The 121,896-nt window shown below is 50.5% G+C and overlaps 30 non-coding genes across 30 annotated transcripts; 16 read left to right on the forward strand and 14 right to left on the reverse strand.

The window, feature by feature from the left end:
• Positions 1 to 62,100: 62,100 nt before the first annotated feature.
• Positions 62,101 to 62,172, reverse strand: TRNAE-CUC (transfer RNA glutamic acid (anticodon CUC)). Its single transcript has one exon. It is a non-coding gene; the product is annotated as a tRNA-Glu (tRNA).
• Positions 62,173 to 62,553: 381 nt separating this feature from the next.
• On the forward strand, positions 62,554 to 62,625 carry TRNAE-CUC (transfer RNA glutamic acid (anticodon CUC)). The gene has a single exon. It is a non-coding gene; the product is annotated as a tRNA-Glu (tRNA).
• Positions 62,626 to 70,351: 7,726 nt separating this feature from the next.
• On the forward strand, positions 70,352 to 70,423 carry TRNAE-CUC (transfer RNA glutamic acid (anticodon CUC)). The gene has a single exon. It is a non-coding gene; the product is annotated as a tRNA-Glu (tRNA).
• Positions 70,424 to 71,238: 815 nt separating this feature from the next.
• TRNAE-CUC (transfer RNA glutamic acid (anticodon CUC)) lies at positions 71,239 to 71,310 on the reverse strand. Its single transcript has one exon. It is a non-coding gene; the product is annotated as a tRNA-Glu (tRNA).
• Positions 71,311 to 71,691: 381 nt separating this feature from the next.
• Positions 71,692 to 71,763, forward strand: TRNAE-CUC (transfer RNA glutamic acid (anticodon CUC)). The gene has a single exon. It is a non-coding gene; the product is annotated as a tRNA-Glu (tRNA).
• An 815-nt stretch (positions 71,764 to 72,578) lies between these two features.
• On the reverse strand, positions 72,579 to 72,650 carry TRNAE-CUC (transfer RNA glutamic acid (anticodon CUC)). The gene has a single exon. It is a non-coding gene; the product is annotated as a tRNA-Glu (tRNA).
• Positions 72,651 to 73,031: 381 nt separating this feature from the next.
• Positions 73,032 to 73,103, forward strand: TRNAE-CUC (transfer RNA glutamic acid (anticodon CUC)). The gene has a single exon. It is a non-coding gene; the product is annotated as a tRNA-Glu (tRNA).
• Positions 73,104 to 73,918: 815 nt separating this feature from the next.
• TRNAE-CUC (transfer RNA glutamic acid (anticodon CUC)) lies at positions 73,919 to 73,990 on the reverse strand. The gene has a single exon. It is a non-coding gene; the product is annotated as a tRNA-Glu (tRNA).
• Positions 73,991 to 74,371: 381 nt separating this feature from the next.
• On the forward strand, positions 74,372 to 74,443 carry TRNAE-CUC (transfer RNA glutamic acid (anticodon CUC)). The gene has a single exon. It is a non-coding gene; the product is annotated as a tRNA-Glu (tRNA).
• An 815-nt stretch (positions 74,444 to 75,258) lies between these two features.
• Positions 75,259 to 75,330, reverse strand: TRNAE-CUC (transfer RNA glutamic acid (anticodon CUC)). Its single transcript has one exon. It is a non-coding gene; the product is annotated as a tRNA-Glu (tRNA).
• A 381-nt stretch (positions 75,331 to 75,711) lies between these two features.
• Positions 75,712 to 75,783, forward strand: TRNAE-CUC (transfer RNA glutamic acid (anticodon CUC)). Its single transcript has one exon. It is a non-coding gene; the product is annotated as a tRNA-Glu (tRNA).
• An 815-nt stretch (positions 75,784 to 76,598) lies between these two features.
• TRNAE-CUC (transfer RNA glutamic acid (anticodon CUC)) lies at positions 76,599 to 76,670 on the reverse strand. The gene has a single exon. It is a non-coding gene; the product is annotated as a tRNA-Glu (tRNA).
• Positions 76,671 to 77,051: 381 nt separating this feature from the next.
• On the forward strand, positions 77,052 to 77,123 carry TRNAE-CUC (transfer RNA glutamic acid (anticodon CUC)). The gene has a single exon. It is a non-coding gene; the product is annotated as a tRNA-Glu (tRNA).
• Positions 77,124 to 77,938: 815 nt separating this feature from the next.
• Positions 77,939 to 78,010, reverse strand: TRNAE-CUC (transfer RNA glutamic acid (anticodon CUC)). The gene has a single exon. It is a non-coding gene; the product is annotated as a tRNA-Glu (tRNA).
• Positions 78,011 to 78,391: 381 nt separating this feature from the next.
• Positions 78,392 to 78,463, forward strand: TRNAE-CUC (transfer RNA glutamic acid (anticodon CUC)). The gene has a single exon. It is a non-coding gene; the product is annotated as a tRNA-Glu (tRNA).
• An 819-nt stretch (positions 78,464 to 79,282) lies between these two features.
• TRNAE-CUC (transfer RNA glutamic acid (anticodon CUC)) lies at positions 79,283 to 79,354 on the reverse strand. Its single transcript has one exon. It is a non-coding gene; the product is annotated as a tRNA-Glu (tRNA).
• Positions 79,355 to 79,735: 381 nt separating this feature from the next.
• Positions 79,736 to 79,807, forward strand: TRNAE-CUC (transfer RNA glutamic acid (anticodon CUC)). The gene has a single exon. It is a non-coding gene; the product is annotated as a tRNA-Glu (tRNA).
• Positions 79,808 to 80,623: 816 nt separating this feature from the next.
• TRNAE-CUC (transfer RNA glutamic acid (anticodon CUC)) lies at positions 80,624 to 80,695 on the reverse strand. Its single transcript has one exon. It is a non-coding gene; the product is annotated as a tRNA-Glu (tRNA).
• Positions 80,696 to 81,076: 381 nt separating this feature from the next.
• On the forward strand, positions 81,077 to 81,148 carry TRNAE-CUC (transfer RNA glutamic acid (anticodon CUC)). Its single transcript has one exon. It is a non-coding gene; the product is annotated as a tRNA-Glu (tRNA).
• Positions 81,149 to 99,393: 18,245 nt separating this feature from the next.
• Positions 99,394 to 99,465, reverse strand: TRNAE-CUC (transfer RNA glutamic acid (anticodon CUC)). Its single transcript has one exon. It is a non-coding gene; the product is annotated as a tRNA-Glu (tRNA).
• A 381-nt stretch (positions 99,466 to 99,846) lies between these two features.
• Positions 99,847 to 99,918, forward strand: TRNAE-CUC (transfer RNA glutamic acid (anticodon CUC)). The gene has a single exon. It is a non-coding gene; the product is annotated as a tRNA-Glu (tRNA).
• Positions 99,919 to 100,733: 815 nt separating this feature from the next.
• Positions 100,734 to 100,805, reverse strand: TRNAE-CUC (transfer RNA glutamic acid (anticodon CUC)). Its single transcript has one exon. It is a non-coding gene; the product is annotated as a tRNA-Glu (tRNA).
• A 381-nt stretch (positions 100,806 to 101,186) lies between these two features.
• On the forward strand, positions 101,187 to 101,258 carry TRNAE-CUC (transfer RNA glutamic acid (anticodon CUC)). The gene has a single exon. It is a non-coding gene; the product is annotated as a tRNA-Glu (tRNA).
• An 815-nt stretch (positions 101,259 to 102,073) lies between these two features.
• On the reverse strand, positions 102,074 to 102,145 carry TRNAE-CUC (transfer RNA glutamic acid (anticodon CUC)). The gene has a single exon. It is a non-coding gene; the product is annotated as a tRNA-Glu (tRNA).
• Positions 102,146 to 102,526: 381 nt separating this feature from the next.
• TRNAE-CUC (transfer RNA glutamic acid (anticodon CUC)) lies at positions 102,527 to 102,598 on the forward strand. The gene has a single exon. It is a non-coding gene; the product is annotated as a tRNA-Glu (tRNA).
• Positions 102,599 to 110,945: 8,347 nt separating this feature from the next.
• On the forward strand, positions 110,946 to 111,017 carry TRNAE-CUC (transfer RNA glutamic acid (anticodon CUC)). Its single transcript has one exon. It is a non-coding gene; the product is annotated as a tRNA-Glu (tRNA).
• An 815-nt stretch (positions 111,018 to 111,832) lies between these two features.
• On the reverse strand, positions 111,833 to 111,904 carry TRNAE-CUC (transfer RNA glutamic acid (anticodon CUC)). The gene has a single exon. It is a non-coding gene; the product is annotated as a tRNA-Glu (tRNA).
• Positions 111,905 to 112,285: 381 nt separating this feature from the next.
• Positions 112,286 to 112,357, forward strand: TRNAE-CUC (transfer RNA glutamic acid (anticodon CUC)). Its single transcript has one exon. It is a non-coding gene; the product is annotated as a tRNA-Glu (tRNA).
• Positions 112,358 to 113,172: 815 nt separating this feature from the next.
• Positions 113,173 to 113,244, reverse strand: TRNAE-CUC (transfer RNA glutamic acid (anticodon CUC)). The gene has a single exon. It is a non-coding gene; the product is annotated as a tRNA-Glu (tRNA).
• A 381-nt stretch (positions 113,245 to 113,625) lies between these two features.
• TRNAE-CUC (transfer RNA glutamic acid (anticodon CUC)) lies at positions 113,626 to 113,697 on the forward strand. Its single transcript has one exon. It is a non-coding gene; the product is annotated as a tRNA-Glu (tRNA).
• The last annotated feature ends 8,199 nt before the right edge of the window (positions 113,698 to 121,896 follow it).

Raw genomic sequence — 121,896 nt, forward strand, 5'->3', positions numbered from 1 at the left:
GCCCGCAGCATCTGATCCCCAGGATGCCAGGTATGTGCTGCACCTCCTCCCATAGCATCTCCTCCCTGCTGGCCCGCAGCATCTGATCCCCAGGATGCCGGGTATGTGCTGCACTTCCTCCCATAGCATCTCCTCCCTGCTGGCCCGCAGCATCTGATCCCCAGGATGCCGGGTATGTGCTGCACCTCCTCCCATAGCATCTCCTACCTGCTGCCCCGCGACATCTGATCCCCAGGAGGCCAGGTATGTGCTGCACCTCCTCCCTCTGCATCTCCTCCCTGCTGGCCCGCAGTATCTGATCCCCAGGATGCCAGGTATGTGCTGCACCTCCTTCCATAGCATCTCCTCCCTGCTGGCCCGCAGCATCTGATCCCCAGGATGCCAGGTATGTGCTGCACCTCCTCCCATAGCATCTCCTCCCTGCTGGCCCGCAGCATCTGATCCCCAGGATGCCGGGTATGTGCTGCACCTCCTCCCATAGCATCTCCTCCCTGCTGGCCCACAGCATCTGATCCCCAGGATGCCGGATATGTGCTGCACCTCCTCCCATAGCATCTCCTCCCTGCTGGCCCGCAGCATCTGATCCTCAGGATGCCGGGTATGTGCTGCCCCGCCTCCCATAGCATCTCCTCCCTGCTGGCCCACAGCATCTGATCCCCAGGATGCCGGGTATGTGCTGCACCTCCTCCCATAGCATCTCCTCCCTGCTGGCTCGCAGCATCTGATCCCCAGGATGCCGGGTATGTGCTGCACCTCCTCCCATAGCATCTCCTCCCTGCTGGCCCGCAGCATCTGATCCCCAGGATGCCGGGTATGTGCTGCACCTTCTCCCATAGCATCTCCTCCCTGCTGGCCCACAGCATCTGATCCTCAGGATGCCGGGTATGTGCTGCACCTCCTCCCATAGCATCTCCTCCCTGCTGGCCTGCAGCATCTGATCCCCAGGATGCTGGGTATGTGCTGCTCCGCCTCCCATAGCATCTCCTCCCTGCTGGGCCGCAGCATCTGATCCCCAGGATGCGGGGTATGTGCTGCACCTCCTCCCATAGCATCTCCTCTCTGCTGGCCCGCAGCATCTGATCCCCACAATGCCGGGTATGTGCTGCACCTCCTCCCATAGCATCTCCTCCCTGCTGGGCCGCAGCATCTGATCCCCAGGATGCCGGGTATATGCTGCACCTCCTCCCATAGCATCTCCTCCCTGCTGGCCCGCAGCATCTGATCCCCAGGATGCCGGGTATGTGCTGCACCTCCTCCCATAGCATCTCCTCTCTGCTGGCCCGCAGCATCTGATCCCCAGAATGCCGGGTATGTGCTGCACCTCCTCCCATAGCACCTCCTCCCTGCTGGCCCACAGCATCTGATCCCCAGGATGCCGGGTATGTGCTGCACCTCCTCCCATAGCATCTCCTCCCTGCTGGCCCGCAGCATCTGATCCCCAGGATGCGGGGTATGTGCTGCACCTCCTCCCATAGCATCTCCTCCCTGCTGGCCCGCAGCATCTGATCCCCAGGATGCCGGGTATGTGCTGCACCTCCTCCCATAGCATCTCCTCCCTGCTGGCCCACAGCATCTGATCCCCAGGATGCCGAGTATGTGCTTCACCTCCTCCCATAGCATCTCCTCCCTGCTGGCCCGCAGCATCTGATACCCAGGATGCCGGGTATGTGCTGCACCTCCTCCCATAGCATCTCCTCCCTGCTGGCCAGCAGCACTTGATCCCCAGGATGCTGGATATGTGCTGCACCTTCTCCCATAGCATCTCCTCCCTGCTGGCCTGCAGCATCTGATCCCCAGGATGCCGGGTATGTGCTGCCCCGCCTCCCATAGCATCTCCTCCCTGCTGGCCCGCAGCATCTGATCCCCAGGATGCTGGATATGTGCTGCACCTTCTCCCATAGCATCTCTTCCCTGCTGGCCCGCAGCATCTGATCCCCAGGATGCCGGTTATGTGCTGCCCCGCCTCCCATAGCATCTCCTCCCTGCTGGCCCGCAGCATCTGATCCGCAGGATGCCGGGTATGTGCTGCACCTCCTCCCTAGCATCTCCTCCCTGCTGGCCCGCAGCATCTGATCCCCAGGATGCCAGGTATGTGCTGCACCTCCTCCCATAGCATCTCCTCCCTGCTGGCCCGCAGCATCTGATCCCCAGGATGCCGGGTATGTGCTGCACTTCCTCCCATAGCATCTCCTCCCTGCTGGCCCGCAGCATCTGATCCCCAGGATGCCGGGTATGTGCTGCACCTCCTCCCATAGCATCTCCTACCTGCTGCCCCGTGACATCTGATCCCCAGGAGGCCAGGTATGTGCTGCACCTCCTCCCTCTGCATCTCCTCCCTGCTGGCCCGCAGCATCTGATCCCCAGGATGCCAGGTATGTGCTGCACCTCCTTCCATAGCATCTCCTCCCTGCTGGCCCGCAGCATCTGATCCCCAGGATGCCAGGTATGTGCTGCACCTCCTCCCATAGCATCTCCTCCCTGCTGGCCCGCAGCATCTGATCCCCAGGATGCCGGGTATGTGCTGCACCTCCTCCCATAGCATCTCCTCCCTGCTGGCCCACAGCATCTGATCCCCAGGATGCCGGATATGTGCTGCACCTCCTCCCATAGCATCTCCTCCCTGCTGGCCCACAGCATCTGATCCCCAGGATGCCGGGTATGTGCTGCACCTCCTCCCATAGCATCTCCTCCCTGCTGGCCCGCAGCATCTGATCCCCAGGATGCCAGGTATGTGCTGCACCTCCTCCCATAGCATCTCCTCGCTGCTGGCCCGCAGCATCTGATCCCCAGGATGCCGGGTATGTGCTGCACCTCCTCCCATAGCATCTCCTCCCTGCTGGCCTGCAGCATCTGATCCCCAGGATGCCGGGTATATGCTGCACCTCCTCCCATAGCATCTCCTCCCTGCTGGCCCGCAGCATCTGATCCCCAGGATGCCAGGTATGTGCTGCACCTCCTCCCATAGCATCTCCTCCCTGCTGGCCCGCAGCATCTGATCTCCAGGATGCCGGGTATGTGCTGCCCCGCCTCCCATAGCATCTCCTCCCTGCTGGCCCACAGCGTCTGATCCCCAAGATTCCGGGTATGTGCTGCACCTCCTCCCATAGCATCTCCTCTCTGCTGGCCCACAGCATCTGATCGCCAGGATTCCGGGTATGTGCTGCATCTCCTCCCTGCTGCCCCGCGACGTCTGATCCCTAGGATGCCGGGTATGTGCTGCACCTCCTCCCATAGCATCTCCTCATTGCTGGCCTGCAGCATCTGATCCCCAGGATGCTGGGTATGTGCTGCACCGGCGCCACATCACTCACCCGCTGTCAGCAGATTAACGATGGGATCACCAGCCGCACGTGAAGTCCTGCTTCCTCTCTGACTACAGTGGCGCCTCATGTGACCCGGCAGCACGTGACGTAACATCGTAGGGATGATCGGAAATGGCAATTTGTGTTTTTCCACCATTGCCGTTTACCGCTACTGCTATCAATTCTGCTTTCCGCTACCAATTTCCACATTCCGATGCGGTTTTTCACTGTAATTTCCACTGACTTTGACATCAATTTTCTCAAAAAGTCTTTTTGAAAGATTTTTTTTCCTCTTGTTCCCAATCTTTCGCTTAATATACCCTGAACATTTATTTATAAATATCTTTTAATGGGCACCGAACAGGAAAAAAGGGCGTCGGAGATTAATAAAGTTTTACAAACGGCACCCGGAGATTTTTAATGTTTTATAACTGTGCTCGTGACGAATTAACGTTTATAAAAATACTAAACATATTTATCCTATTTAAAGGGAACCAGAGAGGAACGGGGGGTGAAAAAAGAAAAATATTTTATACATACCTGGGGCTTCTTCCAGCCCCATAAGCCTGAATCGCTCCCACGCCGCCGTCCTCAGCTTCCTGGATCCGCCGGTACCGGGCCCGTCACTTCCGGTGGACGCGTCCAATTGTCCGCATCACAAGGGCTCCCTCCATACATGTACGCATGCGGCTGCGCAGTAAGCAGCCACATGCGTATCTGTATGGGGAGAGCACCCTGTGATGCGGAGAATTGGCCGCGTCCGCTGGCCGACTTGCCGACTCGCGGCAATGACGGGACCCGGTGGCGGCAGATCCAGGCAGCAGAGGACGGCGGCGTGGGAGCGATCCGTGCGTATGGGGCTGGAGGAAGCCCCAGGTATGTATATTGCATCCTCTCTGGTTCCCTTTAACTAAAACATTATTTAAAATTTTATCCCTTACTGTTTGTAAAACATTATTATTCACAAAATAAAGCGATCAGTACGTAACATAAATTGCAATATAATTTTTACAGTCACTATGTAACGATTGGTGTCAGCAACCAGAGAGAGAATCTGATCCTTGGCGATCCGCAGTATCCCCAAGAATACAGATATACCCGATTATTGAGGATCTGCGGAATCGCCAATAATCAGATATGTCTAACCTCTAGACACCAGAGAGAGTGTAAGTGTTTGGTGCAACAGTAATACTTAGAGTACAGCACCTGTGGAGCAGGTGCAAGGCAGTAAGGAGGACTGCACAATCTCAAGTTCCTTCCACTATCCTGGGAGGCTCCCGAGGGAGGGGTCAGGCTGGGAGTAGGAAGGACAGAGTGTGAGTGACACCAAGAAAGGATGTCACTAACAGATCTGTGAGCTATCTCTCAACTGGGGAGACAGTTCTCGAGGTCGGGCAAGCCAGGTCGGCAACAGACAGACAGATCAGGTACAGAGAAAGGAGACAGATGCGGAATCCTAAGACAAGCAGAGTTTGGCAACAGAGTATCAGAATGACAAAGGTACAAAATCAGAGTTCAGAAGAATAGCCAGGCAGGCAGAAGGTCATAACAAATCATACAGTTCAATATTCCTAACGCTAAGGTGTGAGTTCCTTGATCGTCAACACCTTTGGAAACTATGCTAGAACACAGATAATACAATTCAATTTGTACTTTAAAGAGAATCTGTATTGTTAAAATCACACAAAAGTAAACATACCAGTGTGTTAGGGGACATCTCCTATTACCCTCTGTCACAATTTCGATGCTCCTCGCCGCATTAAAAGTGGTTAAAAACAGTTTTAAAAAGTTTGTTTATAAACAAACAAAATGGCCACCAAAACAGGAAGTAGGTTGATGTACAGTATGTCCACACATAGAAAATACATTCATACACAAGCAGGCTGTATACACCCTTCCTTTTTAATCTCAAGAGATAATTTGTGTGTTTCTTTCCCCCTGCAGCTATCTTCCACTGAAGTGTCAGGCTGTTTCTTCCTGCAGAGTGCAGACAGCTCTGCCTGTATGTAATTCCTCAGTATGTGAAAGCCCAGCCAGCTCAGAGGAGGATTTATCCAGCTTGTAAAAGATAATAGAGCAGAGAGAAGCTGCACTAATCTAAATAACACACAGCAGTGTGCAGAGAGGGGCCTGGAGGGGGGAGATGCATCACAGAACCACAACACTGAAGAACTTGGCAGCCTTCCAGACACAGGCCGACAAGTCTGACAAGAGAGAGAGAAGTTGATTTATTACAGAGATGGTGATAGTAGAACGTGCTGCAGTAAGCCAGAGCACATTAGAATAGATTTTGGAACTTGTAGGATGGAAGAAAACCGCATGAAATTTTTGTTACGGAGTCTCTTTAAGCTATCAACAGAATCTGGCTAAGTGTGGATCCCCGGCTCCGGCCAGTTCTAGCACACTTTGGGATCTGACTATGGTCTGAGTGCCTTCACGTAAGTGTTAGCAATGGCAGACAACCAGCAACTGACAAGCAGCAGAATATATAGTTGCTGGACTCTGCCGCCCAGGGACGGATCTAGGGGGGGGGCAAGCGGGTCTCTTGCCCCAGGCGCAGTTTGTTGAATTCTTAAAAAGGCGGCAAAATGTGGATGGGGAATGGCAGTTTAGGCGCCAAAACCTGACCTTGCCCCAGGCACAACTTGGGGCAACTTGGTCTAGATCCATCCCTGCTGCCGCCCCGCCCGAGCCATTCAGCCAATCATGAGTCCTGCAGGAATTAGCTGATCTTCCTGATCAGCTGACACTTCCCCTGCTGGTATAAAGGTCCTGAGTTCAGGCCCGCGCGCGCGTAGCTCACCATCTGCCGATGTGCACTAACAGACCCAGCCACACCAAGCGCACGCTGCTGCATGCAAACCGCCGCGTTGGACGCGGAAACAGCCGCTTTGCTGTCAGGACATGCGGTGGCTTTTCCGCATTCCACCATTCTACCAGACGCGTGTCTATGCGTGCAAACCGCCGCGTTGGACGCGGAGTCAGCCGCCTTGCTCTTGGCATATTCAGCGGCTTTTCCGCATTTTCTCACAGTACCCCCCCCCCCCCCCTGAGGAGTGGACTCCGGACATCTCCTTCCTGGCTTTCCAGGATGTAAGTTAGAGAATTTTCTTTTTATCTCATACTCAGGCCGGCCATCAATCAACCCAGGGATGGAGGGAGTGGAATCCACCTGCAGTACTGACCCGGGCAGGGACACAGGAAATGATTTCTTGTCAGCCTGTCTTTTTGGTGGTAGAATGGTTTTGGGCCCAAAACCCCTGTCTAAAGTGTCTGCTTTGGGACTTTTGCTATCAGATTTATGCATGAGAGGTAACCGTGAGGAACAGGAACCATTAGAAACAGCTGTACACTGTCCTGCCTTTCCTGCGACCTGTATCCTGGTTTTATCCACCTCACCCTTCTTTAAACAGTGCTCATGACAATAGGCTAACTAGAGTGACCATATTTTTGTGGGTCCAACTTGGGACGGGGAGGGGGGCGTGGGGGGGGGGGGGGGGCGGCGCGCGCCGCGTCGAAAAGTGGGGAGGACTGAGCGCGCAGCGGCGAAGAAAAAATGGGCGTGGTCATGACATTGTATGGGCGGAGCTAACGTAATGATGTAACAGCGAGGCATAAGAAAGCAGTGTTTACGCCATGATGTGGACAAACGAGACTTTGCATCATGGGTGTGCAGAAACTGTGTGATGCTAATAGTATACCGTAACCACAAAGCAGCAAACATAGCCATCTATGACCATTAAATAATAAATGTAGTAACAGTTACCCCGGACACCAGAAAATAAACGCAATAGGCAACATGTCAGCACAAAATAACCGCAATGCGGGCAACATGTCAGTACAAAATAAACGCAATGCGGGCAACATGTCGGTACAAAATAAACGCAATGCGGGCAAACATTTCACCAGAAAAGAAACGCACTGCGGGCAAACATTTCGCTAGAAAAGAAACAATGCGGGCAAACATTTCACCAGAAAAGAAACGCACTGCGGGCAAACATTTCGCTAGAAAAGAAACAATGCGGGCAAACATTTCACCAGAAAAGAAATGCACTGCGGGCAAACATTTCGCTAGAAAAGAAACGCACTGCGGGCAAACATTTCGCTAGAAAAGAAACAATGCGGGCAAACATTTCACCAGAAAAGAAACGCAATGCGGGCAAACATTTCGCTAGAAAAGAAACGCACTGCGGGCAAACATTTCGCTAGAAAAGAAACAATGCGGGCAAACATTTCACCAGAAAAGAAACGCAATGCGGGCAAACATTTCACCAGAAAAGAAACGCAATGCGGGCAAACATTTCGCTAGAAAAGAAACAATGCGGGCAAACATTTCACCAGAAAAGAAACGCAATGCGGGCAAACATTTCGCTAGAAAAGAAACGCACTGCGGGCAAACATTTCGCTAGAAAAGAAACAATGCGGGCAAACATTTCACCAGAAAAGAAACGCAATGCGGGCAAACATTTTGCTAGAAAAGAAACAATGCGGGCAAACATTTCACCAGAAAAGAAACGCAATGCGGGCAAACATTTCACCAGAAAAGAAACAATGCGGGCAAACATTTCGCTAGAAAAGAAACAATGCGGGCAAACATTTCGCTAGAAAAGAAACGCACTGCGGGCAAACATTTCGCTAGAAAAGAAACGCACTGCGGGCAAACATTTCACCAGAAAAGAAACAATGCGGGCAAACATTTCGCAAGAAAATAAACAATGCGGGCAAACATTTCGCTAGAAAAGAAATGCAATGCGGGCAAACATTTCGCTAGAAAAGAAACAATGCGGGCAAACATTTCACCTGGAAAAGAAACCTAATGCGGGCAAACATTTCACCTGGAAAAGAAAGCATTTACTCACCTGGCAGAAGTGTCCGGCCTCTGGCGCGCTGCTCCGTCCCGGGACCGTCTTGTTCCTCCTGCTCTTCTCTCCCGCGCTGACAGGGCTACGGCAAGATGGCGCCCGAAGCCCTGTACTGGAGACACAAATAGGTCTCCAGTACAGGGCTTCGGCAGCCATCTTGCCGTAGCCCTGCTCGCCTGCCGGTGTCGGAAACAGACACCGGAAGAGGAGGCTGGAGTGGGGCTGCAGGCAATGAACTGGCACGGCATCTATAGACGCCGCTGCCAGTTCATTGAGGAGAGAGTGGCCAGAGTCCCGAGGCCGGGACGTCCCGCTGCTGAAAGCGGGACGTTTCCCGGGACCTCATTAAGCCTGGGACAGCGGACCCCGAATCCGGGACGTGTCCCGGGCAATCCGGGACGTCTGGTCACTCTAGGCTAACCAGTTCAGTAGCTGTCCTGAAGCCCAGTCAATCAGTGGAGAGTGAAGTTGTAACCAGGGCATACCGAGAACAGCAAAGCCTTTCATTGGCAGGACCAGGAACTGTAAACTCTCTTCATGCACTGCCCCTAAACAACATGACAGTAGGGGGGTTTGGGAAAGAGACTGGGTACTGCGCAATGGAGAGTCATCTACTGCAGTGACCGAAATCTGACGGTCGAGTGCAGATAACGGTATCCCCAAACTTTTGGCAAAATCATAATCTATAAGGTTTGTGGACGAACCCGAGTCCACCATGGCATCTGCGGACTTGGTCCGACCTTCCCACTAGTGTTGGGCGAACAGTGTTTGCCACTGTTCAGGTTCTGCAGAACATCACCCTGTTCGGGTGATGTTCGAGTTCGGCCGAACACCTGATGGTGTTCGGCCAAACCGTTCGGCCACATGGCCGAACTAAGAGCGCATGGCCGAACGTTCCCCGGACCCGAACGCGCTCTGATTGGCCGAACGGTCACGTGGTTCGGGTAAATAAATACCCGAACCACGTCATATCTCCGCCATTTGTCTGTGGGTTTAGCTTTGGGTAGGCAGGCAGGGTAGTTCACTCTCCAGCCACGCTAGCCAGGGTCCCCCCCAGTCATTGTGTGTCGCTGCTGGGAACAGTAGTACACCGCTCGCTCAGCCACACTATATATAGCATTGTTTACTGCCACTGTGTACCTCGCTCAGCCACACTATATATAGCATTGTGTTTACTGCCACTCTGTGTACACGGCTCAGCCAGACTATATAGCATTGTGTGTACTGCCACTGTGTACCTCGCTCAGCCACGCTATATATAGCATTGTGTTTACTGCCACTCTGTGTACACGGCTCAGCCAGACTATATAGCATTGTGTGTACTGCCACTGTGTACCTCGCTCAGCCACGCTATATATAGCATTGTGTTTACTGCCACTCTGTGTACACGGCTCAGCCAGACTATATAGCATTGTGTGTACTGCCACTGTGTACCTCGCTCAGCCACGCTATATATAGCATTGTGTTTACTGCCACTCTGTGTACACCGCTCAGCCAGACTATATAGCATTGTGTGTACTGCCACTCTGTGTACACGGCTCAGCCAGACTATATAGCATTGTGTGTACTGCCACTCTGTGTACACCGCTCAGCCAGACTATATAGCATTGCGTACTCTACCAGTCAGTGTGTATATTGCTGGGATCAGTAATACTCCACTCACCGCCAACCACTATATGAGCTCACCATGAGTTCCTCAGAGACCTCCGCTGTGAGCAGCACTCCCAACAACAGCAACAGCCAATGCCCCACGCAAGCTATAACATCCACCCCAGCAGCCAGTGGTCAGCAGCAGCCCTCCCCGGAGGAGAACGTTGTGTCCATCGGTCCGTCGCCAGAGCGATTAATGAGGGCTGCCATTGAGGAGATGATGGGGCCTGATGTGGAGGAGGAGGTCTGGCTCAGGCCAGCATCCCAAGTTAATGTTGAGGACGATGAGGGGTCTGTGTCTGGGGATGTTGGGGTGGCAGAGGTGGTGGGTGGGTCAGACTCAGTAGAAGAGTTGTATGATGAGGATGATGATCGGGACCATCTGTATGTGCCTCAGAGTCCGACCCCGGAAAACATGTTGTATCGTGTGTTTAGGTACCAAAATCTGCGTTCCCACTTCCCAGTACTGCCCGCAGTGCCCGGGTCCACGGATCCATATAATTTTTTGGGCAGCACTATCAAACTGTGGTACTATGAGTGAGTTGCATTGGTCCTTCTGTGCTGCCTGTCACACTCACCGTCTGTCTGCAGATGGATTGTTCAACACAGCTACGCCATCTGACATGTAGTCCTGGACCTTGACCATCTTCTCCAGGCGATTGGTGTTGGAGGACGTGGAACTGCCCGATTGCTGTTCTGTGGGCTGCTGCATGGGTGTCAGAAAATGTTCCCACTCCAAGGACACTGCCAATACCATTCCCTTTTGGGCACTAGCAGCAGCTTGTGTTCTTTGCTGCCCTCCTGGTCCTCCTGGGTTTGCTGAAGTCAGTCTGTCGGCGTACAACTGGCTAGAGAAGGAGGAGGATGTCAATCTCCTCTCTAAAGTCTCCATCCTCAAGGGCCTGCTGGAATTGTTCCATTTTTGACCTGTCTGACACTTTCTTCAATCAGTTTTTTAACATTGTGTTTGTATAAACTGGGTATAAACCCAGTAATTGGTGTTGTCCAGAATAATGAATAATAATGAATAGTGAATAATGCGCGGGCCGCGTTCAATGCAGTCTAGCATGAATTGAGCCATGTGTGCCAGAGAGTCCTGCCAGACTCCTCTGTCTTCATGTTCTTGTGAGCGTTGTGATTGTTGTGATGCACCATATTCGTCACCAGCATCACTTTCTTCCTCTTCTGCTGTCCATTCCCGCTAAATTGTGGAAGTCCAACGTGCACCGCTCTGTCCCTCGGCAGTGGGGGCATCCAATTCCTGCTCCAACTCCAGCTGTTCCTCGTCCTGTTCTTTGTCATAGCTGGGACCAGCGTTTCCTGAGGCAGGTTGCCTGATGTTGGTATCATCACGCTGATCGTTTTCATCTTCAGAATCCCCCACTTGCATCATGCCAGCGGTTTCCATCTTCAACATTGATTTCTTCAGTAAACACAGCAGTGGTATTGTAATGCTGACTGTAGAGTTGTCACTGCTCAGTCACGCAACGTGGATTGCTCAAAATTTTGGAGGACTTGGCAGAGATCCAACATGGTGGCCCAATCAGATCCACAGAAGCTTGGTAGCTAGCTGCTGGAATGCGCCTCGGCACTGCGCAAAAGCGTGCTAGCATGTGCATCGTAGAATTCCAGCGCGTAGGGAGGGACATCACCCAGCGAGTGATGGTGCGCTAGATTAAAGCGCTCCTGCATCTCTTGGTGAGTCCTTCAGAAGCGGTACTGGACTTTTAACAATGTTTTTTTTTTCCCTTCAACAGAAGATCTGCCACGTTGGAGTGAGGAGGACGCCGCCGACCCCGACACCAAGCTGAACCCCGGCGAACTCCAAGCAGAGGATCTTCAGGAACCCTCAAGGCTTTGAGCAAGCTGAGGAGGATCAGCAGTCCCGACGAGACCTCTCCTCATATGCGACTGAGTGCAGTGGAGCTCCCCAGAACAACCTCTCAGTTGTCACTTTGTCACTGGTCACTTTGTCATTTTGTCACTTTGTCACTTGTCACTTTGTCACTTGTCACTTTGTCACTTGTCACTTTGTCATTTTGTCACTTTGTCACTTGTCACTTTGTCACTTGTCACTTGTCACTTTGTCACTTGTCACTTTGTCATTTTGTCACTTTGTCATTTTGTCACTTTGTCACTTTGTCACTGGCCACTTTGTCACTTTTCACTTGGTCACTTGGTCACTTGGTCACTTGTCCAGATGATCTCGGTACACCTCCTGAGATTCAAATTCCTGCACACATTGCTCTGGGATTTGGGTGTGATGAATGATGCATCTAACTGGCCACCGGAGGCAATTAAGGCCTTCAAAACATTGAAAGCAGCTTTCTGTTCCGCCCCCATTTTGCGTCATGTTGAGTTGTTGACGTCATGTTCATCCTCGGCCTCGCCTTGCATTTCAGTGCGAGGTGCATTTTCCACAGAAAAATGTTGTGAATCCGGGCACAACATTTGTGGCTGTTCCATTGACCTTTCACAGGTAGAAGATTGTGGGGGTGGGAATAGCTCCTCCGAATAGCCCATTGTGTCCTGAAAACTACTCATTGCATTGCTTTGCGCACACATTTTTTTGTCCTCATGCAAGGCCTGAGTTGCACCTGAAAGCGTGGCCTTCTCCTCCTGCGCCTCCTCCTGTTCCATCACGTCTGCTGCTGCTGGGTTAGCGTTGACGCCCGCTCCCTGTTTATTGAACCTCTTATCTTTATTACATTTATGACTGCATGGCGGTAAAAAGCATGCTATCCGAACGCTTCTTGTCCTCATGCAAGGCCTGGGTTGTTGTGTCTCAAAAAGCATGGCCTTCTCCTCCTGCGCCTGCTCCTGTTCCATCACGTGTGCTGCTGCTGCTGGGTTAGCGTTACCGGTCCCTTTTCCTGGAACCTCTTCTCTGTATTACATTTATGACTGCATGGCGACAAAAAGCATGTTACCTGTGCAAAGAAACATGACATTTTCCACATTTAAAAGACAGTTTTTCCTTTGAAACTTTACAATCAATTTTCTCAAAAACTATAAGCTCTTTTTCAAATATTTTGTTCCCTCTTGTACCCACTCCCAAGGTGCACATACCCTGCTAATTTGGGGTATGTAGCATGTAAGGAAGCTTTACAAAGCACGAAAGTTCGGGTCCCCATTGACTTCCATTATGTTCGGAGTTCGGCGCGAACACCCGAACATCGCGGCGATGTTCGGCGAACATTCGCGAACCCGAACATCTAGGTGTTCTCCCAACACTACTTCCCACGTAACTGAACAAGGAAGGATCAGCCGACCGTCGTTCAGGGATGAGCCCTGCTCACCTATGGTTTTGACTAACCCTAGGCGATAGCATTTGTCTGGCCTGGTGGACCCATGTAAGGCGTTCTTTTTTGGGCTCCTGTGACTCTTTTCCCCCAGACTCAACCTTGTGTACCCAATTTGCATAGGTTCGCCAGGGGGTGAGGGAGACCGAGAAGAGTCGTGTAAGATAGACCTTCTGGCCACTCTACCACGAATCTGCCTCTGGTGGCGCAACCGGCGATCTATCTGTATGGCCAAAGAGATTGCCTCATCCAATGATTCAGGTTCAGGATGACCTATCATTACCTCATGAATAGTGTCTGACAATCCGGCCAAAAAACAGTCTAGGAGGGTGAATTCGTCCCATCTTGCCGAGACCGCCCATCTCCTGAATTCCGCAGCATAATTCTCTACCGGACCTTTGTCCTGACGCAGAAGCCTGAGCTTCCGTTCAGAAGTCGAAGCGATGTCCGGGTCATCGTAAATCATAGCCATAGCCTCAAAAAAATCATCGACCGAGGTCAGAGCCTGATGCCCAGTAGGAAGACCATATGCCCAGGTCTGGGAATCCTCTGACAACAGAGTCTTAATGAACGTAATTCTCTGTGCCTCAGTTCCAGACGAATTAGGCCTTAACTCAAAGTATGACAACACTCTATTTCTAAAGTTCCGAAAATCAGATCTGTCGCCAGAAAATTTTTCAGTTTCAGGCATACGTATGTCTGTGCTAAGAGGAGATCGCACTGATTGAAGTTCTGAAATAGCCCCAAATATCTGACATATCTGGGTCTGTTGGTTCAAAACTGCCGCGGAAAGTTGGTTTACCGCGGTGGTCAGGACGTCAACATGGCTATACAGTGCGTCCATTTGGGTTCGGTCTGCCATTCTGTAACGATTGGTGTCAGCAACCAGAGAGAGAATCTGATCCTTGGCGATCCGCAGTATCCCCAAGAATACAGATATACCCGATTATTGAGGATCTGCGGAATCGCCAATAATCAGATATGTCTAACCTCTAGACACCAGAGAGAGTGTAAGTGTTTGGTGCAACAGTAATACTTAGAGTACAGCACCTGTGGAGCAGGTGCAAGGCAGTAAGGAGGACTGCACAATCTCAAGTTCCTTCCACTAGCCTGGGAGGCTCCCGAGGGAGGGGTCAGGCTGGGAGTAGGAAGGACAGAGTGTGAGTGACACCAAGAAAGGATGTCACTAACAGATCTGTGAGCTATCTCTCAACTGGGGAGACAGTTCTCGATGTCGGGCAAGCCAGGTCGACAACAGACAGACAGATCAGGTACAGAGACAGGAGACAGATGCGGAATCCTAAGACAAGCAGAGTTTGGCAACAGAGTATCAGAATGACAAAGGTACAAAATCAGAGTTCAGAAAAATAGTCAGGCAGGCAGAAGGTCATAACAAATCATACAGTTCAATATTCCTAACGCTAAGGTGTGAGTTCCTTGATCGTCAACACCTTTGGAAACTATGCTAGAACACAGATAATACAATTCAATTTGTACTTTAAGCTATCAACAGAATCTGTCTAAGTGTGGATCCCCGGCTCCGGACGGTTCTAGCACACTTTGGGATCTGACTATGGTCTGAGTGCCTTCACGTAAGTGTTAGCAATGGCAGACAACCAGCAACTGACAAGCAGCAGAATATATAGTTGCTGGACTCTGCCGCCCCGCCCGAGCCATTCAGCCAATCATGAGTCCTGCAGGAATCAGCTGATCTTCCTGATCAGCTGACACTTCCCCTGCTGGTATAAAGGTCCTGAGTTCAGGCCCGCGCGCGCGTAGCTCTCCATCTGCCTATGTGCACTAACAGACCCAGCCACACCAAGCGCACGCTGCTGCATGCAAACCGCCGCGTTGGACGCGGAAACAGCCGCTTTGCTGTCAGGACATGCGGCGGCATTTCCGCATTCCACCATACTACCAGACGGGTGTCTATGCGTGCAAACCGCAGCGTTGGACGCAGAGTCAGCCGCCTTGCTCTTGGCATATGCAGCAGCTTTTCCGCGTTTTCTCACACACTATTTGTAAAACATTATTATCCACATAAAAAAGCGATCACTAAGGGGGGTGGTTAGGGTTAGGCACCACCAGAGGGGTCTTAGGTTTAAGCACCACCAGGGGGGGTCTTAGGTTTAGGCACCACCAGGGGGGTCTTAGGTTTAGGCACCACCAGGGGGGGGGTCTTAGGTTTAGGCACCACCAGGGGGGTCTTAGGTTTAGGCACCATCAGGGGGGGTCTTAGGTTTAGGCACCACCAGGGGGGGGGGTCTTAGGTATAGGCACCACCAGGGGGGGTCGTAGGTTTAGGCACCACCAGGGGGGTCTTAGGATTAGGCACCACCAGGGGGGTCTTAGGTTTAGGCACCACCGGGGGGGTCTTAGGTTTAGGCACCACCAGGGGGGTTTTAGGATTAGGCACCACCAGGGGGGTCTTAGGCACCACCAGGGGAGTCTTAGGGTTAGGCACCACCAGGGGGGGGTCTAGGGGTTAGGGATAGATACAGGGAGGGTTATGTGTGAGAGTAGGGTTAGGTATAGTTTTAGTAAAATTTTAGTAATACTTACTAATGTTTTATAACACTTATGTGATAAAATGCGGAAAAGCCGCTGCCTCTCAGGGTGAGGCGGCTGTTTCCGCGTCCAACATGGCGTCACAACGCGGAAAGAACGCCGCATGCCGCATAGGCAGAGCGGCGGAATCCGCGTTGGTAACCGCAGAATCCGCATTGGTAACGGCGGAATCCGCACTTGACACATTGCAAAACAGTACTGGTGTGGCTGGGACTGCTAGTCCACCTGGATTCAGAGTGACACGCGCGCGCGCACAGAGGCAGAGCTTAAATAACAGCCAGAAGGGAGTCAGCTGACCAGGCGGGTCAGCTGACATGTTTCACCAATCTCATTGGTCCAGCAATTAGGGAGGTCCTGGAAAGGTCCTTGGGTATATATACTGCTGGCTGTTCACTTGTTCCTTGTCTGGCGTTGCGATCACATACGTGGGAGCACCCAGATCCGTAGTCAGATCCGCAAGTGTGTCGGGACCAGCTGGATCTGTAATCCTACACTTAGCTAGATTCTGTTGATAGCTAAAGTACTAGTTTGATTGTGATTATCTGTTATGACCTATTGCCTGCCTGACTATCCTCCTGAACTCTGATCCTGTACCTCGATATTTCTGATACTCTGTTGCCGAACCCCGGCTCGTTCCTAGACTCTGCTTCTGCCTCCTGATTCTGTACCTCGATATATCTGATACCCCATTGCCGAACCCTGCCTGTACTTAGACTCCGCCTTTGCCTCCTGATCTTGTACTTTATCTGTCCGTGTGTGTACGACCTGGCTTGTCCGACCTCGAGAACCGACCTTGCTGTTAGAGGCGGTTCCTCGCTCTGTTAGTGACCCTTCCTCCTGAGGGTTACTTTCAGACTATCCTTCCTGCCGTCAGCCCGACTGCTCCCGTCTTGGAGAGTCCGGGTGTGAGAAAATGCGGAAGAGCCGCCGCCATGAGCCAGCGGCCGGCGGCTCTTTCCGCGTACAGCGGCCACACACATGGAGAGGCAGCCGCCTCCTCCCAGCATGAGGCGGCTGCCCCCGTGAAGAAGCGTGCGGAGCGCGGAGAAACCGCCGCGGGTGACGCGGCGGTTAGCGCGCATACCTCCGCTGTGGAGGCACAGAGCAGGGCTGCTGTGACTGGGACATGTAGTCCCTCCGGATTTAGAGTGACGCGCATGCGCGCACTCAGGCAGGGCATATGTAGTAGCCGAAGGTAGTCAGCTGACCAGGCTGGTCAGCTGACTCTGGCTTCACTCCCCATTGGTCCAGCACTGTGGGAGGTGCTGGGGAGCGAGAGGGGTATATATACTGCTGGCTGGTCATTTCTCGGGTGTCTGGCGTTGCGATCACATATGTGCAGGGGCGTAGCAATAGGGGGTGCAGCGGTAGCGACCGCATCGGGGCCCTTGGCCCAGAGGGGCCCCGAAGGGCCCTCCCTCAACTACAGTATTAGCTCTCTATTGGTCCTGTGCTCATAATAATCACTTCTATATATACATTGAGTAGTGGTAAACATTAACAAGCTCTTCTCCATCCCCTTCTTGCACCTCTGACACTGTAGTTGCCATTGGCAGGTTTTGGGGCGCCGTATCAATTGTTATGTATAGAGTGCCTGGGGGGCCCCATTGTAAAACTTGCATCGGGGCCCACAGCTCCTTAGCTACGCCACTGCATATGTGGGAGCACCCAGATCCGTAGTCAGATCCGCAAGTGTGCCGGGACCAGCTGGAGCTGTAATCCTACACTTAGCTAGATTCTGTTGATAGCTAAAGTACTAGTTTGATTGTGATTATCTGTTATGACCTATTGCCTGCTCGACCATTCTCCTGAACTCTGATCTTGTACCTCGGTATTTCTGATACTCTGTTGCCGAACCTCGGCTCGTTCCTAGACTCTGCTTCTGCCTCCTGATTTTGTACCCCGATATATCTGATACCCCGTTGCCGAACCCTGCCTGTACTTTGACTCCGCCTTTGCCTCCAGATCTTGTTTTTTATCTGTCCGTGTGTGTACGACCTGGCTTGTCCGACCTCGAGAACCGACCTTACTGTTGGAGGCGGTTCCTCGTTCTGTTAGTAACCCTTCCGCCAGAGGGTTACTTTCAGTATATCCTTCCTGCTGGCAGCCTGACTCCTCCCGTCTTGGAGAGCTCAGGTTTGCGGAAGGAATCTGTACAGTACGCCTTGCTGTACTGAGGCCGAGTCCTCTAAGTGTTACTGTTACACCAAAACACTACACTCTACTCAGGTGAACAGAGGTTAGCGAGTATATTGGATTATCGGTGATACTGCAGATCACTTATAATCTGGTATACATCTGTATTTCCCGTGATACTGCAGATCACCGGTAATCAGATCCTCTCTGTGCTTCACCGATCATTACAGAACGCCAGACCAAAAAACAGATGGAATCACGCGCTGATCCTCTGACTGTGCTTGCCACTTCGGTGGATAACATCCATCAAGCACTGGGCCAGCACAAAGCCTTAATTGATGCCTTATCAGGCTCTGTGAAAAACCTCCAGACGTCATATATGACATACGTATGCCTGTACCAGATAAATTTTCCGGTCACAAGTCTGACTTCAGGAATTTCAGGAGTAGAGTGTTATCATATTTCGAGTTGAGACCCCGATCCTCGGGGACTGAGACCTAACGGGTCACCTTTATTAAAACTTTACTGACTGGTGACTCCCAGTCATGGGCATACAACCTGCCTTCTACCGATACTGCTCTAACCTCGGTAGAGGAATTCTTTAAGGCCATGGCCGTAATTTACGATGACCCTGACCTTGCTGCCGCTCAAACTTTTGCGGCAAGGCAGAGGGTCGGTCGAGGATTATGCGGCAGAATTTCGCAGATGGTCAGTCACCGCCAGATTCGACAACTTTGCCCTGATGGATTACTTCCTGTCTGGGTTGTCGGAGGAGGTTTCCGACCTAATGTTAACTGTACCCGAGCCTAAGACCGTCAATGAGGCCATATCATCGGCCATTCGAGTAGATCGTAGGCTACGCCATCAGAGGCAGACTAGGGGTAGTCACCGTGTCAGGGTGACATCATACGCAGCGCCATCCGCTGCACCCCTAGTACCACCTTCTCCGCCTGTCTCACCTTCTCCGGCCTTGCCTCCGCCCGAACCAATGCAGATTGGTCGATCGAAACTGACCCAGGTGGAGTGAAGGCGGAGAATGACGGAACAATTGTGCCTGTACTGTGCTGCAGCAGGGCATAGGGTGCGAAACTGCCCTAACAGGTCGGGAAACGGGTCTGCCTAGGAGTAGTGGGGGGTGACACCCTAGGCACAGAATCCTCACCCCTTAAAGAAAGAAAATTGCTTCTCCCTTGTACTGTCACATGGGATGATAAGTCCGTAGCCACTGAAGCTTTTATCGACTCCGGCTCAGCGGCTAATTTTATGAACTTCGAATTTGCTCAGGAGTTGGGTCTACCACTCACTCCCGTGAGACCCCCCATCCAGGTCACGGCAGTGGACGATTCCCCTTTGCAACGGAACCGGGCCCTGTCACAGACTCCGCTGGTGAAGCTCACCATAGGGGTATTGCATTGGGAACAGTTACAATTTTTTGTGTTACACATGTCAACCTCCACTATTATCCTGGGCATGCCATGGTTACAAATTCATTCTCCGCAGATAGACTGGGCCACAGGGCAGTTAACAGCATGGTCACCTCATTGTTTCCAGCAGTGTTTGGGGAAGCTGACATTGGGTCAAACCAGGGTGCAGGTGGAAGGTGTACCGGAACAGTACTTGGATTATGCGGATGTGTTCTGTCCCAAGGCTGCGGATAAACTGCCCCCGCATCGTCCGTTTGACTGTCCAATTGACCTTCGTTCTGGTTGTATGCCTCCTCGAGGCCATTTGTATAATCTATCTGGCCCTGAAAAACTAGCCTTGCAGGAGTATATTCGTGAGAACCTGGCCAAGGGCTTCATTCGGCCGTCCCGGTCACCCGCTGGGGCAGGCTTCTTTTTTGTTAAGAAAAAAGACGGGGGCTTACGGCCTTGTATCGATTATCGTGGCCTTAACAAGATCACAGTGAAGAATCGCTACCCGTTGCCACTTATAGACGATTTATTCACACAGGTCATGGAGGCTAGGATATTTTCAAAGCTAGATTTACGGGGGCATACAATCTGGTGCGTATAAGAAAGGGCGATGAATGGAAGACGGCCTTCAATACCCCTGACGGGCATTACGAGTACAGGGTGATGCCCTTCGGGTTATGTAATGCCCCGGCCGTCTTCCAAGAACTCATCAATGAGGTTTTTAGGGAGGTGTTAGGGAAGTTCGTTTTAGTCTACTTAGATGATATTCTCATCTTTTCTAACAACCTCTCTGAACACAGAACCCATGTCAGAATTGTATTAGACAAACTGAGGCAGAATATGTTATACGCTAAACTCGAGAAGTGTATTTTTGAGGTGACGTCGGTTGCCTTTCTGGGATATATAATCTCCACCTCAGGTCTGTCTATGGACCCTGCCAAGGTCTCCGCGGTCCTGGAGTGGCCGCAGCCGGTGGGGTTAAAATCGCTACAACGGTTCTTGGGGTTTGCGAACTATTATAGAAGGTTTATAAAGGGGTACTCCACAGTAGTCGCACCCCTCACTAGCCTTACTAAAAAAGGGGCAGACACCACTCATTGGCCTCCCGAGGCCTTACAGGCATTTTCTACTCTAAAAGGGTTGTTCTGCTCGGCGCCCATACTGAGACACGTGGACACTTCCTTCCCATTTATTGTTGAGGTAGACGCCTCAGAGGTCGGGGTGGGGGCTGTGCTGTCTCAGCGTTCTGGTCTCCAGGGTAGATTACACCCGTGTGCCTATTTTTCCCGAAGGTTCTCTCCGGCAGAGAGAAACTACGATATAGGCAACAGGGAGCTCCTGGCCATCAAATTGGCCTTCGAAGAGTGGCGTCATTGGCTAGAGGGAGCTGAGCACACTATCACGGTTTATACCGACCACAAGAACCTGGAATACATCGAGGGGGCTAAAAGGTTAAGCCTGAGGCAGGCTCGATGGTCTCTATTTTTCTCGAGGTTTACATTCTTGATTACGTACATGCCAGGTAGTAAGAATACCAAGGCAGATGCACTCTCTAGGTGTTTCGAGCCGGAGACAGCACAGCCCTCTGTTCCCGGAGTTCTTCCTCAGGTTTCTGTCCATTTCAGATAGTAACCGGTAAACTACCCAAATTCTCTCCGTTGCCAATTGCGTCCACTCCATTTCCAGCTTTGGAGGCTTGGCAAAGGTCATTTAAGGACATGTGGTGGACCATTAAGAATAATCTCGTAAAAGCATTTCAGAGTCAGAAAGGTCAGGCTGACAAGAAACGCTCGTTAGAGTGGAAATTTCAACCAGGAGATTTGGTTTGGGTGTCAACCCGTCACCTGACCCTGAAACAACCTTCTGACAAACTTGGTCCCAGGTTCGTGGGTCCATTCCCGGTTACTAGGAAAATCAACAATGTCACATATACCGTTGATCTTCCCACCAGCATGCGGGGAGTGAGGTCCTTCCACGTATCACTTCTCAAACCCGCAGTCCAGGTGGGTCCCACTCCTCCTCCTCCTGTCTTAGTCGATGCCCAACCCGAATATGAGGTGGAGAAGATCATAGACTCACGTACTGTACAAAACTCGGTGCAGTATCTCGTACATTGGAAGGAGTACGGCATTGAGGAGAGGCAATGGGTACCTGGGAACCGCATGCATGCGGACGAGTTAGTGAGGGAATTTCATGCTGTACATCCATAAAAACCTGTAAGGAGCAGTCCGGAGTCCACTCCTCGGGGGGGGGCGGTACTGTGAGAAAACGCCGAAGAGCCGCCGCCATGAGCCAGCGGCCGGCGGCTCTTTCCGCGTACAGCGGCCACACACATGGAGAGGCAGCCGCCTCCTCCCAGCATGAGGCGGCTGCCCCCGTGAAGAAGCGTGCGGAGCGCGGAGAAACCGCCGCGGGTGACGCGGCGGTTAGCGCGCATACCTCCGCTGTGGAGGCACAGAGCAGGGCTGCTGTGACTGGGACATGTAGTCCCTCCGGATTTAGAGTGACGCGCGCGCACGCACTCAGGCAGGGCATATGTAGTAGCCGGAGGTAGTCAGCTGACCAGGCTGGTCAGCTGACTCTGGCTTCACTCCCCATTGGTCCAGCACTGTGGGAGGTGCTGGGGAGTGAGAGGGGTATATATACTGCTGGCTGGTCATTTCTCGGGTGTCTGGCGTTGCGATCACATATGTGGGAGCACCCAGATCCGTAGTCAGATCCGCAAGTGTGCCGGGACCAGCTGGAGCTGTAATCCTACACTTAGCTAGATTCTGTTGATAGCTAAAGTACTAGTTTGATTGTGATTATCTGTAGAGTTGGGCCGAACGGTTCGCCGGCGAACGGGGTTCGCGTGAACTCCGGTGGTTCGCGTGCGGGTGCCGCAGGCGAACGTTTGCGGAAGTTCGGTTCACCCCATAATGCACCTGAGGGTCAACTTTGACCCTCTACATCACAGTCAGCAGGCCCAGTGTAGCCAATTAGCCTACACTAGCCCCTGGAGCCCCACCCCCCTTATATAAGGCAGGCAGCGGCGGCCATTACGGCCACTCGTGTGCCTGCATTAGAGAGAGTAGGGCGAGCTGCTGTCTGTCTCTCATAGGGAAAGATTAGTTAGGCTTAGCTTTTCCTGGCTGCATACCTGTTCTGTTCAGTGAGCCCACTGCATACCTGTTCAGTGATCCTGCCACTGCATACCTGTTCAGTGATCCTGCCACTGCATACCTGTTCAGTGATCCTGCCACTGCATACCTGTTCAGTGATCCTGCCACTGCATACCTGTTCTGTGATCCTGCCACTGCATACCTGTTCTGTGAACCCACCACTGCATACCTGTACTGTGAACCCACCACTGCATACCTGTTCTGTTCAGTGAGCCCACTGCATACCTGTTCTGTTCAGTGAGCCCACTGCATACCTGTTCAGTGATCCTACCACTGCATACCTGTTCAGTGATCCTGCCACTGCATACCTGTTCAGTGATCCTGCCACTGCATACCTGTTCAGTGATCCTGCCACTGCATACCTGTTCTGTGAACCCACCACTGCATACCTGTTCTGTGAACCCACCACTGCATACCTGTACTGTGAACCCACCACTGCATACCTGTTCTGTTCAGTGATCCCACTGCATACCTGTTCAGTGATCCTGCCACTGCATACCTGTTCAGTGATCCTGCCACTGCATACCTGTTCAGTGATCCTGCCACTGCATACCTGTTCAGTGATCCTGCCACTGCACACCTGTTCTGTGAACCCACCACTGCATACCTGTACTGTGAACCCACCACTGCATACCTGTTCAGTGATCCTGCCACTGCATACCTGTTCTGTGAACCCACCACTGCATACCTGTTCTGTTCAGTGATCCCACTGCATACCTGTTCAGTGATCCTGCCACTGCATACCTGTTCAGTGATCCTACCACTGCATACCTGTTCAGTGATCCTGCCACTGCATACCTGTTCAGTGATCCTGCCACTGCACACCTGTTCTGTGAACCCACCACTGCATACCTGTTCTGTGAACCCACCACTGCGTACCTGTACTGTGAACCCACCACTACATACCTGTTCAGTGATCCTGCCACTGCATACCTGTTCTGTGAACCCACCACTGCATACCTGTTCTGTGAACCCACCACTGCATACCTGTTCTGTGAACCCGCCACTGTATACCTGTTCTGTTCAGTGGACCCGCCACTGTATACCTGTTGTGTTCAGTGAACCTGCCACTGCATACCTGTTCTGTGAACCCGCCACTGTATACCTGTTCTGTTCAGTGGACCCGCCACTGTATACCTGTTCTGTGAACCCGCCACTGTATACCTGTTCTGTTCAGTGGACCCGCCACTGTATACCTATTTAGTGAACACGCCACTGCATACCTGTTGTGTTCAGTGAACCTGCCACTGCATACCTGTTCAGTGAACCCGCCACTGCATACCTGTTCAGTGAACCCGCCACTGCATACCTGTTCAGTGAACCCGCCACTGCATACCTGTTGTGTTCAGTGAACCCGCCACTGTATACCTGTACTGTTCAGTGAACCCACCGCATCAGTGCGCATACCTGTGCAGTTAAGTGAACCTACGTGAGTGCACGCAGTGTGATATACCACTCCGTGCATACCCGATATGGACAAAACAGGTAGAGGAAGAGGTAGTGCCAGAGTCAGAGGAAGGCCACCCGGCAGGTCTGCGCGAGGTCGTGTAAATGTAATTTCGTGTGGACCTGGCCCACAGTACAGTGCTCGGAAGAAGGCACGTCCCATCACGTCCCAAGATTGTCAGGACGTGGTTGAGTATTTAGCGACACAGAACACCTCATCTTGCTCAGCCACTAGCGCTACTACTAGCACCACTTCCGCTGCATTTGACACTTTGCAAGAATTATTTAGTGGTGGTGAAATCACTGATGCACAGCCATTGTTGTTACAGCCAGATGAATTTTCACCAGCTCATATGTCTGCGTTACGCTGCAACACTATGGATGTAACGTGTAAGGAGGATGAAGGACCTACACGTTTGGATTTTTCTGAGGCAAGCGAAGCTGGGCAGGATGATTACGATGATGACGATGATAGGGATCCTCTGTATGTTCCCAATAGAGGAGATGAAGAGGGGGACAGTTCAGAGGGGGAGTCTGAGAGTTGTAGGAGAAGAGAAGTTGCTGAAAGAAGCTGGGGCAGCTCTTCATCAGAAACAGCTGGTGGCAGTGTCCGGCACCATGTATCGCCACCTATGTACAGCCAGCCAACTTGCCCTTCAGCATCAGCTGCTGAGGTCCCCATAGTGCCCACATCCCAGGGTGGCTCAGCGGTGTGGAAATTTTTTAATGTGTGTGCCTCAGATCGGACCAAAGCCATCTGTTCGCTCTGCCAACAAAAATTGAGCCGTGGAAAGGCCAACACTCACGTAGGGACAAGTGCCTTACGAAGGCACCTGCAGAAAAGGCACAAACAGCAATGGGATGGTGTCAGAAAACGCGGAAGAGCCGCCGCCATGAGTCAGCGGCGGGCGGCTCTTTCCGCGCGCAGAGTGTCAGCTCACGGAGAAGCAGCCGCCTCCTCTCAGTATGAGGCGGCTGTCTCCGTACAGGATGGTGGTGAGAGCGGTGAAGCCGCCGCGATGGATGCGGCGGTTGGCGCGCACTTCCCCGCTGCGGAGACACCGCAGAGCGGGGCTGCGACTCGTAGTCCCTCAGAGTTTAGAGTGACGCGCGCGCGCGCACTCAGGGAGAATTTATGACAGTCTGTGAGGAGTCAGCTGACCAGGCTGGTCAGCTGACCCTGACTATGCTCCTCATTGGTCCATCACTGAGGGAGGTGCTGGGGGAATACCAGCGTATATATACTGCTGGCTGGTCACTTCTCTGGCGTCTGGCGTTGCGATCACATATGTGGGAGCACCCAGATCCGTAGTCAGATCCGCAAGTGTGCCGGGACCAGCTGGAGCTGTAATCCTACACTTAGCTAGATTCTGTTGATAGCTAAAGTACTAGTTTGATTGTGATTATCTGTTATGACTTATTGCCTGCTTGACTATCCTCCTGAACTCTGATCTTGTACCTCGATATTTCTGATACTCCGTTGCCGAACACCGGCTTGTCGTTAGACTCTGTTTCTGCCTCCTGATCTTGTACCTCGATATTTCTGATACCTGTTGCCGAACCCTGCCTGTACCTAGACTCCGCCTCTGCCTACTGTTTCTGTACTTTATCTGTCCGTGTGTTTACGATCTGGCTTGTCCGACCTCGAGAACCGACCTTACCATTAGAGGCGGTTCCTCGCTCTGTTAGCGACCCTTCCTCCTGAGGGTCACTTCCAGACTTTCCTTCCTACTGTCAGTCTGACTCCTCCCGTCTTGGAGAGCTCAGGTCTGCGGAAGGAATCCGTACAGTACTCCTTCCTGTACTGAGGCCTAGTCCTCTAAAGTGTTACTGTTACACCAAACACTACACTCTACTCAGGTGAACAGAGGTTAGCTAGTATATCGGATTATCAGTGATACTGCAGATCACGTATAATCTGGTATACATCTGTATTCCCACTGATTCTGCAGATCACTGGTAATCAGATCCTCTCTGTGCTTCACCGATCGTTACAGAACGCCAGACCACAAAAACGATGGAATCACGCACTGATCCTCTGACTGTGCTTGCCACTTCGGTGGATAACATTCATCAAGCACTGGGCCAGCACAAAGCCTTAATTGATGCCTTTTCAGGCTCTGTGAAAACCCTACAGACGTCAGTTGATTCAGTGCGATCCCCTCCTAGTGATGACATACGTATGCCTGTACCTGATAAGTTTTCCGGCCACAAGTCTGACTTCCGGAATTTCAGGAGTAGAGTGTTGTCGTATTTCGAGTTGAGACCCCGATCCTCGGGGACTGAGGCCCAACGGGTCATCTTTATTAAAACCCTGCTGACTGGTGACTCCCAGTCCTGGGCATATAACCTGCCTCCTACCGATACAGCTCTAACCTCGGTAGAGGAATTCTTTAAGGCCATGGCCGTAATTTACGACGACCCTGACCTTGCCGTGTCCTCTGAGCGGAAGCTCAAACTTTTGCGGCAAGGCAGAGGTTCGGTCGAGGATTATGCGGCAGAGTTCCGTAGGTGGTCAGTCACCGCTAGATTCGATAACTTTGCCCTGATGGATTACTTCCTGTCTGGGTTGTCGGAGGAAGTCTCTGATCTAATGTTAACCTTACCCGAGCCCAAGACAGTCGATGAGGCCATATCATCGGCCATTCGAGTTGATCGTAGGCTACGCCATCAGAGGCAGGCTAGGGGCAGTCACCGCGTCAGGGTGACATCTTACGCGGCACCATCCGCTACACCCCTAGTAACACCTTCTCCGCCTGTCTCACCCTCTCCGGCCTTGCCTCCGCCCGAACCAATGCAGATTGGTCGTTCGAAACTGACCCAGGTGGAGCGAAGGCGGAGAATGATGGAACAGCTGTGCCTGTACTGTGCAGCAGCAGGGCATAGGGTGCGAAACTGCCCTAACAAGTCGGGAAACGAGTTTGCCTAGGAGTAGTGGGGGGTGACACCCTAGGCACACAGTTTTCACCCCTTAAAGAGAAAAAATTGCTTCTCCCCTGTACCATTACATGGGAGAACAAGTCCGTAGCCACTGAAGCGTTTGTTGATTCCGGCTCAGCGGCTAATTTTATGAACCTTGAATTTGCTCAGGAGTTGGTTATTCCTCTCACTCCTGTGAGTCCCCCCATTCAGGTCACGGCAGGGGACAATTCCCCTCTGCAACTGGAGCGCCCACTGTCACAGACTCCGGAGGTGAAGGTCACCATAGGGGTACTGCATGGGGAACAGTTACGTTTTTTTGTGTTACACATGTCCACCTCCACTATTATCCTAGGCATGCCGTGGTTGCAAACCCATTCACCTCAAATAGACTGGGCCACGGGTCAGTTAACTACCTGGTCACCTCATTGTTTCCAACGGTGTCTGGGGAAGTTGACATTGGGGCAAACCAGAGTTCAGGTGGGAGGTGTGCCAGACCAGTACTCTGAATATGCCGACGTATTTTGTCCCAAGGCAGCTGACAAACTGCCCCCACATCGGCCCTTCGACTGTCCCATTGATCTCCGTTCAGGTTGTGTACCTCCCCGGGGCCATTTGTACAATTTGTCGGGGCCCGAAAAAGTGGCCATGCAGGATTATATCCGTGAGAATCTGGCCAAGGGCTTCATTCGGCCTTCCCGGTCACCCGCCGGGGCAGGTTTCTTTTTTGTTAAGAAAAAAGATGGGGGCTTACGGCCATGTATCGACTACCGGGGGCTTAATAAAATCACAGTGAAGAATCGCTACCCGTTGCCATTAATAGATGACCTTTTCACACAGGTCACGGAGGCTAGGTGTAATGATCGCTGCTGCAGCAGGCATTGCTGGAAGTAGTAGTGCTGCAGCTCAGGTAGTTCTGATCTCTTTTCATGCAAGCTGCATAGCTTTGTCTGCCTTTCCCTGCTGTCAGCTTGTGACTGATTATCATTCACCTGTGTGGGAATCTGCATGTCTGCTCCCATTGGATGACCTCAGTATAAAGATCTGCTTCCTGCAGGGTTTCCTTGGGTTTTCATAGCTTCAGTTTAAGCCTGTCTTGCTGTCGCTTCAGCCCCCGATCGTGTTTCTTGTTCTAAAAGATACTTTGCTGGTTTTGCATCATATATTGGTTCATTGCCCATATATATGCATACCAGCACGTTTATTATTTTCCTTGTATTTGTGTTACGTTGATACATCAGTGTCGCTGATGTATACGTACACGAACTGTTTATATCCTGTGTGCAGTTAGTCAGCTTTCCAGCACGTTTTGGTAGTTTGCGCGTATCGTGAGCACCCGTGCTGAGCTAGTATCCTGCTGCTGGTCCTGTTTGTGGATTGCGTTCATCTCTGCGAAGAGATAACGAATCCTTCTGAATCCTGTTCTGTTACTGTTTGTGGATTGCGTTCATCTCTGCGAAGAGATAACGAATCCTTCTGAATCCTGTTCTGTTACCGTTTGTGGATTGCGTTCATCTCTGCGAAGAGATAGCGAATCCTTCTGAGTCCTGTTCCCTGTATTACTCCAGTCTTAGTCAGTGTTCCTGCTTGTTTATTAGTCTCCGCCTCTGTGTTCTGAATCTGTACTGTATTACTGTAATGATCGCTGCTGCAGCAGGCATTGCTGGAAGTAGTAGTGCTGCAGCTCAGGTAGTTCTGATCTCTTTTCATGCAAGCTGCATAGCTTTGTCTGCCTTTCCCTGCTGTCAGCTTGTGACTGATTATCATTCACCTGTGTGGGAATCTGCATGTCTGCTCCCATTGGATGACCTCAGTATAAAGATCTGCTTCCTGCAGGGTTTCCTGGGGTTTTCATAATGTGAGGCTTGGTGGTGTATTCTCCACAGTCAGCATGCAACGCATGAGCTGACGTGGAGGAGGTACACACACTAGCACAAGGAAACAGGCTATCCCTAGTATAGTGGAGGGGAGGACTGACTCCAATAGGAGATTGTGGCGCACAGAGCCGGTGCAGATCCGACAGCCACAAACAATACTTTCGTTATAACGTCTCAGCGCAAAGTAGCGCTGAGCGCACAAACCAGAACTGAGGAGATCAGGACAGGTAGACAGAATGAACGCTTGCTAGCTAGCCGCTACTTAGTGACAGCAAGCGTCCAAAACAAGACAGACTGGAATGAGGCAGCCAATGCGTTTGCAGCGATGGCGTGCCTCACAAAGACAGGACAGGATAGTCAGGAAATAGCAGGATCAAGATAGATGAACGTAACACAGACAAATATACAATAAGTATGTTTTCCTAGCGTATTACAATTACAGCTATCAATGAAACTATTTGTAACGTCTGACTAACATATGTATATATCGGCAATGAACCGATATATGACATAAGCAGGAACACTGACTAAGACTGGAGTAATACAGGGAACAGGACTCAGAAGGATTCGCTATCTCTTCGCAGAGATTAACGCAATCCACAAACGGTAACAGAACAGGATTCAGAAGGATTCGTTATCTCTTCGCAGAGATGAACGCAATCCACAAACAGTAACAGAACAGGATTCAGAAGGATTCGTTATCTCTTCGCAGAGATGAACGCAATCCACAAACAGGACCAGCAGCAGGATACTAGCTCAGCACGGGTGCTCACGATACGCGCAAACTACCAAAACGTGCTGGAAAGCTGACTAACTGCACACAGGATATAAACAGTTCGTGTACGTATACATCAGCGACACTGATGTATCAACGTAACACGAATACAAGGAAAATAATAAACGTGCTGGTATGCATATATATGGGCAATGAACCAATATATGATGCAAAACCAGCAAAGTATCTTTTAGAACAAGAAACACGATCGGGGGCTGAAGCGACAGCAAGACAGGCTTAAACTGAAGCTATGAAAACCCAAGGAAACCCTGCAGGAAGCAGATCTTTATACTGAGGTCATCCAATGGGAGCAGACATGCAGATTCCCACACAGGTGAATGATAATCAGTCACAAGCTGACAGCAGGGAAAGGCAGACAAAGCTATGCAGCTTGCATGAAAAGAGATCAGAACTACCTGAGCTGCAGCACTACTACTTCCAGCAATGCCTGCTGCAGCAGCGATCATTACACTAGGATATTCTCGAAACTGGATTTACGGGGGGCATACAATCTTGTGCGGATAAGAAAGGGTGACGAATGGAAAACGGCCTTCAATACTCCGGACGGGCATTACGAGTACCTGGTGATGCCCTTCGGGTTATGTAATGCCCCGGCCGTTTTTCAGGAACTTATTATTGAGGTCTTTAGGGAGGTGTTGGGGAAGTTCGTTTTAGTTTACCTCGACGATATTCTTATCTTTTCTAACAATCTCTCGGATCACAGAGCCCATGTTAGATGGGTATTGAACAAACTGAGGCAGAATTTGTTATATGCTAAACTAGAAAAGTGCATTTTCGAAGTCACGTCCGTGGCCTTTCTGGGGTATATAATCTCCACCTCAGGCCTCTCTATGGACCCTGCCAAGGTCTCCGCGGTCCTGGACTGGCCGCAGCCGGTGGGGTTGAAGTCCTTACAATGGTTCCTAGGGTTTGCAAACTACTACAGAAGGTTTATTAAGGGGTATTCCACAGTAGTGGCACCCCTCACCAGCCTTACAAAGAAAGGGGCAGACACCACTCATTGGCCTCCCGAGGCTTTACAGGCATTCGCTACTTTAAAGGGGTTGTTCTGCTCGGCGCCCATATTGAGGCACGTGGACACTTCGTTTCCGTTTATAGTCGAGGTAGACGCCTCAGAGGTTGGGGTGGGGGCTGTGCTGTCTCAACGTTCAGGTCTTCAGGGGAGATTACACCCGTGTGCCTATTTTTCTCGGAGGTTCTCTCCGGCAGAGAGAAACTACGATATAGGCAATAGGGAGCTTCTAGCTATCAAACTAGCCTTCGAAGAGTGGCGTCACTGGCTGGAAGGAGCGAAGCACACGATTACGGTTTATACCGACCACAAGAATCTCGAGTACATCGAGGGGGCTAAAAGGTTAAGCCCTCGACAAGCTCGATGGTCGTTATTTTTTTCGAGGTTCACATTCTTGATTACGTACACTCCAGGCAGTAAAAATACCAAGGCAGACGCACTTTCTAGGTGTTTCGAGCCAGAGACAGCACAGCCCTCGATTCCCGAATCCATTGTTCCACGGAAGTTGGTGTTAGCCGCTACCGAAACTTGGGAGAACTGGAAAGAAATTTTGGGTCCTTTCCAACAGGATGTCCCAGAAGGGAAGCCTGAGGGAGTTTTGTTTATCCCATTGCCCTTCCGTCTCCAGATTTTGGAGATGGTCCACTCACACAAGAATGCGGGACATCCTGGGGCGTCTAGAACACAGGATCTCGTGGCCAGGTGTGCGTGGTGGCCCTCTCTGGCAGCTGACTGCAAAGAATTTGTTAGGGAATGTGCGGTGTGCGCAAGAAGCAAACCCTCCCGGCTAGCATCTGTAGGTACTCTGCAGCCTTTGCCCACCCCGAGTGAGCCATGGACCCACTTGTCCATGGATTTTGTGGGGGAGCTTCCTAGGTCAGAAGGCAAGTCGGTCATATGGGTGGTAGTCGACCGCTTTAGTAAAATGGCCCATTTCGAGCCCTTGAAAGGACTCCCCTCGGCCCAGGAATTGGCCGACCTATTCATCATCCATATCTTTCGGTTGCATGGCATTCCGGAAGACATAGTATCCGATCGGGGAGTCCAGTTTGTCTCAAAATTTTGGAGGGCATTCTGTCACCAGATGGGCATGGGTCTGTCATTTTCGTCGGGCTACCACCCACAGACAAATGGCCAAACTGAGAGGGTCAACCAATCTCTAGAGCAATTTTTACGATGTTACGTTGCTGAAGCGCAGAGCGATTGGGTCAAGTTTTTACCCTACGCAGAGTTTGCGCACAATAACTTAAAGAGTTCTTCCTCGGGTTTCTGTCCATTCCAGATAGTGACCGGGAAATTACCTAAGTTTTCTCCGTTGCCGATTGCGTCCAATCCATTCCCAGCCTTGGAGGCCTGGCAGAGGTCATTTAGGGACATGTGGTGGACCATAAAAGACAACCTAGTGAAAGCATTTCAGAGTCAGAAAGGTCAGGCGGACAAGAGACGCTCTTTAGAGTGGAGGTTTCAACCAGGAGACTTGGTCTGGGTGTCCACCCGCCACTTGACCTTGAGGCAGCCTTCAGCCAAGTTGGGGCCCAGATTCGTGGGTCCATTCCGGGTAGCAAAAAAGATCAACAATGTCACATATGTCATTGACCTTCCCACGAACATGCGTGGCGTTAGGTCCTTCCATGTATCCCTACTGAAACCTGCAGTGCATGTGGGTCTCACTCCTCCTCCTCCTGTAATAATTGATGATCAACCGGAATATGAAGTCGAGAAGATTTTAGATTCTCGGGTAGTACAAAATTCTACGCAGTATCTGTTACATTGGAGAGGGTATGGCATTGAAGAAAGGCAATGGGTACCCGGGAACCGCATGCATGCGGACGAGTTAGTGAAGGAGTTTCATGCTTTACATCCATAAAAGCCTGGAAGGAGCTGTCCGGAGTCCACTCCTCGGGGGGGGGGGGGGGGGGGGGGGTACTGTCAGAAAACGCGGAAGAGCCGCCGCCATGAGTCAGCGGCGGGCGGCTCTTTCCGCGCGCAGAGTGTCAGCTCACGGAGAGGCAGCCGCCTCCTCTCAGTATGAGGCGGCTGTCTCCGTACAGGATGGTGGTGAGAGCGGTGAAGCCGCCGCGATGGATGCGGCGGTTGGCGCGCACTTCCCCGCTGCGGAGACACCGCAGAGCGGGGCTGCTGGGGCTGGGACTCGTAGTCCCTCAGAGTTTAGAGTGACGCGCGCGCGCGCGCGCACTCAGGGAGAATTTATGACAGTCTGTGAGGAGTCAGCTGACCAGCCTGGTCAGCTGACCCTGACTATGCTCCTCATTGGTCCATCACTGAGGGAGGTGCTGGGGGAATACCAGCGTATATATACTGCTGGCTGGTCACTTCTCTGGCGTCTGGCGTTGCGATCACATATGTGGGAGCACCCAGATCCGTAGTCAGATCCGCAAGTGTGCCGGGACCAGCTGGAGCTGTAATCCTACACTTAGCTAGATTCTGTTGATAGCTAAAGTACTAGTTTGATTGTGATTATCTGTTATGACTTATTGCCTGCTTGACTATCCTCCTGAACTCTGATCTTGTACCTCGATATTTCTGATACTCCGTTGCCGAACCCCGGCTTGTCGTTAGACTCTGTTTCTGCCTCCTGATCTTGTACCTCGATATTTCTGATACCTGTTGCCGAACCCTGCCTGTACCTAGACTCCGCCTCTGCCTACTGTTTCTGTACTTTATCTGTCCGTGTGTTTACGACCTGGCTTGTCCGACCTCGAGAACCGACCTTACCATTAGAGGCGGTTCCTCGCTCTGTTAGCGACCCTTCCTCCTGAGGGTCACTTCCAGACTTTCCTTCCTACTGTCAGTCTGACTCCTCCCGTCTTGGAGAGCTCAGGTCTGCGGAAGGAATCCGTACAGTACTCCTTCCTGTACTGAGGCCTAGTCCTCTAAAGTGTTACTGTTACACCAAACACTACACTCTACTCAGGTGAACAGAGGTTAGCTAGTATATCGGATTATCAGTGATACTGCAGATCACGTATAATCTGGTATACATCTGTATTCCCACTGATTCTGCAGATCACTGGTAATCAGATCCTCTCTGTGCTTCACTGATCGTTAGAGTTGGGCCGAACCTCCGATTTTAGGTTCGCGAACCGGGTTCGCGAACTTTCGCGGAACGATCGGTTCGCGTTAAAGTTCGCGAACCGCAATAGACTTCAATGGGGATGCGAACTTTGAAAAAAAAAATAATTATGCTGGCCACAAAAGTGATGGAAAAGATGTTTCAAGGGGTCTAACACCTGGAGGGGGGCATGGCGGAGTGGGATACACGCCAAAAGTCCCCGGGAAAAATCTGGATTTGACGCAAAGCAGCGTTTTAAGGGCAGAAATCACATTGAATGCTAAATGACAGGCCTAAAGTGCTTTAAAACATCTTGCATGTGTATACATCAATCAGGTAGTGTAATTAAGGTACTGCTTCACACTGACACACCAAACTCACCGTGTAACGCACCGCAAACAGCTGTTTGTACTAGTGACGGCCGTGCTGGGTTTTGGTGGCTTTACAGCCCATATGGTCGGCCTGGCTGATGTAGCTGAATGACAGACCAGTGACTGTCCAGCTGATCAAATTTGGTCTGACCACAATGAAGCAACGACCTTATTATCTTTTGTGTGCCCCCCGAGACACTCATCTAGGCGCCGGTCATTGCTTCATTGTGATACGCAAGCCCCTTCACCACGGCAAGGTAATGATCACGAAGGGGAATGGGCGCATGTACATGCCTTTTCTTTTGTTGTTGCAGCTGCCCTCAGTGCAGCCAGAAAAATTAGGCAGTCATGTACACGCACCATAAAAATTATTACAGCGGCCGCTGCTAGCAGCGGCCTAAAAAATTCAGCAATCCGCCTGGAGTCCCGGACCCTGTTGGTGGTGGCGGAGAAGGTAGTCAAGCGGCCTGCAGGCAGACATGCTGTGTGGAGAGACAGGGAGCGACTTAGTCTTTTTGGGGCAGGCCAGGCAGCCAGTCACACGGCGTGCAGGCAGAGATGCTGTGTGTGCGGGGACTGACTTAGTCTTGGGGCGGGCAGCAGCCCTCCGGGATCCATGCCTCATTCATTTTGATAAAGGTGAGGTACTTAACACTTTTGTGACTTAGGCGACTTCTCTTCTCTGTGACAATGCCTCCAGCTGCGCTGAAGGTCCTTTCTGAGAGGACGCTTGCGGCAGGGCAGGAGAGAAGTTGGATGGCAAATTGGGACAGCTCTGGCCACAGGTCAAGCCTGCGCACCCAGTAGTTCAAGGGTTCCTCATCGCTGTTCACAGAAGTGTCTACATCCACACTTAAGGCCAGGTAGTCGGCTACCTGCCGGTCGAGGCGTTGGTGGAGGGTGGATCCGGAAGGGCTACGGCGAGGCGTTGGACTAAAGAACGTCCGCATGTCCGACATCACCATGAGATCGCTGGAGCGTCCTGTCTTTGACTGCGTGGACACGGGAGGAGGATTAGTGGCAGTGGTACCTTGCTGGCGTTGTGCCGTCACATCACCCTTAAAGGCATTGTAAAGCATAGTTGACAGCTGGTTCTGCATGTGCTGCATCCTTTCCACCTTCCGGTGAGTTGGTAACAGGTCCGCCACTTTGTGCCTGTACCGAGGGTCTAGTAGTGTGGCCACCCAGTACAGGTCATTCCCCTTGAGGTTTTTTATACGGGGGTCCCTCAACAGGCAGGACAGCATAAAAGACGACATCTGCACAAAGTCGGATCCAGTACCCTCCATCTCCTCTTGCTCTTCCTCAGTGACGTCAGGTAAGTCAACCTCCTCCCCCCAGCCGCGAACAATACCACGGGAAGGTTGAGCAGCACAAGCCCCCTGCGACGCCTGCTGCGGTTGTTCTCCTGCCGCTGTCCCCTCCTCCTCCCCCAAAGAAACACCTTGCTCATCATCCTCTGAGTCTGACTCATCTTCTGCACACAACCTCTCTTCTTCCTCCTCCTCCCCCCTCTGTGCTGCCGCAGGTGTTGAGGAAACAGCTGGGTCTGATGAAAATTGGTCCCATGCCTGTTCCTGCCGTAACGGTTCCTAGTCACGCTCATTCGCAGCTTCATCCGCCACTCTACGCACAGCACGCTCCAAGAAGTAAGCGTCGGGAATTAAGTCGCTGATGGTGCCCTCACTGCGGCTCACCAGGTTGGTCACCTCCTCAAACGGCCGCATGAGCCTGCATGCATTTTTCATCAGTGTCCAGTTGTCGGGCCAGAACATCCCCATCTTCCCAGACTGTTTCGTTCTACTGTAGTTGTAGAGGTACTGGGTGACGGCTTTCTTCTGTTCTAGCAGGCGGGAGAACATGAGCAGGGTCGAGTTCCAGCGAGTCGGGCTATCGCAAATGAGGCGTCTCACCGGCATGTTGTTTTTCCGCTGAATTTCCGCAAAGCGTGCCATGGCTGTGTAAGACCGCCTCAAATGCCCACAGAACTTCCTGGCCTGCTTCAGGACATCCGCTAAGCTAGGGTACTTTGCCACAAATCTTTGAACAACTAGATTCATGACATGTGCCATGCAGGGTATGTGTGTCAGCTTCCCCATATGCAAAGCGGCAAGCAGATTGCTGCCGTTGTCGCACACCACGTTGCCTATCTCCAGGTGGTGCGGGGTCAGCCACTCATCCACCTGTTTCTTAAGAGCAGCCAGGAGAGCTGCTCCAGTGTGACTCTCCGCTTTGAGACAAGCCATGTCTAAGATGGCGTGACACCGTCGTACCTGGCATGCAGCATAGGCCCTGCGGAGCTGGGGCTGTGTAGCTGGAGAGGAGAACTGCCACAGTGCCACTCAGCCAAGGAGGAGGAGGACAGCGAAGAGCATGTAGCAGGAGGAGAGGAGGTGGCAGGAGGCCTGCCTGCAAGCCGTGGAGGTGTCACACTTTGGTCCGCTGCACCCTGCTTGCCATCGTTCACCACCAGGTTCACCCAATGGGCTGTGTACGTAATGTAGCGGCCCTGCCCGTGCTTGGCAGACCAGGCATCCGTGGTCAGGTGTACCCTTGACCCAACGCTCTTCGCAAGAGATGACACCACTTGCCTCTCAACTTCACGGTGCAGTTGGGGTATGGCCTTTCTCAAAAAATAAGTGCGGCCTGGCATCTTCCACTGCGGTGTTCCGATGGCCACAAATTTAAGGAAGGCCTCAGAGTCCACCAGCCGGTATGGTAACAGCTGGCGAGCTAACAGTTCCGCCACGCCAGCTGTCAGACGCCGGGCAAGGGGGTGACTGGCCAAAATTGGCTTCTTCCGCTCAAACATTTCCTTCACGGACACCTGACTGCTGCTGTGGGCAGAGGAGCAGGAACCGCTCAAGGGCAGAGGCGGAGTGGAGGAGGGTGCCTGTGAAGGTGCAAGGGAGAAAGCGGCAGAAGCAGATGATGCACCTGAAGGAGGAAGAGGAGAAGGAGGGTGACTTTTCTTTTGTGTGCTGCTGCTGCTTTTGCTCAGGTGGCCATCTGTAACGATCAGTAGAGTTGGGCCGAACGGTTCGCCGGCGAACGTGGTTCGCGCGAACGTAGGTGGTTCGCGTGCGGGTACCGCACGCGAACCTTTTGCGGAAGAAGTTCGGTTCGCCCCATAATGCACTGAGGGTCAACTTTGACCCTCTACATCACAGTCAGCAGGCCCAGTGTAGCCAATTAGGCTACACTAGCCCCTGGAGCCCCACCCCCCCTTATATAAGGCAGGCAGCAGCGGCCATTACGGCCACTCGTGTGCCTGCATTAGTGAGAGTAGGGCGAGCTGCTGCAGTCTCTCATATAGGGAAAGATTAGTTAGGCTTAACTTCTTCCTGGCTGCATACCTGTTCTGTTCAGTGAGCCCTCAGCCCACTGCATACCTGTACTGTGATCCTGCCACTGCATACCTGTTCAGTGATCCTGCCACTGCATACCTGTTCAGTGATCCTGCCACTGCATACCTGTTCTGTTCAGTGAGCCCTCAGCCCACTGCATACCTGTACTGTGATCCTGCCACTCCATACCTGTTCAGTGATCGGTTCGCGTTAAAGTTCGCGAACCGCAATAGACTTCAATGGGGATGCGAACTTTGAAAAAAAAAATAATTATGCTGGCCACAAAAGTGATGGAAAAGATGTTTCAAGGGGTCTAACACCTGGAGGGGGGCATGGCGGAGTGGGATACACGCCAAAAGTCCCCGGGAAAAATCTGGATTTGACGCAAAGCAGCGTTTTAAGGGCAGAAATCACATTGAATGCTAAATGACAGGCCTAAAGTGCTTTAAAACATCTTGCATGTGTATACATCAATCAGGTAGTGTAATTAAGGTACTGCTTCACACTGACACACCAAACTCACCGTGTAACGCACCGCAAACAGCTGTTTGTACTAGTGACGGCCGTGCTGGGTTTTGGTGGCTTTACAGCCCATATGGTCGGCCTGGCTGATGTAGCTGAATGACAGACCAGTGACTGTCCAGCTGATCAAATTTGGTCTGACCACAATGAAGCAACGACCTTATTATCTTTTGTGTGCCCCCCGAGACACTCATCTAGGCGCCGGTCATTGCTTCATTGTGATACGCAAGCCCCTTCACCACGGCAAGGTAATGATCACGAAGGGGAATGGGCGCATGTACATGCCTTTTCTTTTGTTGTTGCAGCTGCCCTCAGTGCAGCCAGAAAAATTAGGCAGTCATGTACACGCACCATAAAAATTATTACAGCGGCCGCTGCTAGCAGCGGCCTAAAAAATTCAGCAATCCGCCTGGAGTCCCGGACCCTGTTGGTGGTGGCGGAGAAGGTAGTCAAGCGGCCTGCAGGCAGACATGCTGTGTGGAGAGACAGGGAGCGACTTAGTCTTTTTGGGGCAGGCCAGGCAGCCAGTCACACGGCGTGCAGGCAGAGATGCTGTGTGTGCGGGGACTGACTTAGTCTTGGGGCGGGCAGCAGCCCTCCGGGATCCATGCCTCATTCATTTTGATAAAGGTGAGGTACTTAACACTTTTGTGACTTAGGCGACTTCTCTTCTCTGTGACAATGCCTCCAGCTGCGCTGAAGGTCCTTTCTGAGAGGACGCTTGCGGCAGGGCAGGAGAGAAGTTGGATGGCAAATTGGGACAGCTCTGGCCACAGGTCAAGCCTGCGCACCCAGTAGTTCAAGGGTTCCTCATCGCTGTTCACAGAAGTGTCTACATCCACACTTAAGGCCAGGTAGTCGGCTACCTGCCGGTCGAGGCGTTGGTGGAGGGTGGATCCGGAAGGGCTACGGCGAGGCGTTGGACTAAAGAACGTCCGCATGTCCGACATCACCATGAGATCGCTGGAGCGTCCTGTCTTTGACTGCGTGGACACGGGAGGAGGATTAGTGGCAGTGGTACCTTGCTGGCGTTGTGCCGTCACATCACCCTTAAAGGCATTGTAAAGCATAGTTGACAGCTGGTTCTGCATGTGCTGCATCCTTTCCACCTTCCGGTGAGTTGGTAACAGGTCCGCCACTTTGTGCCTGTACCGAGGGTCTAGTAGTGTGGCCACCCAGTACAGGTCATTCCCCTTGAGGTTTTTTATACGGGGGTCCCTCAACAGGCAGGACAGCATAAAAGACGACATCTGCACAAAGTCGGATCCAGTACCCTCCATCTCCTCTTGCTCTTCCTCAGTGACGTCAGGTAAGTCAACCTCCTCCCCCCAGCCGCGAACAATACCACGGGAAGGTTGAGCAGCACAAGCCCCCTGCGACGCCTGCTGCGGTTGTTCTCCTGCCGCTGTCCCCTCCTCCTCCCCCAAAGAAACACCTTGCTCATCATCCGCTGAGTCTGACTCGTCTTCTGCACACGACCTCACTTCTTCCTCCTCCACCCCCCTCTGTGCTGCCGCAGGTGTTGAGGAAACAGCTGGGTCTGATGAAAATTGGTCCCATGCCTGTTCCTGCCGTAACGGTTCCTGGTCACGCTCATTTGCAGCTTCATCCGCCACTCTACGCACAGCACGCTCCAAGAAGTACGCGTAGGAAATTAAGTCGCTGATGGTGCCCTCGCTGCGGCTCACCAGGTTGGTCACCTCCTCAAACGGCTGCATGAGCCTGCATGCATTTTTCATCAGTGTCCAGTTGTCGGGCCAGAACATCCCCATCTTCCCAGACTGTTTCGTTCTACTCCAGTTGTAGAGGTACTGGGTGACGGCTTTCTTCTGTTCTAGCAGGCGGGAGAACATGAGCAGGGTCGAGTTCCAGCGAGTGGGGCTATCGCAAATGAGGCGTCTCACCGGCATGTTGTTTTTACGCTGAATTTCTGCAAATCGTGCCATGGCTGTGTAAGAGCGCCTCAAATGCCCACAGAACTTCCTGGCCTGCTTCAGGACATCCGCTAAGCCAGGGTACTTTGCCACAAATCTTTGAACCACTAGATTCATGACATGTGCCATGCAGGGTATGTGTGTCAGCTTCCCCATATGCAAAGCGGCAAGCAGATTGCTGCCGTTGTCGCACACCACGTTGCCTATCTCCAGGTGGTGCGGGGTCAGCCACTCATCCACCTGTTTCTTAAGAGCAGCCAGGAGAGCTGCTCCAGTGTGACTCTCCGCTTTGAGACAAGCCATGTCTAAGATGGCGTGACACCGTCGTACCTGGCATGCAGCATAGGCCCTGCAGAGCTGGGGCTGTGTAGCTGGAGAGGAGAACTGCCACTCAGCCAAGGAGGAGGAGGAGGAGGACAGCGAAGAGCATGTAGCAGGAGGAGAGGAGGTGGCAGGAGGCCTGCCTGCAAGCCGTGGAGGTGTCACAATTTGGTCCGCCGCTTTCTGCTTGCCATCGTTCACCACCAGGTTCACCCAATGGGCTGTGTAGGTAATGTAGCGGCCCTGCCCGTGCTTGGCAGACCAGCCATCCGTGGTCAGGTGTACCCTTGACCCAACGCTCTTCGCAAGAGATGACACCACTTGCCTCTCAACTTCACGGTGCAGTTGGGGTATGGCCTTTCTCGAAAAATAAGTGCGGCCTGGCATCTTCCACTGCGGTGTTCCGATGGCCACAAATTTACAGAAGGCCTCAGAGTCCACCAGCCGGTATGGTAACAGCTGGCGAGCTAACAGTTCCGCCACGCCAGCTGTCAGACGCCGGGCAAGGGGGTGACTGGCCAAAAGTGGCTTCTTCCGCTCAAACATTTCCTTCACGGACACCTGACTGCTGCTGTGGGCAGAGGAGCAGGAACCGCTCAAGGGCAGAGGCGGAGTGGAGGAGGGTGCCTGTGAAGGTGCAAGGGAGAAAGCGGCAGAAGCAGATGATGCACCTGAAGGAGGAAGAGGAGAAGGAGGGTGACTTTTCTTTTGTGTGCTGCTGCTGCTTTTGCTCAGGTGGCCATCCCATTGCTGTTTGTGCCTTTTCTCCAGGTGCCTTCGTAAGGCACTTGTCCCTACGTGAGTGTTGGCCTTTCCACGGCTCAATTTTTGTTGGCAGAGCGAACAGATGGCTTTGGTCCGATCTGAGGCACACACATTAAAAAATTTCCACACCGCTGAGCCACCCTGGGATGTGGGCACTATGGGGACCTCAGCAGCTGATGCTGAAGGGCAAGTTGGCTGGCTGTACATAGGTGGCGATACATGGTGCCGGACTCTGCCACCAGCTGTTTCTGATGAAGAGCTGCCCCAGCTTCTTTCAGCAACTTCTCTCCTCCTACTACTCTCTGACTCCCCCTCTGAACTGTCCCCCTCTTCATCTCCTCTATTGGGAACATACAGAGGATCCCTATTACCGTCATCATCGTAGTCATCCTGCCCAGCTTCGCTTGCCCCAGACAAATCCAAACTTGCACCATCAGTAGGTCCTTCATCCTCCTGACACGTTACATCCATAGTGTTGCCGCGTAACTCAGACATATTAGCTGGTGAAAATTCATCTGGCTGTAACAACAATGGCTGTGCATCAGTGATTTCAACACTAAATAATTCTTGCGAAGTGTCAAATGCAGCGGAAGTGGTGCTAGTAGTAGCGCTGGTGGCTGAGCAAGATGAGGTGTTCTGTGTCGCTAAATACTCAACCACGTCCTGACAATCTTGGGAGGTGATGGGACGTGCCTTCTTCCGAGCACTGTACTGTGGGCCAGGTCCACACGAAATTACATTTACACGACCTCGCGCAGACCTGCCGGGTGGCCTTCCTCTGCCTCTGCCACTACCTCTTCCTCTTCCTCTACCTGTTTTGTCCATATTGGGTATGCACGGAGTGGTATATCACACTGCGTGCACTCACGTAGGTAGGTGGGTTCACTTAACTGCACAGGTATGCGCACTGATGCGGTGGGTTCACTGAACAGAACAGGTATACAGTGGCGGGTTCACAGAACAGGTATGCAGTGGCAGGATCACTGAACACAATAGGTATGCAGTGGCGTGTTCACTAAACAGGTATACAGTGGCGGGTCCACTGAACAGAACAGGTATACAGTGGCGGGTTCACAGAACAGGTATACAGTGGCGGGTCCACTGAACAGAACAGGTATACAGTGGCGGGTCCACTGAACAGAACAGGTATACAGTGGCGGGTCCACTGAACAGAACAGGTATACAGTGGCGGGTCCACTGAACAGAACAGGTATACAGTGGCGGGTTCACAGAACAGGTATACAGTGGCGGGTCCACTGAACAGAACAGGTATACAGTGGCGGGTTCACTGAACAGGTATACAGTGGCGGGTCCACTGAACAGAACAGGTATACAGTGGCGGGTTCACAGAACAGGTATGCAGTGGCAGGTTCACTGAACACAACAGGTATGCAGTGGCAGGTTCACTGAACACAACAGGTATGCAGTGGCGGGTTCACTGAACAGGTATACAGTGGCGGGTCCACTGAACAGAACAGGTATACAGTGGCGGGTCCACTGAACAGAACAGGTATACAGTGGCGGGTCCACTGAACAGAACAGGTATACAGTGGCGGGTTCACAGAACAGGTATACAGTGGCGGGTCCACTGAACAGAACAGGTATACAGTGGCGGGTTCACTGAACAGGTATACAGTGGCGGGTCCACTGAACAGAACAGGTATACAGTGGCGGGTTCACAGAACAGGTATGCAGTGGCAGGTTCACTGAACACAACAGGTATGCAGTGGCAGGTTCACTGAACACAACAGGTATGCAGTGGCGGGTTCACTGAACAGGTATACAGTGGCGGGTCCACTGAACAGAACAGGTATGCAGTGGCGGGTTCACTGAACAGGTATACAGTGGCGGGTCCACTGAACAGAACAGGTATACAGTGGCGGGTTCACAGAACAGGTATGCAGTGGCAGGTTCACTGAACACAACAGGTATGCAGTGGCAGGTTCACTGAACACAACAGGTATGCAGTGGCGGGTTCACTGAACAGGTATACAGTGGCGGGTCCACTGAACAGAACAGGTATACAGTGGCGGGTCCACTGAACAGAACAGGTATACAGTGGCGGGTCCACTGAACAGAACAGGTATACAGTGGCGGGTTCACAGAACAGGTATACAGTGGCGGGTCCACTGAACAGAACAGGTATACAGTGGCGGGTTCACAGAACAGGTATGCAGTGGCAGGATCACTGAACAGGTATGCAGTGGCAGGATCACTGAACAGGTATGGAGTGGCAGGATCACAGTACAGGTATGCAGTGGGCTGAGGGCTCACTGAACAGAACAGGTATGCAGTGGCAGGATCACTGAACAGGTATGGAGTGGCAGGATCACAGTACAGGTATGCAGTGGGCTGAGGGCTCACTGAACAGAACAGGTATGCAGTGGCAGGATCACTGAACAGGTATGCAGTGGCAGGATCACTGAACAGGTATGCAGTGGCAGGATCACAGTACAGGTATGCAGTGGGCTGAGGGCTCACTGAACAGAACAGGTATGCAGTGGCAGGATCACTGAACAGGTATGGAGTGGCAGGATCACAGTACAGGTATGCAGTGGGCTGAGGGCTCACTGAACAGAACAGGTATGCAGTGGCAGGATCACTGAACAGGTATGCAGTGGCAGGATCACTGAACAGGTATGCAGTGGCAGGATCACAGTACAGGTATGCAGTGGGCTGAGGGCTCACTGAACAGAACAGGTATGCAGCCAGGAAGAAGTTAAGCCTAACTAATCTTTCCCTATATGAGAGACTGCAGCAGCTCGCCCTACTCTCACTAATGCAGGCACACGAGTGGCCGTAATGGCCGCTGCTGCCTGCCTTATATAAGGGGGGGTGGGGCTCCAGGGGCTAGTGTAGCCTAATTGGCTACACTGGGCCTGCTGACTGTGATGTAGAGGGTCAAAGTTGACCCTCAGTGCATTATGGGGCGAACCGAACTTCTTCCGCAAAAGGTTCGCGTGCGGTACCCGCACGCGAACCACCTACGTTCGCGCGAACCACGTTCGCCGGCGAACCGTTCGGCCCAACTCTACTGATCGTTACAGATGGCCACCTGAGCAAAAGCAGCAGCAGCACACAAAAGAAAAGTCACCCTCCTTCTCCTCTTCCTCCTTCAGGTGCATCATCTGCTTCTGCCGCTTTCTCCCTTGCACCTTCACAGGCACCCTCCTCCACTCCGCCTCTGCCCTTGAGCGGTTCCTGCTCCTCTGCCCACAGCAGCAGTCAGGTGTCCGTGAAGGAAATGTTTGAGCGGAAGAAGCCAATTTTGGCCAGTCACCCCCTTGCCCGGCGTCTGACAGCTGGCGTGGCGGAACTGTTAGCTCGCCAGCTGTTACCATACCGGCTGGTGGACTCTGAGGCCTTCCTTAAATTTGTGGCCATCGGAACACCGCAGTGGAAGATGCCAGGCCGCACTTATTTTTTGAGAAAGGCCATACCCCAACTGCACCGTGAAGTTGAGAGGCAAGTGGTGTCATCTCTTGCGAAGAGCGTTGGGTCAAGGGTACACCTGACCACGGATGCCTGGTCTGCCAAGCACGGGCAGGGCCGCTACATTACGTACACAGCCCATTGGGTGAACCTGGTGGTGAACGATGGCAAGCAGGGTGCAGCGGACCAAAGTGTGACACCTCCACGGCTTGCAGGCAGGCCTCCTGCCACCTCCTCTCCTCCTGCTACATGCTCTTCGCTGTCCTCCTCCTCCTTGGCTGAGTGGCACTGTGGCAGTTCTCCTCTCCAGCTACACAGCCCCAGCTCCGCAGGGCCTATGCTGCATGCCAGGTACGACGGTGTCACGCCATCTTAGACATGGCTTGTCTCAAAGCGGAGAGTCACACTGGAGCAGCTCTCCTGGCTGCTCTTAAGAAACAGGTGGATGAGTGGCTGACCCCGCACCACCTGGAGATAGGCAACGTGGTGTGCGACAACGGCAGCAATCTGCTTGCCGCTTTGCATATGGGGAAGCTGACACACATACCCTGCATGGCACATGTCATGAATCTAGTTGTTCAAAGATTTGTGGCAAAGTACCCTAGCTTAGCGGATGTCCTGAAGCAGGCCAGGAAGTTCTGTGGGCATTTGAGGCGGTCTTACACAGCCATGGCACGCTTTGCGGAAATTCAGCGGAAAAACAACATGCCGGTGAGACGCCTCATTTGCGATAGCCCGACTCGCTGGAACTCGACCCTGCTCATGTTCTCCCGCCTGCTAGAACAGAAGAAAGCCGTCACCCAGTACCTCTACAACTACAGTAGAACGAAACAGTCTGGGAAGATGGGGATGTTCTGGCCCGACAACTGGACACTGATGAAAAATGCATGCAGGCTCATGCGGCCGTTTGAGGAGGTGACCAACCTGGTGAGCCGCAGTGAGGGCACCATCAGCGACTTAATTCCCGACGCTTACTTCTTGGAGCGTGCTGTGCGTAGAGTGGCGGATGAAGCTGCGAATGAGCGTGACTAGGAACCGTTACGGCAGGAACAGGCATGGGACCAATTTTCATCAGACCCAGCTGTTTCCTCAACACCTGCGGCAGCACAGAGGGGGGAGGAGGAGGAAGAAGAGAGGTTGTGTGCAGAAGATGAGTCAGACTCAGAGGATGATGAGCAAGGTGTTTCTTTGGGGGAGGAGGAGGAGGAGGGGACAGCGGCAGGAGAACAACCGCAGCAGGCGTCGCAGGGGGCTTGTGCTGCTCAACCTTCCCGTGGTATTGTTCGCAGCTGGGGGGAGGAGGTTGACTTACGTGACGTCACTGAGGAAGAGCAAGAGGAGATGGAGGGTACTGGATCCGACTTTGTGCAGATGTCGTCTTTTATGCTGTCCTGCCTGTTGAGGGACCCCCGTATAAAAAACCTCAAGGGGAATGAGCTGTACTGGGTGGCCACACTACTAGACCCTCGGTACAGGCACAAAGTGGCGGACCTGTTACCAACTCACCTGAAGGTGGAAAGGATGCAGCACATGCAGAACCAGCTGTCAACTATGCTTTACAATGCCTTTAAGGGTGATGTGACAGCACAACGCCAGCAAGGTACCACGGCCACTAATCCTCCTCCCGTGTCCACGCAGTCAAAGACAGGACGCTCTCATGGTGATGTCGGACATGCGGACGTTCTTTAGTCCAACGCCTCGCCGTAGCCCTTCCAGATCCACCCTCCACCAACGCCTGGAACGGCAGGTAGCCGACTACCTGGCCTTAAGTGTGGATGTAGACACTGCTGTGAACAGCGATGAGGAACCCTTGAACTACTGGGTGCGCAGGCTTGACCTGTGGCCAGAGCTGTCCCAATTTGCCATCCAACTTCTCTCCTGCCCTGCCGCAAGCGTCCTGTCAGAAAGGACCTTCAGCGCAGCTGGAGGCATTGTCACAGAGAAGAGAAGTCGCCTAAGTCACAAAAGTGTTAAGTACCTCACCTTTATCAAAATGAATGAGGCATGGATCCCGGAGGGCTGCTGCCCGCCCCAAGACTAAGTCAGTCCCCGCACACACAGCATCTCTGCCTGCACGCCGTGTGACTGGCTGCCTGGCATGCCCCAAGAAGACTAAGTCGCTCCCAGTCCCTCCACACAGCATGTCTGCCTGCAGGCCGCTTCACTACCTACTCCGCCACCACCAACAGGGTCCGGGACTCCAGGCGGATTGCTGAATTTTTTAGGCCGCTGCTAGCAGCGGCCGCTGTAATAATTTTTCGGTTGCGTGTACATGACTGCCTAATTTTTCTGGCTGCACTGCGGGCAGCTGCAACAACAAAAGAAAAGGCATGTACATGCGCCCATTCCCCTTCGTGATCATTACCTTGCCGTGGTGAAGGGGCTTGCGTATCACAATGAAGCAATGACCGGCGCCTAGATGAGTGTCTCGGGGGGCACACAAAAGATAATAAGGTCGTTGCTTCATTGTGGTCAGACCAAATTTGATCAGCTGGACAGTCACTGTTCTGTCATTCAGCTACATCAGCCAGGCCGACCATATGGGCTGTAAAGCCACCAAAACCTGCACTCTCGCCATGGTGCGCACCAGTCCAGCACGGCCATCACTACACAAACAGCTGTTTGCGGTGCGTTACACGGTGAGTTTGGTGTGTCAGTGTAAAGCAGTACCTTAATTACACTACCTGATTGATGTATACACATGCAAGATGTTTTAAAGCACTTTAGGCCTGTCATTTAGCATTCAATGTGATTTCTGCCCTTAAAACGCTGCTTTGTGTCAAATCCAGATTTTTCCCGGGGACTTTTGGCATCTATCCCACTCCCCCATGCCCCCCTCCAGGTGTTAGACCCCTTGAAACATCTTTTCCATCACTTTTGTGGCCAGCATAAATATTTTTTTTTTCAAAGTTTGCATCCCCATTGAAGTCTATTGCGGTTCGCGAACTTTAACGCGAACCGAACCTTCCGCGAAAGTTCGCGAACCCGGTTTGCGAACCTAAAATCGGAGGTTCGGCCCAACTCTAATTATCTGTTATGACCTATTGCCTGCTCGATCATTCTCCTGAACTCTGATCTTGTACCTCGATATTTCTGATACTCTGTTGCCGAACCTCGGCTCGTTCCTAGACTCTGCTTCTGCCTCCTGATTTTGTACCCCGATATATCTGATACCCCGTTGCCGAACCCTGCCTGTACTTTGACTCCGCCTTTGCCTCCTGATCTTGTACTTTATCTGTCTGTGTGTGTACGACCTGGCTTGTCCGACCTCGAGAACCGACCTTACTGTTGGAGGCGGTTCCTCGTTCTGTTAGTAACCCTTCCGCCAGAGGGTTACTTTCAGTATATCCTTCCTGCTGGCAGCCTGACTCCTCCCGTCTTGGAGAGCTCAGGTTTGCGGAAGGAATCTGTACAGTACGCCTTGCTGTACTGAGGCCCAGTCCTCTAAGTGTTACTGTTACACCAAAACACTACACTCTACTCAGGTGAACAGAGGTTAGCGAGTATATTGGATTATCGGTGATACTGCAGATCACTTATAATCTGGTATACATCTGTATTTCCCGTGATACTGCAGATCACCGGTAATCAGATCCTCTCTGTGCTTCACCGATCGTTACACCGGGTCTGCGGAAGGAATCCGTGCAGTACTCCTGTGTAACGATCGGTGGGCGCAGAGAGTATCTGATTACCGGTGATCTGCAGTATCACCGGAAATACAGATATATACCAGATTATAAGTGATCTGCAGTCTCACCGATAATCCGATATACCAACTAACCTCTGTTCACCTGAGTAGAGTGTAGTGTTTGGTGTAACAGTATCACTTTGAGGACTAGGCCTCAGTGCAGCAAGGAGTACTACACAGATTCCTTCCGCAGACCTGAGCTCTCCAAGACGGGAGGAGTCAGACTGACAGTAGGAAGGATGTCTGAAAGTGACCCTCAGGAGAAGGGTCGCTAACAGAGCGAGGAACCGCCTCCAACGGTAAGGTCGGTTCTCGAGATCGGACAAGCCAGGTCGTATACACACGGACAGATAAAGTACAAGATCAGGAGACAAAAGGCGGAGTCTAGGTACAGGCAGGGTTCGGCAACGGGGTATCAGATATATCGAGGTACAGAATCAGGAGGCTGAGGCGGAGTCTAGAAACGAGCCAGAGATCGGCAACAGAGTATCAGAATTATCGAGGTACAAGATCAGAGTTCAGAAGGGTAGTCAAGGCAGGCAAAAGTCATAACAGATAATCACAATCAAACTAGTACTTTAGCTATCAACAGAATCTAGCTAAGTGTAGGATTACAGCTTCAGCTGGTCCCGGCACACTTGCGGATCTGACTACGGATCTGGGTGCTCCCACATATGTGATCGCACGCCAGACAAAGAGCAAGTGAACAACCAGCAGTATATATACTCTAGGACTTTTCCAGGACCTCCCTGTGATGATCCGCTCAGCTGGCTGCACAGGCAGACAGCTGTTTGTCCATTCCTCTAGTCTGTGGGCTGCAGGTCTCTGGAACAGAGACCTGTCTTTTCATTGCAAGTTTCTGTTCTGTTCTCTTGCTGGGGAATTTGCATACATTCGTTATGCAAATCCCCTACCTGCCTTCTTTGATGACTGGCACCATAAGAGCTTTATGTTTCCCAGAATGCTTCGCTGGTCATTTCCCTTCCATGCTCAGTTCCTGATGGACACTGCTGGAGTGTCAGCCATTGCTATCTAGTATAGTTAATTCCTGGGGGTTGCTTTTGGCTCCCCTTCTAGCCCAGTCAGGTTGTATTATCTGTATTGCCTGTTCTGTCTTGTCTTGCCTGTTTGCCATTGTCCTGTCCCTATGGTGGTTGACAGGAAATGGTTCTGATCTATGTTCTTGGAGTATAGCTGGTGCAGCGGTTGCTACCAGCTATCTCTTCTGTTCTGTCTTCTGGGATCGCGCTAGCTACTTTGTGCTAGCGCTGGGGATCCTTCTGTTCTGTCTCCTGGGATCGCGCTAGCTACTTTGTGCGAGCGCTGGGGATCCTTCTGTTCTGTCTTGTCGGTCGCGATTGCGCTGTCACCAGCGGCGGTTGATAGCGAATCGTTCTGTCTTGCTGAGATCGCACTAGCCGCTAGCGGTAGCGGCTGTGGATCTTTCTGATCTGTGTTCCTGCTTGGATCACACTTGCTCTGGCGGAAGAGCGGTGGATCCTTCCTGCCTAGTTCTTGTGTTTCGTGTGTCTGTCTTGTCCGCTGCGCTTGCTACAGGCTCGGTGAGGTAACCGTTAAGCAAGCGCTCGCGTCCCCTGTTTCATGTTTGTCTGTTTATGGTTAGTTAGGCGTGCTTGTCTCTATTGTGCTTATCACGTGGAGATCGCGCATAACCGCGTGCACTGTTGCCAATGAGTGCGGTGTTCGCGGTTAGCTAGCGGTTGTTATTTTCCGTATCTCCTTATTGTATTTGCTGTGCATTTGCTACCCTCGTATTCTATTCTGTTCTGCCTTGTGTCACGTCTCGCGATCGCACCTCTCGCGATCGCGTTCCTATTTCGTATCTGCTGTTGTGTGTGCGCGGTCGCGGAGTGGCGACTGGATTGGCGCACACACATACAACCTATCCCTTTTGCTCAATCTCATTCGCAATCGCCTCTCTTGCGATTGCGTTCTGCGCTTCGTACAATTCCTGTCTGGCACTTGTGGAGGTACAGAGGATTGGTTCCTCTGCACTCCCCAGCGCCATCTGCCGACAGGAATTTCCCTCTACAGGTGCGTAGCACCTTTTGCTGGGTTCCTGCAAATTATACGCTTGAAGAGGATCTCCGCCGTGTCAGCGCACGCGTTGTGCGCTGATCACGGGGAAAGTTCCACAATCGTGACAGAATGACCAGCCCAACCCAAAACCCCAGTGTAGACGGAATTTCCGATTTGTACGATTTTGTCGAATATGGCTCTTGTACCTTTAAGAGATTTAAAAAACTTGAACCTGAATCAGCAGACGAATTTTTGTCTGAGTGTACGAAACTGTTAGCGAACCCTGAATTCCAATGCACCCCAGTGTCTACCTGGGCCCCCCAAATGGTCTACATTCTGTTGGGGGGCGAAATGTCAATGTGGGGTTATGATGTGTTAAATCATACCACCCTGAGTCAAAGACCCCTGGAATTCTTGGCCTTTTTAATTCACAATTGGCTGAGATTACCTCAATTACCATACCCCCTTAATGAGTTGTTGTCAGCAGCTCAATCAGCTGTTCCATCTACTCTTTCATCCACAAAGCAGCCATCCAAAGCCTCTAAGGGTGCGTACAGACATGCGACTATAGTCGTTTGAAACGATCGTTACCGACGGCATTGCCCGACGATCGTTTGTAAAAAGTGCACAAACGATCATTAAAACGACCGACCAACGAGATATGTCGTTGGTAAAGAACGATCCATTCTGCCAGATCTTTTTCAACGACCATCGTTCAAAAAGTAATGTCTGTACAACGATCGGTCGTTGATCGTTTGTTCTCAAAGCTTTGCACATGCTCAAACAGTTCTTTTTGACACTTGTGTTTGAAATCAGTTTATACATCATGTTGCGCACGCAACGCTCGTTCCAAGATCGTTCGTACACGAACGATGTTCAAAGTAGCCTTTCTTCAAACGATCATCGTCCGATACCTCCTTTAACATCGTTCATCGTTCAGAACGAACGATCGTTATCGTATGTCTGTACGTACCCTAAGTCTAAACGTAAAAGATCTAGGAAGGCTTCCCAGCGGAAAGATCCGTTGCCCCTAGCAACCACAAATAAAGAGGTTATTTCTGTCAAGTCTGAAATGGGCAAAACCATGCAGTATGATAATGATGTTTATAATGCATCTGCTAATCAGTTTCCAGGTTTTTTGCCCCAATCCAAAGCTTATGTGGATCCTGCTATAGGTAGGATCGCACACTACATTAAAGCAGTTAAAAAATCTGTTCTTGTTCCTGAACTCCACCCCTATGGAGATTATTTGGATACTGGCCTGTTTGAACCCCCATTTGCTTCCTGGGATATTGGGGCCTTGCTGGAAGAATTCGATTTTGATTGGAAAGCCTTTTGCGATTTTTACATCGCAAAAAGCGAAGATGTCTTGAATGCTTGTCTCGATTCTATGTACCTTCTGATTGATTCCGATGAATGTGACAAGGATGATGTGGATCTGGTGATCTATGTATGGCAAACGATTTTGGATGAGTTGCACACACACCAACCAATTGATTCCAATAAAGAGACATCGTTGTCGGATGATTGTTCCTGCCTTTCTGGGGTAAAGCATGAGAGTCTTGACTTTGTGCAATCTGAAATGAATGAGTGTGCCGCTGTGGTTGGTTCCTGTGCGAATCCCGAAGGATTCTCTCCTGACAGTGTGCAGTTTGAATCTGTGCGATCTGATGCCTGTTTCTCGGATGTTCCTGCAGATTGTGATCGGCATGAGTCTGCCGGTTTCCTCAAGGATGTGTGGGATCCTTTGTCAGTTAGAAACAGATCTTTGAGATCTTCTGTCTGTGACCCTGCTATGGGGAAAATTTCTCGACTATGCAGCGTCAAAAGTAAAATTTGTATGCCTAATAAAGTTTATCCTGTTGATGTCGCCATTTCTTTTGCAAATGAATCTATGTCTTATTCTGTTCGCACCTGTGCAGGCCTGTTGCCTGATGACAGTTGCTCCAGTGTTTCTGTCCTAGATGCCTTGCAGTCTGCTCCGCAGATCGCGGAGGTTTGCGATATGGAAGCGTCAGTTTCGCAACCTAAAGCGATCTTGGATCCGCAAATTTTGCGTTCTGACTCCTCGGATTCGACATTGTTAGCCGAATCTAAGAGTGAGACAGCGCTTCTGTTTTGTGAATCTGATGCTGAAGCTTCCTTGCCTTGTCCAGAGAAGCTTTCTCTGAACCTGCCCTGTACCATGAATGAAGGCATGATGTCCACTTGCATTGACATTTGCGAGTCTGATTCTGAAGAAAGTATTGACTCTCCACCCAGTACTCTGGATGAGTCAATATTGCCTTGTACAATATCTCCTGCCCTGCCCCTAGAGGCTCGTCTAGGTATTGCTGCTATTTTTACCTGTCTTTCTGCAGTTTTGGAATTGCAAGCTAGTTTGACTACTACGCAGAGTTCTGGGTGCAGCGAGATTAAAGTTAGGGAGTCAGTGTGTGGTCCAGTGAATATTCCTGTACGTTCCACTCATGATGATGAAATTCAGTCTCAGTTTATGGTGGAACCTTCCCTGGGACATCTGCCCTGTTCTCAAAATAAAGTTCCAGTTTTGCCCTGTAACATGGATAGTACAGAATCCTTCTTAGACAACTTGAAAAATGATGTTCCTGAGGTCTTGTTTGATGATCTAAAGGTCTCCGAGTTCCTCCCAAAGGGTGCAGAACTTGTAGGAGATGTCTCCTGCCCCCCAGGTCCTTCTGAGGTGTTGCCCACTTCAGTAGGCATTGCTGCCTTGCTGACTACTTTTGCAGCTCTTGTGGAGCTTCATTCATGTGTAGTCAATGATGATATTACAGTTACAGAAAATTCTGAGTTTGAGTCCGAGTCTTCTTTTGAAAGACCAGTACCTGTGACCTTTACTCGTGATGATTTTCTGCCCGGTTCTGGTTTTGGCCTTGTCGTGTCGGACTCTGAGGTTGGCAGTTCCCCGACATGTCCTGAGGTTTCTCCTGTACTAGTGCACCCCGATGTGCTCTGTGACCCAGAAAGCCCAAGTGTGCCTCGGTTACCAGCGTACTCAGATGCTTCCTCAGTGGAGACATGTTCTGATATAGCCTGCCTGCTTGCATGCCCAGAAGTGGTCCCTGAAAGTCCTGATCTTGATGGGTGTCCTGCTAATTTTGAGTCTGGAATGATCATAGGTTCCATAGGGGTTCTTGGTGGTTCTCCATGTGAGCCTGGTGAGCGTTCTGGCTTCTTGGGATCTCTGCGGAGCTTCAAGGCGTTCTGGGAGATTCCAGGAAAGGTTTTGCTTGGTGCCCTGAATACGATCAGCAATGGCTTTGGTGTTGTAAGGGACACTTCGAACAGGTATTGCGGCAGGTTTGGTATTCTTGGACGCTCCTTGGAAGGTGGTGGGTATTGTCTGGAGGGTGTCGATGGCTTCTTCTCTGGTGTCCACAGTCCTGATGGGTGTTACGCTGAGACTTGCAGTGCTGATGGGCATGTTTCGGTGGCTTCTGCTTCTGATGAGGTCGGTTTTGGATGGACTGACTCTGGAATTGGGCCTTGTCGGGCTGTCCTGACCTTCATGAGTCTTCAGTTAGAGTTTTGTGATGTTACCAGTCTTGAGGGATGTCTGGAATCCATCCCTAGAAGGGGGGGTACTGTGATGATCCGCTCAGCTGGCTGCACAGGCAGACAGCTGTTTGTCCATTCCTCTAGTCTGTGGGCTGCAGGTCTCTGGAACAGAGACCTGTCTTTTCATTGCAAGTTTCTGTTCTGTTCTCTTGCTGGGGAATTTGCATACATTCGTTATGCAAATCCCCTACCTGCCTTCTTTGATGACTGGCACTATAAGAGCTTTATGTTTCCCAGAATGCTTCGCTGGTCATTTCCCTTCCATGCTCAGTTCCTGATGGACACTGCTGGAGTGTCAGCCATTGCTATCTAGTATAGTTAATTCCTGGGGGTTGCTTTTGGCTCCCCTTCTAGCCCAGTCAGGTTGTATTATCTGTATTGCCTGTTCTGTCTTGTCTTGCCTGTTTGCCATTGTCCTGTCCCTATGGTGGTTGACAGGAAATGGTTCTGATCTATGTTCTTGGAGTATAGCTGGTGCAGCGGTTGCTACCAGCTATCTCTTCTGTTCTGTCTTCTGGGATCGCGCTAGCTACTTTGTGCTAGCGCTGGGGATCCTTCTGTTCTGTCTCCTGGGATCGCGCTAGCTACTTTGTGCGAGCGCTGGGGATCCTTCTGTTCTGTCTTGTCGGTCGCGATTGCGCTGTCACCAGCGGCGGTTGATAGCGAATCGTTCTGTCTTGCGGAGATCGCACTAGCTGCTAGCGTTAGCGGCTGTGGATCTTTCTGATCTGTGTTCCTGCTTGGATCACACTTGCTCTGGCGGAAGAGCGGTGGATCCTTCCTGCCTAGTTCTTGTGTTTCGTGTGTCTGTCTTGTCCGCTGCGCTTGCTACAGGCTCGGTGAGGTAACCGTTAAGCAAGCGCTCGCGTCCCCTGTTTCATGTTTGTCTGTTTATGGTTAGTTAGGCGTGCTTGTCTCTATTGTGCTTATCACGTGGAGATCGCGCATAACCGCGTGCACTGTTGCGAATGAGTGCGGTGTTCGCGGTTAGCTAGCGGTTGTTATTTTCCGTATCTCCTTATTGTATTTGCTGTGCATTTGCTACCCTCGTATTCTATTCTGTTCTGCCTTGTGTCACGTCTCGCGATCGCACCTCTCGCGATCGCGTTCCTATTTCGTATCTGCTGTTGTGTGTGCGCGGTCGCGGAGTGGCGACTGGATTGGCGCACACACATACAACCTATCCCTTTTGCTCAATCTCATTCGCAATCGCCTCTCTTGCGATTGTGTTCTGCGCTTCGTACAATTCCTGTCTGGCACTTGTGGAGGTACAGAGGATTGGTTCCTCTGCACTCCCCAGCGCCATCTGCCGACAGGAATTTCCCTCTACAGGTGCGTAGCACCTTTTGCTGGGTTCCTGCAAATTATACGCTTGTGGAGGATCTCCGCCGTGTCAGCGCACGCGTTGTGCGCTGATCACGGGGAAAGTTCCACAATCGTGACACTCCCTAATTGCTGGTCCAATGAGAGCAGTGGAATTTGTCAGCTGACTCCCTTCTAACTGCTATTTAAACTCTGCCTCTGTGCTCGCGCGCGTGTAAGTCTGAATCTTGGTGGACTATCAGTCCCAGCCACACCAGTACTGTCATGCAATGTATCTAGTGCGGGGGCCGCCTCTGATGCGGATTCCGCTGTTACCAATGCGGATTCCGCCGTTACCAATGCAGATTCTGCCGCACTGCCTATGCGGCGTTTTTTCTGCGTTTTGACGCCATGCTGGATGCAGAAACAGCCGCCTCACCTCGAGAGACGGCGGCCTTTCCGCGTTTCCTTACATCCTGACTGCACTGTGCCACTGAGGCTTTGCCCTCTAAGTGTTACTGTTACACCAAAACACTACACTCTACTCAGGTGAACAGAGGTTAGTTGGTATATCGGATTATCGGTGATACTGCAGATCACTTATAATCGCGCTGCGTAATATGTTGGCGCTTTATAAATACAAAAATAAATAAATAATAAATAAATAAATCTGGTATACATCTGTATTCCCAGTGATACTGCAGATCACCGGTAATCAGATCCTCTCTGTGCTTCACCGATCGTTACAACTTATTACGAACGTAGTTATATTTATGTCATCGTTATAAACAATATTTTCAGATTTTATTATAAGAAGAAGCAATTAATGAAGGTTATTCCCAATAATATACAATTATAACGATTAAACATATATTATCGTTTTTTTAAGAAACGTAATTATAAGTTTCACTTTTGAAACAGGGAAGGTTAACGTTTTCACAATTGCCGATTTCATACACATTTTTTAATGATTTATACATTTGTAAAACATTATTTGTAAACGAAATACAACACAATATTTTATAAACGCTATTAATGCTTATCGTTTACACCCCGTGCCCTTTTTTCCCCCTGACACCCTTTTTTGACGTACGCGTTTCTAGCACCTATGAGGGCTTTGCTATTAACCGCTAAAGTCGGCGGCTGTAAACTAATGTAAAATGCAGAAAATCAGCATTACCGATATGCGGTATGACACCGACTTTAACTGACATCGATCCTATGGAGGAAAATGAAAATGTCCTGGTGGTCTAGTGGATAGTGGATTCGGTGCTAGCCACTAAACCACCAGGGAGAGATGAAGGCTCCCAAGCCTTCTGACGGGAAAATAAGTCAACTCCACAGAGAACAGCACGCGGCGGCACCCGAACGATCCATGCCGTGATGAATTGCTTTGCCGTCACTCATGTCACTCTTTCCCATTATTACCCTCTTCCTCTTCCCACTGCTCCTTCCTGCCAGACCTTCATCGGAGAGCTCTGTGCTTTCACGAATGGGAAATTGCATGGTGTGTACCAGGCATAAGACCAAGGAGGAAGTTGGACTATTTGGAAGACATGCAAAGCTCTCAAGGGAGATTCCAACTTTCTGGAAAAAAACACGCAGCACAAATTAGCAGCCAGCTTTCATCCTGTCACTTTTCTCCTCAGCGTTCATGTGGATGTTCTTTCATCTCTACCTGGTGGTCTAGTGGCTAGGATTTGGCGCTCTCACCGCTGTGGCCTGGGTTCGATTCCCGGTCAGGGAAGGCCTCCTTCTTCTTTCTTAATCTCTCACGCAGCAGCGACACTTCCTTGAGATGCTTGTCTTTACCGCTGGATTGACTCCTTATGCAGGAGTCCTGCACTTGGCTGGCCATCTTTGTTAAGCCTTCAGTCTGTTCACTATAGGCTGACTCGGAAAAAACAAAAAGAACCAAACCGCTTTCTTCTGTCGCATAGCTGTTTGGAAAGGGAGACTGTGTGCAGCTTCTGCTGATGGAGGTCTCCCTGCATGCCTCTTGGCAGTCGCACACTGCCTCCTAGGGATGATTCCATGATCTGGATCTGAGTTAAAGGGGTTTTTACGATTTCTTTTTCATCCACATGAACGCTGAGGAGAAAAATGACGGGGTGAAACCTGGCTGATAATGTGTGCTGCATGTTTTTTCCAGAAAGTTGGAATCTCCCTTGAAAGCTTTGCAGTCTTGCATGTCTTCCAAATGGTCCACCTTCCTCTTTGGTCTTATGCCTGTTACACACCATGCAATTTCCCATCAAATAGATGAGTCAATAGATCATTTGTGACAGATCCGATCGGATTTCCGATCGTTTTTCTGATCGATATTCCGGTCACTTGTATGCAAATCGATCAGAAAAACGATCGGGAATCAGATCGGACCTGCCAGAAATGATCTATTCGACCCATCTATCTGATGGAAAATTGCATGGTGTGTACCAGGCTTTACTGCTCTTACCATCTTACTGTTGCAGGCAATGGAGCCTGCATAAGGAGTCAATCCAGCGGTTAAGACAAGCGACTCAAGGAAGTGCCGCTGCTGCGTGAGAGATCAAGAAAAAAGAAGGAGGCCTTTCCTGACCGGGAATCGAACCCGGGCCGCGGCGGTGAGAGCGCCGAATCCTAGCCACTAGACCAGTAATTGTGGAATTACTGGAATTTTCACTATCACATAATTACTTTTGGTACGGAGGTGTGTTTTATTTACAGATGGTAGGATGCGCTATGGGGGCAAAATTTGCCCCTAGCGTTGCAAATATTTTTATGGACCAATGGGAAAGGGACATTTTGAGGGCACCTAACAGTAGTAAAGTTGGGATATGGAGGAGATTTATTGACGATTTATTTTGGATATGGAAGGGTAGTGAAGAGGAACTGCAGCAGTTCACACAATGGTTGAATGTCAATACATTAGGTATTGACCTCACTATGAAATATAGTAGAGAGGAAATTGAATTTTTGGACATAGTGGTTATGAAGTATGATGGGGTTTTGGGCACTAAAACTTTTTTTTTAAAAACTGACAGAAACTCCTATGTTCCTAAAACGAGTTGCCACCATCCGAGATGGATGGAAAACATCCCTAGAGGTCAGTTGGGGAGGATACGGAGGAACTGTTCCACCCAAGCAGATTTTTTTATACAATCGAACATGTTGATCGATCGTTTTGTAGAGAAGGGGTACAACCGGGCCCGTTTGGAGCAGGTGGCAGAAGAAATTGGAGAGAAAAGTAGGGGGGTGTATTTACAAGAGGGTAAGAAAGAAAGAGCCAACTCCAATGCCTTTGAATTTGCTGTGATGATGAATTTCAATTCTCAATATAAGGAAATAGAACGGGTATATAGGAAGCATTGGGGATTGCTAAAAAATGACCCCGTATTGGGGGGAGCCTTACCTGACTCCCCAAGGTTTATATATAGGCGAGCAAAAAATCTGCAACAGAGCTTGGTGAAAACTTATGTGGAAGGACCCTTGGTCAACAATAAAACTGATATGTGGGGGAATGTAGGTTTTTTCCCATGTAGACAATGTGTTGGCTGTGAACGAGCACAAGGGGTAAGACTAAGGGAGGTTGTGTCATCTCAGACAGGCAAAAATTATAAGATAAGAGAATTCATCCACTGCTGCAGCACGCACGTGGTTTACTGTTTGTGGTGCCCGTGCGGGCTGCAGTATGTGGGAAGGACCAAAAGAGCTCTAAAAACACGTATTGGTGAACATGTCAACAATATCACCAATGGAGTTAGAGGACACAGTGTCTCTAGACACTTTGCAGATAAGCATGGACAAGATGCCAAATTATTGAGATTCTGTGGGTTACAAAAATTGACAACTAGATGGAGGGGCTGCCATAAAGTTAGGGAAATCTCTAAATTAGAGACGAGATGGATATACGAGCTAAAAACTTTGACCCCCAAGGGCCTTAATGTTGAATTGGACATCAATTGTTTTATTGCTGATGATTAGGGTGAGAGCCCTTTAAGAAGTAGATAGAATGAGTGACCCCATTGCTTGTAGTACCATCATTTGAGGAAAAGGATAATATTGAATGGGAGATTTTTGTGGGACTCTAAAGGGAGGGGAGGAGTATGGGTAGTCATTTGGGTTTATGTTTATACTGATGCGTCATTCATGGATCTTTTGTAAAGATAGGGAAGGGACCTTATGTTCTTGTGCAGGCTTTTTTGTATGTTTTGAGGAGTGCCCCTTTATCCAATCCTCAAATAATTTTCAAGCTGGGATGTAGAAACTGTCTCCCCTATCCTAATGCCGGGATTTCAATGTAATTTAGATTTAAGGTTTTGATAGAACAAGACCAACAGCATTTAAATTTCTATGTATCTGTAACGATCGGTGGGCGCAGAGAGTATCTGATTACCGGTGATCTGCAGTATCACTGGAAATACAGATATATACCAGATTATAAGTGATCTGCAGTCTCACCGATAATCCGATATACAAACTAACCTCTGTTCACCTGAGTAGAGTGTAGTGTTTGGTGTAACAGTAACACTTAGAGGACAAGGCCTCAATGCAGCAAGGAGTACTGCACAGATTCCTTCCGCAGACCTGAGCTCTCCAAGACGGGAGGAGTCAGACTGACAGTAGGAAGGTATATCTGAAAGTGACCCTCAGGAGGAAGGATCGCTAACAGAGCAAGGAACCGCCTCTAACGGTAAGGTCGGTTCTCGAGGTCGGACAAGCCAGGTCGTACACACACGGACAGATAAAGTACAAGATCAGAAGGCAAAGGCGGAGTCAAAGTACAGGCAGGGTTCAGCAACGGGGTATCAGATATATCGGGGTACAAAATCAGGAGGCAGAAGCAGAGTCAAGGAGCGAGCCGGGGTTCGGCAACAGAGAATCAGAAATATCGAGGTGCAAGATCAGAGTTCAGGAGGATAGTCAAGGCAGGCAAGAGTCATAACAGATAATCACAATCAAACTAGTACTTTAGCTATCAACAGAATCTAGCTAAGTGTAGGATTACAGCTCCAGCTGGTCCCGGCACACTTGCGGATCTGACTACGGATCTGGGTGCTCCCACGTATGTGATCGCACGCCAGACAAAGAGCAAGTGAACAACCAGCAGTATATATACTCTAGGACCTTTCCAGGACCTCCCTAATTGCTGGTCCAATGAGAGCAGTGGAATTTGTCAGCTGACCCAGCTGGTCAGCCGACACCCTTCTAACTGCTATTTAAACTCTGCCTCTGTGCTCGCGCGCGTGTAAGTCTGAATCTTGGTGGACTATCAGTCCCAGCCACACCAGTACTGTCATGCAATGTATCTAATGCGGGGGCCGCCTCTGATGCGGATTCCGCCGTTACCAATGCGGATTCCGCTGTTACCAATGCGGATTCCGCCGCTCTGCCTGGACGGCTTGCGGCGGTTTTTCCGCGTTGAGACGCGCTGCTGGATGCGGAAACAGCCGCCTCACCTCGAGAGACGGCGGCTTTTCCGCGTTTCCTCACAGTATCCACTTCAGTTAAACTGGAGCGCTGGAGTGAGTAAATTAATGTATGGGGATGTCCCATAGTCCGTGTTAATACGTAGCTCCGTTATAGGAGAAATTGGAGATAGGTGGGCGGGGAAATGTGAAAAGGAGTCTGGGCAGTGTAGTACTTGCGGTGGGAATAGTGGAGGAAAGCTAGGAACTATGGGTATTGTAGTTTTCTACCCGGACTACGGCGCTACACTAATGAAAGGTGGCAAATGGAGATTAATGAAAGAAGCTGAGGTGGGCGGAAGGTCCGCAATACGTGTTAAACCATGTGACTGTAATGATGTATTTAGATGCGTCTCCCACTCCGATAGGACATGCCCCTGATGAGTCTTTTGACGAAACTAGTTGGGCGGAGCCTATGGAGTGAAGGAGACGCCAGCCGGCTTGTTCTGATGTTCTGATATGCGCATTAAAACTACGACATTGTGAGTGCACTTTTAAAACTTTTTAAATTATAAATAAACGGTATTACACTATGTTGGGTCCTGTTTGAGTCCTAGGGGAAGAATCGTTTTTTTGGGGTACAGCAACTGATATTGCTACACACAAGCGCTTTTGGCTGGTCTGTGCTGGGTCAGCACAGGCATACTGTGAGAGGCTTTATTAAAATATGGTGGTGGTATCACTGGATGTTTTCTAAACTCAGGGAACCACTGGAGAGAAATTCCATATAGGGAGTGGTGATTCATTTTGCTAAACACAGTATTACCCTATGGATGTATGTTTTATTTTCCATGTGATAAAATTTAGGATACGTGATTGGAGCAGCATGGTCGTGTGGGATTACTGACATAAGTGTCACAAGCGTGTTTTGCCGATCATTATAGGTTGGCCTACAGATCTGGTGAGCGTATAAAGTTTATCATCATTGTGCAAAGAAGATTTGACGAATGTTGGACTCTTGTACCTGGACTTTTTATCTGCATTTTAGAATCATGTTTTAAATATTCTGGACTGTATTTTATGGTTGTTGAGCGCTATGCCACATTTTTAGTTTATCTTGTCTCATTGAGGTACACACTCAACAAGGTATATAGCGATCCAACGGTGTTGTTAGTCATTATAGATAGAGATTGTGGATATATCAATTGGGTGTAGGGAGGAGCGCACAAGACTTTGAATTGAGACGCTTTCTTCTGTCGCATAGCTGTTTGGAAAGGGAGACTGTGTGCAGCTTCTGCTGATGGAGGTCTCCCTGCATGCCTCTTGGCAGTCGCACACTGCCTCCTAGGGATGATTCCATGATCTGGATCTGAGTTAAAGGGGTTTTTACATTTTCTTTTTCATACACATGAACGCTGAGGAGAAAAATGACGGGGTGAAACCTGGCTGATAATGTGTGCTGCATGTTTTTTCCAGAAAGTTGGAATCTCCCTTGAAAGCTTTGCAGTCTTGCATGTCTTCCAAATGGTCCAACTTCCTCTTTGGTCTTATGCCTGTTACACACCATGCAATTTCCCATCAGATAGATGAGTCAATAGATAATTTCTGACAGATCCGATCGGATTTCCGATCGTTTTTCTGATCGATATTCCGGTCACTTGTATGCAAATCGATCAGAAAAACGATCGGGAATCAGATCGGACCTGCCAGAAATGATCTATTCGACCCATCTATCTGATGGGAAATTGCATGGTGTGTACCAGGCTTTACTGCTCTTACCATCTTACTGTTGCAGGCAATGGAGCCTGCATAAGGAGTCAATCCAGTGGTTAAGACAAGCGACTCAAGGAAGTGCCGCTGCTGCGTGAGAGATCAAGAAAAAAGAAGGAGGCCTTCCCTGACCGGGAATCGAACCCGGGCCACGGCGGTGAGAGCGCCGAATCCTAGCCACTAGACTACCAGGGAGAGATGAAGGCTCCCAAGCCTTCTGACAGGAAAATAAGTCAACTCCACAGAGAACAGCACGCGGCGGCACCCGAACGATCCATGCCGTGATGAATTGCTTTGCCGTCACTCATGTCACTCTTTCCCATTATTATCCTCTTCCTCTTCCCACTGCTCCTTCCTGCCAGACCTTCATCGGAGAGCTCTGTGCTTTCACGAATGGGAAATTGCATGGTGTGTACCAGGCATAAGACCAAGGAGGAAGTTGGACTAATTGGAAGACATGCAAAGCTCTCAAGGGAGATTCCAACTTTCTGGAAAAAAACACGCAGCACAAATTAGCAGCCAGCTTTCATCCTGTCACTTTTCTCCTCAGCGTTCATGTGGATGTTCTTTCATCTCTCCCTGGTGGTCTAGTGGCTAGGATTCGGCGCTCTCACCGCCGCGGCCTGGGTTTGATTCCCGGTCAGGGAAGGCCTCCTTCTTCTTTCTTAATCTCTCATGCAGCAGCGACACTTCCTTGAGATGCTTGTCTTTACCGCTGGATTGACTCCTTATGCAGGAGTCCTGCACTTGGCTGGCCATCTTTGTTAAGTCTTCAGTCTGTTCACTATAGGCTGACTCGGAAAAAACAAAAAGAACCAAACCGCTTTCTTCTGTCGCATAGCTGTTTGGAAAGGGAGACTGTGTGCAGCTTCTGCTGATGGAGGTCTCCCTGCATGCCTCTTGGCAGTCGCACACTGCCTCCTAGGGATGATTCCATGATCTGGATCTGAGTTAAAGGGGTTTTTACGTTTTCTTTTTCATCCACATGAACGCTGAGGAGAAAAATGACGGGGTGAAACCTGGCTGATAATGTGTGCTGCATGTTTTTTCCAGAAAGTTGGAATCTCCCTTGAAAGCTTTGCAGTCTAGTAGGCCCATAGCGAGCAGCGCAGCAGGTGGAGTGGAGGGCCCCATGATAGGGCTAGATTGTCAGGCGAGGGGTTAATAGTAGTAGAGGGGAGGGGGCGGGGTTAGCCCTTACGGATTGCCGCGCGTAGAGCGCGGTGTAGTGGGGAAGGAGCGGCGGAAGGATAGGAGGAAGTGACGTCAGCGGAGGCAGACGCGCTGGGGACACCGAGGCAGTAGGACGCGTTTCTCTCCGCTCCTCTGCTCGGAAGAAGAAAGCGCGTCATGGCGGACATAGAGGAGCTCCTGCAGAGGGTGAGGAGTGAGGCAGAATCCCGGGGCCCGCAGTGGGTGGCCATACAAATGTCAGCCATGGGAGCGGGACCGGCGCCACGTACTAGTGCGCAGGTCACCCGCCCGCCGGACAGGCTGAGCCCCGCTGCGTCCCCGCGGCAGAGCAGGCGCGCAGGCAGCCCCATATCCACGCCGCCAGCTCCATCCTCCAAACGGGTGGCCAAACAGAGTAAGGGCCGGCCCAGCGAAGTGGCAACAGGAGGCGCAGGGGACTCAGAACAACCAGGCACGTCCAGAGAGCAGGTGGGCAGTGAACATCACGGCGCGGGGCTGGGGGATCCGCAACAGCCCGCGCCAGCAGGCCCCAAGAAAGCAGCCCAGCCCAGGAGAAAAGATACGCAGCAGGGGCCTCATCACTCTTCCAGGCGGGGGGCCGACCTTGGGGTCGCGGCTGTGTCATCCCAGGCTCAGGCCAAACGCCCCGTCCAGCAAGCCAAGGCGAAAAACAGCAGAGGGAAACCGCCTCAGAAGCGCAACGCGGGCCAGCAGCCGGGCCGCAGTTCAAGCAACGCGGGGAGCAACAGCTCGCGCAACTCGGGAGCGCGGAGCCAACAGTCCCCAGCCAGCAGCAGGTCGTCCAGTGGCCACAGGGGGTCGGTCACCGCCAACCCCGCCAGTGGACCCGGAAACGCATCGCCATACGAAGAGGAGTCTTCACAATCGGAGGAGGAGGAGTCTACGGATCAACCCAGGGAATCAGCTGGTCGGGACGGGCGTCCGGTGCAGCCAGGTGAGAGCAATTTAATTCCAGCTTTTCCTATTGTGCATGATGTGGGGGGTACAAGGGGCCTGGTACCAACCGACCAAGTCGGAGTGGTAGCGGCACCACTGACAAGGGACAGTGCCATGTCCCCGGCCCTGTCCTTTGTCAACACACTATTGTTGGGGATTCGGGAGGCTTTGCAGGCGGGTGGCGGGCCCAGCGTTGCCCCTCCCACGTCCGCGTGGATTACACCGGCCCCGCTAGCGGGACCCCCAGGTCCATATTCCACACCGATCCTTGCCTCGGTTCCGGCGACGGTGGTAGCCGCTTCGGTGGCGTCGGCCACGCCGGCACATAGTGGGCCCATTGCTGCGACAGGCACAGAGGTTGATTCGGTGAGGTTGTCAGACTCAGCGAAGAGCGAGCTTTACCTGTGTCTTGAGGCCCCCTTAGGCACGCATCTCAAAAAGGAAGTGAAAGAAAAAATTTGGAGAGGGGAATACATCGAAATTTTTTCTTTGCTGCAGCTTTCCAAATTTAACTTGGATAAAGGAAAGCCGGACGAAAGCAAGAAGGAGGAGGAGGAGCGCAGGCGTTACAGGCTCATCCCACGAACCCACCAAAACTGGTCACAAGCTTTCGCCATATTGGCTAGTGTGATCGGGGATAAACAACCCGAGTGTTGCGCAGCGCTGTTTGGGTACCAGGACAGCATTGGGGAAGCGTTTAGGTCATACGGAGGCAACGCATGGCTTCGTTATGACGAAGAGTTTCGCCAACGTAAGGCGGTTCGCCCCGAGATTCGCTGGGATCATAAGGACGTCATCCTTTGGATGAAGCTTATGATCCCCGCGAGTAAAGGATCGCAGTCCTTTCAAGGGGGGGCCAGCAGCTCCAGCAGTTCAGGGCAGCTGGCCAGCAAACGTCCAGGAGTGTGTTGGAAATACATTGACAACACATGCAAATTCGGGAGTTCATGCCGCTTTAAACATGAATGTGGAAATTGCGGGGGCGGGCATCCAGGTTCCCGGTGCTACAAACAGGGTAAAAATAGAGGCGGCGAGTCTTCCGGTAAGAGGGAGGACCCCAGTGATTCTCAGAAAGATGGAACGGCACCTAAATAGATACCCGGATACCGACGCGGCTGAATTCTTACGCCAAGGTTTTTCGGAAGGTTTTCGTATTCCCAGTTCAGGAGCGTCTAGCTCTTTTCCTCCTTTCCGAAATCTAAAATCAGTGGAAGGCTTTACGGAATTAGTGACAGCTAAATTACAAAAAGAGGTCGGGCTGGGCCGAATGGCGGGGCCTTTTGCGTCCCCTCCTTTGGACAATTTGATTGTTTCCCCTTTAGGCATCATCCCCAAAAAGGAGCCTGGCGCTTTTCACCTTATCCACCATCTGTCACATCTCAGGGGAAGATCAGTTAATGATGGAATCGATCCAGGGGATGTGTCAGTAGCCTACACATCATTTGATGTGGCGGTGCGGTGGGTTAGGCGTTTGGGGCGCGGCACCTTGCTGGCAAAAACCGACGTTGAATCGGCCTTTCGGTTGCTCCCGGTTCACAGGGAAAGTTTCCATCTGTTGGGTTGCTTCTGGGAAGGCAGCTATTATATCGATTGCTGCTTACCAATGGGTTGCTCTATATCTTGCTCATATTTCGAGAAATTTAGCTCCTTTCTGGAGTGGGTGGTTAAGGAGGAGTCCGGGGTAGGTTCGGTTATACACTACCTGGACGACTTCTTATTCATGGGCAAGAGCGACTCTCCCACGTGTGCTTACCTTTTGGCGACCATGCGTCAGACTTGTGCTAGCTTTGGGATCCCCCTAGCCGAGGACAAAACAGAAGGGCCCCAGTCGGTGATCAAATTTCTGGGTATCACCATAGATTCAATGGCAATGGAATGCCGCTTATCAGAGGATAAGATTGTGGACTTGCAGAAGGTTATAGGTGAGGCGTTGGTGCAAAGGAAGGTCACCCTGCGCACGCTCCAGTCACTATTAGGCAAACTAAATTTCGCGTGCAGGATTATCCCCATGGGGAGAATCCTCTGTAGAAAATTGGCAATGGCAACCGCAGGGATCTCCTCGCCTAACCATCATGTACGTTTGAACAGTGAACACAAAGCGGATTTGAGAATGTGGCAGGTTTTCCTCGCTGAATTCAATGGGCGCTCGGTGTGGTTGGAGGAGAGCGTTCAGAACATTGATCTGGAGCTTTTCACCGACGCGTCGGGCGCCCATGGCTATGGGGCATTTTTCGCAGGAGAGTGGAGCGCAGCGGAATGGCCGGAGGACTGGAGACGGGCTGGCTTCACAAAAAATTTGTTGCTCCTAGAGCTGTTCCCTATAGTGGTGTCAGTACAAATTTGGGGTGCCCGGTTATCTAACAAAAAGATCAAATTCAACTGTGACAATTTGGGGGTCGTAACGGCAATCAACAATGTCTCCGCATCTTCCCCCCCGGTCATTCGGCTGCTGCGACACTTGGTGCTGACCTGCCTGTGACTTAACATGTTCTTATATGCAGTGCATCTGCCTGGAACCGAGAATGACGTAGCAGATGCGCTTTCTCGCTTTCAGTGGCAAAGATTCAGAGGCCTCGTCCTGAGTGCAGCACTATCCGGAGTTCCTTGCCCCCAGGATTTGTGTGAAGTCCCGTTCGGAAAATAGAAGGATGGATAGCTCATTCTATGTCTGACGGAACTTGGTCATCATATTCGTCCGTCTGGGACCAATGGGATACGCTGTCTGCCGAAATGGGAAGCTCAACGTCGGATAGGTTGGGTCAGTTTTTTCACTTTCTTGTGCAAAATGGCGCGGCGGGGGTGTCACCCTTGGCTATGTCCAAAAAGGTGTCGGCTTTGGCCTTTTTATTCAAGCTGCGAGGCGAAGTAGATATTACAAAGGATTTTCGGGTAAAATTAGCGTTGCGAGGTTTTAAAGCTAAACCAGTGAAGAGGGATGGGCGACGCCCGATTACGTTCGAGCTTCTGTCATCCCTCGTATCGGTATTACCGGAGATTTGCAGTTCGAGTTTTGAAGTTTTGCTGTTTACGGCGGCTTTTGTCCTAGCTTTTTTCGGGGCGTTTCGGGTGAGTGAGCTAGTGAGCCCCAACAAGCAGACAGCGTCGGGTATTAGGGAAGGGGAGGTCGTGTTGTCAGGTGGATCGGTGGAGATCTTTCTGCGCAGATCCAAAACGGACCAGTCCGGTAAGGGCCGGGTTATTGCGCTGCAGCGCATACAGGGTTCCCCTTTGTGTCCAGTGGAGGTCCTGGGCAGGTTTTCCCATGCGCGTCCTGCGGGCGGAGGGTCGTTTCTTTGCCACTTGAACGGGGCCCCGTTGACCAAATTTCAATTCGTGGCAATTCTCCGGAAAGGCCTCGGGCGGGTGGGGGCCCCGCCGTTGGAATATGCTTCCCATTCTTTCCGAATTGGGGCCGCTACAGAAGCGGCGCGTTGGGGCTTAGATGACAGAACCATAAAGAGGATTGGGCGGTGGGAATCGGCAAGATTTCTCTCATATGTACGACCACACCTGGTTTGAGTGTGGGTCAATCCTTAACTGTGACAATTATTGTGGTGGTGTTTGGGTGTGGGTGTTTTTCGCCTTTTGTTTTGTTTTACAGATGAGGCTCCGCGTCTGGTGTGGATCTTGGGTCACTCATACGTGGCCCGAGGTGCCAGAAGGGCACGGGTCAGAGCGGATGGTCGACAGCTGGGATTTCCTCGGTCACAGGCTGACATAAGATGGATTGGTGTGCCGGGAATGATGTGGTCTGGAGTGCTGCCGGAATTCCGTCGGTTCGTGGATTGGGATCGTGCCCCTGATGTCCTAGTCCTCCATGCGGGGGGAAATGATTTGGCCGCTCGGACCACGAGGCAGATCATAAAGGACATTAAAGCAGACTTTATGGTGATCCGATCGGAATTTCCGGCTACGATTATTGTATGGTCAGAGGTGATTGCTAGGAATACCTGGAGGTTGGCAAGATCGGTAGACCGGGTGAATAGGGCTAGAAGGAAATTGAACAGGGAGGTTTCCCGCTTTGTTACTAGGAACGGGGGGGTGGCGGTACGACACTTAGACCTGGAGACCGACACAGAGTCTTTTTTGGTTAGGGATGGGGTTCACCTCACGGAAATAGGGATAGACTTATGGGCATTAGCCTTGTCGGATGGCATACAGAGGGCGTTGTATTTGGGGGCCTCACAGGCGTAAGGTTTCACGCCTGTGGGGGTTGGCGGGGTGTAGGGCTCCGGAAATTGGGCACAATTAATGATGGGGGTAAGTAAAATCTCCCACTTCGGGTTTGTAGGTTTGCGAAGGGTGTCTACTCAGAGAAATTTAAGGATTGTGCATGCAGCTGTCCCTGAGCCGGTCCATGCGGTGGGGGCCGGCAGATTACAGGCTGCATTGCAGAGAAGGTTGTGGATTATGTTTGAAAATACCCCGGAGCTCTTACCTTAGCAGGTTTACAGTTTTTTGTTACTTGTTATATTACTACACAGATTTATTGTATTAGGAATTGAGGGGCTGCTTTGGCCTTAATAAAATCCATTCTCTAAGAAGCAGTCCTGTCTTTATTCTAGTACTAAGAGGGGGGGGGGGGTTTAGTTGGGTGGGGTAGCAAGGCTAATCTATGTACTTATCAAGTAGGCCCATAGCGAGCAGCGCAGCAGGTGGAGTGGAGGGCCCCATGATAGGGCTAGATTGTCAGGCGAGGGGTTAATAGTAGTAGAGGGGAGGGGGCGGGGTTAGCCCCTTACGGATTGCCGCGCGTAGAGCGCGGTGTAGTGGGGAAGGAGCGGCGGAAGGATAGGAGGAAGTGACGTCAGCGGAGGCAGACGCGCTGGGGACAACGAGGCAGTAGGACGCGTTTCCCACCCACCCTCCCTATTTTATGGTGTTGGTTGGTTTCTAGCATTGGTGGTGGTTACGTCATTGCAGCTGGCGGGGTGTAGGGCTCCGGAAATTGGGCACAATTAATGATGGGGGTAAGTAAAATCTCCCACTTTGGGTTTGTAGGTTTGCGAAGGGTGTCTACTCAGAGAAATTTAGGGCCCGTTTCCACTATCGCGAATCCGCATGCGGGCAACGCATGCGGATTCGCACAGTCAGTACAAGTGGATGGGACTGTTTCCACTTGTGCGTTTCCCCGCACGTTTTTCTGTGCAGAAAAAATCTGCAGGGTAGGGGCCTCAGAATTCGCCTGCGTGTGGAATGCAGGCGAATCGCATGCAATGTATTTAATAGGGAAATCGCATGCGTTTTCCCCATGCGTTTTTTGCCGCGATTTCGCATGCGATTTCGCATAGGTACCCATGTTAATTCACACAGGCAGTGACATGGTTAAAATCGCATACAGCCTTACCTATGCGAAATCGCATGCGAAATCGCGGCAAAAAACGCATGCGGAATCGAACCCGCATGCGATTTGCCTGCGGTGATTCGCCGGCGATTTCGTAACGCTATAGTGGAAACGGGCCCTGAAGGATTGTGCATGCAGCTGTCCCTGAGCCGGTCCATGCGGCGGGGGCCGGCAGATTGCAGGCTGCATTGCAGAGAAGGTTGTGGATTATGTTTGAAAATACCCCGGACCTCTTACCCTAGCAGGTTTACAGTTTTTTGTTACTTGTTATATTACTACACAGATTTATTGTATTAGGAATTGAGGGGCTGCTTTGGCCTTAATAAAATCCATTCTCTAAGAAGCAGTCCTGTCTTTATTCTAGTACTAAGAGGGGGGGGGGGGGGTTAGTTGGGTGGGGTAGCAAGGCTAATCTATGCACTTATCATGCATGTCTTCCAAATGGTCCACCTTCCTCTTTGGTCTTATGCCTGTTACACACCATGCAATTTCCCATCAGATAGATGAGTCAATAGATAATTTCTGACAGATCCCATCGGATTTCCGATCGTTTTTCTGATCGATATTCCGGTCACTTGTATGCAAAGATGAATTGCTTTGCCGTCACTCATGTCACTCTTTCCCATTATTACCCTCTTCCTCTTCCCACTGCTCCTTCCTGCCAGACCTTCATCAGAGAGCTCTGTGCTTTCACGAATGGGAAATTGCATGGTGTGTACCAGGCATAAGACCAAGGAGGAAGTTGGACTATTTGGAAGACATGCAAAGCTCTCAAGGGAGATTCCAACTTTCTGGAAAAAAACACGCAGCACAAATTAGCAGCCAGCTTTCATCCTGTCACTTTTCTCCTCAGCGTTCATGTGGATGTTCTTTCATCTCTCCCTGGTGGTCTAGTGGCTAGGATTCGGCGCTCTCACCGCTGCGGCCCGGGTTCGACTCCCGGTCAGGGAAGGCCTCTTTCTTAATCTCTCACGCAGCAGCGACACTTCCTTGAGATGCTTGGCTTTACCGCTGGATTGACTCCTTATGCAGGAGTCCTGCACTTGGCTGGCCATCTTTGTTAAGTCTTCAGTCTGTTCACTATAGGCTGACTCGGAAAAAACAAAAAGAACCAAACCGCTTTCTTCTGTCGCATAGCTGTTTGGAAAGGGAGACTGTGTGCAGCTTCTGCTGATGGAGGTCTCCCTGCATGCCTCTTGGCAGTCGCACACTGCCTCCTAGGGATGATTCCATGATTTGGATCTGAGTTAAAGGGGTTTTTACATTTTCTTTTTCATACACATGAACGCTGAGGAGAAAAATGACGGGGTGAAACCTGGCTGATAATGTGTGCTGCATGTTTTTTCCAGAAAGTTGGAATCTCCCTTGAAAGCTTTGCAGTCTTGCATGTCTTCCAAATGGTCCACCTTCCTCTTTGGTCTTATGCCTGTTACACACCATGCAATTTCCCATCAGATAGATGAGTCAATAGATAATTTCTGACAGGTCCGATCGGATTTCCGATCGTTTTTCTGATCGATATTCCGGTCACTTGTATGCAAATCGATCAGAAAAACGATCGGGAATCAGATCGGACCTGCCAGAAATGATCTATTCGACTCATCTATCTGATGGGAAATTGCATGGTGTGTACCAGGCTTTACTGCTCTTACCATCTTACTGTTGCAGGCAATGGAGCCTGCATAAGGAGTCAATCCAGCGGTTAAGACAAGCGACTCAAGGAAGTGCCGCTGCTGCGTGAGAGATCAAGAAAAAAGAAGGAGGCCTTCCCTGACCGGGAATCGAACCCGGGCCGCGGCGGTGAGAGCGCCGAATCCTAGCCACTAGACCACCAGGGAGAGATGAAGGCTCCCAAGCCTTCTGACGGTAAAATAAGTCAACTCCACAGAGAACAGCACGCGGCGGCACCCGAACGATCCATGCCGTGATGAATTGCTTTGCCGTCACTCATGTCACTCTTTCCCATTATTACCCTCTTCCTCTTCCCACTGCTCCTTCCTGCCAGACCTTCATCAGAGAGCTCTGTGCTTTCACGAATGGGAAATTGCATGGTGTGTACCAGGCATAAGACCAAGGAGGAAGTTGGACTATTTGGAAGACATGCAAAGCTCTCAAGGGAGATTCCAACTTTCTGGAAAAAAACACGCAGCACAAATTAGCAGCCAGCTTTCATCCTGTCACTTTTCTCCTCAGCGTTCATGGGGATGTTCTTTCATCTCTCCCTGGTGGTCTAGTGGCTAGGATTCGGCGCTCTCACCGCCGCGGCCTGGGTTCGATTCCCGGTCAGGGAAGGCCTCTTTCTTAATCTCTCACGCAGCAGCGACACTTCCTTGAGATGCTTGTCTTTACCGCTGGATTGACTCCTTATGCAGGAGTCCTGCACTTGGCTGGCCATCTTTGTTAAGTCTTCAGTCTGTTCACTATAGGCTGACTCGGAAAAAACAAAAAGAACCAAACCGCTTTCTTCTGTCGCATAGCTGTTTGGAAAGGGAGACTGTGTGCAGCTTCTGCTGATGGAGGTCTCCCTGCATGCCTCTTGGCAGTCGCACACTGCCTCCTAGGGATGATTCCATGATCTGGATCTGAGTTAAAGGGGTTTTTACATTTTCTTTTTCATACACATGAACGCTGAGGAGAAAAATGACGGGGTGAAACCTGGCTGATAATGTGTGCTGCATGTTTTTTCCAGAAAGTTGGAATCTCCCTTGAAAGCTTTGCAGTCTTGCATGTCTTCCAAATGGTCCACCTTCCTCTTTGGTCTTATGCCTGTTACACACCATGCAATTTCCCATCAGATAGATGAGTCAATAGATAATTTCTGACAGATCCGATCGGATTTCCGATCGTTTTTCTGATCGATATTCCGGTCACTTGTATGCAAATCGATCAGAAAAACGATCGGGAATCAGATCGGACCTGCCAGAAATGATCTATTCGACCCATCTATCTGATGGGAAATTGCATGGTGTGTACCAGGCTTTACTGCTCTTACCATCTTACTGTTGCAGGCAATGGAGCCTGCATAAGGAGTCAATCCAGCGGTTAAGACAAGCGACTCAAGGAAGTGCCGCTGCTGCGTGAGAGATCAAGAAAAAAGAAGGAGGCCTTCCCTGACCGGGAATCGAACCCGGGCCGCGGCGGTGAGAGCGCCGAATCCTAGCCACTAGACCACCAGGGAGAGATGAAGGCTCCCAAGCCTTCTGACGGTAAAATAAGTCAACTCCACAGAGAACAGCACGCGGCGGCACCCGAACGATCCATGCCGTGATGAATTGCTTTGCCGTCACTCATGTCACTCTTTCCCATTATTACCCTCTTCCTCTTCCCACTGCTCCTTCCTGCCAGACCTTCATCAGAGAGCTCTGTGCTTTCACGAATGGGAAATTGCATGGTGTGTACCAGGCATAAGACCAAGGAGGAAGTTGGACTATTTGGAAGACATGCAAAGCTCTCAAGGGAGATTCCAACTTTCTGGAAAAAAACACGCAGCACAAATTAGCAGCCAGCTTTCATCCTGTCACTTTTCTCCTCAGCGTTCATGTGGATGTTCTTTCATCTCTCCCTGGTGGTCTAGTGGCTAGGATTCGGCGCTCTCACCGCCGCGGCCCGGGTTCGATTCCCGGTCAGGGAAGGCCTCTTTCTTAATCTCTCACGCAGCAGCGACACTTCCTTGAGATGCTTGTCTTTACCGCTGGATTGACTCCTTATGCAGGAGTCCTGCACTTGGCTGGCCATCTTTGTTAAGTCTTCAGTCTGTTCACTATAGGCTGACTCGGAAAAAACAAAAAGAACCAAACCGCTTTCTTCTGTCGCATAGCTGTTTGGAAAGGGAGACTGTGTGCAGCTTCTGCTGATGGAGGTCTCCCTGCATGCCTCTTGGCAGTCGCACACTGCCTCCTAGGGATGATTCCATGATCTGGATCTGAGTTAAAGGGGTTTTTACATTTTCTTTTTCATACACATGAACGCTGAGGAGAAAAATGACGGGGTGAAACCTGGCTGATAATGTGTGCTGCATGTTTTTTCCAGAAAGTTGGAATCTCCCTTGAAAGCTTTGCAGTCTTGCATGTCTTCCAAATGGTCCACCTTCCTCTTTGGTCTTATGCCTGTTACACACCATGCAATTTCCCATCAGATAGATGAGTCAATAGATAATTTCTGACAGATCCGATCGGATTTCCGATCGTTTTTCTGATCGATATTCCGGTCACTTGTATGCAAATCGATCAGAAAAACGATCGGGAATCAGATCGGACCTGCCAGAAATGATCTATTCGACCCATCTATCTGATGGGAAATTGCATGGTGTGTACCAGGCTTTACTGCTCTTACCATCTTACTGTTGCAGGCAATGGAGCCTGCATAAGGAGTCAATCCAGCGGTTAAGACAAGCGACTCAAGGAAGTGCCGCTGCTGCGTGAGAGATCAAGAAAAAAGAAGGAGGCCTTCCCTGACCGGGAATCGAACCCGGGCCGCGGCGGTGAGAGCGCCGAATCCTAGCCACTAGACCACCAGGGAGAGATGAAGGCTCCCAAGCCTTCTGACGGTAAAATAAGTCAACTCCACAGAGAACAGCACGCGGCGGCACCCGAACGTTCCATGCCGTGATGAATTGCTTTGCCGTCACTCATGTCACTCTTTCCCATTATTACCCTCTTCCTCTTCCCACTGCTCCTTCCTGCCAGACCTTCATCAGAGAGCTCTGTGCTTTCACGAATGGGAAATTGCATGGTGTGTACCAGGCATAAGACCAAGGAGGAAGTTGGACTATTTGGAAGACATGCAAAGCTCTCAAGGGAGATTCCAACTTTCTGGAAAAAAACACGCAGCACAAATTAGCAGCCAGCTTTCATCCTGTCACTTTTCTCCTCAGCGTTCATGTGGATGTTCTTTCATCTCTCCCTGGTGGTCTAGTGGCTAGGATTCGGCGCTCTCACCGCCGCGGCCTTGGTTCGATTCCTGGTCAGGGAAGGCCTCTTTCTTAATCTCTCACGCAGCAGCGACACTTCCTTGAGATGCTTGTCTTTACCGCTGGATTGACTCCTTATGCAGGAGTCCTGCACTTGGCTGGCCATCTTTGTTAAGTCTTCAGTCTGTTCACTATAGGCTGACTCGGAAAAAACAAAAAGAACCAAACCGCTTTCTTCTGTCGCATAGCTGTTTGGAAAGGGAGACTGTGTGCAGCTTCTGCTGATGGAGGTCTCCCTGCATGCCTCTTGGCAGTCGCACACTGCCTCCTAGGGATGATTCCATGATCTGGATCTGAGTTAAAGGGGTTTTTACATTTTCTTTTTCATACACATGAACGCTGAGGAGAAAAATGACGGGGTGAAACCTGGCTGATAATGTGTGCTGCATGTTTTTTCCAGAAAGTTGGAATCTCCCTTGAAAGCTTTGCAGTCTTGCATGTCTTCCAAATGGTCCACCTTCCTCTTTGGTCTTATGCCTGTTACACACCATGCAATTTCCCATCAGATAGATGAGTCAATAGATAATTTCTGACAGATCCGATCGGATTTCCGATCGTTTTTCTGATCGATATTCCGGTCACTTGTATGCAAATCGATCAGAAAAACGATCGGGAATCAGATCGGACCTGCCAGAAATGATCTATTCGACCCATCTATCTGATGGGAAATTGCATGGTGTGTACCAGGCTTTACTGCTCTTACCATCTTACTGTTGCAGGCAATGGAGCCTGCATAAGGAGTCAATCCAGCGGTTAAGACAAGCGACTCAAGGAAGTGCCGCTGCTGCGTGAGAGATCAAGAAAAAAGAAGGAGGCCTTCCCTGACCGGGAATCGAACCCGGGCCGCGGCGGTGAGAGCGCCGAATCCTAGCCACTAGACCACCAGGGAGAGATGAAGGCTCCCAAGCCTTCTGACGGTAAAATAAGTCAACTCCACAGAGAACAGCACGCGGCGGCACCCGAACGTTCCATGCCGTGATGAATTGCTTTGCCGTCACTCATGTCACTCTTTCCCATTATTACCCTCTTCCTCTTCCCACTGCTCCTTCCTGCCAGACCTTCATCAGAGAGCTCTGTGCTTTCACGAATGGGAAATTGCATGGTGTGTACCAGGCATAAGACCAAGGAGGAAGTTGGACTATTTGGAAGACATGCAAAGCTCTCAAGGGAGATTCCAACTTTCTGGAAAAAAACACGCAGCACAAATTAGCAGCCAGCTTTCATCCTGTCACTTTTCTCCTCAGCGTTCATGTGGATGTTCTTTCATCTCTCCCTGGTGGTCTAGTGGCTAGGATTCGGCGCTCTCACCGCCGCGGCCTTGGTTCGATTCCCGGTCAGGGAAGGCCTCTTTCTTAATCTCTCACGCAGCAGCGACACTTCCTTGAGATGCTTGTCTTTACCGCTGGATTGACTCCTTATGCAGGAGTCCTGCACTTGGCTGGCCATCTTTGTTAAGTCTTCAGTCTGTTCACTATAGGCTGACTCGGAAAAAACAAAAAGAACCAAACCGCTTTCTTCTGTCGCATAGCTGTTTGGAAAGGGAGACTGTGTGCAGCTTCTGCTGATGGAGGTCTCCCTGCATGCCTCTTGGCAGTCGCACACTGCCTCCTAGGGATGATTCCATGATCTGGATCTGAGTTAAAGGGGTTTTTACATTTTCTTTTTCATACACATGAACGCTGAGGAGAAAAATGACGGGGTGAAACCTGGCTGATAATGTGTGCTGCATGTTTTTTCCAGAAAGTTGGAATCTCCCTTGAAAGCTTTGCAGTCTTGCATGTCTTCCAAATGGTCCACCTTCCTCTTTGGTCTTATGCCTGTTACACACCATGCAATTTCCCATCAGATAGATGAGTCAATAGATAATTTCTGACAGATCCGATCGGATTTCCGATCGTTTTTCTGATCGATATTCCGGTCACTTGTATGCAAATCGATCAGAAAAACGATCGGGAATCAGATCGGACCTGCCAGAAATGATCTATTCGACCCATCTATCTGATGGGAAATTGCATGGTGTGTACCAGGCTTTACTGCTCTTACCATCTTACTGTTGCAGGCAATGGAGCCTGCATAAGGAGTCAATCCAGCGGTTAAGACAAGCGACTCAAGGAAGTGCCGCTGCTGCGTGAGAGATCAAGAAAAAAGAAGGAGGCCTTCCCTGACCGGGAATCGAACCCGGGCCGCGGCGGTGAGAGCGCCGAATCCTAGCCACTAGACCACCAGGGAGAGATGAAGGCTCCCAAGCCTTCTGACGGTAAAATAAGTCAACTCCACAGAGAACAGCACGCGGCGGCACCCGAACGTTCCATGCCGTGATGAATTGCTTTGCCGTCACTCATGTCACTCTTTCCCATTATTACCCTCTTCCTCTTCCCACTGCTCCTTCCTGCCAGACCTTCATCAGAGAGCTCTGTGCTTTCACGAATGGGAAATTGCATGGTGTGTACCAGGCATAAGACCAAGGAGGAAGTTGGACTATTTGGAAGACATGCAAAGCTCTCAAGGGAGATTCCAACTTTCTGGAAAAAAACACGCAGCACAAATTAGCAGCCAGCTTTCATCCTGTCACTTTTCTCCTCAGCGTTCATGTGGATGTTCTTTCATCTCTCCCTGGTGGTCTAGTGGCTAGGATTCGGCGCTCTCACCGCCGCGGCCTTGGTTCGATTCCCGGTCAGGGAAGGCCTCTTTCTTAATCTCTCACGCAGCAGCGACACTTCCTTGAGATGCTTGTCTTTACCGCTGGATTGACTCCTTATGCAGGAGTCCTGCACTTGGCTGGCCATCTTTGTTAAGTCTTCAGTCTGTTCACTATAGGCTGACTCGGAAAAAACAAAAAGAACCAAACCGCTTTCTTCTGTCGCATAGCTGTTTGGAAAGGGAGACTGTGTGCAGCTTCTGCTGATGGAGGTCTCCCTGCATGCCTCTTGGCAGTCGCACACTGCCTCCTAGGGATGATTCCATGATCTGGATCTGAGTTAAAGGGGTTTTTACATTTTCTTTTTCATACACATGAACGCTGAGGAGAAAAATGACGGGGTGAAACCTGGCTGATAATGTGTGCTGCATGTTTTTTCCAGAAAGTTGGAATCTCCCTTGAAAGCTTTGCAGTCTTGCATGTCTTCCAAATGGTCCACCTTCCTCTTTGGTCTTATGCCTGTTACACACCATGCAATTTCCCATCAGATAGATGAGTCAATAGATAATTTCTGACAGATCCGATCGGATTTCCGATCGTTTTTCTGATCGATATTCCGGTCACTTGTATGCAAATCGATCAGAAAAACGATCGGGAATCAGATCGGACCTGCCAGAAATGATCTATTCGACCCATCTATCTGATGGGAAATTGCATGGTGTGTACCAGGCTTTACTGCTCTTACCATCTTACTGTTGCAGGCAATGGAGCCTGCATAAGGAGTCAATCCAGCGGTTAAGACAAGCGACTCAAGGAAGTGCCGCTGCTGCGTGAGAGATCAAGAAAAAAGAAGGAGGCCTTCCCTGACCGGGAATCGAACCCGGGCCGCGGCGGTGAGAGCGCCGAATCCTAGCCACTAGACCACCAGGGAGAGATGAAGGCTCCCAAGCCTTCTGACGGTAAAATAAGTCAACTCCACAGAGAACAGCACGCGGCGGCACCCGAACGTTCCATGCCGTGATGAATTGCTTTGCCGTCACTCATGTCACTCTTTCCCATTATTACCCTCTTCCTCTTCCCACTGCTCCTTCCTGCCAGACCTTCATCAGAGAGCTCTGTGCTTTCACGAATGGGAAATTGCATGGTGTGTACCAGGCATAAGACCAAGGAGGAAGTTGGACTATTTGGAAGACATGCAAAGCTCTCAAGGGAGATTCCAACTTTCTGGAAAAAAACACGCAGCACAAATTAGCAGCCAGCTTTCATCCTGTCACTTTTCTCCTCAGCGTTCATGTGGATGTTCTTTCATCTCTCCCTGGTGGTCTAGTGGCTAGGATTCGGCGCTCTCACCGCCGCGGCCTTGGTTCGATTCCCGGTCAGGGAAGGCCTCTTTCTTAATCTCTCACGCAGCAGCGACACTTCCTTGAGATGCTTGTCTTTACCGCTGGATTGACTCCTTATGCAGGAGTCCTGCACTTGGCTGGCCATCTTTGTTAAGTCTTCAGTCTGTTCACTATAGGCTGACTCGGAAAAAACAAAAAGAACCAAACCGCTTTCTTCTGTCGCATAGCTGTTTGGAAAGGGAGACTGTGTGCAGCTTCTGCTGATGGAGGTCTCCCTGCATGCCTCTTGGCAGTCGCACACTGCCTCCTAGGGATGATTCCATGATCTGGATCTGAGTTAAAGGGGTTTTTACATTTTCTTTTTCATACACATGAACGCTGAGGAGAAAAATGACGGGGTGAAACCTGGCTGATAATGTGTGCTGCATGTTTTTTCCAGAAAGTTGGAATCTCCCTTGAAAGCTTTGCAGTCTTGCATGTCTTCCAAATGGTCCACCTTCCTCTTTGGTCTTATGCCTGTTACACACCATGCAATTTCCCATCAGATAGATGAGTCAATAGATAATTTCTGACAGATCCGATCGGATTCTCCGATCGTTTTTTCTGATCGATATTCCGGTCACTTGTATGCAAATCGATCAGAGAAAAACGATCGGGAATCAGATCGGACCTGCCAGAAATGATCTATTCGACCCATCTATCTGATGGGAAATTGCATGGTGTGTACCAGGCTTTACTGCTCTTACCATCTTACTGTTGCAGGCAATGGAGCCTGCATAAGGAGTCAATCCAGCGGTTAAGACAAGCGACTCAAGGAAGTGCCGCTGCTGCGTGAGAGATCAAGAAAAAAGAAGGAGGCTTTCCCTGACCGGGAATCGAACCCGGGCCGCGGCGGTGAGAGCGCCGAATCCTAGCCACTAGACCACCAGGGAGAGATGAAGGCTCCCAAGCCTTCTGACGGTAAAATAAGTCAACTCCACAGAGAACAGCACGCGGCGGCACCCGAACGTTCCATGCCGTGATGAATTGCTTTGCCGTCACTCATGTCACTCTTTCCCATTATTACCCTCTTCCTCTTCCCACTGCTCCTTCCTGCCAGACCTTCATCAGAGAGCTCTGTGCTTTCACGAATGGGAAATTGCATGGTGTGTACCAGGCATAAGACCAAGGAGGAAGTTGGACTATTTGGAAGACATGCAAAGCTCTCAAGGGAGATTCCAACTTTCTGGAAAAAAACACGCAGCACAAATTAGCAGCCAGCTTTCATCCTGTCACTTTTCTCCTCAGCGTTCATGTGGATGTTCTTTCATCTCTCCCTGGTGGTCTAGTGGCTAGGATTCGGCGCTCTCACCGCCGCGGCCTTGGTTCGATTCCCGGTCAGGGAAGGCCTCTTTCTTAATCTCTCACGCAGCAGCGACACTTCCTTGAGATGCTTGTCTTTACCGCTGGATTGACTCCTTATGCAGGAGTCCTGCACTTGGCTGGCCATCTTTGTTAAGTCTTCAGTCTGTTCACTATAGGCTGACTCGGAAAAAACAAAAAGAACCAAACCGCTTTCTTCTGTCGCATAGCTGTTTGGAAAGGGAGACTGTGTGCAGCTTCTGCTGATGGAGGTCTCCCTGCATGCCTCTTGGCAGTCGCACACTGCCTCCTAGGGATGATTCCATGATCTGGATCTGAGTTAAAGGGGTTTTTACATTTTCTTTTTCATACACATGAACGCTGAGGAGAAAAATGACGGGGTGAAACCTGGCTGATAATGTGTGCTGCATGTTTTTTCCAGAAAGTTGGAATCTCCCTTGAAAGCTTTGCAGTCTTGCATGTCTTCCAAATGGTCCACCTTCCTCTTTGGTCTTATGCCTGTTACACACCATGCAATTTTCCCATCAGATAGATGAGTCAATAGATAATTTCTGACAGATCCGATCGGATTTCCGATCGTTTTTCTGATCGATATTCCGGTCACTTGTATGCAAATCGATCAGAAAAACGATCGGGAATCAGATCGGACCTGCCAGAAATGATCTATTCGACCCATCTATCTGATGGGAAATTGCATGGTGTGTACCAGGCTTTACTGCTCTTACCATCTTACTGTTGCAGGCAATGGAGCCTGCATAAGGAGTCAATCCAGCGGTTAAGACAAGCGACTCAAGGAAGTGCCGCTGCTGCGTGAGAGATCAAGAAAAAAGAAGGAGGCCTTCCCTGACCGGGAATCGAACCCGGGCCGCGGCGGTGAGAGCGCCGAATCCTAGCCACTAGACCACCAGGGAGAGATGAAGGCTCCCAAGCCTTCTGACGGTAAAATAAGTCAACTCCACAGAGAACAGCACGCGGCGGCACCCGAACGTTCCATGCCGTGATGAATTGCTTTGCCGTCACTCATGTCACTCTTTCCCATTATTACCCTCTTCCTCTTCCCACTGCTCCTTCCTGCCAGACCTTCATCAGAGAGCTCTGTGCTTTCACGAATGGGAAATTGCATGGTGTGTACCAGGCATAAGACCAAGGAGGAAGTTGGACTATTTGGAAGACATGCAAAGCTCTCAAGGGAGATTCCAACTTTCTGGAAAAAAACACGCAGCACAAATTAGCAGCCAGCTTTCATCCTGTCACTTTTTTCCTCAGCGTTCATGTGGATGTTCTTTCATCTCTCCCTGGTGGTCTAGTGGCTAGGATTCGGCGCTCTCACCGCCGTGGCCTTGGTTCGATTCCCGGTCAGGGAAGGCCTCTTTCTTAATCTCTCACGCAGCAGCGACACTTCCTTGAGATGCTTGTCTTTACCGCTGGATTGACTCCTTATGCAGGAGTCCTGCACTTGGCTGGCCATCTTTGTTAAGTCTTCAGTCTGTTCACTATAGGCTGACTCGGAAAAAACAAAAAGAACCAAACCGCTTTCTTCTGTCGCATAGCTGTTTGGAAAGGGAGACTGTGTGCAGCTTCTGCTGATGGAGGTCTCCCTGCATGCCTCTTGGCAGTCGCACACTGCCTCCTAGGGATGATTCCATGATCTGGATCTGAGTTAAAGGGGTTTTTACATTTTCTTTTTCATACACATGAACGCTGAGGAGAAAAATGACGGGGTGAAACCTGGCTGATAATGTGTGCTGCATGTTTTTTCCAGAAAGTTGGAATCTCCCTTGAAAGCTTTGCAGTCTTGCATGTCTTCCAAATGGTCCACCTTCCTCTTTGGTCTTATGCCTGTTACACACCATGCAATTTCCCATCAGATAGATGAGTCAATAGATAATTTCTGACAGATCCGATCGGATTTCCGATCGTTTTTCTGATCGATATTCCGGTCACTTGTATGCAAATCGATCAGAAAAACGATCGGGAATCAGATCGGACCTGCCAGAAATGATCTATTCGACCCATCTATCTGATGGGAAATTGCATGGTGTGTACCAGGCTTTACTGCTCTTACCATCTTACTGTTGCAGGCAATGGAGCCTGCATAAGGAGTCAATCCAGCGGTTAAGACTAGTGTTGGGCGAACATCTAGATGTTCGGGTTCGGGCCGAACAGGCCGAACATGGCCGCGATGTTCGGGTGTTCGACCCGAACTCCGAACATAATGGAAGTCAATGGGGACCCGAACTTTTGTGGTTTGTAAAGCCTCCTTACATGCTACATACCCCAAATTTACAGGGTATGTGCACCTTGGGAGTGGGTACAAGAGGAAAAAAAAATTTAGCAAAAAGAGCTTATAGTTTTTGAGAAAATCGATTTTAAAGTTTCAAAGGGAAAACTGTCTTTTAAATGCGGGAAATGTCTGTTTTCTTTGCACAGGTAACATGCTTTTTGTCGGCATGCAGTCATAAATGTAATACATATAAGAGGTTCCAGGAAAAGGGACCGGTAATTAGGGATGCTCGGAAAATTCCGCGGAATTATAAATTCCGTGATTCCGGCCGGAATTAGGTTAATTCCGATTCCGGTAGTCAATCGGAATTCCTATAACTCTCAAACGGAATTCCGCGGAAATTTTATAATTCCGACGGAATTTTCCAGAATACCACAAAAAAAATCTCTCTCTCTCTCTCTCTCTCTCTCCTCTCTCTCTCTCTCTCTCTCTCTCTCTCTCTCTCTCTCTCTCTCTCTCTCTCTCTCTCTCTCTCTCTCTCTCCTCTCTCTCTCTCTCTCTCTCTCTCTCTCTCTCTCTCTCTCTCTCTCTCTCTCTCTCTCTCTCTCTCTCTCTCTCTCTCTGCTCTCTCTCTCTCTCTCTCTCTCTCTCTCTCTCTCTCTCTCTCCTCTCTCTCTCTCTCTCTCTCTCTCTCTCTCTCTCTCTACTCTCTCTCTCTCTCTCTCTCTCTCTCTCTCATCCATCCAGTAGGAATTGCAGATTTTCAAAACAGCTTATATACCAATAGCTGGGATTTGAACCCAGAACCTAGTGTGTAGTAGGTATGTGTCTTAACCTCTAGACCATGACCCACACTACATGTTAAAGCTGGCAGTAGCATAAACCATACTTCCATTATGATCAATTCGATAGAAAAAGTAGCATGATTAAGGATTTGTACTTTTTGAAAAGCATGCCTATATACCATAGCTGGGATTTGAACCAAGGACCTTGTGTATAGTAGGTATCTGTCTTAACCTCTAGACCATGACCCACACTACATGCTAAAGCTGGCGGTAGCATAAACCATTAAACCATACTTCCATTATGATCAATTCGATAGAAAAAGTAGCATGATTAAGGATTTGTACTTTTTGAAAAGCATGCCTATATACCATAGCTGGGATTTGAACCAAGGACCTTGTGTATAGTAGGTATCTGTCTTAACCTCTAGACCATGACCCACACTACATGCTAAAGCTGGCGGTAGCATAAACCATTAAACCATACTTCCATTATGATCAATTCGATAGAAAAAGTAGCATGATTAAGGATTTGTACTTTTTGAAAAGCATGCCTATATACCATAGCTGGGATTTGAACCAAGGACCTAGTGTATAGTAGGTATCTGTCTTAACCTCTAGACCATGACCCACACTACATGCTAAAGCTGGCGGTAGCATAAACCATTAAACCATACTTCCATTATGATCAATTCGATAGAAAAAAGTAGCATGATTAAGGATTTGTACTTTTTGAAAAGCATGCCTATATACCATAGCTGGGATTTGAACCAAGGACCTTGTGTATAGTAGGTATCTGTCTTAACCTCTAGACCATGACCCACACTACATGCTAAAGCTGGCGGTAGCATAAACCATACTTCCATTATGATCAATTCGATAGAAAAAGTAGCATGATTAAGGATTTGTACTTTTGAAAAGCATGCCTATATACCATAGCTGGGATTTGAACCAAGGACCTAGTGTATAGTAGGTATCTGTCTTAACCTCTAGACCATGACCCACACTACATGCTAAAGCTGGCGGTAGCATAAACCATACTTCCATTATGATCAATTCGATAGAAAAAGTAGCATGATTAAGGATTTGTACTTTTTGAAAAGCATGCCTACATACCATAGCTGGGATTTGAACCCAGGACCTAGTGTGTAGTAGGTATCTGTCTTAACCTCTAGACCATGACCCACACTGCATAGTAGTAGGTACCTGTCTTACCCACTAGTAAGGGAGAGGCTGCAGCCTCAGGGCGCAGTGTAGGAGGGGGTGCACAATTCATTCAGCTGTCATTCCCAATTGTGTTTGAAGCAGAAAGAAATAAGAAAAGGTGATACATGGCAGCGACTGCAAGCCAGATAAGTAGAGATTAAGGTGTTGGGGGTGGGGGGGGGGGGCCCTGGGGCACCTCTTAGTGTAATAGCAATCAGTGTGTGACAGCTGGGGTGGGAGGGATGGGGGGGCGCACTTTGCTGTCTCAGCCTTGGGTGCTGAAGGACCTTGTCCCACCTCTGACCACACTACATGCTAAAGCCTGGCCCTGAGTGTGGTTGATGGTCTAGAGCAGTGGTCCTCAAACTAAGGCCCGCAGGCCGAATGTGGCCCCCTAAGGCTTTCTTACCGGCCCCCCACACAGAAAATGTATTGCTTATAAATGCAGTCAGCTACATCTTTAAATATTGGTGGTCCACATATGGAATAGCAGTGCAGCACCCCCCATCCACATGGAAGCCAGAAAGTACAAATCCTTAATCATGCTACTTTTTCTATCGAATTGATCATAATGGAAGTATGGTTTATGCTACCGCCAGCTTTAGCATGTAGTGTGGGTCATGGTCTAGAGGTTAAGACAGATACCTACTATACACTAGGTCCTTGGTTCAAATCCCAGCTATGGTATATAGGCATGCTTTTCAAAAAGTACAAATCCTTAATCATGCTACTTTTTCTATCGAATTGATCATAATGGAAGTATGGTTTATGCTACTGCCAGCTTTAACATGAAGTGTGGGTCATGGTCTAGAGGTTAAGACAGATACCTACTATACACAAGGTCCTTGGTTCAAATCCCAGCTATGGTATATAGGCATGCTTTTCAAAAAGTACAAATCCTTAATCATGCTACTTTTTCTATCGAATTGATCATAATGGAAGTATGGTTTATGCTACTGCCAGCTTTAACATGTAGTGTGGGTCATGGTCTAGAGGTTAAGACACATACCTACTACACACTAGGTTCTGGGTTCAAATCCCAGCTATGGTATATAAGCTGTTTTGAAAATCTGCAATTCCCTGATGCATGAGATGCATGAGATGCATGAGATGGATGCATGAGATGGATGCATGAGATGGATGCATGAGATGGATGCATGAGATGGATGCATGAGATGGATGCATGAGATGGATGCATGAGATGGATGCATGAGATGGATGCATGAGATGGATGCATGAGATGGATGCATGAGATGGATGCATGAGATGGATGGATGGATGGATGGATGCATGAGATGGATGCATGAGATGGATGGATGGATGCATGAGATGGATGGATGGATGCATGAGATGGATGGATGGATGCATGAGATGGATGCATGAGATGGATGCATGAGATGGATGGATGAGATGGATGAGATGCATGAGATGCATGAGATGCATGAGATGGATGAGATGGATGAGATGGATGAGATGGATGAGATGGATGAGATGGATGAGATGGATGAGATGGATGAGATGGATGAGATGGATGAGATGGATGAGATGGATGAGATGGATGAGATGGATGAGATGGATGAGATGGATGAGATGGATGAGATGGATGGATGGATGGATGAGATGGATGAGATGGATGAGATGGATGGAATGGAATGGATGGATGGAATGGATGGATGGAATGGATGGAATGGATGGATGGATGGAATGGATGGATGGATGGATGGATGGATGGATGGATGGATGGATGGATGGATGGATGGATGGATGGATGGATGGATGGATGGATGGATGGATGGATGGATGGATGGATGGATGGATGGATGGATGGATGGATGGATGGATGGATGGATGGATGGATGGATGGATGGATGGATGGATGGATGGATGGATGGATGGATGGATGGATGGATGGATGGATGGATGGATGGATGGATGGATGGATGGATGAGATGGATGGATGCATGAGATGGATGCATGAGATGGATGAGATGGATGAGATGGATGAGATGGATGAGATGGATGAGATGGATGGATGGATGGATGGATGGATGGATGGATGAGATGGATGAGATGGATGAGATGGATGGAATGGATGGATGGATGGATGGATGGATGGATGGATGGATGGATGGATGCATGAGATGGATGGATGGATGGATGCATGAGATGGATGGATGGATGCATGAGATGGATGCATGAGATGGATGAGATGGATGAGATGGATGAGATGGATGAGATGGATGAGATGGATGGATGAGATGGATGGATGGATGGATGGATGGAGGGATGGAGGGAGGGAGGGAGGGAGGGAGGGAGGGAGGGAGGGAGGGAGGGAGGGAGGGAGAGAGAGAGAGAGAGAGAGAGAGAGAGAGAGAGAGAGAGAGAGAGAGAATTTTAAAATTTTTCCGGCGGAATTCCGAATTAAACGGAATTCCGCGGAATTACTCCGGTATACCGTCGGAATGGAACGGTAACGGAATTTCTATATGACGGAATGCGGAATTGTGACGGAAACGGAAATGGGCTATTCCGACCATGCCTGCCGGTAATGCTAACCCAGCAGCAGCACACGTGATGGAACAGGAGGAGGGTGGCGCAGGAGGAGAAGGCCACGCTTTGAGACACAACAACCCAGGCCTTGCATGAGGACAAGAAGCGTGCGGATAGCATGCTTTGTACCACCATGCAGTCATAAATGTAATAAAGATAAGTGGTTCAATAAACAGGGACCACGCGGCAACGCTAACCCAGCAGCAGCACACGTGATGGAACAGGAGGAGGCGCAGGAGGAGAAGGCCACGCTTTGTGAGACACAACAACCCAGGCCTTGCATGAGGACAAAAAGCGTGCGGATAGCATGCTTTGTACCACCATGCAGTCATAAATGTAATAAAGATAAGTGGTTCAATAAACAGGGACCACGCGGCAACGCTAACCCAGCAGCAGCACACGTGATGGAACAGGAGGAGGCGCAGGAGGAGAAGGCCACGCTTTGTGAGACACAACAACCCAGGCCTTGCATGAGGACAAAAAGCGTGCGGATAGCATGCTTTGTACCGCCATGTAGTCATAAATGTAATAAAGATAAGAGGTTCCATAAACAGGGACCGGCAACGGTAACCCAGCAGCAGCAGCAGCAGCAGCAGCACACGTGATGGAACAGGAGGAGGCGCAGGAGGAGAAGGCCACGCTTTGTGAGACACAACAACCCAGGCCTTGCATGAGGACAAAAAGCGTGCGGATAGCATGCTTTGTACCGCCATGTAGTCATAAATGTAATAAAGATAAGAGGTTCCATAAACAGGGACCGGCAACGGTAACCCAGCAGCAGCAGCAGCAGCAGCAGCACACGTGATGGAACAGGAGGAGGCGCAGGAGGAGAAGGCCACGCTTTGTGAGACACAACAACCCAGGCCTTGCATGAGGACAAAAAGCGTGCGGATATAGCAGCAATGCTTTTTGCCGCCATGCAGTCATAAATGTAATACAGATGAGAGGTTCAATAAACAGGGACCGGAAACGCTAAACCATCCCAGATGTTCATCGGTCATGTTACTTGGTTGGGGTCCAGGAGTGTTGCGTAGTCGTTTCCAATCCAGGATTGATTCATTTTAATTTGAGTCAGACGGTCTGCATTTTCTGTGGAGAGGCGGATACGCCGATCTGTGATGATGCCTCCGGCAGCACTGAAACAGCGTTCCGACATAACGCTGGCTGCCGGGCAAGCCAGCACCTCTATTGCGTACATTGCCAGTTCGTGCCAGGTGTCTAGCTTCATGCCCGGTTTCAGGTCCAGCGGTGCCAGCCACAAATCCGTCTGTTCCTTTATTCCCCTCCAAATTTCCTCCCCTGTGTGCTGCTTATCCCCAAGGCAGATCAGCTTCAGCAACGCTTGCTGACGCATGCCAACAGCTGTGCTGCACTGCTTCCACGATCCTACTGCTGCTGGTGCTGGGTTAGCATTTCCGGATGAGGTACAGCTTTGAGATGCGTTGGAGGAGAAGGAGTCAGAGAGGTAGGTGCTGCTGTTGTTATCCAGCTGTTTGCGGCGTGGGCAACACCCGCGCCGTAGCAGGTGAGGAATCGCTGCCAGGCTCCACAAGGTTCACCCAGTGCGCGGTAAGGGAGATGTATCGACCCTGGCCGAACGCACTCGTCCAGGTGTCAGTGGTGAGGTGAACCTTGCAGGCAACGGCATTCTTCAAGCTTCGGGTTATTTAGCTGACCACGTGCTCATGCAACTCAGGCACTGCAGAGCGCGCAAAGTGGTAGCGGCTGGGAACCACGTAACGTGGGATGGCCACTGACATCATGCCCTTGAAGCTGTTTGTCTCCACCACTCGATATGGCAGCATTTCGCAGGCCAGAAGCTTGGCTATGCTGGCTGGCTGTTACTGCCACGGCCCGGGGGTCATTTGCTGGCAATTTCCTCTTGTGCTCAAACATCTCAGAGACAGACAACTCAACCGTAGCGCTGCACACCGAAGGGCTGTTGGTTGTTGTGTTTGATGAACACTGGGAGACCTCAAGAGCACTAGTCCGGAAAGTGACAGTGTCAGCATCGTCTGATGTTTGTGAATGTTGTGAACCACGCAATGGCTGGGCTACTGCTGCTGCTGAGGCGGGTCTGGTGGTGAGTCTGGTGAACCCAAGGGAGGCAGTGTTGCTGGTGGTACCCTGTCCTGCCGCGTTTGCCCACAGAGTGGGATGTTTGGATAGAATGTGGCGGCTCATGCTGGTGGTGGAGAGGTTGTTAATACTTTTCCCCCTGCTCAGGCGGGTCTTGCACACCTTGCAAATCGCCATGGTAACATCCTCAGTGCAGTCTTCAAAGAAAGCCCAGACTTTAACTGGCTGAGGACTCGGACCTCGTGCGTGATGTGCTGGTGCTGCTTAACCCACTGCTGGACGCTTGAGAGGTCATCCAAGTAATTATCTGGTCCTGTTCTTTTGGATCTGTGAGGGTTGTTGTCCTGGACAACATGGGCAGTATTGAGTGGGTTTTCTTGGGTGCTCCCCTGTGGCCTGTACGTGAACCGTCAGGGGAAACACCTCTTCCCTTGCCCCTCCCTCTTTCACCGGATTTCTTCCTCATTTCACTTATCCTTAAAGTACACGCTGACTGGCAGCAGTACAGTGGCAGTACAGAAATGCTATACAGTGGTGGGTGAGCGGTGTACCACTATTGTCAGCAGTGACACAGAGCACAATGCTATACAGTGGCGGGTGAGCGGTGTACTACTGTTCCCAGCAGACACAGAGTGGAAGTAAACACAATGCTATTGTAACGATCGGTGGGCGCAGAGAGTATCTGATTACCGGTGATCTGCAGTATCGCCGGAAATACAGATATATACCAGATTATAAGTGATCTGCAGTCTCACCGATAATCCGATATACAAACTAACCTCTGTTCGCCTGAGTAGAGTGTAGTGTTTTGGTGTAACAGTAACACTAGGAGGCCTAGGCCTCAGTGCAGCAAGGAGAACTGCACGGATTCCTTCCGCAGACCTGAGCTCTCCAAGACGGGAGGAGTCAGACTGACAGTAGGAAGGAAAGTCCGAGAGTGACACTCAGGAAGAAGTGTCACTAACAGGACTGGGAACCGCCTCCAATCGTGAGGTCGGTTCTCGAGGTCAGACAAGCCAGGTCGTACACACACGGACAGATAAAGTACAAATACAGTAGGCAAAGGCGGAGTCAAAGTACAGGCAGGGTTCGGCAACGGGGTATCAGATATATCGGGGTACAAAATCAGGAGGCAGAAACAGAGTCTAGGAACGAGCCGAGGTTCGGCAACAGAGTATCAGAAATATCGAGGTACAAGGTCAGAGTTCAGGAGGATAGTCGAGGCAGGCAAAAGTCATAACATATAATCACAATCAAACTAGTACTTTAGCTATCAAATATCTAGCTAAGTGTAGGATTACAGCTCCAGCTGGTCCCGGCACACTTCAGGATCTGACTACGGATCTGGGTGCTCCCACGTATGTGATCGCACGCCAGACAAAGAGCAAGTGAACAACCAGCAGTATATATACTCTAGGACCTTTCCAGGACCTCCCTAATTGCTGGTCCAATGAGAGCAGTGGAATTTGTCAGCTGACCCAGCTGGTCAGCCGACACCCTTCTAACTGCTATTTAAACTCTGCCTCTCTGCTCGCGCGCGTGTAAGTCTGAATCTTGGTGGACTATCAGTCCCAGCCACACCAGTACTGTCATGCAATGTATCTAGTGCAGGGGCCGCCTCTGATGCGGATTCCGCCGCACTGCCTATGCGGCACGCGGCGTTTTTTCCGCGTTGTGACGCCATGCTGGACGCGGAAACAGCCGCCTCACCTCGAGAGATGGCGGCTTTTCCGCGTTTCCTTACAGTACCCCCCCCCCCGAGGAGTGGACTCCGGACAACTCCCACCAGGTTTCTCGGGGTGTAAGGCATGAAACTCCCTTTTTAATTCGTCTGCATGCATGCGCGTCCCCGGTACCCATTGCCTCTCCTCAATGCCATACCCTTTCCAGTGCACGAGGTATTGTACCGAGTTTTGTACAGAGCGTGAATCTAGAATCTTCTCCACCTCATATTCGTGTTGGGCATCTACCAAGACAGGAGGAGGAGGAGTGGGACCCACCTGGACTGCTGGCTTAAGAAGGGACACGTGGAAAGACCTCACCCCCCGCATGTTAGAGGGAAGATCAACGGTGTAAGTAACATCATTGACTTTCCTGACAACCGGGAATGGACCCACAAACCTGGGACCAAGCTTCTTCGAAGGTTGTCTTAGGGTCAAGTGACGTGTGGACACCCAGACCAAGTCTCCTGGTCGGAACTTCCACTCCAGCGACCGTCTTTTGTCAGCTTGACCCTTCTGACTCAAAAATGCCTTCTCCAGGTTACTTCTAACCGTCCCCCAAAGGTCCTTCAATGACTTTTGCCAGGCCTCCAGGGCTGGGAAAGGAGTGGAGGCTATAGGTAATGGGGAAAATTTGGGTGATCTCCCCGTCACCACCTGAAAGGGAGAGAATCCGGAGGACGAGTTTTTTAAATTATTCTGGGCAAATTCTGCGAAGGGCAGAAATCTGACCCAATCGTCCTGCGCCTCTGCCACATAACACCTTAAAAATTGCTCTAAAGACTGATTTATTCTCTCAGTCTGGCCGTTGGTCTGTGGGTGATAGCCCGATGAAAAAGATAGCTTTATGCCCATGAGGTGGCAAAAAGCTTTCCAAAACCGTGAGACGAATTGGACTCCCCTGTCTGAAACTATGTCTTCGGGAATGCCATGTAAACGGAAGACATGAGTGATAAACAACTCGGCCAATTCCTGAGCTGAGGGGAGTCCTTTCAAAGGCACAAAGTGGGCCATCTTACTAAAACGGTCGACTATCACCCAAATGACCGCCATACCTTCAGACCTGGGAAGCTCGCCCACAAAATCCATGGACAGGTGGGTCCACGGCTCATTCGGGGTGGGCAAAGGCTGCAACGTACCGACAGGTGCCAGCCGGGAGGGTTTACTCTTGGCATATATCAAACACTCTTTTACGTATTCCTTACAATCCGCTGCCAAGGAAGGCCACCAGGCGCATCTGGCTATCAAATCCTGTGTCCTGGATGCCCCAGGATGCCCTGCGTTCTTATGTGCATGAAACATCTCAAGAACCTGCAGGCGAAAAGGCAGAGGAACAAACAGGACCCCTGCGGGCTTCCCTTCCGGAATGTCTTGCTGAAAGGGAGCCAATGTCTCCCTCCAATCCTCCCAAGTTTCAGTGGCTGCCAGTATTAATTTCTGGGGAATAATGGTCTCTGGAATGGAGGGCTGTGCTGTCTCTGACTCAAAACATCTGGATAGAGCATCCGCCTTAACTGTCACGCACTTTGTAGTGGCGGAGACCGTTGTGCTGAGGGTAGCAACTCTTGCAGCTTGACACCTGACACCCCTGGAGTGGGAACAGGGGCACCGAGGTGTGCAGGAGGCAGGAGTGCTCGCGGAATCCGAGGGACTGTTGAGCAGGATGAAACCACGGCACTCCTCTGGTCTGAGTCGGGTAGTGCAAGGACTCAGCAACCAGTGTAGACAGAAGCAGGGATACTCTCAGGATAAGCAGAAGTCGGCAGCAATACAGGTCCTCATACAAGCAGGGTTCGGCAACAGAGCGGGTAATCAGGACTGGCGGAGGTCGGCAACGGAGCAGGTTCTCATACAGGCAGGGTTCGGCAACAGAGCGGGTAGTCAGACAGGCAGAGATCATCAACAAGCGGGCAGTCAGACAGGCCAAGGTCGGGTTCCGGAATAAACAGCAAACGGGCAGACACTGGGTCACGGCACGGGAGTACAACACTAGCTGCAATACTACAGCAAGGAAGCCGTGCACTCTCCAGGTTTAAATAGGCCAACTTTGGCGCGCCCAGCACGACGCACCGCGCGCGCATGCGCACAACGCCCCGCGCTGCGCGCGCATGCGCAGTCGCGCACGTAAACGCGCACGCACGCACGCAAAATGCGCGCGCACGCGCACGCGCGCAAACGCCCGCGCGCACAAACGCCAGAACAAGATGCACAGTAGCCGCCCCTGTGCACGCAACGCCACACAACGCTCACGCCAGCGCCTCCTGACGCCAACGTTTACGCCGTGCGATGCAGCGCACACTGGTGAGCACCGACAGGTCGCCCCGCCGAGACCCACCAGGACGACCGCCAGCATTCGTGCGTACTGGCCGCCTCCTCTGAACAGGTAACTGACCGTGACATTAACATTCTTGCTCCCTGGGGTGTACGTAATAATGAAAGTAAACCTGGAGAAGAACAACGACCATCGAGCCTGGCGAGGGCTCAACCGTTTAGCCCCCTCGATGTACTCTAGGTTTTTGTGATCGGTGTAAACCGTGATGGTATGTTCAGCTCCCTCTAACCAGTGTCGCCATTCCTCGAAAGCCAATTTGATGGCCAAGAGCTCCCTGTTTCCAATATTGTAATTCCTCTCTGCAGGGGAGAACCTGCGAGAGAAATACGCACACGGGTGCATTCTACCCTGCAAGCCTGACCGCTGTGACAGCACAGCCCCCACCCCAACCTCCGAGGCATCTACCTCCACAATGAATGGGAAAGAGGCATCCACATGTCTGAGGATGGGTGCTGAACAGAATAGGCCCTTCAGGGTGGCAAAAGCATGTAAAGCCTCAGGAGACCAGTGAGTGGTATCCGCCCCCTTCTTAGTGAGGCAGGTAAGGGGAGCAATGACAGTGGAGTACCCCTTTATAAACCGTCTATAGTAGTTGGCGAAGCCAAGAAAGCGCTGAAGGGATTTCAACCCAACCGGCTGTGGCCACTCCAGAACAGCGGAGACCTTGGCAGGATCCATAGACAGGCCTGTGGTGGAAATTATGTACCCCAAGAACGCAACAGATGTTACTTCGAAGATGCACTTCTCAAGCTTTGCGTATAACGAGTTCTGCCTTAACTGATTTAACACAAACCTCACATGGTTTCTATGTTCAGTGAGGTTGTTGGAGAAGATAAGAATATCATCAAGATAAACTAGTACAAATTTCCCCAACACCTCCCGGAATACCTCGTTAATGAGTTCCTGAAAAACGGCCGGAGCATTACATAACCCGAAGGGCATCACCAGGTACTCATAATGCCCGTCTGGTGTATTAAAGGCCGTCTTCCACTCATCGCCCCTTCTTATACGTATCAGATTGTACGCGCCCCGCAAATCTAGCTTAGAAAAAATCTTAGCGTCAGTAACCTGAGTGAACAAATTATCTATCAGTGGCAACGGATAGCGATTCTTTATAGTAATCTTGTTGAGACCGCGATAATCGATGCAGGGTCGCAAGCCTCCGTCTTTCTTTTTGACAAAAAAGAACCCTGCTCCGGCAGGTGACCGGGACGGGCGAATGAAACCCTTGGCCAAATTTTCACGGATGTACTCCTGCATGGCCAATTTTTCGGGCCCTGACAGATTGTACAAGTGACCCCGGGGGGGAACACAACCTGAACGGAGATCAATGGGACAATCGAAAGGACGATGTGGGGGCAATTTATCAGCTGCCTTGGGACAGAACACATCGGAAAATTCAGAATACTGATCTGGTACCCCTTCCACCTGAAATCTGGTTTGCCCCAAGGTCAACTTCCCCAAACACCGCTGAAAACAACGAGGTGACCAAGTGGTTAACTGACCCGTGGCCCAGTCTATTTGAGGTGAATGAAGTTGCAACCACGGCATGCCAAGGATAATAGTTGAGGTAGACATGTGCAATACAAAAAACGATAATTGTTCCCCATGCAGTGCCCCTATGGTGACCTTCATCTCCGGGGTCTGTGACAGAGCATGATTCCGTTGTAGAGGGGAATCGTCTACTGCCGTGACCTGAATGGGGGGTGTCACAGGAGTGAGCGGAATACCCAACTCCTGAGCAAACTTAAAGTTCATAAAATTGGCCGCTGAGCCTGAGTCAATAAAAGCCTCAGTGGCCACAGATTTCTTCTCCCATGTAACTGTACAAGGGAGAAGCAATTTCTTTTCTTTAAGGGGTGCAAGTGGAGTGCCTAGGGTGTCACCCCCCACTACTCCTAGGCAAATTCGTTCCCCGACTTGTTCGGGCAGTTGATCCATCATTCTCCGCCTTCGCTCCACCTGGGTCAATTTCGAACAACCAATCTGCATTGGTTCGGGTGGAGGCAAGGCCGGAGGAGATGAGACAGACGGAGGTGGCGTTACTAAGTGTGCAGCGGAGGGTGCCACATATGATGTTACCCTGGCACGGTGACTGCCCCGAATCTGCCTCTGATGGCGTAATCGACGGTCGACTCGAATGGCCGATGTGATGGCCTCATCGACTGTCCTGGGCTCAGGCAAGGTTAGCATTAAATCGGAGACCTCCTCCGACAACCCAGACAAGAAGTAATCCATGAGGGCAAAATTATCAAATCTGGCCGTGACTGACCATCTGCGAAATTCAGCCGCGTAATCCTCGACTGAACCCCTGTCTTGCCGCAAAAGTTTGAGCTTCCGCTCAGAGGTTGCCGCAAGATCAGGGTCGTCGTAAATTACGGCCATGGCCTTAAAGAATTCCTCTACCGAGGTCAGAGCAGTATCGGTAGGAGGCAGGTTGTATGCCCATGACTGGGAGTCACCAGTCAGTAAAGTTTTAATAAAGGTGACCCGTTGGGTCTCAGTCCCCGAGGATCGGGGTCTCAACTCGAAGTACGATAACACTCTACTCTGAAAATTCCGGAAGTCAGACTTGTGGCCGGAAAATTTATCTGGTACGGGCATGCGTATGTCAGCACTAGGAGGGGATCGCACTGAATCAACTGACGTCTGGAGGGTTCGCACAGAGCCTGATAGGACATCAATCATAGTCTTGTGGCTACCCAGCACTTGGTTGATGTTTTCCACCGAAGTGGCAAGTGCGCCCAGACGGTCAGTGTGTGCGTCCATTTGCATTTTTTGGTCTGGCGTTCTGTAACGATCGGTGGGCGCAGAGAGTATCTGATTACCGGTGATCTGCAGTATCGCCGGAAATACAGATATATACCAGATTATAAGTGATCTGCAGTCTCACCGATAATCCGATATACAAACTAACCTCTGTTCGCCTGAGTAGAGTGTAGTGTTTTGGTGTAACAGTAACACTAGGAGGCCTAGGCCTCAGTGCAGCAAGGAGAACTGCACGGATTCCTTCCGCAGACCTGAGCTCTCCAAGACGGGAGGAGTCAGACTGACAGTAGGAAGGAAAGTCCGAGAGTGACACTCAGGAAGAAGTGTCACTAACAGGACTGGGAACCGCCTCCAATCGTGAGGTCGGTTCTCGAGGTCAGACAAGCCAGGTCGTACACACACGGACAGATAAAGTACAAATACAGTAGGCAAAGGCGGAGTCAAAGTACAGGCAGGGTTCGGCAACGGGGTATCAGATATATCGGGGTACAAAATCAGGAGGCAGAAACAGAGTCTAGGAACGAGCCGAGGTTCGGCAACAGAGTATCAGAAATATCGAGGTACAAGGTCAGAGTTCAGGAGGATAGTCGAGGCAGGCAAAAGTCATAACATATAATCACAATCAAACTAGTACTTTAGCTATCAAATATCTAGCTAAGTGTAGGATTACAGCTCCAGCTGGTCCCGGCACACTTCAGGATCTGACTACGGATCTGGGTGCTCCCACGTATGTGATCGCACGCCAGACAAAGAGCAAGTGAACAACCAGCAGTATATATACTCTAGGACCTTTCCAGGACCTCCCTAATTGCTGGTCCAATGAGAGCAGTGGAATTTGTCAGCTGACCCAGCTGGTCAGCCGACACCCTTCTAACTGCTATTTAAACTCTGCCTCTCTGCTCGCGCGCGTGTAAGTCTGAATCTTGGTGGACTATCAGTCCCAGCCACACCAGTACTGTCATGCAATGTATCTAGTGCAGGGGCCGCCTCTGATGCGGATTCCGCCGCACTGCCTATGCGGCACGCGGCGTTTTTTCCGCGTTGTGACGCCATGCTGGACGCGGAAACAGCCGCCTCACCTCGAGAGATGGCGGCTTTTCCGCGTTTCCTTACAGCTATATAGTGTGGCTGAGCCGTGTACACAGAGTGGCATTAAACACAATGCTATATAGTCTGCTATATAGTCACCCCGAACAGGGTGATGTTCTGCAGAACCCGAACAGTGGCAAACACTGTTCGCCCAACACTACTGGGAGGGAACGCAGATTTTAGTACCTAAACACACGATACAACATGTTTTCCGGGGTCGGACTCTGAGGCACATACAGATGGTCCCGATCATCATCCTCATCATACAACTCTTCTCCTGAGTCTGACCCACCCACCACCTCTGCCACCCCAACATCCCCAGACACAGACCCCTCATCGTCCTCAACATTAACTTGGGATGCTGGCCTGAGCCAGACCTCCTCCTCCACATCAGGCCCCATCATCTCCTCAATGGCAGCCCTCATTAATCGCTCTGGCGACGGACTGATGGACACAACGTTCTCCTCCGGGGAGGGCTGCTGCTGAACACTGGCTGCTGGGGTGGATGTTATAGCTTGCGTGGGGCGTTGGCTGTTGCTGTTCTTGGGAGTGCTGCTCACAGCGGAGGTCTCTGGGGAACTCATGTTGAGCTCATATAGTGGTTGACGGTGAGTGGAGTATTACTGATCCCAGCAATATACACACTGACTGGCAGAGTACGCAATGCTATATAGTGTGGCTGAGCGGTGTACACAGAGTGGCAGTAAACACAATGCTATATAGTCTGGCTGAGCGAGCGGTGTACTACTGTTCCCAGCAGAATCAGAGTGGCAGTAAACAATGGTATATAGTCTGGCTGAGCGGTGTACACAGAGTGTCAGTAAACAATGGTATATAGTCTGGCTGAGCGAGCGGTGTACTACTGTTCCCAGCAGAATCAGAGTGGCAGTAAACAATGGTATATAGTCTGGCTGAGCGGTGTACACAGAGTGTCAGTAAACAATGGTATATAGTCTGGCTGAGCGGTGTACACACAATGCTATATAGTCTGCTATATAGTGTCAGTAAACAATGGTATATAGTCTGGCTGAGCGAGCGGTGTACTACTGTTCCCAGCAGAATCAGAGTGGCAGTAAACAATGGTATATAGTCTGGCTGAGCGGTGTACACAGAGTGTCAGTAAACAATGGTATATAGTCTGGCTGAGCGAGCGGTGTACTACTGTTCCCAGCAGAATCAGAGTGGCAGTAAACAATGGTATATAGTCTGGCTGAGCGGTGTACACAGAGTGTCAGTAAACAATGGTATATAGTCTGGCTGAGCGGTGTACACAGAGTGTCAGTAAACAATGGTATATAGTCTGGTTGAGCGGTGTACACAGAGTGGCAGTAAACACAATGCTATATACTCTGGCTGAGCGAGCGGTGTACTACTGTTCCCAGCAGACACAGAACAGTAAACAGAATGCTATATAGTGTGGCTGAGCGAGCGGTGTACCACTATTCCCAGCAGACACAGAACAGTAAACAGAATGCTATATAGTGTGGCTGAGCGAGCGGTGTACCACTATTCCCAGCAGACACAGAACAGTAAACAGAATGCTATATAGTGTGGCTGAGCGAGCGGTGTACCACTATTCCCAGCAGACACAGAACAGTGAACAGAATGCTATATAGTGTGGCTGAGCGAGCGGTGTACCACTATTCCCAGCAGACACAGAACAGTGAACAGAATGCTATATAGTGTGGCTGAGCGAGCGGTGTACCACTATTCCCAGCAGACACAGAACAGTGAACAGAATGCTATATAGTGTGGATGAGCGAGCGGTGTACCACTATTCCCAGCAGACACAGAACAGTAAACAGAATGCTATATAGTGTGGCTGAGCGAGCGGTGTACCACTATTCCCAGCAGACACAGAACAGTGAACAGAATGCTATATAGTGTGGCTGAGCGAGCGGTGTACCACTATTCCCAGCAGACACAGAACAGTGAACAGAATGCTATATAGTGTGGCTGAGCGAGCGGTGTACCACTATTCCCAGCAGACACAGAACAGTAAACAGAATGCTATATAGTGTGGCTGAGCGAGCGGTGTACCACTATTCCCAGCAGACACAGAACAGTAAACAGAATGCTATATAGTGTGGCTGAGCGAGCGGTGTACCACTATTCCAAGCAGACACAGAACAGTGAACAGAATGCTATATAGTGTGGCTGAGCGAGCGGTGTACCACTATTCCCAGCAGACACAGAGTGGCAGTAAACAGAATGCTATATAGTGTGGCTGAGCGAGGTACACAGAGTGGCAGTAAACAGAATGCTATATAGTGTGGCTGAGCAAGGGGTGTACTACTATTCCCAGCAGACACAGAGTGGCAGTAAACAGAATGCTATATAGTGTGGCTGAGCGAGGTACACAGAGTGGCAGTAAACAGAATGCTATATAGTGTGGCTGAGCAAGCGGTGTACTACTGTTCCCAGCAGTGACACAATGACAGGGGGGACCCTGGCTAGCGTGGCTGGAGCGCGAACTACCCTGCCTGCCTACCCAAAGCTAAACCCACAGACAAATGGCGGAGATATGACGTGGTTCGGGTATTTATTTACCCGAACCACGTGACAGTTCGGCCAATCAGAGCGCGTTCGGGTCCGAACCACGTGACCCGTTCGGCCAATCACAGCGCTAGCCGAACGTTCGGGGAACGTTCGGCCATGCGCTCTTAGTTCGGCCATATGGCCGAACGGTTTGGCCGAGCACCGTCAGGTGTTCGGCCGAACTCGAACATCACCCGAACAGGGTGATGTTCTGCAGAACCCGAACAGTGGCGAACACTGTTCGCCCAACACTAGTTAAGACAAGCGACTCAAGGAAGTGCCGCTGCTGCGTGAGAGATCAAGAAAAAAGAAGGAGGCCTTCCCTGACCGGGAATCGAACCCGGGCCGCGGCAGTGAGAGCGCCGAATCCTAGCCACTAGACCACCAGGGAGAGATGAATGCTCCCAAGCCTTCTGACGGTAAAATAAGTCAACTCCACAGAGAACAGCACGCGGCGGCACCCGAACGATCCATGCCGTGATGAATTGCTTTGCCGTCACTCATGTCACTCTTTCCCATTATTACCCTCTTCCTCTTCCCACTGCTCCTTCCTGCCAGACCTTCATCAGAGAGCTCTGTGCTTTCACGAATGGGAAATTGCATGGTGTGTACCAGGCATAAGACCAAGGAGGAAGTTGGACTATTTGGAAGACATGCAAAGCTCTCAAGGGAGATTCCAACTTTCTGGAAAAAAACACGCAGCACAAATTAGCAGCCAGCTTTCATCCTGTCACTTTTCTCCTCAGCGTTCATGTGGATGTTCTTTCATCTCTCCCTGGTGGTCTAGTGGCTAGGATTCGGCGCTCTCACCGCCGCGGCCCGGGTTCGATTCCCGGTCAGGGAAGGCCTCTTTCTTAATCTCTCACGCAGCAGCGACACTTCCTTGAGATGCTTGTCTTTACCGCTGGATTGACTCCTTATGCAGGAGTCCTGCACTTGGCTGGCCATCTTTGTTAAGTCTTCAGTCTGTTCACTATAGGCTGACTCGGAAAAAACAAAAAGAACCAAACCGCTTTCTTCTGTCGCATAGCTGTTTGGAAAGGGAGACTGTGTGCAGCTTCTGCTGATGGAGGTCTCCCTGCATGCCTCTTGGCAGTCGCACACTGCCTCCTAGGGATGATTCCATGATCTGGATCTGAGTTAAAGGGGTTTTTACATTTTCTTTTTCATACACATGAACGCTGAGGAGAAAAATGACGGGGTGAAACCTGGCTGATAATGTGTGCTGCATGTTTTTTCCAGAAAGTTGGAATCTCCCTTGAAAGCTTTGCAGTCTTGCATGTCTTCCAAATGGTCCACCTTCCTCTTTGGTCTTATGCCTGTTACACACCATGCAATTTCCCATCAGATAGATGAGTCAATAGATAATTTCTGACAGATCCGATCGGATTTCCGATCGTTTTTCTGATCGATATTCCGGTCACTTGTATGCAAATCGATCAGAAAAACGATCGGGAATCAGATCGGACCTGCCAGAAATGATCTATTCGACCCATCTATCTGATGGGAAATTGCATGGTGTGTACCAGGCTTTACTGCTCTTACCATCTTACTGTTGCAGGCAATGAAGCCTGCATAAGGAGTCAATCCAGCGGTTAAGACAAGCGACTCAAGGAAGTGCCGCTGCTGCGTGAGAGATCAAGAAAAAAGAAGGAGGCCTTCCCTGACCGGGAATCGAACCCGGGCCGCGGCGGTGAGAGCGCCGAATCCTAGCCACTAGACCAGCAGGGAGAGATGAAGGCTCCCAAGCCTTCTGACGGTAAAATAAGTCAACTCCACAGAGAACAGCACGCGGCGGCACCCGAACGATCCATGCCGTGATGAATTGCTTTGCCGTCACTCATGTCACTCTTTCCCATTATTACCCTCTTCCTCTTCCCACTGCTCCTTCCTGCCAGACCTTCATCAGAGAGCTCTGTGCTTTCACGAATGGGAAATTGCATGGTGTGTACCAGGCATAAGACCAAGGAGGAAGTTGGACTATTTGGAAGACATGCAAAGCTCTCAAGGGAGATTCCAACTTTCTGGAAAAAAACACGCAGCACAAATTAGCAGCCAGCTTTCATCCTGTCACTTTTCTCCTCAGCGTTCATGTGGATGTTCTTTCATCTCTCCCTGGTGGTCTAGTGGCTAGGATTCGGCGCTCTCACCGCCGCGGCCTGGGTTCGATTCCCGGTCAGGGAAGGCCTCTTTCTTAATCTCTCACGCAGCAGCGACACTTCCTTGAGATGCTTGTCTTTACCGCTGGATTGACTCCTTATGCAGGAGTCCTGCACTTGGCTGGCCATCTTTGTTAAGTCTTCAGTCTGTTCACTATAGGCTGACTCGGAAAAAACAAAAAGAACCAAACCGCTTTCTTCTGTCGCATAGCTGTTTGGAAAGGGAGACTGTGTGCAGCTTCTGCTGATGGAGGTCTCCCTGCATGCCTCTTGGCAGTCGCACACTGCCTCCTAGGGATGATTCCATGATCTGGATCTGAGTTAAAGGGGTTTTTACATTTTCTTTTTCATACACATGAACGCTGAGGAGAAAAATGACGGGGTGAAACCTGGCTGATAATGTGTGCTGCATGTTTTTTCCAGAAAGTTGGAATCTCCCTTGAAAGCTTTGCAGTCTTGCATGTCTTCCAAATGGTCCACCTTCCTCTTTGGTCTTATGCCTGTTACACACCATGCAATTTCCCATCAGATAGATGAGTCAATAGATAATTTCTGACAGATCCGATCGGATTTCCGATCGTTTTTCTGATCGATATTCCGGTCACTTGTATGCAAATCGATCAGAAAAACGATCGGGAATCAGATCGGACCTGCCAGAAATGATCTATTCGACCCATCTATCTGATGGGAAATTGCATGGTGTGTACCAGGCTTTACTGCTCTTACCATCTTACTGTTGCAGGCAATGGAGCCTGCATAAGGAGTCAATCCAGCGGTTAAGACAAGCGACTCAAGGAAGTGCCGCTGCTGCGTGAGAGATCAAGAAAAAAGAAGGAGGCCTTCCCTGACCGGGAATCGAACCCGGGCCGCGGCGGTGAGAGCGCCGAATCCTAGCCACTAGACCACCAGGGAGAGATGAAGGCTCCCAAGCCTTCTGACGGTAAAATAAGTCAACTCCACAGAGAACAGCACGCGGCGGCACCCGAACGATCCATGCCGTGATGAATTGCTTTGCCGTCACTCATGTCACTCTTTCCCATTATTACCCTCTTCCTCTTCCCACTGCTCCTTCCTGCCAGACCTTCATCAGAGAGCTCTGTGCTTTCACGAATGGGAAATTGCATGGTGTGTACCAGGCATAAGACCAAGGAGGAAGTTGGACTATTTGGAAGACATGCAAAGCTCTCAAGGGAGATTCCAACTTTCTGGAAAAAAACACGCAGCACAAATTAGCAGCCAGCTTTCATCCTGTCCCTTTTCTCCTCAGCGTTCATGTGGATGTACTTTCATCTCTCCCTGGTGGTCTAGTGGCTAGGATTCGGTGCTCTCACCGCCGTAGCCCGGGTTCGATTCCCGGTCAGGGAAGGCCTCTTTCTTAATCTCTCACGCAGCAGCGACACTTCCTTGAGATGCTTGTCTTTACCGCTGGATTGACTCCTTATGCAGGAGTCCTGCACTTGGCTGGCCATCTTTGTTAAGTCTTCAGTCTGTTCACTATAGGCTGACTCGGAAAAAACAAAAAGAACCAAACCGCTTTCTTCTGTCGCATAGCTGTTTGGAAAGGGAGACTGTGTGCAGCTTCTGCTGATGGAGGTCTCCCTGCATGCCTCTTGGCAGTCGCACACTGCCTCCTAGGGATGATTCCATGATCTGGATCTGAGTTAAAGGGGTTTTTACATTTTCTTTTTCATACACATGAACGCTGAGGAGAAAAATGACGGGGTGAAACCTGGCTGATAATGTGTGCTGCATGTTTTTTCCAGAAAGTTGGAATCTCCCTTGAAAGCTTTGCAGTCTTGCATGTCTTTCAAATGGTCCACCTTCCTCTTTGGTCTTATGCCTGTTACACACCATGCAATTTCCCATCAGATAGATGAGTCAATAGATAATTTCTGACAGATCCGATCGGATTTCCGATCGTTTTTCTGATCGATATTCCGGTCACTTGTATGCAAATCGATCAGAAAAACGATCGGGAATCAGATCGGACCTGCCAGAAATGATCTATTCGACCCATCTATCTGATGGGAAATTGCATGGTGTGTACCAGGCTTTACTGCTCTTACCATCTTACTGTTGCAGGCAATGGAGCCTGCATAAGGAGTCAATCCAGCGGTTAAGACAAGCGACTCAAGGAAGTGCCGCTGCTGCGTGAGAGATCAAGAAAAAAAGAACGAGGCCTTCCCTGACCAGGAATCGAACCCGGGCCGCGGCGGTGAGAGCGCCGAATCCTAGCCACTAGACTAGTGTTGGGCGAACAGTGTTCGCCACTGTTCGGGTTCTGCAGAACATCACCCTGTTCGGGTGATGTTCGAGTTCGGCCGAACACCTGACGGTGCTCGGCCAAACCGTTCGGCCATATGGCCGAACTAAGAGCGCATGGCCGAACGTTCCCCGAACGTTCGGCTAGCGCTGTGATTGGCCGAACGGGTCACGTGGTTCGGACCCGAACGCGCTCTGATTGGCCGAACTGTCACGTGGTTCGGGTAAATAAATACCCGAACCACGTCATATCTCCGCCATTTGTCTGTGGGTTTAGCTTTGGGTAGGCAGGCAGGGTAGTTCGCGCTCCAGCCACGCTAGCCAGGGTCCCCCCCAGTCATTGTGTGTCGCTGCTGGGAACAGTAGTACACCGCTCGTTCAGCCACACTATATAGCATTCTGTGTACTGTTCTGTGTCTGCTGGGAACAGTAGTACACCGCTCGTTCAGCCACACTATATAGCATTCTGTGTACTGTTCTGTGTCTGCTGGGAACAGTAGTACACCGCTCGTTCAGCCACACTATATAGCATTCTGTGTACTGTTCTGTGTCTGCTGGGAACAGTAGTACACCGCTCGTTCAGCCACACTATATAGCATTCTGTGTACTGTTCTGTGTCTGCTGGGAACAGTAGTACACCGCTCGTTCAGCCACACTATATAGCATTCTGTGTACTGTTCTGTGTCTGCTGGGAACAGTAGTACACCGCTCGTTCAGCCACACTATATAGCATTCTGTGTACTGTTCTGTGTCTGCTGGGAACAGTAGTACACCGCTCGTTCAGCCACACTATATAGCATTCTGTGTACTGTTCTGTGTCTGCTGGGAACAGTAGTACACCGCTCGTTCAGCCACACTATATAGCATTCTGTGTACTGTTCTGTGTCTGCTGGGAACAGTAGTACACCGCTCGTTCAGCCACACTATATAGCATTCTGTGTACTGTTCTGTGTCTGCTGGGAACAGTAGTACACCGCTCGTTCAGCCACACTATATAGCATTCTGTGTACTGTTCTGTGTCTGCTGGGAACAGTAGTACACCGCTCGTTCAGCCACACTATATAGCATTCTGTGTACTGTTCTGTGTCTGCTGGGAACAGTAGTACACCGCTCGTTCAGCCACACTATATAGCATTCTGTGTACTGTTCTGTGTCTGCTGGGAATAGTGGTACACCGCTCGTTCAGCCACACTATATAGCATTCTGTGTACTGTTCTGTGTCTGCTGGGAACAGTAGTACACCGCTCGTTCAGCCACACTATATAGCATTCTGTGTACTGTTCTGTGTCTGCTGGGAACAGTAGTACACCGCTCGTTCAGCCACACTATATAGCATTCTGTGTACTGTTCTGTGTCTGCTGGGAACAGTAGTACACCGCTCGTTCAGCCACACTATATAGCATTCTGTGTACTGTTCTGTGTCTGCTGGGAACAGTAGTACACCGCTCGTTCAGCCACACTATATAGCATTCTGTGTACTGTTCTGTGTCTGCTGGGAACAGTAGTACACCGCTCGTTCAGCCACACTATATAGCATTCTGTGTACTGTTCTGTGTCTGCTGGGAATAGTGGTACACCGCTCGTTCAGCCACACTATATAGCATTCTGTGTACTGTTCTGTGTCTGCTGGGAACAGTAGTACACCGCTCGTTCAGCCACACTATATAGCATTCTGTGTACTGTTCTGTGTCTGCTGGGAACAGTAGTACACCGCTCGTTCAGCCACACTATATAGCATTCTGTGTACTGTTCTGTGTCTGCTGGGAATAGTGGTACACCGCTCGTTCAGCCACACTATATAGCATTCTGTGTACTGTTCTGTGTCTGCTGGGAATAGTGGTACACCGCTCACCCGTCACTGTATAGCATTGTGCTCTGTGTCGCTGCTGGGAATAGTGGTACTGTATAGCATTTCTGTACTGCCACTGTACTGCTGCCAGTCAGCGTGTACTGTAAGGATAAGTGAAATGAGGAAGAAATCCGGTGAAAGAGGGAGGGGCAAGGGAAGAGGTGTTTCCCCTGACGGTTCACGTACAGGCCACAGGGGAGCACCCAAGAAAACCCACTCAATACCGCCCATGTTGTCCAGGACAACAACCCTCACAAATCCAAAAGAACAGGACCAGATAATTACTTGGATGACCTCTCAAGCGTCCAGCAGTGGGTTAAGCAGCACCAGCACATCACGCACGAGGTCCGAGTCCTCAGCCAGTTACAAGGAGCCAGTGGGCACAAAGCTGACACAACCGGCAGCGACACCACGCACACAACTGCCAGATAACCAGTCCGATGAATTACCTCAGGACACAATGGGGTATTCGCAGGAGCTATTCCCAGCCCAACAAACTTCCACCTTTCAAAGGTCAATGGAGGAACAGCCAGAAATGTTGTGCCTGGATTCACAACCGTTAACTGTGGGAAATGCACCGCGCACTGAAATACAAGGCGAGTCCGAAGAGGACTCGGAAACCCAAATCCCAGAGCAATTTGGGCAGGAGGGGTTGCAATTGCAGGAGGTCGGCCGACAAGATCTGGAAGACGACGTTGGAGTGTGCTGCGCAGAGGTTGTTGTGGGGAGCTCTACTCCACGGCGGTGGCCCACAATGACATATGACGAGTTTGAGGAGATGGAAGAGGAGGGTATGGACAATGTGGACAGAGACCCAGATTTTGTTTGTGAACGAGAACATCGCCGTCGTAGCAGCAGCACAGATGAGTCTGTTGAAGAACACACTGCTGCACGAGTTCGCCTTGTGCCACAAGGTAGGCGGCGCGCAATTTCAGGCACCACAAGCGTGGAAGTTCAAGTGAGAGGCAAAAGAGGAGCAAACAGAAATCGCCAGCAAGGAGGCAGGTGCTCCAAAGTCTGGGCTTTCTTTGAAGACTGCACTGAGGATGTTACCATGGCGATTTGCAAGGTGTGCAAGACCCGCCTGAGCAGGGGGAAAAATATTAACAACCTCTCCACCACCAGCATGAGCCGTCACATGCTATCCAAACATCCCACTCTTTGGGCAAACGCGTCAGGACAGGGTACCAGAAACAACACTGCCTCCCTTGGGTTCACCAGACCCGCCTCAGCAGCAGCAGTAGCCCAGCCATTGCGTGGTTCACAACATTCACAAACATCAGACGACGCTGACACTGTCACTTTCCGGAGTAGTGCTCTTGAGGTCTCCCAGTGTTCATCAAACACAACAACCAACAGCCCTTCCGTGTGCAGCGCTACGGTTCAGTTGTCTGTGTCGGAGATGTTTGAGCGCAAGAGGAAATTGCCAGCAAATGACCCCCGGGCCGTGGCAGTAACAGCCAGCATAGCCAAGCTTCTGGCCTGCGAAATGCTGCCATATCGATTGGTGGAGACAAACAGCTTCAAGGGCATGATGTCAGTGGCCATCCCACGTTACGTGGTTCCCAGCCGCTACCACTTTGCACGCTCTGCAGTGCCTGAGTTGCATGAGCACGTGGTCAGCAAAATAACCCGAAGCTTGAAGAATGCCGTTGCCTGCAAGGTTCACCTCACCACTGACACCTGGACGAGTGCGTTCGGCCAGGGTCGATACATCTCCCTTACCGCGCACTGGGTGAACCTTGTGGAGCCTGGCAGCGATTCCTCACCTGCTACGGCACGGGTGTTGCCCACGCCACAAACAGCTGCACCGCCGTCCCTCCCACTGGATAACAACAGCAGCACCTACCTCTCTGACTCCTTCTCCTCCAACGCATCTCAAAGCTGTACCTCATCCGGAAACGCTAACCCAGCAGCAGTAGGATCGTGGAAGCAGTGCAGCACAGCTGTTGGCATGCGTCAGCAAGCGTTGCTGAAGCTAATCTGCCTTGGGGATAAGCAGCACACAGGGGAGGAAATTTGGAGGGGAATAAAGGAACAGACGGATTTGTGGCTGGCACCGCTGGACCTGAAACCGGGCATGGTTGTGTGTGATAATGGGAGTAATCTCATTCGCGCTTTAAGGTTGGCTAAGCTGACACACATCCCTTGCCTGGCGCACGTGATGAACCTAGTAGTTCAGCGGTTCCTGAGGACATACCCAGGCGTGCCCGATCTGCTGTTGAAGGTGCGTCGAGTGTCCAAACATTGTAGAAATTCCAGTACTGCTTCGGGGGCACTCGCCAAGATGCAGGAGCGCTTCAATCTCCCCCACCATCGCTTGCTGTGTGATGTCCCTACGCGCTGGAATTCTACGCTGCACATGCTAGCCCGCTTTTGCGAGCAGAAGAGTGCAGTGGTCCAGTACATGACGGCGCAGTACCGAGGCGCATCCGGCCAGCTGCCAAGCTTCTGTGGATCCGATTGGGCCAACATGTTGGACCTCTGCCAAGTCCTCCAAAATTTTGAGCAATCCACGTTGCTTGTGAGCAGTGACAACTCTTCAGTCAGCATTACCATACCACTGCTGTGTTTACTGAAGAGGTCGATGTTAAAAATCAAGGAAACAGCTGTCATGATGCAACTGGGGGAATCTGAAGGAGAAAACGATCAGCGTGATGGTACCAACATCAGGCCATCCGCCTCAGGGAACGCTGGCCCCAGCAGCTATGACGAAGAAGAGGAGGAGGAACAGCTGGAGTTGGAGCAGGAATTTCATGCCACCACTGACGAGGGCCAGAGCGGTGCACGTTGGACTTCCACAATTCAACGCGAATGGTCAGCAGAAGCAGACCAGGAGGAAGGTGACGACTATGATGCATCACAACAACTATCACAACGCTCACAAGAGGATGATGAGGATTCTGGTAGGACTCTGGCACACATGGCTCAATTCATGCTAGACTGCATTGAACGTGACCCACGCATTGTGCGCATTCTGGACAACACCAATTACTGGGTTTATACCCTTCTGGATCCACGGTACAAACACAATGTTCCAAAACTGCTTGAAGAAAGAGTCAGACAGGTCAAAATGGAAGAATACCAGCAGGCCCTTGTGGAGACTTCAGAGAGGAGATTGACATCCTCCCCCTCCTCTAGCCAGTTGTACGCAGACAGACTGACTTCCGCAAACCCAGGACGACCAGGAGGGCAGCAAACAACGCAAGCCGCAGCTAGTACCCAAAAGGGAATGGTATCGGCAGTGTCCTTGGAGTGGGAAAATTTTCTGACACCCATGCAGCCGCAGCCCACTGAACAGCAAGCGTGCAGATCCACCTCCAACACCGATCGCCTGGAGAAGATGGTCAAGGACTACATGTCAGATGGCGTAGCTGTGTCGAACCATCCATCTGCACCCTTCAACTATTGGGTATCGAAGCTAGACACCTGGCACGAACTGGCAATGTACGCAATAGAGGTGCTGGCTTGCCCGGCAGCCAGCGTTATGTCGGAACGCTGTTTCAGTGCTGCCGGAGGCATCGTCACAGATCGGCGTATCCGCCTCTCTACAGAAAATGCAGACCGTCTGACTCAAATTAAAATGAATCAATCCTGGATTGGAAATGACTACGCAACACTCCAGGACCCCAACCAAGTAACATGACCAATGAACATCTGGGATGGTGTTGCGTTTCCGGGCCCTGTTTATTGAACCTCTCATCTGTATTACATTTATGACTGCATGGCGGCAAAAAGCATTGCTGCTATATCCGCACGCTTTTTGTCCACATGCAAGGCCTGGGTTGTTGTGTCTCACAAAGCGTGGCCTTCTCCTCCTGCGCCTGCTCCTGTTCCATCACGTCTGCTGCTGCTGGGTTAGCGTTGCCGCGTGGTCCCTGTTTATTGAACCACTTATCTTTATTACATTTATGACTGCATGGCGGTACAAAGCATGCTATCCGCACGCTTCTTGCCCTCATGCAAGGCCTGGGTTGTTGTGTCTCACAAAGCGTGGCCTTCTCCTCCTGCGCCTGCTCCTGTTCCATCACGTCTGCTGCTGCTGGGTTAGCGTTGCCGCGTGGTCCCTGTTTATTGAACCACTTATCTTTATTACATTTATGACTGCATGGCGGTACAAAGCATGCTATCCGCACGCTTCTTGCCCTCATGCAAGGCCTGGGTTGTTGTGTCTCACAAAGCGTGGCCTTCTCCTCCTGCGCCTCCTCCTGTTCCATCACGTCTGCTGCTGCTGGGTTAGCGTTGCCGCGTGGTCCCTGTTTATTGAACCACTTATCTTTATTACATTTATGACTGCATGGCGGTACAAAGCCTGCTATCCGCACGCTTCTTGCCCTCATGCAAGGCCGGGGTTGTTGTGTCTCACAAAGCGTGGCCTTCTTCTCCTCCTGCGCCACCCTCCTCCTGTTCCATCACGTGTGCTGCTGCTGGGTTAGCGTTGCCGCGTGGTCCCTGTTTATTGAACCACTTATCTTTATTACATTTATGACTGCATGGCGGTACAAAGCATGCTATCCGCACGCTTCTTGCCCTCATGCAAGGCCTGGGTTGTTGTGTCTCACAAAGCGTGGCCTTCTCCTCCTGCGCCTCCTCCTGTTCCATCACGTCTGCTGCTGCTGGGTTAGCGTTGCCGCGTGGTCCCTGTTTATTGAACCACTTATCTTTATTACATTTATGACTGCATGGCGGTACAAAGCCTGCTATCCGCACGCTTCTTGCCCTCATGCAAGGCCGGGGTTGTTGTGTCTCACAAAGCGTGGCCTTCTTCTCCTCCTGCGCCACCCTCCTCCTGTTCCATCACGTGTGCTGCTGCTGGGTTAGCGTTACCGGTCCCTTTTCCTGGAACCTCTTATATGTATTACATTTATGACTGCATGCCGACAAAAAACATGTTACCTGTGCAAAGAAAACAGACATTTCCCGCATTTAAAAGACAGTTTTCCCTTTGAAACTTTAAAATCGATTTTCTCAAAAACTATAAGCTCTTTTTGCTAATTTTTTTTTCCTCTTGTACCCACTCCCAAGGTGCACATACCCTGTAAATTTGGGGTATGTGGCATGTAAGGAGGCTTTACAAACCACAAAAGTTCGGGTCCCCATTGACTTCCATTATGTTCGGAGTTCGGGTCGAACACCCGAACATCGCGGCCATGTTCGGCCTGTTCGGCCCGAACCCGAACATCTAGATGTTCGCCCAACACTACACTAGACCACCAGGGAGAGATGAAGGCTCCCAAGCCTTCTGACGGTAAAATAAGTCAACTCCACAGAGAACAGCACGCGGCGGCACCCGAACGATCCATGCCGTGATGAATTGCTTTGCCGTCACTCATGTCACTCTTTCCCATTATTACCCTCTTCCTCTTCCCACTGCTCCTTCCTGCCAGACCTTCATCAGAGAGCTCTGTGCTTTCACGAATGGGAAATTGCATGGTGTGTACCAGGCATAAGACCAAGGAGGAAGTTGGACTATTTGGAAGACATGCAAAGCTCTCAAGGGAGATTCCAACTTTCTGGAAAAAAACACGCAGCACAAATTAGCAGCCAGCTTTCATCCTGTCACTTTTCTCCTCAGCGTTCATGTGGATGTTCTTTCATCTCTCCCTGGTGGTCTAGTGGCTAGGATTCGGCGCTCTCACCGCCGCGGCCCGGGTTCGATTCCCGGTCAGGGAAGGCCTCTTTCTTAATCTCTCACGCAGCAGCGACACTTCCTTGAGATGCTTGTCTTTACCGCTGGATTGACTCCTTATGCAGGAGTCCTGCACTTGGCTGGCCATCTTTGTTAAGTCTTCAGTCTGTTCACTATAGGCTGACTCGGAAAAAACAAAAAGAACCAAACCGCTTTCTTCTGTCGCATAGCTGTTTGGAAAGGGAGACTGTGTGCAGCTTCTGCTGATGGAGGTCTCCCTGCATGCCTCTTGGCAGTCGCACACTGCCTCCTAGGGATGATTCCATGATCTGGATCTGAGTTAAAGGGGTTTTTACATTTTCTTTTTCATACACATGAACGCTGAGGAGAAAAATGACGGGGTGAAACCTGGCTGATAATGTGTGCTGCATGTTTTTTCCAGAAAGTTGGAATCTCCCTTGAAAGCTTTGCAGTCTTGCATGTCTTCCAAATGGTCCACCTTCCTCTTTGGTCTTATGCCTGTTACACACCATGCAATTTCCCATCAGATAGATGAGTCAATAGATAATTTCTGACAGATCCGATCGGATTTCCGATCGTTTTTCTGATCGATATTCCGGTCACTTGTATGCAAATCGATCAGAAAAACGATCGGGAATCAGATCGGACCTGCCAGAAATGATCTATTCGACCCATCTATCTGATGGGAAATTGCATGGTGTGTACCAGGCTTTACTGCTCTTACCATCTTACTGTTGCAGGCAATGGAGCCTGCATAAGGAGTCAATCCAGCGGTTAAGACAAGCGACTCAAGGAAGTGCCGCTGCTGCGTGAGAGATCAAGAAAAAAGAAGGAGGCCTTCCCTGACCGGGAATCGAACCCGGGCCGCGGCGGTGAGAGCGCCGAATCCTAGCCACTAGACCACCAGGGAGAGATGAATGCTCCCAAGCCTTCTGACGGTAAAATAAGTCAACTCCACAGAGAACAGCACGCGGCGGCACCCGAACGATCCATGCCGTGATGAATTGCTTTGCCGTCACTCATGTCACTCTTTCCCATTATTACCCTCTTCCTCTTCCCACTGCTCCTTCCTGCCAGACCTTCATCAGAGAGCTCTGTGCTTTCACGAATGGGAAATTGCATGGTGTGTACCAGGCATAAGACCAAGGAGGAAGTTGGACTATTTGGAAGACATGCAAAGCTCTCAAGGGAGATTCCAACTTTCTGGAAAAAAACACGCAGCACAAATTAGCAGCCAGCTTTCATCCTGTCACTTTTCTCCTCAGCGTTCATGTGGATGTTCTTTCATCTCTCCCTGGTGGTCTAGTGGCTAGTATTCGGCGCTCTCACCGCCGCGGCCCGGGTTCGATTCCCGGTCAGGGAAGGCCTCTTTCTTAATCTCTCACGCAGCAGCGACACTTCCTTGAGATGCTTGTCTTTACCGCTGGATTGACTCCTTATGCAGGAGTCCTGCACTTGGCTGGCCATCTTTGTTAAGTCTTCAGTCTGTTCACTATAGGCTGACTCGGAAAAAACAAAAAGAACCAAACCGCTTTCTTCTGTCGCATAGCTGTTTGGAAAGGGAGACTGTGTGCAGCTTCTGCTGATGGAGGTCTCCCTGCATGCCTCTTGGCAGTCGCACACTGCCTCCTAGGGATGATTCCATGATCTGGATCTGAGTTAAAGGGGTTTTTACATTTTCTTTTTCATACACATGAACGCTGAGGAGAAAAATGACGGGGTGAAACCTGGCTGATAATGTGTGCTGCATGTTTTTTCCAGAAAGTTGGAATCTCCCTTGAAAGCTTTGCAGTCTTGCATGTCTTCCAAATGGTCCACCTTCCTCTTTGGTCTTATGCCTGTTACACACCATGCAATTTCCCATCAGATAGATGAGTCAATAGATAATTTCGGACAGATCCGATCGGATTTCCGATCGTTTTTCTGATCGATATTCCGGTCACTTGTATGCAAATCGATCAGAAAAATGATCGGGAATCAGATCGGACCTGCCAGAAATGATCTATTCGACCCATCTATCTGATGGGAAATTGCATGGTGTGTACCAGGCTTTACTGCTCTTACCATCTTACTGTTGCAGGCAATGGAGCCTGCATAAGGAGTCAATCCAGCGGTTAAGACAAGCGACTCAAGGAAGTGCCGCTGCTGCGTGAGAGATCAAGAAAAAAGAAGGAGGCCTTCCCTGACCGGGAATCGAACCCGGGCCGCGGCGGTGAGAGCGCCGAATCCTAGCCACTAGACCACCAGGGAGAGATGAATGCTCCCAAGCCTTCTGACGGTAAAATAAGTCAACTCCACAGAGAACAGCACGCGGCGGCACCCGAACGATCCATGCCGTGATGAATTGCTTTGCCGTCACTCATGTCACTCTTTCCCATTATTACCCTCTTCCTCTTCCCACTGCTCCTTCCTGCCAGACCTTCATCAGAGAGCTCTGTGCTTTCACGAATGGGAAATTGCATGGTGTGTACCAGGCATAAGACCAAGGAGGAAGTTGGACTATTTGGAAGACATGCAAAGCTCTCAAGGGAGATTCCAACTTTCTGGAAAAAAACACGCAGCACAAATTAGCAGCCAGCTTTCATCCTGTCACTTTTCTCCTCAGCGTTCATGTGGATGTTCTTTCATCTCTCCCTGGTGGTCTAGTGGCTAGGATTCGGCGCTCTCACCGCCGCGGCCCGGGTTCGATTCCCGGTCAGGGAAGGCCTCTTTCTTAATCTCTCACGCAGCAGCGACACTTCCTTGAGATGCTTGTCTTTACCGCTGGATTGACTCCTTATCAGTGGCGTTCCTACCATAGGGCGGCATGGGGCGCCCCGCACCGGGTGTCGGGTGCCCCAGGGGGTGTCACCAAGGCCTCCCACAGAGGCCTGGGCACTATGCAGGCAGGACAGGAGGGGGAAGCAACCCGGAAAGGAGGGGTGGCGGGGAAAGCGGCGGGGAGGGGGGCCGGACCCCCCACCTCCCTCACCTGGGTCCCCTCCTTCTGGCGCTTCCCCCTCCTAATTAGCAGCAGCTTGATGAGCGGGCAGGAGCGGGCCTTACTCACCTACTTCCTGCGTTCCAGGCGATGGCGCATAGCGTCATCGTCACCTGACGCTGGTCTCCACCTTCTCCACCGCCCACTGTGCTTCCTGATTTGCGGAAGCACAGTGAGCGACAGAGAGACCAGCGTCACGTGAGGATAACGTTATGCGCCATCGCCTGGAGCAGGTGAGTAAGTCCTCCCCGCCCGCTTCGCTAAGCTGCTGGCTGCTGCTAATTAGGAGGGGGAAGCGCCGGAAGGAGGGGACCCCGCCACCCCACCTTCCAAGCTTCCCTCATACCGGGGGCACCTTGGCTACACCGGGGGCCACTATGCTACACCGGGGGCCACTATGCTACACCGGGGGCCACTATGCTACACCGGGGGGCACCTATGCTACACCGGGGGCACCTATGCTACACCGGGGGCCACTATGCTACACCGGGGGCCACTATGTGTACACCGGGGGCCACTATGCTACACCGGGGGCCACTATGCTACACTGGGGGCCACTATGCTACACTGGGGGCCACTATGCTACACTGGGGGCCACTATGCTACACTGGGGGCCACTATGCTCCACTGGGGGTCACTATGCTACACTGGGGGCCACTATGCTACACTGGGGGCCACTATGCTACACTGGGGGCCACTATGCTACACTGGGGGCCACTATGCTACACTGGGGGCCACTATGCTCCACTGGGGGTCACTATGCTACACTGGGGGCCACTATGCTACACTGGGGGCCACTATGCTACACTGGGGGCCACTATGCTACACTGGGGGCCACTATGCTACACTGGGGGCCACTATGCTACACTGGGGGCCACTATGCTACACTGGGGGCACCTATGCTACACTGGGGGCCACTATGCTACACTGGGGGCCACTATGCTACACTGGGGGCCACTATGCTACACTGGGGGCCACTATGCTACACTGGGGGCCACTATGCTACACTGGGGGCCACTATGCTACACTGGGGGCACCTATGCTACACTGGGGGCCACTATGCTACACTGGGGGCCACTATGCTACACTGGGGGCCACTATGCTACACTGGGGGCACCTATGCTACACTGGGGGCACCTATGCTACACTGGGGGCACCTATGCTACACTGGGGGCACCTATGCTACACTGGGGGCACCTATGCTACACTGGGGCCACTATGCTACACTGGGGCCACTATGCTACACTAAACTATACTGGGGCCACTATGCTATACTGGGGCAACTATACTAGCTATACTGGGGCAGTGGCGGTGCCAGGGGGGTGGTTTGGGTGCTGAAGCACCCCCAGCGTGAACTGCTATTCGGCGTCTAATAGACGCTGTGTCAGTTCACTGACAGCAGCAGCCCGCAGCTCCAACAGCGGCAGAGCAGGGCTACAGTAAAATGGCGTCCGAAGCCCTGCTCTGGAGACGGAGTCTGCAATGCAGGGCTTCGAGCGCCATTTTCCCGTAGCCCTGCTCTCAGCGCGGGAGTTTCAGTTGCTGGCTGGCTGCAGAGGATCGTGAGAGCTGCGCGCCGGACGGAGGCCGGGACAGGAGGTCTGCTGCTGCTTCAGGTGAGTAAACTTTTATTTAATTTATATTAGCAGGTGTATCGACTGTTCTGGCCAGGTCTGCTACATGATTGAAGTGTTTTCTGGCCAGGTTGGCCACATGATTGCATATATTTTCTGGGCAAATCTGCCAACATGATTGCATGTATTTTCTGGGCAAATCTGCCGACATGATTGCATGTATTTTCTGGGCAAATCTGCCGACATGATTGCATGTATTTTCTGGGCAAATCTGCCGACATGATTGCATGTATTTTCTGGGCAAATCTGCCGACATGATTGCATGTATTTTCTGGGCAAATCTGCCGACATGATTGCATGTATTTTCAGGGCAAATCTGCCGACATGATTGCATGTATTTTCTGGGCAAATCTGCCGACATGATTGCATGTATTTTCTGGGCAAATCTGCCGACATGATTGCATGTATTTTCTGGGCAAATCTGCCGACATGATGGAACGTGTTTTTTGGGCAAATCTGCCGACATGATTGAACGTGTTTTTTGGGCAAATCTGCCGACATGATTGAACGTGTTTTTTGGGCAAATCTGCCGACATGATTGAACGTGTTTTTTGGGCAAATCTGCCGACATGATTGAACTATTTTCTGGTCAAATCTGTTCACATTACGTGTATTTTCTTGAGAAAACCTGAACAATTATGTGAATTTTCTGGGGAAAGGCCCACTGTCTTTGTGTTGCACTTTTAAGGGGAACCCGAGGTGAGAATAATATTGGGCTGCAATATTTATCTCCTTTTAAGCAATACCAGCTGCCTGGCTGCTGTGCTGGTCCTCTGCATCTAATTCTTTCAACCATAGACCCTGAATAAGCATGCAGCAGGTCAGGGGTTTCTGACAATATTGTCAGAACTGACAAGATTAGCTGCATGGCTTGTTTCTGGTGTAATTCAGTTCACTACTGCAGCCAAATAGATCAGCAGGGCTGCCTATTGTTTAAAAGGAAATGAATATGGCAGCCTCCATATCACTCTTATCCCGGGTTCACTTTAAATTAGTTAGCTCTGCCCTCATCCGGTCATGGCCACGCCCATTTTTCGCCGCGGCGCGCAATGCGCGCCGCATGTTATAGCCGCACCCATTTTTTGTTAGCTATACTGGTGCCACTATACTATACTAAGGACAACTTTAGGGGGGGGAGCGAGCCTACACCTGGCATTACCCGCCGTGTCACGTTTAGCATGCCACATTTGCTGTTTTTTGGTTTTTTTATTGGGGGGGGGGGGGGGGTGTCTTTTTAATACCCAGCACCGGGTGTCAAATGCCCTAGGTACGCCACTGCCTGGCACCCTAGACTCCGCCCTCCATGCATGCAGGCCCGGATTTACATCACAGCAGCCTATAGGCACAGATGTCCTGGCACCCTAGACTCCGCCCTCCATGCATGCAGGCCAGGATTTACCTCACAGGAGCCTATAGGCACAGATGTCCTGCCACCCTAGACTCCGCCCTCCATGCATGCAGGCCCAGATTTACATCACAGGGGCCTATAGGCACAGATGTCCTGGCACCCTAGACTCCGCCCTCCATGCATGCAGACCTGGATTTACCTCACAGGAGCCTATAGGCACAGATGTCCTGGCACCCTAGACTCCGCCCTCCATGCATGCAGGCCCGGATTTACATCACAGCAGCCTATAGGCACAGATGTCCTGGCACCCTAGACTCCGCCCTCCATGCATGCAGGCCAGGATTTACCTCACAGGAGCCTATAGGCACAGATGTCCTGGCACCCTAGACTCCGCCCTCCATGCATGCAGGCCCAGATTTACATCACAGGAGCCTATAGGCACAGATGTCCTGGCACCCTAGACTCCGCCCTCCATGCATGCAGACCTGGATTTACCTCACAGGAGCCTATAGGCACAGATGTCCTGGCACCCTAGACTCCGCCCTCCATGCATGCAGGCCCAGATTTACATCACAGGGGCCTATAGGCACAGATGTCCTGGCACCCTAGACTCCACCCTCCATGTACCTATAACCCCCACCGAACTGCACCACTGTGCTGGCTGCTCCAGCTGTCACTTCTCCCTTACTTCCCTTGCCCATCATAGGTAGCTACAGGTGCCCCTTAGTATTAGGTAGCCAGAGCTCTCTTCGGTATTAAGTAGCTAGAGGTACCCCCAACAGAAGGGAGATCTCATCAGTGGAGTGCTGAGATCCGGGGGAGTAACCTCTCATTTACACTCTGCTAGGGACTCGGCATAGCGAAGTAAGGAGGGAGGCGCTCGGGGAGTGGGGTGAGCCACCTAATCTTCAGGCACCTCTAGGCACGTGCCTACTCTGCCTTATGATAAATCCGGCCTTGAAATCAACTGAAAGAATGACTAATACTCCTTACTTCTATTAAGATCATTTTGACAGAAAATCCTTGTTCTCGCCTATTGCTTCTTCATGGTAAAATTGGCTGCTGATCTCACGGGAACCTCGCTAAGTGAGATTGGGGGGGCAAGTGAGAACGAGCTTGAAAATCTCTCATCCCCACTCCTACTTACCTAGCAAGGGGGTTTCCAGCTTGTGAGGGTCATGTGACTTCCTCTGTATGACTATTTAGCAGTGGTAGTAACATTATAGTACACATGCGGTTCCCTTTTTCTCCTGAGTTTTAGAAAAATATTAAAAAGTAGATGACAAAGTACTCTTAAAATTATTTTTAATATTTTCTTGCTTGCTGGTAGTTTAAAAGGCATTATATTGACAACGGTGTGTAACAGTGGCGTAGCAATAGGGGGTGCAGAGGTAGCGACTGCATCGGGGCCCTTGGGCTAGAGGGGCCCACCCTCAACCACAGTATTTGCTCTTTATTGGTCCTGTGCTGATAATATTCACTTCTAAAGTTGCCTTGAATAATAGTAATCATTAAAGGATACCACAACTGACATGTGACATGATGAGATAAACATGGGTATGTACAGTGCCTGGCACACAAATAACTAGGCTGTGTTCCTTTTTTTCTTTCTCTGCCTGAAAGAGGTAAATATCAGGTATGTAAGTGGCTGACTCAGTCCTGACTCAGACAGGAAGTGACTACAGTGTGACCCTCCCTGATAAGAAATTCCAACTATAAAACACTTTCCTAGCAGAAAATGGCTTCTGAGAGCAAGAAAGAGATAAAAAAGGGGGAAATTCTTATCAGTGAGGATCACACTGTAGTCACTTCCTGTCTGAGTCAGGACTGAGTCAGCCACTTACATAACTGATATTTAACTCTTTCAGGCAGAGAAAGAAAAAAAAAGGAACACAGCATAGTTATTTGTGTGCTAGGCACTGTACATACCTATGTCTATCTCATTATGCCACATGTCAGTTGTGGTATCCTTTAACAAATTGTTCCCCAGCCCCTTCTTGCACCTCTGACACTGTGGTTGTCCTTGATTGGTTTTGGGTATGCCGTATAAGTTCTTATGTATATAGCACTTGGGGGGCCCCGTTTAAAACTTGCACCGGGGCCCACAACTTCTTAGCTACGCTAAGCTAGGGACAGAGCGAGAGAGAGAGAGAGAGAGAGAGAGAGAGAGAGAGAGAGAGATTCCACAGAGTTGTTTCTTATCCAGATACTCTAATCCTTCCCCGATGATTTGTGTGCCAGGACTTCTGCTTTCTGATGTTCTAATACCAGAATTATAATGTAGCAGGGTGGGAATGGGGACGGCGTTCTCATTGCGTAGTGAGTTTTGGAATTTATACTCTTATCAATGAGGTGCTGCTGTCAGAAAATAAAGTTTATTGAAAATCCACATTACCCTCAATTGCAAATACGTAACTGTGATTATAAACTGAGTCCCATGGTTCCTGGCAGCGGTTTGCCGGGGCGGGTTCCTCCTGGCAGCGGTTTGCTGGGTCAGGGCAGGTTATTCAGTCAGTCTGCAGTCAGCTGGACTGTTGCAGACACAACACAAGGGCTGGATTCTGATAAACTATGGTGATGTTATAGGAGCTGATTTCACTGTATTTTTACCTCTAGTAACCTCCTCCTGCTTCAGTGTGAATACCGCAACAGCTGAAGGGAGAAATGCAGCCCAAATATCTATTTTAGGGGCCAAAATAACCATTGTTCGGCCTCAGGACACCTTCTGTTTGGGAGTGACCCCAAACAAAAAGAGCATAAGTGATTCAAAGAGAGGCAGCTGCAGAACTGTCTGCACCTAAGCTCCTCCTCTTCCCATATAACCTCCCAGCCAATCACTGAGCAGGAGCTGAAGAGGGCATGTCAGGGAATGAGTTCCGCCCAATCCAGTGTCAGGAATTAGATGACATCATATCCGATTCCACTTTCAATTATTTATACGATCTATAATATGAGTTGAAGACTTGGTTCTGTGACTACAGGTCCATTTTAATAGCAAAATTGTTCAGGGATTTTTCCAGTGCACGTGTAAAAAAGGTGGCATGGTAATTTAGGCGCCAGGGATAGCCGCTAGTGGAATACGGGTAAAATTACCGATATTCTACTATTGGGCAATGAATAATACGAAAGTAGAACATTGATAAGTTTTGCCAATATTTTACTATTGTTGATGCCTAAACCTAATCCCCCTCCGCAATATGCACCAATATCTGCACAGCCTTCACTGCTAAAAACCTCCTCCGCTAATATAAATGCTGCCTAAAAACTATATTTACTGAGTGAATAACCAATCCAGTGCCTGCTGCATTTTTTGCATTTTACTGCATAGCTGCTATATTTATATATTATAATGTATCCAGTGATCACTTCTCAGCTCTCTCTGGCTCTACAATGTGTGCAGTTCAGTGTCAGCAAGCTGCTGGCTGGATACTAATTGTAGCAAACAAAGGAATGTAAACAAAAGATATGATGAATATAAGATGTTATCACCACTTCGGATGCAGTCAGAAGCTGCCCACTGAAGCAAGGAACTTTCCACCGAAGAACAAAGTGCTGTGTTTAACTGTTTGAATGCTGTTCTGCTACAATTTATTTTGTGATAGTAGAATTTATGCTGTAAATAATCTTATAGAGCAAACGAGGAAATGCTGAGTTTTATACCACTTTAAAAGGCAACTGAAGTGAGAAGAATATGGAGGCTTCCATATTTATTTCCTTTTAAACAATACCAGTTGCCTGGCAGCGCTACTAATCCTCTGCCTCTAATACCTTTAGCCATAGCCCCTGAACAAGCATGCAGCAGATCAGGTGTTTCTGACATTATTGTCAGATCTGACACGATTAGCTGCATGCTTGTTACTGGTGTGATTCAGACACTACAGAGGCAAATTGAACAGCAGGACTGCCAGGCAACCGGTATTGTTTAAAAGGAAATAAATATAGCAGCCTCCATATACCTCTAACTTCAGTTGTCCTTTAAGCGATTGCCTTTCCACCCCATTCAATTAAATTGATCGGGACTTTGCAGTTGCATGAAATCCGCATACCGTGTGAGCAGGAAAGACGATGGCGGAATGCAGACGTATTTCCCATCAGTGGTGCTCAACAGAGCTCGAATATTCGAGTAGCTCGAATATTCGAGCTCTTTTTCAGCTATTCGAGCTCGGTATTCGAGCTCCAAATAGCTGGAGATATTCGAATGGGCTATTCGAGTAAACTCGAATAGCACATTCACTATTCGCGCTATTCGAGCAACCCGGCGCTATTCGAGCTCGAATACCGAGCTCGAATAGCGTCATAGCCCAGATTGATGTCCTCAGAGCCAATCAGAGGGCTCCCAGGCCCTCTGACGGCAGCCAATCACTGAGGGGGACCCTGGCCAGCCCCTACCCTATAAATAGCGGCCGCCATGTTCGGTTTTTCCGTCCTTGCCTGACTTTGTACAGAGAGAGATCTGCTCCTTTGTGCTTTGGCTTAGCAAGAGCTTTATTGTGGTCATTCACCTAGCGTTTTTGCTCACATACACCTCCTATATACACCTATATTGTTGTTAGTTAGATAGACATTGTATTTTAGTTAGTAGCTTGTGTGTTACTAGAGAGCCAGCTGCTGCAGGCAAGCTTACACTGCTTTAGGCCTCAGGGCCTGCCTGTGTGGGCAGCTCAGCTGTTCTCTCCTGTCCTCTGTTAGTTTATTTCTCATCTATACCAGTATTTCTGCTGTCCTTTACTAGTACTGCGTGATTGTATTTTGTATTGTAGTTATATAACTGTACTAGGACACTCACTGTCACTGTTTGTTCATAGCTCCTGCGTGTGACCGTGTGTGTGTGCGTGCACTGTCTGTAGTGTACACACACTCTATTTCCTTCTGATTACTGAATATTGTAATTTCTAGTTGTACTTCCTGACTGTTACTACTTACTTACTGTACTAGGGACA

The sequence above is a fragment of the Hyperolius riggenbachi genome, chromosome 8 (genome assembly GCF_040937935.1).
Source record: "Hyperolius riggenbachi isolate aHypRig1 chromosome 8, aHypRig1.pri, whole genome shotgun sequence".
NCBI classification, from domain to species: domain Eukaryota; kingdom Metazoa; phylum Chordata; class Amphibia; order Anura; family Hyperoliidae; genus Hyperolius; species Hyperolius riggenbachi.